The sequence below is a fragment of the Lithobates pipiens genome, unplaced genomic scaffold (assembly GCF_037356315.1).
Source record: "Lithobates pipiens isolate NorthernLeopardFrog02 unplaced genomic scaffold, aLitPip1_a1.2 Scaffold_25, whole genome shotgun sequence".
Taxonomy (NCBI): domain Eukaryota; kingdom Metazoa; phylum Chordata; class Amphibia; order Anura; family Ranidae; genus Lithobates; species Lithobates pipiens.
In genome coordinates, this window is record NW_027507787.1 from 107,436,122 (window position 1) to 107,560,335 (window position 124,214).

The following is a 124,214-nucleotide window of genomic DNA, read 5'->3' on the forward strand; positions in this document are numbered from 1 at the left end:
ATTTTGTCCCTTTCCTGGATAGACTGAAATCTGATTTGGGAAACTGGCATGCTTTAACACTGACCTGGTTCGGGCGCTGTAATGCATTCAAAATGACGGCCCTCCCGCGGATCTTACACATGTTCCAGACATTACCGATCCGGTTACCCCCAATTTTTTTCAGACAACTGCAGGTGCTGCTCCGGGACTTTATTTGGGCGCGCAAACCGGCCAGAGCCCGTTTGCAATTGCTTGCCAGACCAAAGGACAAGGGGGGTCTGGGTCTCTCAGATCTCAGACAATACTACAGAGTGACTCTGCTAGCCAGAGTCGTTGATTGGCATTGTAATGGCCCACACAAGCAGTGGGTGGAGATGGAGATTGAGGATGGATCCATTCCCCTATTGACCTCCCCGTGGCTCCTGTCCTCCCTACCAAAAGACCTCAGAGGTCACCCCGTAGTGGGAGCTACGTTGGCTGTTGTGCGGAGGTTGTTCCGCTGCACACACATTGCTCCCCTGCCATCACCAATGACTCCGGTTATAGGTAATCCAGACTTCCCACCGGGATTTACCAGCAAGAAACTGCGACAGTTGACAGTGGTGGGGAAACAGCGACTGGGAGAGGTGTCGCCCTCGGGAGGGCTCCCGACCACGCAAACTGTCGCCGAGCTTTCTGACCCTCCGCTTGACTTGTTTAGTGCTTATCAACTTCGTCACTTTCTTCTGGCCATACAAAGGGCCCCCTACACTCCTAGAGACCTGACACCCTATGAATCCATCTGTCACAAAAGGGAACCTGTGCGACACACCCTCTCCCTCCTGTACAACCTATTGAGTAGTCAGGAGGAGGAGTCGACCCCCACCATTTATCCACAAATGGGAGAGGGACTTAGGCATCACATTTACCCCACAACAGATAGGGAAGATCCTGACCTTAGTACATAAAGCTTCTATCGCAAACCAATATCAAGAATCAGGATACAAGATAGTCTCACGCTGGTATAGAGTCCCATACCTTCTGAATAAAATGGATAGATCGATCCCGGATGTTTGTTGGAGGTGAAATTCAGATACGGGGATCATGGGATGCCTTTTCTGGGCATGCCCGGCCTTGAGGAACTTTTGGGTTCCCAGCAGCGTGCCTTCTACACTTGACCGAACAGCCTGTTCGAAAATACAAAAAAACCCTCACGATGCAACTCCTGAATGCCGCCCGGGCCTGCATTCCCGCACTGTGGAGGCAGCCTCAGCCCCCATCCAAGGTGCTGTGGTATTCCAAAGTCAATCATATTCTCCGGATGGAAGAATTGACCGCCACCCTTCACAACACTGAAGAGGCATTTAGTGTTACATGGAGGCCCTGCAGGTATTTTACTGGTACTCGAGACTACGTTCGGGAGCTGAGCAGTGCCTCTGTCCCAGAAAACGACTGAACATCTAATGTTTACCTACGTAGGCCATGTCTGCCCTGGGTGGCATTCCCCACTCCCTTTTTTTCTTTATTTTTCTTTTTTTTCCCGCCGCCATCCCCCCACCTCCTCTCTCTCCGTCTTTGCACTCTCTTCTTCCCCCGTCCTCCCTTTTGACTATGCCTTGTCTCCTTACTAGCCTTCGGGACCCAGAAGAACCCCAGGGTTCTGGACATGACCGGCTCATATTTTACTCTGGTTCACGTAGGTCATGATAAGCTGGCTCGCTGTGGTCCCAGTTGTTCTCCATGATTACATTTGTCTGAACGGAGCTGCACTACTCCGTTACTCAGTACTTCTGTACTACATGTCGGAGGTGGGGTTTCTCTCTTTTCTGCATGAAACTGTAGGACTCCCCTCTGAGAACCCAGAGTTATTTGGCTGCCTATTTTTTGTTACAATGTAATTGTGACCCTGGGTCATGCTGTATGGTTGACTGTTATATTTATGTTGTTCTACTTAATAAAAGAATAATTTAAAAAAAAAATAAGTCAATGCCAACAACTTAAAACTAAAGCCTATGGCATCGAGAAATCCCAGGCGGTCTCCCATCCAGGTACTAACCAGGTCCCAACCCTGCTTAGCCTCTGAGATCAAATGCACGCTCAACCCTCTTGACAAACGCCAAGATGGTTATCTTGGGAAACAGACAAAAAAAACAAGTCAACGCCAACAACATAAAAAGAAGCCTGCGGCATTTGGAAAACCCAGGCGGTCTCCCATCCAGGTACAAACCAGGTCCAACCCTGCTTAGCCTCTGAGACCAAACGAGATTGGGCGCTTTCAGGGTGTTGTGCCCGTAGGCAATTTCTTTGTGCACTCTCAACCCTCTTGACAAATGCCAAGATGGTCACCTTGGGAAACAAGGGAAAAAAAACAGGTCAAAGCCAACAACATAAAAAGAATCCTACGGCATCCGGTATTCCCAGGCGATCTCCCAATCAAGACACTAACCAGGCCAGATCCTTCTATGTCACCTGGTCTTCCCAGGCAGTCTCCCATCCAGGTACTAACCAGGCCTGACGCTGCTAAGCCTCTGAAATCAGACGAGATCGGGTGCTTTCAGGGTGATGTGGCCGTAAGCGTTCTCTTCAAGACACGCCCAACCCTCTTGACAAACGCCAAGATGGTCGCCTTGAGAAACAAGCGAAATAAACAGTTCAAAGCCAACAACATAAAAAGAAGCCTATGGCACCTGGTATTTCCAGGCGGTCTCCCATCCAGGTACTAACCAGGCCCGACACTGTTTAGCCTCTGAGATCAGATGAGATTGGGCGCTTTCAGGGTGATGGGGCCGTAGGTGATCTCTTTGGGCACTCTCAACCCTCTTGTTAAATGCCAAGATGGTCACCTTGGTAAACAAGCAAAATAAACAGGTAAACGCCAACAACATAAAAAGAAGCCTACTTCTGTTTAAAACTGTTTGCCTGCCGCCCGCCGCCCCCCCATTACAGGGAGGCAGCCGGCGCCCGGCAACGCGCCCAATCCTGGGCTATTACCCAATACGGGTAGTCCTACGTGGGGAACGTAACTGGACATGGACAACCCGGAAAACCCCGCCCCTCACTTTCTCCCCACGCTTTCTTATTAGTTACTTGGTACAACATTGTTTGTCTGCTGCAACTAGGGAGCTTGCAGTCTAGCATCCGCAGTCCCACTTGTGGGAAGTTGGATGCTCTTTGTGTTACGCTGGTAGGCTTAGAACATACTCGGTTATCTTTTTTTTTTGTTTGTGAGCTGTGAAGAGCTTTTATGTCATTGACTGTGTACCATAACCTCTGCAATCCCTGTCCTATTTTGCACTTGATGATATATGTGCCAAGCTTTCTGTTATTATCTCTTTGATACCTGTCTTTTCTTTTCATTTAATAAACATATATTAAACAAAAAAAAAAAAAGTCCACTGAAGCCCACACACGAGCGGATTGTCCGCTGAAATGTGTTTCGACGGACTAAGTACGCCATACAGTCTGCTCGTGTGTACGCGGCATACGGCATCCAGTATTCCCAGGCGATCTCCCAATCAAGACACTAACCGGACCAGATCCTTCTATGGCACCTGGTCTTCCCAGGCAGTCTCCCATCCAGGTACTAACCAGGCCTGACGCTGCTTAGCCTCTGAATTCAGACAAGATCGGGTGCTTTCAGGTTGATGTGGCCGTAAGCGTTCTCTTCAAGGCACGCCCAACCCTCTTGACAAACGCCAAGATGGTCACCTTGAGAAACAAGCAAAAAAAACAGGTCAAAGCCAACAACATAAAAAGAAGCCTATGGGCTTACAGCGGACCTTAAAAGATGGGACCCACTAGCTCTGTCATGGTTCGGACGCTGTAATGTGTTGAAGATGAACGCGATGCCACGACTTCTGTATCTACTACAAGCCTTACCTATCAAAATACCCCAGACTTTCTTTCATGCGGTTCGCTCAATCTTTATCAAGTTCCTCTGGCGCAGAAAACATATGCGTATTGGTAGGGCAATGCTATTGCGGCCGAAATTGCGGGGAGGTATTGGCTTCCCGAACCCTGCTCTATATTACACAACGATGCACATGACACCGGGGGTTGACTGGTGCCGGTGTTCTGCCATATACTGTCCGGCCATGATATAGTGTCCACGCCGTACTGCGCATGCGCAGTACGGAGCAGACGAAGCTTCGGAAAATCTCCGAAGCTGAACGGCGCCTGCGCGGTGAGTGGAGGTGGTAGCCCCACCATCCAAGCGGACATAGGGTTGTGAATATTAGAGGGCCCCTCGCAGGCGAGCTTCGCTCGCCACGCTTCGGGCTCGGCCTCGCTGCGCTCGGCTCTTTTAAATTCCTACTCTTTTTTTTTTTTTTTTTAACCAATAAAAGTTTATTGAAACATTTGACATCACAATACAGTGCAGTAAAAATTAAGGAACAGTCGTGGGACCAAACCCACGATGCATAACAAATTATATCGTTCAGTCCTAGATACCAATACAGAGAGCCTTATATTTCGGTAACATTAAACATCCTGGAGGGGAGGCCCGAGGAAAGGGGAGACCCCCTCCCAACATAAATCAGGACCTCTGTAAATGCGGTATCTGATGAGGTAATCGCCCATAAACCCCCGATGGTCCATATAATAGGATACTTGCAAATGGTGGGGGTGAATTTTAAGTGTCTATATTTATATTCTTACTCTATGTCCACTTGGATAGTGGGGATAGAACCTGAAACCCGGATCAGTCAGGCCGAAGATGTCCTGTTCCCTCTGCAGCATGCCCAGGAGGATGTGCAAAAGCAGCTCCAGCAGCTGGCCCAGAAACAGGACGACCTTGAGAATAGGGCCCACAGATCTAACCTCCGCTTTATTGGCCTGCCGGAGGGCTCCGAGGGGGCTGACCCGGCGACATTTTTGGAATCTCTCCTGATTAAGGCCTACGGTAGGGAGGCATTTTCTACCTCATTTATTATTGAAAGGGCCCACAGAATGCCTGCCCGCCCGCCGCCGGAGGGGGCACCTCCTCGCACGTGCATTGCTAAGCTGCTAAATTACCGGGATAGGGATGCCATCCTTCGCCTTACTCGTGAAAAAGGCAACATCCCGTTTCAGAATGGACATATCTCAGTGTTTCCCGACTTCTCCGCAGAAGTTCAAAAACGTTGTTCCCGATTTGTGGAAGTCAAGAGGCGCCTCAGGGCACATCACCTCAAGTACGCCATGTTGTACCCGGCCAGACTCCGCGTAGTGGGGGAAGATAGGGCCTACTTTTTTGAAGATCCTGAGATGGCAGTTTCCTGGTTGGACCAGAGAGACGCGGCTCGAAATCGGCCACCTCGAGACTAAAATCGTTGGAAGATTTGTGAGTACTCTATTTGCTCCCCCCTTTCTATTTGCCCGTGTGCAAGCAGATCGCTGTTGGACTGCCTATGCGTGGTTCATTATCCTCAGTCCCTGAATTGATGCTTCTGTTCCCCCTCTCTAACATGGATGGCCGTTGCTCTTGTTGACTGAACATGTACTGCTGCCTATGGCCACGCTCTGCGGACATCCCCCTGGTTCGTTACACAATACCCCTTCCCCCTCCCTCTTAGTTTGGGGGACCCGCTTGGCGGGCTCTATTGGGCCCTTTCCCTGGGGGGGTGGGGGGGACGCGGGTCATCTGGACTTGCTGCATGGGACTGCAGAACTTTGACTTTCTTCTGATACAAGCCCTTTACTGGATACTGGACTGTTATGTCCCGCTGCTGAACTGGGCACCGCACCAATGGGAGTGGGGTGGGAAATGGACGCATGGTCCGGCTCCGGCCTACAAGCCGGGTTATGACGGGAGAAGACTTGGTCTTGTCACTGGGTCCAGTGGCTTATTGTTATTGACATTGCCTAGTGTTCTATGGTTTGTTTTGGGAAGGGAGCTCCAGCCAAGTTGGGGTGGCTGCGAGCAGGGAGGGTGGGGATGGGTTGTAGTTATTATGTTATAGTATGTTATGTTTTATGCTTAGTTTATGGCACAAGCTTTATTTGGTTATGGAACAGACAAATGTCTCTTTTTCATGTATACTCTGATGAATATGGGAATGGATACTGCTTTGAGGGGTGGTTTGGATACTATTTTCCTCCTTGTGATATTGGCTGAGACCACGCCATGGGTACCCTGAAGTTGCTGACGTGGAATGTCAGGGGGATTCGGGATAAAATTAAGAGGGCGGCAGTGTTTGGGTGTCTCAAAACTTATAGAGCGGATATCACAGTCCTGGTGGAGACGCATATAACTGGGAGATTGCAAATAGCTTTGCGTCGCCCGTGGATTGGATGGGCCCACCCATACGTCCTATTCTCGCGGGGTGTCTGTATTGATATCTAAAACGGCACAGTTTTCCTTGGTTTTTTTGCAGACAGACCCGCAGGGCAGATATATATTTATACACTGCTTATTGCACGGAGAACAGTACATTATTCTCGCCTATTATGTACCCCCGCCTTACGATCATAGACTAATTACAGAGGGATTATCTTTTATGGCTCAACACCCTAATGTCCCAGCAATTTGGCTGGGTGATTTTAATATGGTTTTGAATCCGGGGGTGGATAGAATGAGCTCTACTCGAGGGGATCATTTACCGGGATATACTGGCCTAGGTCGCACGTTTCAGGAATTCTCTCTTACAGATCTGTGGCAATTTAAATATCAGGCTAAACGTGTTTACTCCTGTTTCTCTGCAACTCACTCCACCATGTCACGTATAGATTATATTGCTGTGTCCGCCCAGTTGTTACCCAGGCTAGTAGACACGGGCTATTATGCTAGATCATTGTCAGACCACGCTCCTTGCTGGGCAACTTTTTCCTTGACCCGACCTACTGGACCGAAACCATGGCGGCTTCACCCCTTCTGGTTAACCGCCTTGAGTGACAGCGAAGACTTAGGGGACGAATGGGTTTTTTTCTTTACTACTAATCAGGGGACGGCTCCGGTTGACTGTACCTGGGAGGCTTTTAAACTGCACGTACGCTCCCCTTTAACACACCGGATTAACCGGTTGAAGCATACCTCCAAGACTTTGCTATCTAATGCCCTACGGGAGCTGGCCTCGGTGACCACTGACTTCACTACTGACCCCACACCTGCTAAGGCCCAGGTATTACGACACCACACAAGCCAGCTTATCATGACCTATGTGATCCAGAGTAAAATATGAGCCGGTCATGTCCAGAACCCTGGGGTTCTTCTGGGTCCCAAAGGCTAGTAAGGAGACATGGCATAGTGAAAAGGGAGGGCGGGGGAAGAAGAGAGTGCAAAGACGGAGAGAGAGGAGGGGGGGGATGGCGGCGAGGAAAAAAAGAAAAATAAAGACAAAAAGGGAGGGGGGGGGAATGCCACCCAAGGCAGACATGGCCTACGTAGGTAAACGTTAGATGTTCAGTCATTTTCTGGGACAGAGGCACTGCTCACCTCCCGAATGTAGTCTCGAGTACCAGTTAAATACCTCCAAGGCCTCCATGTAACACTAAATGCCTCTTCAGTGTTGTGAAGGGTGGCGGTCAATTCTTCCATCCGGAGAATATGATTGACTTTGGAATACCACAGCACCTTGGATGGGGGCTGAGGCTTCCTCCACAGTGTGGGAATGCAGGCCCGGGCGGCGTTCAGGAGTTGCATCGTGAGGGTTTTTTTGTATTTTCGAACAGGCTGTTTGGTCAAGTGTAGTAGGCACGCTGCTGGGTTGTCTGCGATATCTACATTTCTGAGAGTTTTTATCGTCCCGGTCACCTCCACCAAAAATTTCCTCAAGGCCGGGCATACCCAGAAAATGTGTCCCATGGTCCCCGTATCTGAATTGCACCTCCAACAAACATCCGGGATCGATTTATTCATTTTATTTAGAAGGTATGGGACTCTATACCAGCGTGAGACTATCTTGTATCCTGATTCTTGATATTGGTTTGCGATGGAAGCTTTATGTACTAATGTCAGGATCTTCCCTATCTGTTGTGGGGTAAAGTGATGCCAAAGTCCCTCTCCCATTTGTGGATAAATGGTGGGGGTCGACTCCTCCTCCTGACTACTTAATAGGTTGTAGAGGAGGGAGAGGGTGTGTCGCACAGGTTCCCTTTTGTGACAGATGGATTCATAGGGCGTCAGGTCTCTAGGAGTGTAGGGGGCCCTTTGTATGGCCAGAAGAAAGTGATGAAGTTGATAAGCACTAAACAAGTCAAGCGGAGGGTCAGAAAGCTCGCGACAGTTTGCGTGGTCGGAGCCCTCCCGAGGGCCACACCTCTCCCAGACGCTGTTTCCCCACCACTGTCAACTGTCGCAGTTTCTTGTTGGTAAATCCCGGTGGGAAGTCTGGATTACCTATAACCGGAGTCATGGGTGACGGCAGGGGAGCAATGTGTGTGCAGCGGAACAACCTCTGCACAACAGCCAACTTGGCTCACACTACGGGGTGATCTCTGAGGTCTTTTGGTGGGGAGAACAGGAGCCACGGGGAGGTCAATAGGGGAATGGATCCATCCTCAATCTCCATCTCCACACACTGTTTGTGTGGGTCATTACAATGCCAATCAACGACTCTCGCTAGCAGAGTCGCTCTGTAGTATTGTCTGAGATCTGGGAGACCCAGACCCCCCTTGTCCTTTGGTCTGGCAAGCAATTGCAAACGGGCTCTGGGCGGTTTGCGCGCCCAAATAAAGTCCCGGAGCAGCACCTGCAGTTGTCTGAAAAAATTGGGGGTAACCGGATCGGTAATGTCTGGAACAAGTATAAGATCCGCGGGAGGGCCGTCATTTTGAATGCATTACAGCGCCCGAACCAGGTCAGTGTTAAAGCATGCCAGTTTCCCAAATCAGATTTCAGTCTATTCAGGAGAGGGACAAAATTAAGCGGGTACAATTGCGCCAAATCCGCTGCGATGTCAACGCCCAGGTAACGTATAGATTTTTCAGCTCAGTAGAATGGAAAAGCGGAGAGTAGCCTCTTGGCCTCACCATCCGGGACCGATATATTCAATACAGCCGACGGTGCAATTGATTTTATAGTTTGATAGGCTGCCGTATCGCCGGAGAGCCGCGAGTATATTGGGAAGCGAAATGTGTGGATTGGAGACGAAAAAAATTTAGATCGTCAGCGTACGCCGCAATTTTGTGGTGTGCCGAGGGTTTGGATATGCCAGTAATATTCGGGTCATTCCGAATGTGACACATAAGTGGTTCCAGTGTCAAAATAAAAATTAGGGGAGACAGAGGGCACCCCTGCCTCGTCCCATTAGTGATGGGGAAAGAGTCCGAGCACTCTGAAAGCACCCAATCTCGTCTGATCTTGGAGGCTAAGAAGAGTCAGGCCTGTTTAGTACCTGGTGGGAGACCACCTGGGAATACCAGTTATTGTAGGCTTCTTTTTATGTTGTTGGCGTTGATTCGTTTTCTTTTTCCGCTTGTTTCCCAAGGTGATCATCTTGGCATTTGTCAAGAGGGCTGAGAGAGCCCAAAAAGTTCTCCTATGGCCACATCCCCCTGAAAGCGCCCAATCTCATCTGATCTCAGAGGCTAAGCAGGGTCCGGCCTGGATAGTACCTAATTAAAGGTGCCGTAGGAATCTTTTTATATTGTTGGCTTTGACCTGTTTTTCTTTCGCTTGTTTCCCAAGGTGACCATTTTAGCATCAGTCAAGAGTTTTGAGTATGTCCCAAAGCGTTCGCCTGAGGTCACATCACCCTGAAAGCGCCCGATCTCAGAGGCTAAGCAGGGTCTGGGTCAAATGGGAGACCGCCATGGTCTATGTTGTTGGCGTTGTCCTATTTTTTTTCACTTGTTTCCCAAGATAACCATCTTGGTATTTGTCAAGAGGGTTGAGAGTGTCTAAATAGAACACCTATGGCCACATCACCCTGAAAGCGCACAATCTCATCTGATCTCGGAGGCCTAGCAGTGTACGGCCTGGTTAATACCTGTATGGGAGACCATCTGTGAATACCAGGTGCCGTAGGCTTCTTTTTATGTTGTTGGCGTTTACCTGTTTATTTTCGCTTGTTTCCCAAGGTTACAATCTTGGCGTTTAACAAGAGGGTTGAGAGTGCCCAAAGAGATCACCTACGGCCCCATCACCCTGAAAGCGCCCAATCTCATCTGATCTCAGAGGCTAAACAGTGTCGGGCCTGGTTAGTACCTGGATGGGAGACCGCCTGGGAATACCAGGTGCCATAGGCTTCTTTTTATGTTGTTGGCTTTGAACTGTTTTTTTCGCTTGTTTCTCAAGGCGACCATCTTGGCGTTTGTCAAGAGGGTTGGGCGTGTCTTGAAGAGAACGCTTACGGCCACATCACCCTGAAAGCACCCGATCTCGTCTGATTTCAGAGGCTTAGCAGCGTCAGGCCTGGTTAGTACCTGGATGGGAGACTGCCTGGGAAGACCAGGTGACATAGAAGGATCTGGCCTGGTTAGTGTCTTGATTGGGAGATCGCCTGGGAATACCGGATGCCGTAGGATTCTTTTTATGTTGTTGGCTTTGACCTGTTTTTTTTTCCCTTGTTTCCCAAGGTGACCATCTTGGCATTTGTCAAGAGGGTTGAGAGTGCACAAAGAAATTGCCTACGGGCACAACACCCTGAAAGCGCCCAATCTCGTTTGGTCTCAGAGGCTAAGCAGGGTTGGGCCTGGTTTGTACCTGGATGGGAGACCGCCTGGGTTTTCCAAATGCCGCAGGCTTCTTTTTATGTTGTTGGCGTTGACTTGTTTTTTTTGTTTGTTTCCCAAGGTGACCATCTTGGCGTTTGTCAAGAGGGTTGAGCGTGCATTTGATCTCAGAGGGTAAGCAGGGTTGGGACCTGGTTAGTACCTGGATGGGAGACCGCCTGGGATTTCTCGATGCCATAGGCTTTTTTTTTAACTTGTTGGCATTGACTTATTTTTTTTTTTTGTTTTATTCTTTTATTAAGTAGAACAACATAAATATAACAGTCAACCATACAGCATGACCCAGGGTCACAATTACATGGTAACAAAAAATAGGCAGCCAAATAACTCTGGGTTCTCAGAGGGGAGTCCTACAGTTTCATGCAGAAAAGAGAGAAACCCCACCTCCGACATGTAGTACAGTATAACTAGTGCAGCTCCGTTCGGACAAATGTAATCATGGAAAACAACTGGGACCACAGCGAGCCAGCTTATCATGACCTATGTGATCCAGAGTAAAATATGAGCCGGTCGTGTCCAGAACCCTGGGGTTCTTCTGGGTCCCAAAGGCTAGTAAGGAGACATGGCATAGTGAAAAGGGAGGACGGGGGAAGAAGAGAGTGCAAAGACGGAGAGAGAGGAGGGGGGGGATGGCGGCAAGGAAAAAAAGAAAAATAAAGACAAAAAGGGAGGGTGGGGGGGGAATGCCACCCAGGGCAGACATGGCCTACGTAGGTAAATGTTAGATGTTCAGTCGTTTTCTGGGACAGAGGCACTGCTCACCTCCCGAATGTAGTCTCGAGTACCAGTTAAATACCTCCAGGGCCTCCATGTAACACTAAATGCCTCTTCAGTGTTGTGAAGGGTGGCGGTCAATTCTTCCATCCGGAGAATATGATTGACTTTGGAATACCACAGCACCTTGGATGGGGGCTGAGGCTGCCTCCACAGTGCAGGAATCCAGGCCCGGGCGGCATTCAGGAGTTGCATCGTGAGGGGTTTTTTGTATTTTCGAACAGGCTGTTCGGTCAAGTGTAGTAGGCACGCTGCTGGGAACCCAAAAGTTCCTCAAGGCCGGGCATGCCCAGAAAAGGTGTCCCATGGACCCCGTATCTGAATTTCACCTCCAACAAACATCCGGGATCGATCTATCCATTTTATTCAGAAGGTATGGGACTCTATACCAGCGTGAGACTATCTTGTATCCCAATTCTTGATATTGGTTTGCGATGGAAGCTTTATGTACTAAGATCAGGATCTTCCCTATCTGTTGTGGGGTAAATGTGATGCCTAGGTCCCTCTCCCATTTGTGGATAAATGGTGGGGGTCGACTCCTCCTCCTGACTACTCAATAGGTTGTACAGGAGGGAGAGGGTGTGTCGCACCGGTTCCCTTTTGTGACAGATGGATTGATAGGGTGTCAGGTCTCTAGGAGTGTAGGGGGCCCTTTGTATGGCCAGAAGAAAGTGACGAAGTTGATAAGCACTAAACAAGTCAAGCGGAGGGTCAGAAAGCTGGGCGACAGTTTGCGTGGTCGGGAGCCCTCCCGAGGGCCACACCTCTCCCAGACGCTGTTTCCCCACCACTGTCAACTGTCGCAGTTTCTTGTTGGTAAATCCTGGTGGGAAGTCTGGATTACCTATAACCGGAGTCATTGGTGATGGCAGGGGAGCAATGTGTGTGCAGCGGAACAACCTCCGCACAACAGCCAACGTAGCTCCCACTACGGGGTGACCTCTGAGGTCTTTTGGTAGGGAGGACAGGAGCCACGGGGAGGTCAATAGGGGAATGGATCCATCCTCAATCTCTATCTCCACCCACTGCTTGTGTGGGCCATTACAATGCCAATCAACGACTCTCGCTAGCAGAGTCACTCTGTAGTATTGTCTGAGATCTGGGAGACCCAGACCCCCCTTGTCCTTTGGTCTGGCAAGCAATTGCAAACGGGCTCTGGGCGGTTTGCGCGCCCAAATAAAGTCCCGGAGCAGCACCTTCAGTTGTCTGAAAAAAATTGGGGGTAACCGGATCGGTAATGTCTGGAACATGGATAAGATCCGCGGGAGGGCCGTCATTTTGAATGCATTACAGCGCCCGAACCAGGTCAGTGTTAAAGCATGCCAGTTTCCCAAATCAGATTTCAGTCTATCCAGGAGAGGGACAAAATTAAGCGGGTACAATTGCGCTAAATCCGCTGCGATGTCAACGCCCAGGTAACGTATAGATTTTTCAGCCCAGTAGAATGTAAAAGCGGAGCGGAGCCTCTTGGCCTCACCATCCGGGACCGATATATTCAATACAGCCGACTTGGCGCAATTGATTTTATAGTTTGATAGGCTGCCGTATCACTGTAGAGACGCAAGTATATTGGGAATGTGTGGATTGGAGACGGAAAAAATTAGATCGTCAGCGTGACACATAAGTGGTTCCAGTGTCAGAATAAAAATTAGGGGAGACAGAGGGCACCTCTGCCTCGTCCCATTAGTGATGGGGAAAGAGTCCGAGCACCACTCGTTTACCCGTACCGCTGCCGACGGCGTGGAGTAAAGCGACATTACCCAGCTCATCATGTTGGGGCCAAGACCTATATGTTCCAGGGTGGCCTGCATAAAGTGCCAGGCCACCCTGTCAAAGGCCTTCTCCGCGTCCGTTGACAACATAAGCAAGGGCCTTCCCTGTACATGCGCCACATGGATTAAATTGAGGACTCGGGCCGAATTGTCTCTAGCTTCCGACTTTTTTTTTTTTTTTTGCTTGTTTCCCAAGGTAATCTTGGCGTTTGTCAAGAGGGTTGAAAGTGCCTGAAGAGATTGCCTACGGGCACATCACCCTGAAAGCACCCAATCTCGTTTGATGTTGGAGGCTAAGGAGAGTCGGGCCTTGTTAGTACCTGGATGGGAGACCACCTGGGAATACCAGGTGTCGTAGACTTCTTTTTATGTTGTTGGCGTTGACCTGTTTTTTTTTCGCTTGTTTCCCAAAGTGACCATCTTGGTGTTTGTCAAGAGGGTTGAGAGTGCCTGAAGAGATTGCCTATGGCCACATCACTCTGAAAGCACCAAATCTCGTCTGATCTTGGAGGCTAAGAAGAGTCGGGCCTGGTTAGTACCTGCATGGGAGACCACCTGGGAATACCAGTTATTGTAGGCTTCTTTTTATGTTGTTGGCGTTGATTCGTTTTTTTTTTTTTCGCTTGTTTCCCAAGGTGACCATCTTGGCATTTGTCAAGAGGGTTGAGAGTGCCCAAAGAGTTCGCTTACAGCAGCATCACCCTGAAAGAGCCCTATCTCTTCTCATCTCTGAGGCTAAGAAGGGTTGGGCCTAGTTAGTCCCTGGATGGGAGATGGCTTTGGAATACCAGGTGCCGTAGTCTTCTTTTTATGTTGTTGACATTGACCTGTTTTTTTTTCGCTTGTTTCCCAAGGTGACTATCTTGGCATTTGTCAAGAGGGTTGAAAGTGCCCAAAAGAGATTGCCTATGGGCACATAAGCCTGAAAGCGCCCGATCTCCTCTGATCTCAGAGGCTAAACAGGGTCGGGCCTTGCTAGTACCTGGATTGGAGACCACCTGGGAATACTAGGTGCTGAAGGCTTCTTTTTATGTTGTTGGCGTTGACTTGTTTTTTTTTTTTGTTTGTTTACCAAGGTGACCAACTTGGTGTTTGTCAAGAGGGTTGAGAGTGCCTGAAGAGCTCGCCTATGGCCACATAACCCTGAAAGCACCAGATCTCGTCTGATCTCAGAGACTAAACAGGGTCGGTCCTTGTTAATACCTGGATGGGAGACCACCTGGGAATACTAGGTGCTGTAGACTTCTTCTCATGTTGTTGGCGTTGACTTGATTTTTTTGTTTGTTTCCCAAGGTGACCATATTGGCGTTAGTCAAGGTTGAGAGTGCCTGAACAAATCTCCTACGGCCACACCACCCTGAAAGAGCCCAATCTCATCTGATCTCAGAGGCTAAGCAGGGTTGGGACCAGTTTAGTACCTGGATGGGAGACCGCCTGGGATTTCCAGATGCCGTAGGCTTCTTTTTATGTTGTTGCCGTTGACCTATTTTTTTCCGCTTGTTTCCAAGGTGACCATCTTGGTGTTTGTCAAGAGAGTTGAGAGTGCCTGAAGATATTGGCTACGGCCACATCACCCTGAATCTGTTCCATCTCGTCTGATCTTGGAGGCTAAGCAGGGTTGGGCCTGGTTAATGCCTGGATGGGAGACCGCCTGGGAATACCAGGTGTCGTAGGCTTCTTTTTTTTTTCAAATATAATTTTTTCTCCAAATAGGGGAAGACGGTCCCCCGAGTACATAATGCAACAGAGAAATACAGAGCAAAAAGCAGCTGAACAATACTTGATACAGGTATATTCGCAACTGTGAGTCTGCCTTCCATCAATCACAATGATTCGAGGCACAGATAAAGTACTGTACCAAGATCCAGGGTCATACAAACCCCAGGTCCCTCCGGCATAATCCATCCAGAGGGGGGTGTGGGGCCGTCATTCCCAATTTTCCACTTTTTCCAAAAGAGAGAGGGGGTGGAGGGGGTGAGAGATAGGGGAGGAAGGCAGAAAAGAGAAGGGTTGAAAGATCAGGAAAGGAGAAGAGGGGACGAGACACGATGGCAGCCACTGTCCAAGGGGCCAGTCAAGGAAAGCTCAGAGCACTAAGGCGATAGCAGGCGACATCCTTCCAGGTAGAATATAAAGGTATTCCAGATGTCTCAGGTTTGTTTAAAAAAGTCTTGTTTACCTTGTGATGTGAGGATCAAGTCCTCCATTTTTTTTAATGTCCTCTATTTTCCTAAGCCAGTGAGTAATGAAAGGAGGGGAACATTTTTTCCAATAGAGAGGGATGCAGGATTTCGCCGCATTTATCACATGCCGTAAAATTGATTTTTTTTTGTACTTCTTAATGGGAATCTGTGAATGGTGCAAGAGAAAGAATGCAGCCTCTTCCTGGATGGAGAAGTCTGTGAATTTTTGTGTTATGCATCGGATCTCTGTCCAGAAGTCCACCAAGCTGGGGCAGGACCAAAAAATGTGCAGCAACGTGCCCTCTTCTTCTCCACACCTCCAGCATATGTTCGAGGAAACATTTCTGCAGCTTTGATGGTGTCAAATACCACCTGGTGAGAAGTTTAAAATTCGTCTCCTGTATCTTCGTGCACAGCGACATTTTGAGAGCCAAAGTGATAATGCGTTGTCTCTGTGCTGGGGAAAATGAGCAATTAAGGTCCTTTTCCCAGTTGGACAGACAGGTTAAGTGTGGGTAATCTGTTTGAGAGAGAATGTGGGCCAAAGGGCCTTCGCTCCTGCATAGAGTCTCAAACTCCGTCTGAAGGCGGGCGAACATTTGAGGATTGGGTATGGAATGGAGAAAATGATGTCGTTGCGCCGCTCTCCAAAAAGGCAGTTGAAAAAGCCCTGTCGGATCTGTTAGGGTTGAGAAAGAAGGCCATTTTCCATCAATGACGAATTTAGATGCATTGTCTAGGTTGGAATTTCTAAGTGGGTCCCCAGTTCAAAGGTTGGATGGCCACGTATAGGGAATAGGGAAGTCAAAGACGTGAGTGTGTTTTGGGTAGCGATCAGGTGACTGACTTTCAACTAAGCCCCTATAGTGGGATGTGACATAAATTCTGTGGGTAAATACTTATAGCACCACATGGCGCTTCTTAGCGGAATTCGGGAGTGAGCTTAGAAAGTTTGTTTCGATTCCAGTCCAATACACGCCCCAGATGGGAGGCCAGGTAGTAGCGTCGCAAGTCAGGGAGAACCAACCCTCCCTGTTGTTTAGACAATGTCAGCTGTGACCGCTTAAGTCTGGGATTTTTGTGGGCCCAGTTAAATTGAGTGAGCAAGGATTGAGCTTGCTTAAAAAACGGGACTGGAATCTGGACCGGGAGAGCTTGGAAAAGATAAGTAAATTTAGGGAGTATGTTCATTTTAATGAGATTGCATCTCCTGAACCAGGAATGGAGGCCAGAATGCCACCCGTGAAGCAAACTGCGGATCTTAGTGACAAGGGGTGGGGGGAAGTTCAACATAAACGTACGCACGATGTCCGGTGGAATGTAAGTACCTAAGTACTTAAGGGCTGTATGGGTCCATTTAAATCGAAAATTGGACTGCAAGTCTATTAACGTTTGCGGGGGGACTGTAACCCCCCATGGCCTTTGATTTCAAGAAGTATCACGTATATCTGGAATTCCCGAAGGAGATTTGGCAAGGAAACTCTGGGATTCGTCAGCGAGAACAGCATGTCATCCGTGTAGGCAGATATCTTGTACTCAATAGTACCCATTTGGAGTCCCGTTATGTCTGAGTTTTGTCGAATTGTGGAGAGAAAGGGTTCCAATGACAGTGCGAATAATAGGGGCGACAGGGGGCAACCTTGTCTGGTCCCATTCCCGATGTCAAGGGGAGATGAGAGAACCCCATTCGCTTTGACTTGAGCTGAAGGGCGTGAGTATATCTTACTTATCCATGCCAGCATCCGTTCACTCAGACCTATATGGCGAAGGACCGAGAACATCATTGTCCATTTGACCCGATCAAAAGCCTTCTCGGCATCAGTACTCATGAAAAGACAAGGGGTCCCAGATGACTTTGCTTTATGGATCAGGGTAAGCACCTTAATGGTGTTGTTCCTATCTTCCCTGGTGGGAATAAAACCTAACTGGTCAATATGTATAAGGGACTGCAAGTGATGTGCCAATCACGTGGCGAGGATTTTAGAGAATAGTTTTAGGACCGAATTTAGGAGGGAAATGGGTCTGTAGCTCCCACATAGGCCCGGGTCTTTGCCCTCCTTAGGTATCAACGAGATGTGGGCTCTAAGGGTATCCTCAGGAAAATCCCCATTCGAGCTCAGAGTATTAAATAAATTCACCAAGCGCGGGCCGAGAATAGGGAGGAAGGTCTTAAAGTATTGTGCGGTATATCCGTCAGGGCCCGGAGCCTTACCCACCTTCGGAGGTCCCACGGCTGTCTGGACTTCTTCCAGTGTGATCGGGTCCTCCAAGTACTCCCGTGATTCCGATGAGAGGGTTGGTAGACCAGAACCGGTTACATATCTGTCTATATTGTCCTGTCCAGACCCTGAATCGGGCAGGTTGTAGAGATCAGAGTAACATTTTTCAAAGACTTCGGCTATTTGGGTTGGGGTAGAGGCCCTCTGGCCATTCTCATCTATCAACTGTGGTATGTAAGAGCCAGATTTCAACTCCTTTACCGACCTGGCTAAGATTTTTCCGCATTTGTCCCCTGACTCCTACGTCAGTTTACGACAAAACTGGAGTGCCGCTTTCGCTTTATAATGGAGTAGGTCAGCAATATGGGTACGGAGTGTCCCCAATTCAATCTCTAAGGTCCGTGAGGGGGCATGTTTATGTTTCGCTTCCACAGAGGCAAGTTCACGAAACAGATTAGCAAGCTGTTCCTTCCATGTTTGTTTGATGCGCGCCCCGTGCCTGATAAGTACCCTGCGGAGTACTGACTTGTGAGCCTCCCAAATTATCCCCGGGTCACAGTCCTGCGTTTAGTTTTCTTGGAAATAAAGGTCCAATTCCCTGGTCACATCTGCTAAAACTTCCGGTATCTGGAGAAGGCTCTCATTAAGGTGCCAGAATAGAGACCTAGGTGATGGGTTCCTAGAGAGGGTGTAGGTAAGGGCTACAGGAGCGTGGTCGGACCAAGTTATATGGCCGATGGAGGAAGAGCTCACCAAGTGCAGTTGGTCATGTGGAATCAAGAAGAAGTCTATCCTCAAGTATGATTTGTGAGGGGAAGAGCAAAAAGAGTAGTCCCTTTCCCCAGAGTGTTGCAGACGCCAGACATCAACTAATTGGTCATTCAGTAAACACTTAGTAATCCGCTTTCTAGAGGAAATGAGGAGCGAGGAGAAAGAGGCAGAAGTGTCAACCGATGGCGAAAGGGGACATTAAAGTCCCCACCTAATATCAACAGGCCCTCCCGAAAGTCACATAATCTGTGCAGGGTAGTTCCGAGGAACGTGTCTTGGTGATCATTGGGAGCGTACACAGTGGCAAATGTAAAAAGGCGCTCTCCAATGTGGCCCCTAAGAAAAAGATATCGGCTCCCAGGGTCCACCAGAGAATCCTGGAGAACCCAGGGGAGCCTGCTAGAGATCAGAATGGAGACTCCCTTGGTCTTAGAGGAGGGGTTAGTAGAGTGGTAGACCTTAGGGAAGGATCTCAACCATAGAAAGGGGAGGCTAGTATTTTTAAAATGTGTTTCTTGTATAAAGGCCACATCAGTACAGGAAGTCTTCAGTTCTCACAGGAGGATCCACCGTTTTTCAGGGGAGTTCAGTCCCTTAACGTTTAGAGAGGTGACCTTGACTGAGTCTGCCTTCGCTCCTCGGGGAGGGGGAGGGGGACGTCAGAGAAAAGCAAAGAAAGTTGAACCAAGGTAGGTTTTGGGTAGGTAATGCATGGCGGGAACTAAGGGGGAGAAAGGAAGGGCAAATGGAAGGAAAGGTAAAGGGAAAAAGAGGCCGGGCACCTCAACCCCAGGGGGAGAGGGAAATTAAGGGTTGTCCGCACTCAACAGTACAGGAAGGGTATACTAAAACAGCACAATTATGCTATAGCGCTTACCAGATGTACACTGGGTTTAAAGCGCTGTCCTACTTGGGTTGGTGGGTAGACAGGTCAAGAGGGAGCCCCCGAATCCTAGTCCCCCCAGTCCCGGCAGTGGTAAATGTCACATCTGATACTGGTATGCAAATAAAAGACAATCAGTAACATCATAGAACCAAAAAACAATAGTATAACCAAAACAGATGTAGAGCATATAACTGTCAGCACTGAGGGGTCTCCTCGGCTCGCCCTAAACGTAGGCATGCACGAGGGAGCCCGTCACAACAGAAAAGGCATCACAGAATGGGATCCACCACCCCCCGTCCCAATCCCCTAAAGTACATGCAGTCCCCGAACAAATCCATTGCTCCCTTTGGCAGATTGTCCTCTTCTTACCCCCTCTCCCCCGTCCACGCCCCGGGGGAAAAGGGGCAGGGAAAGGGGGAGTGGAAGGGGGGAAAGGGGTAGGGAAAGGAGGGAAGGGAAGGGTGGGAAACAGGGGAGAGGGGAAAAACATGCGGAAATGTCAAGTCCTTTAGCGCACTCCCACCAGCAAACACCAAGACCCCATAAATTTCAACTCCTCCCCTCCATGGTCACCACATCATGATGAAAGAGGAGCAGCCCTGGTCGGTGCATGGAAAATCTGGCAGGCAAGGGGCTGGGGCCACCATCCCTCCATCCAACGGGAGACTTCACCCGAGCAGCAGTCCTGGGGCCCGCCAATTAGTGTCTCTCCTGCATCGCCATCGGGGGCTGTGTAGAGCATCCAGAGGGAGGCTGGGACTGCCCAAACAGTAAGGGGTAAATCCTCCAGGGGGGTCCAGATTCACCCTGGAGGGAAGCAGTGTCTTGTACCAATAGGCTCAATAAATAAGTCATCCAGGGTCCCCAAAAGCTGCAGAAGGCAATGTCGGCAAAGAGTAGGTGGGAGCCAGAGGGGGGGACGAGGGGCGCAACCAGGGGGAGGGGACACATATGCGGGAATATCAAGCCCTTCCAGTACAGCGCACTAGGTATCACTCAGATCCCCCAAAGTGCAACTCCCCCATCTAAGGTCAAGACTCCAGAAGGGAAGATGAGCCGCCCTGGTCTGTACATGAAAGAACCTGCTGCCAAGGGGTTGGGGCCATCATCCCTTCCTCCAATGGGAGATGCCACCGGCATGACAGCCCCGTGTCCTGTCAAGTGGTGCCCCTCTGACAATGTCGTTGTGGTATATGTGGAGCATCCAGGGAGAGGCAGGGACCACCCAAACAGTGAGGGGTAAAGCCTCCAAGGGGGACCGGTGTCAGACAGGAGGCTAGCGGTGTCTTGTACAAGTTGGTTAATTAGACAAGTCATCCAGTGTGTTCCTGTGAGCAGCGGAAGGAAAGGTCGGTAAGGATTATGAATGGGTGGGGGCCAGGGAGTGCATAAAACTGCCACCAGATGACCGGGGCAGAGAGGGCAAGGGGATGAAAGTCAGATCTGGTAGGTGGGGGCGGGGGTGAGGAGTGTCCCTCATATTACTATCTGTATACATTAGCCTGTCTTTTGTACACATTAGCCGGTCCTCTGTATACACTAGTCTGTCTGTATACACTAGTGTATACAGATAGGCTAGATTATACAGAAGAACGTCCTGGGTATGCAGAGATGGAGGCTAGGGTATACAGAGAGAGAGGCTAGAGTATGCATACTTGCTAGTGTATACAGACGGACTAGGGTATACAGAAGACCGGCTAGTTTATATAGGGAGGCAAATGTGTGCAAAAGATAGGCTAGTGTATACAAATAGGCTAGATTATAGAGAAGAACATCTTGGGTATGCAGAGAGAGAGGCTGGGTTACACAGAGAGGCTGGTGTATGCAGACTTGCTAGTGTATACAGACGGACTAGTGTATACAGAGAGGCTTGGGTATACAGAGAGCTAATGTATAAAGAGCAGCTAGTGTATACAAAAGACATCCAAGGGTCTCCAGAGAGACTCGTGTATGCAGAAGACCGGCTAGTTTATACAGAGAGGCTAAAGTGTACAAAACACAGGCTAGTGTATATAGATAGGCTAGATTATACAGAAGAACGTCCTGGGTATGCAGAGATGGAGGCTAGGGTATACAGAGAAAGAGACTGTGTTACACAGAGAGGCTAGAGTATGCAGACTTGCTAGTGTATACAGACGGACTAGTGTATACAGAGAGGCTTGGGTATACAGAGAGCTAATGTATAAAGAGAAGCTAGTGTATACAAAAGACATCCAAGGGTCTACAGAGAGACTCGTGTATGCAGAAGACCGGCTAGTTTATACAGAGAGGCTAAAGTGTACAAAACACAGGCTAGTGTATATAGATAGGCTAGATTATACAGAAGAACGTCCTGGGTATGCAGAGATGGAGGCTAGGGTATACAGAGAGAGAGACTGTGTTACACAGAGAGGCTAGAGTATGCAGACTTGCTAGTGTATACTGACGGACTAGTGTATACAGAAGACCAGCTAGTTTATACAGAGAGGCTAATGTGTACAAAAGACAGGCTAGTTTATACAGATAGGCTAGATTATACAGAAGAACATCCTGGGTATGCAGAGATGGAGGCTAGGGTATACAGAGAGAGAGAGAGAGAGAGAGGCTGGGTTACACAGAGAGGCAGGAGTATGCAGACTTGCTAGTGTATACAGATGGACTAGTGTATACAGTAGACCGGCTAGTTTATACAGAGAGGCTAATGTGTACAAAAGACAGGCTAGTTTATACAGATAGGCTAGATTATACAGAAGAAGGTCCTGGTTATGCAAGAGATGGAGGCTAGGGTATGCAGAGAGAGAAGCTTGGTTACACAGACTTGCTAGTGTATACAGACGGACTAGTGTATACAGAGGACCGGCTAGTTTATACAGAGAGGCTAATGTGTACAAAAGACAAGCTAGTTTATACAGATAGGCTAGATTATACAGAAGAACGTCCTGGGTATGCAGAGATGGAGGCTATGGTATACAGAAAGAAAGAGAGGATTGGTTACACAGACTTGCTAGTGTATACAGAAGGAGTAGTGTATACACAGGACCGGCTAGTTTATACAGAGAGGCTAATGTATACAAAAGACAGGCTAGTGTATACAGATAGACTAGATTAAACAGAAGAACGTCCTGGGTATGCAGAGATGGAGGCTAGGGTATACAGAGAGAGAGGCTAGAGTATGCATACTTGCTAGTGTATACAGGCGGACTAGTGTATACAGAAGACCGGTTAGTTTATACAGAGAGGCAAATGTGTACAAAAGACAGGCTAGTGTATACAGATAGGCTAGATTATACAGAAGAACGTCCTGGGTATGCAGAGATGGAGGCTAGGGTATACAGAGAGAGAGAGAGAGAGAGAGAGAGAGAGAGAGAGGCTGGGTTACACAGAGAGGCATGAGTATGCAGACTTGCTAGTGTATACAGATGGACTAGTGTATGCAGTAGACCGTCTAGTTTATACAGAGAGGCTAATGTGTACAAAAGACAGGCTAGTTTATACAGATAGGCTAGATTATAAAGAAGAACGTCCTGGGTATGCAGAGATGGAGGCTAGGGTATACAGAGAGAGAGAGAGGCTAGGTTACACAGAGAGGCAGGAGTATGCAGACTTGCTAGTGTATACAGATGGACTAGTGTATACAGTAGACCGGCTAGTTTACACAGAGAGCCTAATGTGTACAAAAGACAGGCTAGTGTATACAGATAGGCTAGATTATACAGAAGAAGGTCCTGGTTTATGCAAGAGATGGAGGCTAAGGTATACAGAGAGAGAAGTTGGGTTACAAAGAGAGGCTAGTGTATGCAGACTTGCTATATTGCAGAGCGTAATTTATCAGGAAAGAGATCCAAAGCGTTAGTTGCAGTAGTATCATAAAACTGAGAAATCGTTGCATTACTCTAAATTTAAAAGTTGTTCCGGTAGCACTGAAAAGACGATATTAGATGAGTGATCTACACATTTCGTTTACTATTGCAGAGAGATACCGGCTAAATGTTAATATGTTAATATGTGCTGCGTGTAAGGTAGAAATAAGATGGTTAAGTGTGAGCTGGTTTACCAGGATTTAGAGATAGTAATCTGTTTATTCTAATAATAAATATAGCAAAATAACTCTAAAATTAATATTGAGACAGTATATACAGGTCGGGTTTAAGTGGATATACACTAAATAACAGCAACGACGTGTGTAGGTTTTTATCAATCAGGTTCATTACGTGTCTTTAATCATGTAGTGAATATACCCCAAATATAGCATAAGGATGAGAAAGGATAATAACGGGCAGAGGATGCCATGGCAAAAAGACAAACTGCATTAGAATTGTGAATATGAATTAGAGATGAAATGCCAATCCCCACGGCTACGTACAGCAAAGCAGCTAAATATTCAGCTAAATATTCTGCAATAGCAGAGATTAAGTATTGCAGTCGAAATGAGATCGGAAGCGTTAGTTGCAGTAGCTCCAAAATGACTGAGAAATCATTTCATTACTCTAAATGTAAAAGTTATCCAGGTAGCACTGAGTGGACTGATATTGGATGAGTGATCGTTGTAATACAAATTCAGTTTCCTATAGCAGAGAGATACCAGCTAAATGTGAAACGAGCAATTAAACTGTTCACGGTAGCATTGCATTACTCTTAATACGTGCAGCGTGTAAAGAAGCAATAAGATGGTTTTGTATTACCCTAAAATTAGCAGTATACGTAATAAAGGTGAGTAGGTAACATGTATTTAGACATAGCAAACTCTACAATCTAATTTAGCAAAATTAGAACGGATAATATTGAGACAGTATATAAAAGTCGAGTTTAAGTGGAAATACACAAAATATCTAGCTTACCTTTACATTGTTCAATAGAGCGTTGCAAAGTAATACCAAAGCAGAATGTCGGAATATCAATTAGATGAGATGATTGCTGTAATCATGAAATATCAGCAACGACGTGACAAGGTTTCTATCGTTTTTCAGGATCCTTACGTGTCTTTAAGGATGAGTAAGTATAATAACTGGCAAAGTATGACATGGCAAAGAGACAAATTGCATTAGAGATGTGATATAGACATGAAATGTCAATCCCCATTGGTTATTTACATGTAACCATTAATGCAGTTAACGCGGCTACATACAGCAAAGTGTGAGCTAAGCAGCTAAATATTACTTAACATATCAGAGATAAAGTATTGCAGTTGAAAAAAGATCGGAAGCGTTACTTGCAGTAGCTTCAAAATGACTGAGAAATCATTTCATTACTCTAAAAGTAAAAGTTATACCGGTAGCACTGAGTGGACTGATATTAGATGAGTGATCGTTGTGGTACAAATTCAGTTTCCTATAGAGAGAGATACCAGCTAAATGTGAGAAGAGCAATTAAACTGTTCCCATCGGTAGCATAGCATTACTCTTAATATGTGCAGCGTTCAAAGAAGCAATAAGATGGTTTTGTATTATCCTAAAATTAGCAGTATACGTAATAAAGGAGAGTAGGTAACCTGGATTTAGACATAGCAAACTCTATAATCGAATTTAGCAAAATTAGAAAGGATAATATTGAGACAGTATATACAGGTCGAGTTTAAGTGGAAATACACAAAATATATAGCTTACCTTTACATTGTTCAATAGAGCGTTGCAAAGTAATTCCAAGGCAGAATGTCGGAATAGCAATTAGATGAGATGATTGCTGTAATCATGAAATATCAGCAAGGACGTGACTAGGTTTCTATCGTTTTCAGGATCCTTACGTGTCTTTAAGGATTAGAAACTTATAATAACTGGCAAAGTATGACATGGCAAAAGAGACAAACTGCATTAGAAATGTGAATGTGAATTAGAGATGAAATGTCAATCCCCATTGGTTATTTACATGTAACCATTAATACAGTTAACGTGGCTACATACAGCAAAGTGTGAGCTAAGCAGCTAAATATTACTTAATATATAAAAGAGATCGGAAGCGTTACTTGCAGTAGCTTCAAAATGATTGAGAAATGATCATATTGTCGGAATAGCAATTAGATGAGATGATTGCTGTAATCATGAAATATCAGCAACGACTAGGTTTCTATCGGATGAGAAGGTATAATAAATGGCAAAGTATGACATGGCAAAGAGGCAAATTGCATTAGAGATGTGAGATGGACATGAAATGTCAATCCCCATTGGTTACTTACATGTAAACGCGGCTACATACAGCAAAGTGTGAGCTAAGCAGCTAAAGGGTATTTAATAGTAAATTGACGTAGCTTGAAAATTCCAACGTTTAAATCGTTCCATTAATTTTGTAACGCACGAAGACGGCTTACACTGACTGTTTTCCGTTTCCACTGCTTATCGGCATAATGTATCAGTAACCATGAACATTAATAGTGATAGACAGCTTACATTAGGATGTATGCATGAGGTAAATGTAAAATAGTTGCATTATGTGTTATTAATGTAATCAAACTGTATTGCTATGCTTTGCTACTGCAACCACTTCTCAATCAAGTAAACCGCCCCACTGCTTTTCTCACATTTTGCTGCTGTTAAAAAATGTGTTGCAAGTGTTAGGTGTTACAAATGGTTATCAGTGCGACAGTTAATGTGGAGAAGAAGTAATACACAAAATAGAGTCAGAAAGAGAATCCTATTGCATAGAGGTCGCGAGAGATGGTTGCATTGCTCTTATGTGCAGTGTGTAAAAGGATTTAAAAAGATGGTTTTGTGTGACTTTTGCTTTAACGTAAAATTAGCTGTAGACATTATAACTATGGTTAGGTTTACAATGATTTAGAGTTAATAATCTCTATAATATAATAATAATAAGTATAGCAAAACAAATTAGGAAAATATTGAGGCATATAGGTCGAGATAACGTGAATACACAAAAGGGTAATATCCTCATTAAGGCAGAATGTCGGAATAGCAATGAGATTCGATGGTTGCAACATAAAACAAAATATGAGAACGGCTAAAATTCAGAACAACAGTACATAATTTAAGAGTATAGTAGAATATAGTACAAATTATTTAAGATTAAATAGACTTAGAATGAAAAAAATCTAAGTTTAAGTCGTTGAGTAAATCGTTGAGTAAATCGTGAATTTATCAGCTAAGTTAACGCTGAGATTATGATTAATTTCACAGTTCCATTACGCGGTCCTTTTCCACTGGTATAGTCATAATGTAATATCAGTAATTGCTATCAGTAAATGTTAAAATTGTAAGACGGTTCACGGTTATGTGGAATTGATATGGATTTAAAAGCGGTACATTAAATTTCTGAAGCATATGGCAGAAAGACGGCTTACACTGCTTTTCTCACATTTTGCTGCGGTAAAAAGAAATGTTTTGTCACTGTGTTTTAACTGTGACAGTTAAGGTGGAGAAAAAGAAGTAATACAGAAAATAGAGTCAAACAGTGGAAACGTTTATTTGTCATGACAGCTGATACTGGTTGAGCAATAAAACTGTTTTATTAAGATGTAAGACTAGTTTTATTCTCTACATATAGGCTTTTCAGAGAGTTGTATAATATAGGCGACCAATAGGACATCTAAATGGCTTAATGTTGTAGGGAGGAAGTATCGCTTTTCAAAGGTAAGAGATTGAAAGCTTAGCTTGAAAATGTCCGAGAAATAGTTGCTTTAGTCTAAATTTAAAGGATATGCCGGTACCAATGAGAAAGCTTATATTAGACTAGTTGATCTTTGCATTAGACAATCCTATTATTATTATTATTATGATTAAGATCATAGTGCAGAGAGATACATTTTGCATTACCGTACAATTAGCGGTAGAACTCATCGAAGTGAATAGATTTAACCGGATTTTGAGATAGTACTCTCTATTTCTAATAAGAAATAAAGAAAAATAAGTCAGGATGGTGTGTCAGGACTGTCACATACTCAATGTGACAGTTGATGTTGGAATTACAAATATGCAAAATAGAGCAAAAGAGTACATGGTTTATTTATATGTATGATAGTTTTATTGCATGCTTGATGTGGATGATTAAAATCGTGTAGTGAGTATAATCTATATTTAGCATAAGAATGAAAAGGCATAACATGGCAATGAGACAAACTCCATTAGAGATTTGAGCTAGATGAAATGATGAAAAGTCTCTGTATAGCCCAGATTGTCTTCTGTTATCACTTAGCCTACCCTCTAAATTCACTAGCCTCTCTATATACACCAGCATGTTTACACTAGCCGGTCTCTGCATACAATAGCTTGTCTTCGATATACACTAGCCTATGTTCTGAATACACTAGCCCGTCTTCTGTCTTCTGTATGCCCTAGCCTGTCTTCTGTATACATTAGTCTCTCTGTATAAACTAGCATCTCTGTATACCCCAAACTGTCTTCTGTAAAAACGTGTCACTCTTATAGCCTGTCTAGCCTTTCTTCTGTACACACTAGCTTCTATGTATACACTAACCAGGCTTCTATATACAATAGCTTCACTCTATGCACTAGCCTCTCTGTATAATCTAGCCTCTCTATATACCCTAGATAGTGTTCTGCATACACTAGCCTCTCCGTAGAAGCCAGCCTTTATTCTTTATTCACTAGCCTTTCTTCTGTATGCTGTAGTCTTCTATATATTCTAGCTTCTCTGTACACCCCTGCATCTCTGTAATACACTAAACCCTCTGTATACCACAGCCTGTCTTCTGTATACACTAGACTGTAAAAACTAGCTAGAATACACCAGCCTGTCTTCTTTACCCACTAGACTCTCTGTATGCACTACCCAGTCTTCTGTATACACTGTCATCTTTGATGTATACCCAAGCCTGTCTTCTGTATACACTAGTTTCTCTATATGCACTGTCCTTTCTGTATACTCTCGACCCTCTCTATACATTAACCTCTCTATATACACTAACATCCTTGTATATACTAGCCTCTCTTTAAATTGGCCTCTCTGTGTACCCCAGCCTCACTGTTTACTCTAGCATCTCTGTATACTCAAGCCTATCTACATACACGAGTCTGTATTCTGTATTCACTAGCCTTTCTTCTGTATGCTGTAGTCTTCTATATATACCAGCTTCTCTGTACACCATTGCATCTCTGTAAACACTGTGTAAACTAGCCAGTCTTATGTATACACTCGCCGACTGTATTCACTAGACTCTCTGAATACACTAAACTCTCTGTATACCACAGTCTGTCTTCTGTATACACTAGACTGTAAATACTAGCTAGAATACACCAGCCTGTCTTCTGTACCCACTAGACTCTCTGCATGCACTACCCAGTTTTCTGTATACACTGTCATCTTTGATGTATACCCAAGCCTGTCTTCTGTATACACTAGCTTCTCTATATGCACTGTCCTTTCTGTATACACTCGACTCTCTCTATACACTAACCTCTCTATATACACTAACATCTTTGTATATACTAGCCTCTCTTTAAACTAGCCTCTCTGTGTACCCCAGTCTCACTGTTTACTCTAGCATCTCTGTATACTCAAGCCTATCTACATACACGAGTCTGTATTCTGTATTCACTAGCCTTTCTTCTGTATGCTGTAGTCTTCTATATATACCAGCTTCTCTGTACACCCTAGCACTGTAACAGTGCTAGGTTCCTGTATTACAGAAACAGAACACCAGCAATAAGGTGGCACACAACACCCACTCTAACTTTTGCACTGCAGATGCATGTATTGCAGAAATTGAACACCAGTAATAAAGGGTAGCTTCAGGTGTGTACTGTGCAGGAGGCACTAAAACCCACTGTAACAGTGCTAGGTTCCCAAGCAGTAAATACACTGTCCCTGCCTATCGTCCTCTTTCCCTGACCACCGCAACACACTATACAAGGCCGGGTGAGCTATACTTGGCCACAGGAATCCTGCCTGTGGTGAATTATGGCTCTCGTCACAGAGGATGTCACATCTGATCTTATTATATAGAACCTATTATGCTCCTCGTAAACTTTTTCAGTTTGGCCGAACGGCCGGACGCAAGTTGCCCCCGGTGCGGGAACATGGTGGGAGACATGATGCACATGTTTTGGAGATGCCCGAAGTTGATCCGCTACTGGACAGAGGTGACAGGAACCATTGATCGGGTGTTTGGAACCTCCACCAGGATGGAGGCGAAGTATTGTCTCCTGGGATTAGTTGGCAGTTCTGAGATGCCTATTTCAGGCAAGGAAACTGTTGGCAATGACTTGGTTTTTTTCACTTGTTTCCCAAGATGACCATGTTGGCGTTTGTCAAGATGGTTGAGAGTGCCCAAAGAGATCGCCTATGGCCCCATCACCTTGAAAGTGCCTGATCTTGTCTGATCTCGGAGGCTAAGCATTGTCCGGCCTGATTAGTAACTGGGTGGGAGACCAACTGGGAATACCAGGTGTCGTAGGATTCTTTTTATGTTGTTGGCGTTGACATGGTTTTTTTTTCCACTTGTTTCCCAAGGTGATCATCTTGGCATTTGTCAAGAGGGCTGGGAGAGCCCAAAGAAATCTCCTATGACCACATCCCCCTGAAAGCGCCCGATCTCATCTGATCTCAGAGGCTAAGCAGGGTCCGGCCTGGATAGTACCTAATTAAAGGTGCCGTAGGAATCTTTTTATATTGTTGGCTTTGACCTGTTTTTCTTTCGCTTGTTTCCCAAGGTGACCATTTTAGCATCAGTCAAGAGTTTTGAGTATGTCCCAAAGCGTTCGCCTGAGGTCACATCACGCTGAAAGCGCCCGATCTCAGAGGCTAAGCAGGGTCTGGGTCAGATGGGAGACCGCCAGGGTCTATGTTGTTGGCGTTGACCTGTTTTTTTTCACTTGTTTCCCAAGATAACCATCTTGCTATTTGTCAAGAGGGTTGAGAGTGTCTAAATAGAACACCTATGGCCACATCACCCTGAAAGCGCACAATCTCATCTGATCTCGGAGGCCTAGCAGTGTACGGCCTGGTTAATACCTGTATGGGAGACCATCTGTGAATACCAGGCGCCGTAGGCTTCTTTTTATGTTGTTGGCGCTTACCTGTTTATTTTCGCTTGTTTACCAAGGTGACCATCTTGGCGTTTGTCAAGAGGGTTGAGCGTGCATTTGATCTCAGAGGCTAAGCAGGGTTGGGACATGGTTAGTACCTGGATGGGAGACCGCCTGGGATTTCTCGATGCCATAGGCTTTAGTTTTAAGTTGTTGGCATTGACTTATTTTTTTTTATTTTTATTATTCTTTTATTAAGTAAAACAACATAAATATAACAGTCAACCATACAGCATGACACAGGGTCACCATTACATGGTAACAAAAAATAGGCAGCCAAATAACTCTGGGTTCTCAGAGGGGAGTCCTACAGTTTCATGCAGAAAAGAGAGAAACCCCACCTCCGACATGTAGTACAGTATAACTAGTGCAGCTCCGTTCGGACAAATGTAATCATGGAGAACAACTGGGACCACAGCGAGCCAGCTTATCATGACCTACGTGAACCAGAGTAAAATATGAGCCGGGCATGACCAGAACCCTGGGGTTCTTCTGGGTCCCGAAGGCTAGTAAGGAGACAAGGCATAGTCAAAAGGGAGGACGGGGGAAGAAGAGAGTGCAAAGACGGAGAGAAAGGAGGTGGGGGGGAATGCGGCAGGGAAAAAAAGAAAAATAAAGACAAAAAGGGAGGGAGGGAATGCCACCCAGGGCAGACATGGCCTACGTAGGTAAACGTTAGATTTTCAGTCGTTTTCTGGGACAGAGGCACTGCTCACCTCCCGAATGTAGTCTCGAGTACCAGTAACATACCTCCAGGGCCTCCATGTAACACTAACAGCCTCTTCAGTGTTGTGAAGGGTGGCGGTCAATTCTTCCATCTGGAGAATATGATTGACTTTGGAATACCACAGCACCTTGGATGGGGGCTGAGGCTGCCTCCACAGTGCGGGAATGCAGGCCCGGGCGGCATTCAGGAGTTGCATTGTGAGGGTTTTTTTGTATTTTCGAACAGGCTGTTCGGTCAAGGCACGCTGCTGGGAACCCAAAAGTTCCTCAAGGCCGGGCATGCCCAGAAAAGGTGTCCCATGGTCCCTGTATCTGAATTTCACCTCCAACAAACATCCGGGATCGATCTATCCATTTTATTCAGAAGGTATGGGACTCTATACCAGCGTGAGACTATCTTGTATCCTGATTCTTGATATTGGTTTGCGATGGAAGCTTTATGTACTAAGGTCAGGATCTTGCCTATCTGTTGTGGGGTAAATGTGATGCCTAAGTCCCTCTCCCATTTGTGGATAAATGGTGGGGGTCGACTCCTCCTCCTGACTACTCAATAGGTTGTACAGGAGGGAGAGGGTGTGTCGCACAGGTTCCCTTTTGTGACAGATGGATTCATAGGGTGTCAGGTCTCTAGGAGTGTAGGGGGCCCTTTGTATGGCCAGAAGAAAGTGACGAAGTTGATAAGTACTAAAAAAGTCAAGCGGAGGGTCAGAAAGCTCGGCGACAGTTTGCGTGGTCGGGAGCCCTCCCGAGGGCCAAACCTCTCCCAGACGCTGTTTCCCCACCACTGTCAACTGTCGCAGTTTCTTGTTGGTAAATCCCGGTGGGAAGTCTGGATTACCTATAACCGGAGTCATTGGTGATGGCAGGGGAGCAATGTGTGTGCAGCGGAACAACCTCCGCACAACAGCCAACGTAGCTCCCACTACGGGGTGACCTCTGAGGTCTTTTGGTAGGGAGGACAGGAGCCACGGGGAGGTCAATAGGGGAATGGATCCATCCTCAATCTCCATCTCCACCCACTGCTTGTGTGGGCCATTACAATGCCAATCAACGACTCTCGCTAGCAGAGTCACTCTGTAGTATTGTCTGAGATCTGGGAGACCCAGACCCCCCTAGTCCTTTGGTCTGGCAAGCTATTGCAAACGGGCTCTGGGCGGTTTGCACGCCCAAATAAAGTCCCGGAGCAGCACCTGCAGTTGTCTGAAAAAAGTTGGGGGTAACCCATGTTGAATGCATTACATCGCCCGAACCAGGTCAGTGTTAAAGCATGCCAGTTTCCCAAATCAGATTTCAGTCTATCCAGGAGAGGGACAAAATTAAGCGGGTACAATTGCGCTAAATCCGCTGCGATGTCAACGCCCAGGTAACATATAGATTTTTCAGCCCAGTAGAATGGAAAAGCGGAGCGGAGCCTCTTGGCCTCACCATCCGGGACCGATATATTCAATACAGCCGACTTGGCGCAATTGATTTTATAGTTTGATAGGCTGCCGTATCGCTGTAGAGACGCAAGTATATTGGGAAGCAAAATGTGTGGATTGGAGACGGAAAAAAATTAGATCGTCAGTGTACGCCACAATTTTGTGGTGTGCCGAGGGTTTGGATATGCCAGTAACATTCGGGTCATTCCGAACGTGACACATAAGTGGTTCCAGTGTCAGAATAAAAATTAGGGGAGACAGACGGCACCCCTGCCTCGTCCCATTAGTGATGGGGAAAGAGTCCGAGCACCACTCGTTCACCCGTACCGCTGCCGACGGCGTGGAGTAAAGCGACATTACCCAGCTCATCATGTTGGAGCCAAGACCTATATGTTCCAGGGTGGCCTACATAAAGTGCCAGGCCACCCTGTCAAAGGCCTTCTCCGCGTCCGTTGACAACATAAGCAAGGGCCTTCCCTGTACATGCGCCGCATGGATTAAATTGAGGACTCGGGCCGTATTGTCTCTAGCTTCCGACTTATTTTTATTTTTTTTGCTTGTTTCCCAAGGTGACCATCTTGGCGTTTGTCAAGAGGGTTGAAAGTGCCTGAAGAGATAGCCTACGGGCACATCACCCTGAAAGCACCCGATCTCGTTTGATCTTGGAGGCTAAGAAGAGTCGGGCCTTGTTAGTACCTGGATGGGAGACCGCCTGGGAATACCAGGTGTCGTAGACTTCTTTTAATGTTGTTGGCGTTGACCTGTTTTTTTTCCGCTTGTTTCCCAAAGTGACCATCTTGGTGTTTGTCAAGAGGGTTGAGAGTGCCTGAAGAGATTGCCTATGGCCACATCACTCTGAAAGCACCCAATCTCGTCTGATCTTGGAGGCTAAGAAGAGTCGGGCCTGGTTAGTACCTGGATGGGAGACCACCTGGGAATACCAGTTATTGTAGGCTTCTTGTTATGTTGTTGGCGTTGATTCGTTTTTTTTTTTGCTTGTTTCCCAAGGTGACCATCTTGGCATTTGTCAAGAAGGTTGAGAGTGCCCAAAGAGATCGCTTATAGCAGCATCACCCTGCATGAACCCTATCTCTTCTCTTCTCTGAGGCTAAGAAGGGTTGGGCCTAGTTAGTACCTGGATGGGAGATGGCGTTGGAATACCAGGTGCCGTATTCTTCTTTTTATGTTGTTGACATTGACCTGTTTTTTTTCGCTTGTATCTCAAGGTGACTATCTTGGCTTTTTTCAAGAGGGTTGACAATGCCCAAAGAGATTGCCTATGGGCACATAACCCTGAAAGCGCCCGATCTCCTCTGATCTCAGAAGCTAAACAGGGTTGGGCCTTGCTAGTACCTGGATTGGAGACCACCTGGGAATACTAGGTGCTGTAGGCTTCCTTTTATGTTGTTGGCCTTGACCTGGTTTTTTTTTCACTTGTTTCCCAAGGTGACCATCTTGGCGTTTGTCAAGAGGGTTGAAAGTGCCTGAAGAGATTGCCTACGGGCACATCACCCTGAAAGCACCCGATCTCGTTTGATGTTGGAGGCTAAGAAGAGTCGGGCCTTGTTAGTGCCTGGATGGGAGACCGCCTGGGAATACCAGGTGTCGTAGACTTCTTTTTATGTTGTTGGCGTTGACCTGTTTTTTTTTCGCTTGTTTCCCAAAGTGACCATCTTGGTGTTTGTCAAGAGGGTTGAGAGTGCCTGAAGAGATTGCCTATGGCCACATCACTCTGAAAGCACCCAATCTCATCTGATCTTGGAGGCTAAGAAGAGTCGGGCCTGGTTAGTACCTGGATGGGAGACCACCAGGGAATACCAGTTATTGTAGGCTTCTTTTTATGTTGTTGGCGTTGATTCGTTTTTTTTTTTTTGCTTGTTTCCCAAGGTGACCATCTTGGCATTTGTCAAGAGGGTTGAGAGTGCCCAAAGAGATCGCTTATAGCAGCATCACCCTGAAAGAGCCCTATCTCTTCTCTTCTCTGAGGCTAGGAAGGGTTGGGCCTAGTTAGTACCTGGATGGGAGATGGCGTTGGAATACTAGGTGCCGTATTCTTCTTTTTATGTTGTTGACATTGACCTGTTTTTTTTCACTTGTATCTCAAGGTGACTATCTTGGCATTTGTCAAGAGGGTTGAGAATGCCCAAAGAAATTGCCTATGGGCACATAACCCTGAAAGCACCCTATCTCCTCTGATCTCAGAAGCTAAACAGGGTTGGGCCTTGCTAGTACCTGGATTGGAGACCACCAGGGAATACTAGGTGCTGTAGGCTTCTTTTTATGTTGTTGGCCTTGACCTGTTTTTTTTTCACTTGTTTCCCAAGGTGACCATCTTGGCGTTTGTCAAGAGGGTTGAGAGTGCCCGAAGAGATCACCTATGGCCCCATCACCCTGAAAGCGCCCAATCTCGTCTGATCTCGGATGCTAAACAGTGTCAGGCCTGGTTAGTACCTGGATGGGAGACCGCCTGGGAATACCAGGTGCCATAGGCTTCTTTTTTTTTTTTTTTTTTTTTATTTAGTAGTATGCGACATACAATGCAAAGGCAACTTCACAGAATGTGTGATACAAATAGTTACAAACAAACGATCATATTGCATGGATATCAGAGCCAATGGTAAGAAGTCAGAGGAGAATAGCACGTGTACAGCTTTGCGGTCATATCAAGATGAGATTAAAGCTCCATCTCGTTGGGATCCTCTACTACTTAAAATATTATTGATACTAGCCCTGCTACCCTCGAAGAGTTTAGATATCCATAGATAGGGGAAGAGTATTGTGTAGTAGTCAAATGGGGTCGGAACCTACCATTTTCTTTTCCCTTTTTTGAGTTAAGAAGGGAAATAGTAGAACTGAAAAGAGGGAGAAGGGGAAAGAGAAGATTGGGGAAGGAAATGGCAGAAAAGGAAAAGAAGGGGTAAGGGGGTGTCGTGGGTAGAGTGGATAGGATGGGGCCCCCTCCCAGGGAGCAAGAGACGCCCTCGGCTCACCAGATCATCAGCTGTCCAACGTTTGGAACAGCGATCTCCAATGATCACCATGAGCTTACTATGTCTCGCGGAGGTATTCTTCCGAAAAGCGAAACTGGGTCCAGTAGAACCATCTGTTCCCATGCTCCTCCGTTTTATCCCTCATTGTGGCAGTCAGGTCTTCCATTCGTTCAATATCATTTACCCTTGCGAACCACTGGGTCACCATTGGAGCAGATTGCTCTTTCCACTGACTTGGGATGCAGGCCCTAGCTGCATTGAGGAGATGTTTAAGTAAGGACTTATGATAACGCTTTCTCGACATAGGAGTTAGAGTGAGAAGAACTGCTGCGGGATCATTGGCTAAGGAAATCTCTGTGAACTTGTGGATGAGTCTCAGGACAGGCTGCCAGAATGTTTGTAATTTAGGGCATTCCCAGAAAATGTGGAGAATGGTGCCAGCCTGTTGCCCACAGCGACAGCAGCGGTCAGATTGACCGGGGAATATTTTGGCCAACACCACCGGTGTACGATACCAGCGTGTGATCAGCTTATATGAGATCTCCTGATATTTACTGCAGAGTGACGACTTATGGGCGAAAAAGAGTATTCTGTCCTTCTGTGGTTTGGAGAATGTAGTTTGTAAGTCCCTTTTCCATTTAGCTAGGAAGGGTGGATCCGTGGAGGATTGTGCGTCTGTCAGGATTTGGTAGGACCTAGAGAGGGAACCACGAATTGGGCCATCATCCAGGCAAAGTTCCTTGAAGGGGTGGAATTGTCTAGAGAAGAACGAATGGTTAGGTAGTGATCCGAGGAAATGGATTAGCTGTCTAGCTCTCCAGCTATCCAATGCAACAGGTACTTGCTCTAGCAGTATGGTCCCCATGGGAATCAAGCCCGTGGGTCCAAGAAATAGGGCTGCTCTCAGAAGCCCTTTCGGGGCTTGCCTGGTAAAGGCCTGGTCAGACAGGCCCGGAGGGAATCTAGGATGTCCAATAATTGGGGTCATAGGAGAAGGGAAGTTAGTCAGGTGGGAAAGGTGAAAAAAACTATCCATCTCGGCGAGCGAGGGGCCAATTAACGGGTGAGTAGTCACACAGGGCTCCAATGGCCTCCCCGCCCAAGGCAGACCAGCCAGTGGAACCCGCGCCATCTCCTGCTCTAGCTTGACCCATAGCTTCAGTTCCCTATGCCGGTGTCTTATCACATATGGTCCCCCATCGGATAGTGTCCGCTGTGTACTGCGCATGCGCAGTACACAGCAACACAGATTCCGAAAATTGCCAAGCATGAACGGCGCCTGCGCACTGAGTCCAGGTTCTATCCCCACTATCCAAGTGGACATAGAGTAAGAATATAAAAGAGCCGAGCGCAGCGAGGCCGAGCCCGAAGCGTGGCGAGCGAAGCTCGCCTGCGAGGGGCCCTCTAATATTCACAACCCTATGTCCGCTTGGATGGTGGGGCTACCACCTCCACTCACCGCGCAGGCGCCGTTCAGCTTCGGAGATTTTCCGAAGCTTCGTCTGCTCCGTACTGCGCATGCGCAGTACGGCGTGGACACTATATCATGGCCGGACAGTATATGGCAGAACACCGGCACCAGTCAACCCCCGGTGTCATGTGCATCGTTGTGTAATATAGAGCAGGGTTCGGGAAGCCAATACCTCCCCGCAATTTCGGTCGCAATAGCATTGCCCTACCAATACGCATATGTTTTCTGCGCCAGAGGAACTTGATAAAGATTGAGCGAACCGCATGAAAGAAAGTCTGGGGTATTTTGATAGGTAAGGCTTGTAGTAGATACAGAAGTCGTGGCATCGCGTTCATCTTCAACACATTACAGCGTCCGAACCATGACAGAGCTAGTGGGTCCCATCTTTTAAGGTCCGCTGTAAGCCCATAGGCTTCTTTTTATGTTGTTGGCTTTGACCTGTTTTTCTTGCTTGTTTCTCAAGGTGACCATCTTGGCGTTTTTTTAAGAGGGTTGGGCGTGCCTTGAAGAGAACGCTTACGGCCACATCAACCTGAAAGCACCCGATCTTGTCTGAATTCAGAGGCTAAGCAGCGTCAGGCCTGGTTAGTACCTGGATGGGAGACTGCCTGGGAAGACCAGGTGCCATAGAAGGATCTGGTCCGGTTAGTGTCTTGATTGGGAGATCGCCTGGGAATACTGGATGCCGTATGCCGCGTACACACGAGCAGACTGTATGGCGTACTTAGTCCGTCGAAACACATTTCAGCGGACAATCCGCTCGTGTGTGGGCTTCAGTGGACTTTTTTTTTTTTTGTTTAATATATGTTTATTAAATGAAAAGAAAAGACAGGTATCAAAGAGATAATAACAGAAAGCTTGGCACATATATCATCAAGTGCAAAATAGGACAGGGATTGCAGAGGTTATGGTACACGGTCAATGACATAAAAGCTCTTCACAGCTCACAAACAAAAAAAAAAGATAACCGAGTATGTTCTAAGCCTACCAGCGTAACACAAAGAGCATCCAACTTCCCACAAGTGGGACTGCGGATGCTAGACTGCAAGGTCCCTAGTTGCAGCAGACAAACAATGTTGTACCAAGTAACTAATAAGAAAGCGTGGGGAGAAAGTGAGGGGCGGGGTTTTCCGGGTTGTCCATGTCCAGTTACGTTCCCCACGTAGGACTACCCGTATTGGGTAATAGCCCAGGATTGGGCGCGTTGCCGGGCGCCGGCTGCCTCCCTGTAATGGGGGGGCGGCGGGCGGCAGGCAAACAGTTTTAAACAGAAGTAGGCTTCTTTTTATGTTGTTGGCGTTTACCTGTTTATTTTGCTTGTTTACCAAGGTGACCATCTTGGCATTTAACAAGAGGGTTGAGAGTGCCCAAAGAGATCACCTACGGCCCCATCACCCTGAAAGCGCCCAATCTCATCTGATCTCAGAGGCTAAACAGTGTCGGGCCTGGTTAGTACCTGGATGGGAGACCGCCTGGAAATACCAGGTGCCATAGGCTTCTTTTTATGTTGTTGGCTTTGAACTGTTTATTTCGCTTGTTTCTCAAGGCGACCATCTTGGCGTTTGTCAAGAGGGTTGGGCGTGTCTTGAAGAGAACGCTTACGGCCACATCACCCTGAAAGCACCCGATCTCGTCTGATTTCAGAGGCTTAGCAGCGTCAGGCCTGGTTAGTACCTGGATGGGAGACTGCCTGGGAAGACCAGGTGACATAGAAGGATCTGGCCTGGTTAGTGTCTTGATTGGGAGATCGCCTGGGAATACCGGATGCCGTAGGATTCTTTTTATGTTGTTGGCTTTGACCTGTTTTTTTTCCCTTGTTTCCCAAGGTGACCATCTTGGCATTTGTCAAGAGGGTTGAGAGTGCACAAAGAAATTGCCTATGGGCACAACACCCTGAAAGCGCCCAATCTCGTTTGGTCTCAGAGGCTAAGCAGGGTTGGACCTGGTTTGTACCTGGATGGGAGACCGCCTGGGTTTTCCAAATGCCGCAGGCTTCTTTTTATGTTGTTGGCGTTGACTTGTTTTTTTTGTCTGTTTCCCAAGATGACCACCTTGGCGTTTGTCAAGAGGGTTGAGCGTGCATTTGATCTCAGAGGCTAAGCAGGTTTGGGACCTGGTTAGTACCTGGATGGGAGACCGCCTGGGATTTCTCGATGCCATAAGCTTTAGTTTTAAGTTGTTGGCATTGACTTATTTTTTTTTTAAATTATTCTTTTATTAAGTAGAACAACATAAATATAACAGTCAACCATACAGCATGACCCAGGGTCACAATTACATTGTAACAAAAAATAGGCAGCCAAATAACTCTGGGTTCTCAGAGGGGAGTCCTACAGTTTCATGCAGAAAAGAGAGAAACCCCACCTCCGACATGTAGTACAGAAGTACTGAGTAACGGAGTAGTGCAGCTCCGTTCAGACAAATGTAATCATGGAGAACAACTGGGACCACAGCGAGCCAGCTTATCATGACCTACGTGAACCAGAGTAAAATATGAGCCGGTCATGTCCAGAACCCTGGGGTTCTTCTGGGTCCCGAAGGCTAGTAAGGAGACAAGGCATAGTCAAAAGGGAGGACGGGGGAAGAAGAGAGTGCAAAGACGGAGAGAGAGGAGGTGGAGGGATGGCGGCGGGAAAAAAAAGAAAAATAAAGACAAAAAGGGAGGGGGGAATGCCACCCAGGGCAGACATGGCCTACGTAGGTAAACATTAGATGTTCAGTCGTTTTCTGGGACAGAGGCACTGCTCACCTCCCGAACGTAGTCTCGAGTACCAGTAAAATACCTGCAGGGCCTCCATGTAACACTAAATGCCTCTTCAGTGTTGTGAAGGGTGGCGGTCAATTCTTCCATCCGGAGAATATGATTAACTTTGGAATACCACAGCACCTTGGATGGGGGCTGAGGCTGCCTCCACAGTGCGGGAATGCAGGCCCGGGAGGCATTCAGGAGTTGCATCGTGAGGGTTTTTTTGTATTTTCGAACAGGCTGTTCGGTCAAGTGTAGAAGGCACGCTGCTGGGAACCCAAAAGTTCCTCAAGGCCGGGCATGCCCAGAAAAGGCATCCCATGATCCCCGTATCTGAATTTCACCTCCAACAAACATCCGGGATCGATCTATCCATTTTATTCAGAAGGTATGGGACTCTATACCAGCGTGAGACTATCTTGTATCCTGATTCTTGATATTGGTTTGCGATAGAAGCTTTATGTACTAAGGTCAGGATCTTCCCTATCTGTTGTGGGGTAAATGTGATGCCTAAGTCCCTCTCCCATTTGTGGATAAATGGTGGGGGTCGACTCCTCCTCCTGACTACTCAATAGGTTGTACAGGAGGGAGAGGGTGTGTCGCACAGGTTCCCTTTTGTGACAGATGGATTCATAGGGTGTCAGGTCTCTAGGAGTGTAGGGGGCCCTTTGTATGGCCAGAAGAAAGTGACGAAGTTGATAAGCACTAAACAAGTCAAGCGGAGGGTCAGAAAGCTCGGCGACAGTTTGCGTGGTCGGGAGCCCTCCCGAGGGCGACACCTCTCCCAGTCGCTGTTTCCCCACCACTGTCAACTGTCGCAGTTTCTTGCTGGTAAATCCCGGTGGGAAGTCTGGATTACCTATAACCGGAGTCATTGGTGATGGCAGGGGAGCAATGTGTGTGCAGCGGAACAACCTCCGCACAACAGCCAACGTAGCTCCCACTACGGGGTGACCTCTGAGGTCTTTTGGTAGGGAGGACAGGAGCCACGGGGAGGTCAATAGGGGAATGGATCCATCCTCAATCTCCATCTCCACCCACTGCTTGTGTGGGCCATTACAATGCCAATCAACGACTCTGGCTAGCAGAGTCACTCTGTAGTATTGTCTGAGATCTGAGAGACCCAGACCCCCCTTGTCCTTTGGTCTGGCAAGCAATTGCAAACGGGCTCTGGGCGGTTTGCGCGCCCAAATAAAGTCCCGGAGCAGCACCTGCAGTTGTCTGAAAAAAATTGGGGGTAACCGGATCGGTAATGTCTGGAACATGTGTAAGATCCGCGGGAGGGCCGTCATTTTGAATGCATTACAGCGCCCGAACCAGGTCAGTGTTAAAGCATGCCAGTTTCCCAAATCAGATTTCAGTCTATCCAGGAAAGAGACAAAATTAAGCGGGTACAATTGCGCTAAATCCGCTGCTATGTCAACGCCCAGGTAACATATCGATTTTTCAGCCCAGTAGATGGAAAAGCGGAGCGGAGCCTATTGGCCTCACCATCCGGGACCGATATATTCAATACAGCTGACTTGGCGCAATTGATTTTATAGTTTGATAGGCTGCCGTATCGCTGGAGAGACGCAAGTATATTGGGAAGCAAAATGTGTGGATTGGAGACGGAAAAAATTAGATCGTCAGCCTACGCCGCAATTTTGTGGTGTGGTGTGCCGAGGGTTTGGATATGCCAGTAATATTCGGGTCATTCCGAATGTGACACATAAGTGGTTCCAGTGTCAGAATAAAAATGAGGGGAGACAGAGGGCACCCCTGCCTCGTCCCATTAGTGATGGGGAAAGAGTCCGAGCACCACTCGTTCACCCGTACCGCTGCCGACGGCGTGGAGTAAAGCGGGTTGAGAGTGCCTGAAGAGATTGCCTATGGCCACATCACTCTGAAAGCACCCAATCTCGTCTGATCTTGGAGGCTAAGAAGAGTCGGGCCTGGTTAGTACCTGTAGGCTTCTTTTTATGTTGTTGGCGTTGATTCGTTTTTTTTTTTTTGCTTGTTTCCCAAGGTGACCATCTTGGCATTTGTCAAGAGGGTTGAGAGTGCCCAAAGAGATCGCTTACAGCAGCATCACCCTGAAAGAGCCCTATCTCTTCTCTTCTCTGAGGCTAAGAAGGGTTGGGCCTAGTTAGTACCTGGATGGGAGATGGCGTTGGAATACTAGGTGCCGTATTCTTCTTTTTATGTTGTTGACATTGACCTGTTTTTTTTCGCTTGTATCTCAAGGTGACTATCTTGGCATTTGTCAAGAGGGTTGAGAATGCCCAAAGAGATTGCCTATGGGCACATAACCCTGAAAGCACCCGATCTCCTCTGATCTCAGAAGCTAAACAGGGTTGGGCCTTGCTAGTACCTGGATTGGAGACCACCTGGGAATACTAGGTGCTGTAGGCTTCTTTTTATGTTGTTGGCCTTGACCTGTTTTTTTTTTCACTTGTTTCCCAAGGTGACCATCTTGGCGTTTGTCAAGAGGGTTGAGAGTGCCCGAAGAGATCACCTACGGCCCCATCACCCTGAAAGCGCCCAATCTCGTCTGATCTTGAATGCTAAACAGTGTCGGGCCTGGTTAGTACCTGGATGGGAGACCGCCTGGGAATACCAGGTGCCATAGGCTTCATTTTTATTTATTTAGTAGTATGCGACATACAATGCAAAGGCAACTTCACAGAATGTGTGATACAAATAGTTACAAACAAACGATAATATTGCATGGATATCAGAGCCAATGGTAAGAAATTCGAGGAGAATAGCACGTGTACAGCTTTGCGGTCATATGAAGATGAGATTAAAGCTCCATCTCGTTGGGATCCTCTACCACTTAAAATATGATTGACACTAGCCCTGCTACCCTCGAAGAGTTTAGATATCCATAGATAGGGGAAGAGTATTGTGTAGTAGTCAAATGGGGTCGGAACATACCATTTTCTTTTCCCTTTTTTGAGTTAAGAAGGGAAATAGTAGAACTGAAAGGAGGGAGAAGGGGAAAGAGAAGATTGGGGAAGGAAATGGCAGAAAAGGAAAATAAGGGGTAAGGGGGTGTCGTGGGTAGAGTGGATAGGGTGGGGTCCCCTCCCAGGGAGCAAGAGACGCCCTCGGCTCACCAGCTCATCAGCTGTCCAACGTTTGGAATAGCGATCTTGTGGATGAGTCTCAGGACAGGCTGCCAGAATGTTTGTAATTTAGGGCATTCCCAAAAAATTTGGAGAATGGTGCCAGCCTGTTGCCCACAGCGACAGCAGCGGTCAGATTGACCGGGGAATATTTTGGCCAACACCACCGGTGTACGATACCAGCGTGTGATCAGCTTATATGAGATCTCCTGATATTTACTGCAGAGTGACGACTTATGGGCGAAAAAGAGTATTCTGTCCTTCTGTGGTTTGGAGAATGTAGTTTGTAAGTCCCTTTTCCATTTAGCTAGGAAGGGTGGATCCGTGGAGGATTGTGCGTCTGTCAGGATTTGGTAGGACCTAGAGAGGGAACCACGAATTGGGCCATCATCCAGGCAAAGTTCCTCGAAGGGGTGGAATTGTCTAGAGAAGAACGAATGGTTAGGTAGTGATCTGAGGAAATGGATTAGCTGTCTAGCTCTCCAGCTATCCATTGCAACAGGTACTTGCTCTAGCAGTATGGTCCCCATGGGAATAAAGCCCGTGGGTCCAAGAAATAGGGCTGCTCTCAGAAGCCCTTTCGGGGCTTGCCTGGTAAAGGCCTGGTCAGACAGGCCCGGAGGGAATCTAGGATGTCCAATAATTGGGGTCATAGGAGAAGGGAAGTTAGTCAGGTGGGAAAGGTGAAAATACTATCCATCTCGGCGAGCGAGAGGCCAATTAACGGGTGAGTAGTCACACAGGGCTCCAATGGCCTCCCCGCCCAAGGCAGACCAGCCAGTGGAACCCACGCCATCTCCTGCTCTAGCTTGACCCATAGCTTCAGTTCCCCACGCCGGTGTCTTATCACATATGGTCCCCCATCGCATATTGTCCGCTGTGTACTGCGCATGCGCAGTACACAGCAACACAGATTCTGAAAATTGCCAAGCATGAACGGCGCCTGCGCACTGAGTCCAGGTTCTATCCCCACTATCCAAGTGGACACAGAGTAAGAATATAAAAGAGCCGAGCGCAGCGAGGCCGAACCCGAAGCGCGGCGAGCGAACCTCGCCTACGAGGGGCCCTCTAATATTCACAACCCTATGTCCGCTTGGATGGTGGGGCTACCACCTCCACTCACCGTGCAGGCGCCGTTCAGCTTCGGAGATTTTCCGAAGCTTCGTCGTCTCCGTACTGCGCATGCGCAGTACGGCGCAGACACTATATCATGGCCGGACAGTATATGGCAGAACACCGGCACCAGTCAACCACCGGTGTCATGTGCGTTGCTGTGTAATATAGAGCAGGGTCCGGGAAGCCAATACCTCCCCTCAATTTCGGTCGCAATAGCATTGCCCTACCAATACGCATATGTTTTCTTCTTGGCTTCTTTTTATGTTGTTGGCTTTGACCTGTTTTTTTTAGCTTGTTTCCCAAGGTGACCATCTTGGCCTTTGTCAAGAGGCTTCAGAGTGCCCAAAGAGAGTGCCTACGGCCAAATCACCCTGAAAGAGCCCAATCTCATCTGATCTCAGAGGCTAAGCAGCGATGGGCCTGGTTAGTACCTGGATGGGAGACAGCTTGGGAATACCAGGTGCCGTAGGCTTCTCATTGTGTTGTCGGCGTTGACCTGTTTTTTCCCCCTTGTTTCCCAAGGTGACCATCTTGGCATGTGTCAAGAGGGTTGAGAGTGCACAAAGAAATTGCCTAGGAGCACAACACCCTGAAAGCGCCCAATCTCGTTTGGTCTCAGAGGCAAAGCAGGGTTGGGCCTGGTTTGTACCTGGATGGGAGACCGCCTGGGTTTTCCAGATGCCACAGGCTTATTTTTATGTTGTTGGTGTTGACCTGTTTTTTTCGCTTGTTTCCCAAAGTGATCATCTTGGCATTTGTCAAGAGGGTTGAGAGTGCCTAAAGAGATCGCTTACAGCCGCATCACCCTGAAAGCACCCTATCTCTTCTGATCTCAGAGGCTAAGAAGGGTTGGGCCTAGTTAGTACTTGAATGGGAGACGGCCTTGGAATACCAGGTGCCGTATTCTTCTTTTTATGTTGTTGGTGTTGACCTGTTTTTTTTCGCTTGTTTCCCAGGGTGACTATCTTGGCATTTTTCAAGAGGGATGAGAGTGCCCAAAGAGATTGCCTATGGGCACATCACCCTGAAAGCGCCTAATCTCCGCTGATCTCAGAGGCTAGAAAGGGTCGCGGCTTGTTAAGTTTCCCTGCCTCGACCCTCCTGTGTGCCCTCCTGCCCATGTCCCCTTGTTGCATGGCTTCTCCTCTCCTGGCTTGGTGGCCCGCACTGCATATTGCCCCCGTTGGTGACCACCACTGCCCACCGTTTTGGCGGAGGGGGGTGCTTTTACTTCACGGCTGGGCAATGGGGGTCGGTTGTTAACGGTCCCTCGCCTTGGAAGTGCTGTGCTACCAGACGAACGGATGTGGACATTCCTCTTTAATACTGCACCCGCCTAATGGACGCTCTCGCACGGTATGGTCTGAGGAGGAGAGGGAGGTTCTCTGTTCTATTTTTTGCCGGGAGGGCTGCAGTTCCACGAGACTCTTCCGACCCATGGGGGTTCCGGGTACCGTGCCATGGTTCTGTGATGATGCTGCTGTGGTGGGGTGCTGGGGGGGGAGGGGAAATGTATACTATAATTGACAAGCTGTTTCTCTCCTCACCCCTGGTTCTCCCCCTTCACCCCCCCCCCTCCCCTTTTTTTTTTTTTTTCCTCTCACCTTACCCTTCCCATATTGAGCCGCCTAGGTTTGCACGACAGGTGCCAGGTTCCTGTTTGGTTATGTGTTCTATCCTGGTCCCTCACTTTGGAGGCCACATCCAGCGATGAGTCGCGGACCACGATCGCAATAGGTTACAATTTATGTTGATGTTATTTGTTGAATGTTGATATTATGTATGATTGTTCCTCACTGTCTCTCATATTTTTTCTTTTTTGCTCCATGTGATATATGCTATACGTCCAATTTTCTATATAATTGCAGAGTCATCCTTTTCTTCTTCTTCTTTTTTGAGTGCGCCGGGTTGGGGGGGAGGCCTGGGGGCTCATCACCGGTCCCCCGTCTGACCTCACCCCGCATAGGCCACTGTGTACTCCCGGTACTTCGGTGCTGTACACTACCGAAGGCTAGGCCTTCTTATTAGTTTACTCCCAGCCACCTCCAGAAATCCCGGAGTGGTGGAAACCCCCCCCCCCCCCTTTTTTTTTTTTTTTACTCCCCCCTGACCTTCCCCCTTCTCTTCCCCCTTCTCCTTTCTTTTCCTTCCCCCCTCTCTCCCTTTTCTTGCCCTCCCGTTCCCTCCTTGTCTGTCTCTAACATCACCTTCCTGCGGTTTCTTTTCTGTCCTCTCTTATCGCATTCTTGAGACATGGCGGTGGCCTCCGTCAAGGTGGTCTCCTTAAATGCTAAGGGTTTGAATACCCCGGAAAAGAGACGCATGCTCCTCCATGACCTCAAAAAAAGTGACGCGGACATAGCCTTTATTCAAGAGACCCACTTTAGATCAGATAAACTCCCCCTACTCCAAAACAGACACTACTCCAGGGTTTATCACTCCACTAACCCCCTCTCTAAGTCCAAGGGGGTATCTATTTTGGTCTCCAGTAAGCTACCTTGGCTGTGCCATACGGTTACGAGTGACCCGGCAGGGCGTTTCCTTTTTTTGGTAGGACAGATAGGGGAGTCGCAATTCACGCTGGCCACGCTTTATGCCCCTAACGACCGTCAAGACACCTTCCTCCGACACACCCTTTCTAAATTGATGGAAATCAAAACAGGCCAGTTAATTTTAGGAGGTGATCTCAATGTGCCTTTGTTTCCGGCGTCTGACACGTCCTCTGGGTTGTCCTCTGCACCATCAAGCTGTAGGAAACGGGTAACACAGACACTACATGACGCTCAACTAATAGACGTCTGGCGACTTCAGCACCCCGGAGAGAGGGATTATACTTTTTACTCCCCTCCCCATAAAGTTTATTCCAGGATAGATTTTTTCCTGATCCCCCACGATCAACTGCACTTAGTCAGTTCCACTGCCTTGGGTCAGATCACGTGGTCCGACCATGCTCCCATTTCTTTAGTTTACACCCTTAGCGCCCAACCTTCGCCTAGGTCCCTCTTTTGGCGGTTGAACGAAAGCCTTCTGCAGGTCCCTGAGATCCTCGCAGATGTCTCCCAAGAACTTGACCTTTTTTTCCGGGAAAACGCTACCCCAGGCGGCGACCCCGGGATTCTCTGGGAAGCGCATAAGGCGGTCATCCGGGGGGTTTTAATCAAACATGGAGCTATTCTGAAACGAAAGAGGAATGCTCACTTGGCCCATCTACTCTCTCGATTGGTCTCTGTGGAGTCCTCCCATAAGCGTACCCCCACTCAACCCTTGGAAATAGAATTGACTTCGCTTCGTACACAAATAACGGAAGCCCTCCAATACAAGGCGAAAGCGGCGGTACAATTTTCGCGTAGACTGTCCTACGAAACGGGAGATAAATGCGGGAAGATGTTGGCCAAGTCGGTCAAAGCGATTAAATCAGCATCCTACATCCCCCAGGTGCTAGATGCGCAGGGCCAGCGGGCCTCCACCCCACAGCAGATTGCCACGGCCTTCGGCGAATTTTACTCAGGTCTTTATAATCTACCTAGTTCTAATTGCACACAAGTACACATAGACGGTTATATTGCAGATTCTCGACTCCCCTCGCTGTCCACGGAAGCCCGGGCCGTATTGGAAGCGCCGATCACCTTTGAGGAACTGCAAGCTGCTGTGGCCGCAATGAAGTTGGATAAGGCACCGGGCCCGGACGGTTTCACCGCACAATATTATAAGACCCTATTGCCAATTCTGGGACCCCACCTGGTGTCTTTCTTTAATGCTTTGGGCGCGGGGACGGGCTTCCCCGGGGACACGTTGAGAGCCCACATATCGCTGATCCCTAAGGAGGGGAAAGATCCCCACCAATGCGGCAGTTACAGACCGATCTCCCTGTTAAATCTGGACTTGAAACTGTTTTCTAAAATTATTGCCTCTAGATTAGCACACCATCTACAATCCCTCGTACACCTGGACCAGGTGGGGTTCATACCCAACAGGGAGGCAAGAGACAACACTATCAAGGTCTTGAACTTGCTCCAGGTTGCTAACTCCCGTAAAATCCCGTGCCTTTTGGTCAATACTGATGCCGAGAAGGCATTTGACAGGGTTAATTGGCAATACATGTTCTCTGTTCTCAGACATATAGGCCTAGGCGAGAGAATGATGAAGTGGATCACCAGTATTTACTCGATCCCCTCAGCTCAAGTTAAAGCCAATGGGGTCCTGTCGACTCCCTTTCCTATCAGGAATGGGACGAGACAGGGTTGCCCTCTATCCCCGCTACTTTTTGCTATTTCCCTGGAACCGTTTCTCTGTACCATCCGCAATAATCCGGACGTCTCGGGGCTTCAGATCGGCGACTCCCACTATAAAATCTCTGCATATGCGGAGGACCTTTTATTCTCCCTAACGAACCCCCGTGTGTCTTTGCCGAATTTTCTGCAGGAGTTTGAGAAATTTGGGAAACTCTCTCACCTAAAAATCAACTTTACTAAATCGGAGGCCATGGGGTTGGCAGTCCCCACCCGAACCTTGTCGGATCTTCAGGCCAGTTTTAAGCTTAAATGGACTACCACGGCCCTCACGTACCTGGGCACGAAAATCCCTGCAGACATCTCCCGGGCGTTTGATCTTAACTTCCCACCCCTATTGACCTCTACCCGTTTGCTCCTTGGATCATGGAATGGGGGTCTCCATTCCTGGTTCGGAAGATGCAATCTTCTCAAAATGACCATCTTACCCAAATTTATCTATCTCATCCAAGCGTTACCCATACATATTCCTCCCTCCTTCTTTAAACAGGTACAGGCTCTCTTTACCAAATTTGTGTGGGCTACTAAGAAACCCAGACTACGTTATTCCCAAATGACTCTTCCCAAACAGTGGGGAGGCTTGGCACTCCCCGACATTCGTCGCTACTATCTAGCCTCTCATCTCGGACGGATTCTTGACTGGCGCAGAAATAAGACCTCCAAGCTCTGGATTTGTTTAGAACAATCCCAAACCCGTATATCCCTGCCTGGAGCACTCTGGTGCTACAAGGACCTTCCGACTATGTTGAAGACACACCCCTTGATTGGGGTGACGTTGACGCAGAGTCATCGGGCTGTTGCCCACACGTCCCTCTTGTCACCTGTGTCTCTGCTACTCCCCGTTCTAGGTCACCCGAAGTTCGAACCGGGTCTCGACCGGACGAACTACACGTCTCTTAGAGACTCCGGTCATGATCATGCGGCCAAATTTATGGCCGATGGACACTGGCCCTCTATTACAGACCTTTCGGCAGCGGCAGGGACATATCGACTCCCCTTCTGGAAAGCACTACAGCTACACCATTTCCTTTCTTCGTTACCGCGACCACGGGACTTTGGGCAACGGTTAACCCCCTTCGAGCTCTTATGCTCCGGTTCGGAACCATTGGCACACATTCTTTCGCAGACTTACGCCTTGCTATCCACACCTCGGGAACCGCTCCGCCTAACCTGTCTATCCAAATGGGAGCGGGACCTTCAATGCACTTTTTCGACAGCACAAGCGCAGCGCATTGTCACCTTGGCTCTTAAATCCTCGTCCTGCACCAAAATCCAGGAGACTAACTTTAAGGTCCTAAACCGTTGGTATTTAACCCCCTCTCGTCTGAGTAAATGCTTCCCTTCCTCCTCAGACCGGTGCTGGCGCTGCAATAAGGAGGAGGGTACCATACTCCATATCTTTTGGACCTGCTCCAGACTGAGGGAGTTTTGGGATGGGGTACGCTGCATCACTCAGCAATTTACGACATATGAGGTTCCAAATGAGGCGGCCTACTTTTTACTACACCACTCCCCGACACCAGTCAAACAGTATAAGAGATCTCTGGTCTGCCACCTTCTCAATGCGGCCAAAGCGTGCATCCCTCTGTATTGGAAGCAAAGCTCTCCCCCAACTGTGGCACATTGGTTGAGGAAGGTGGAGGACGTGCGGAGGCTGGAGGACGTGATTCTCACAGCGCAACACAAACAAGAAGTCTTTAAAAAGACCTGGGACATCTGGTGCATATTTATATTCTCGACCGAAGGTCAGCGTCTATTGTCGCCCTGATCCTTCTCCACCATCCCGAGTGGGAGTGGGCTGGGGCCACCGTCGTGTCCATGCTAGTTCTTCCCCTCTAATCTCTTTTATGCCTGATCCCTGCCTTTCTCTTTCCCCCCCCCCCCCTCTTTCTTTTTTTTCTTTTCTTTTTTCTCCCTTTTTCTTTCTCTTTCCTTTTCTGACCCCTCTATGTCTTTAGCTTCTATTACCTTTTGGTCCCGAGCTTCCCTATTTAGTAGCTCGGGACGTCCCCCCCCCCCCTATTTACAGGGGGGGGGACATAGGGGTCGACTTGTGCTCCGATGCTTTCCAACTGAACGTTGACAGGGGCTACTAATAATTATCCTCCTTCTTTCTTTGGGTTGCATGTACAACGGAATATTATTTGTTATCACCTGTCTTATGACTTGATTTCTGTACTGCCTCTTTGGTAATCTTTGCCCTGTGTATATGTTTTATTATATGTACTGAGGAGCTTCGACCCCTCTGGAAATCAATAAAATTATATATTTGAAAAAAAAAGAAGCCTGTGGCATCTGGAAAACCCAGGCGGTCTCCCATCCAGGTACAAACCAGGCCCAACCCTGCTTAGCCTCTGAGACCAAACGAGATTGGGCGCTTTCAGGGTGTTGTGCCCGTAGGCAATTTCTTTGTGCACTCTCAACCCTCTTGACAAATGCCAAGATGGTCACCTTGGGAAACAAGGAAAAAAAAACAGGTCAACGCCGACAACATAATGAGAAGCCTACGGCACCTAGTATTCCCTGGCTGTCTCCCATCCAGGTACTAACCAGGCCCATCGCTGCTTAGCCTCCGAGATCAGATGAGATTGGGCTCTTTCAGGGTGATTTGGCCGTAGGCACTCTCTTTGGGCACTCTGAAGCCTCTTGACAAAGGCCAAGATGGTCACCTTGGGAAACAAGCTAAAAAAAAAAGGTCAAAGTCAACAACATAAAAAGAATCCTACGGCATCTGGTATTCCCAGGCGATCTCCCAATCAAGACACTAACCAGGCCAGATCCTTCTATGGCACCTGGTCTTCCCAGGCAGTCTCCCATCCAGGTACTAACCAGGCCTGATGCTGCTTAGCCTCTGAAATCAGACGAGATTGGGTGCTTTCAGGTTGATGTGGCCGTAAGCGTTCTCTTCAAGACACGCCCAACCCTCTTGACAAACGCCAAGATGGTTGCCTTGAGAAACAAGCGAAAAAAACAGGTCAAAGCCAACAACATAAAAAGAAGCCTATGGCACCTGGTATTCCCAGGTGGTCTCCCATCCAGGTACTAACCAGGCCCGACACTGTTTAGCCTCTGAGATCAGATGAGATTGGGCGCTTTCAGGGTGATGGGGCCGTAGGTGATCTCTTTGGGCACTCTCAACTCTCTTGTTAAACGCCAAGATGGTCACCTTGGGAAACAAGCGAAAATAAACAGGTCAACGCCAACAACATAAAAAGAAGCCTACGGCACCTGGTATTCACAGATGGTCTCCCATACAGGTATTAACCAGGCCGTACACTGCTAGGCCTCCGAGATCATATCTCGGAGGCCTAGCAGTGTACGGCCTGGTTAATACCTGTATGGGAGACCATCTGTGAATACCAGGTGCCGTAGGCTTCTTTTTATGTTGTTGGCGTTGACCTGTTTATTTTCGCTTGTTTCCCAAGGTGACCATCTTGGCGTTTAACAAGAGAGTTGAGAGTGCCCAAAGAGATCACCTACGGCCCCATCACCCTGAAAGCGCCCAATCTCATCTGATCTCAGAGGCTAAACAGTGTCGGGCCTGGTTAGTACCTGGATGGGAGACCGCCTGGGAATACCAGGTGCCATAGGCTTCTTTTTATGTTGTTGGCTTTGACCTGTTTTTTTCGCTTGTTTCTCAAGGCGACCATCTCGGCGTTTCTCAAGAAGGTTGGGCGTGTCTTGAAGAGAACGCTTACGGCTACATCACCCTGAAAGCACCCGATCTCGTCTGATTTCAGAGGCTAAGCAGCGTCAGGCCTGGTTAGTACCTGGATGGGAGACTGCCTGGGAAGACCAGGTGCCATAGAAGGATCTGGCCTGGTTAGTGTCTTGATTGGGAGATCGCCTGGGAATACCAGATGCCGTAGGATTCTTTTTATGTTGTTGGCTTTGACCTTTTTTTTTTAGCTTGTTTCCCAAGGTGACCATCTTGGCCTTTGTCAAGAGGCTTCAGAGTGCCCAAAGAGAGTGCCTACGGCCAAATCACCCTGAAAGAGCCCAATCTCATCTGATCTCGGAGGCTAAGCAGCGATGGGCCTGGTTAGTACCTGGATGGGAGACAGCCAGGGAATACTAGGTGCCGTAGGCTTCTCATTATGTTGTCGGCTCCGTTCGGACAAATGTAATCATGGAGAACAACTGGGACCACAGCGAGCCAGCTTATCATGACCTATGTGAACCAGAGTAAAATATGAGCCGGTCGTGTCCAGAACCCTGGGGTTCTTCTGGGTCCCGAAGGCTAGTAAGGAGACAAGGCATAGTCAAAAGGGAGGACGGGGGGAGAAGAGAGTGCAAAGACGGAGAGAGAGGGGGGGGGGGGGGATGGCGGCGGGGAAAAAAGGAAAAATAAAGACAAAAAGGGAGGGGGGGAATGCCACCCAGGGCAGACGTGGCCTACGTAGGTAAACGTTAGATGTTCAGTCGTTTTCTGGGACAGGGGCACTGGTCACCTCCCGAATGTAGTCTCGAGTACCAGTAAAATACCTCCAGGGCCTCCATGTAACACTAAATGCCTCTTCAGTGTTGTGAAGGGTGGCGGTCAATTCTTCCATCCAGAGAATATGATTGACTTTGGAGTACTACAGCACCTTGGATGAGGGTTGAGGCTGCCTCCACAGTGTGGGAATGCAGGCCCGGGCGGCGTTCAGGAGTTGCATCGTGAGGTTTTTTTTGTATTTTTGAACAGGCTGTTCGGTCAAGTGTAGAAGACACGCTGCTGGGTTGTCTGTCACCTCCACCCAAAAGTTCCTCAAGGCCGGGCATGCCCAGAAAATGTGTCCCATGGTCCCCGTATCTGAATTGCACCTCCAACAAACATCCAGGATCGATCTATTCATTTTATTCAGAAGGTATGGGACTTTATACCAGCGTGAGACTATCTTGTATCCTGATTTTTGATATTGGTTTGCGATGGAAGCTTTATGTACTAAGGTCAGGATCTTCCCTATCTGTTGTGGGGTAAATGTGATGCCTAAGTCCCTCTCCCATTTGTGGATAAATGGTGGGGTCGACTCCTCCTCCTGACTACTCAATAGGTTGTACAGGAGGGAGAGGGTGTGTCACACAGGTTCCCTTTTGTGACAGATGGATTCATAGGGTGTCAGGTCTCAAGGAGTGTAGGGGGCCCTTTGTATGGCCAGAAGAAAGTGACGAAGTTGATAAGCACTAAACAAGTCCAGCGGAGGGTCAGAAAGCTCGGCGACAGTTTGCGTGGTCGGGAGCCCTCCCGAGGGCCACACCTCTCCCAGGCGCTGTTTCCCCACCACTGTCAACTGTCGCAGTTTCTTGTTGGTAAATCCCGGTGGGAAGTCTGGATTACCTATAACCGGAGTCATTGGTGAAGGCAGGGGAGCAATGTGTGTGCAGCGGAACAACCTCCGCACAACAGCCAACGTAGCTCCCACTACGGGGTGATCTCTGAGGTCTTTTGGTAGGGAGGACAGGAGCCACGGGGAGGTCAATATGGGAATGGATCCATCCTCAATCTCCATCTCCACCCACTGCTTGTGTGGGCCATTACAATGCCAATCAACGACTCTCGCTAGCAGAGTCGCTCTGTAGTATTGTCTCAGATCAGGGAGACCCAGACCCCCCTTGTCCTTTGGTCTGGCAAGCAATTGCAAACGAGCTCTGGGCGGTTTGCGCGCCCAAATAAAGTCCCGGAGCAGCACCTGCAGTTGTCTGAAAACAATTGGGGGTAACCGGATCGGTAATGTCTGGAACAAGTATAAGATCCGCGGGAGGGCCATCATTTTGAATGCATTACAGCTCCCGAACCAGGTCAGTGTTAAAGCATGCCAGTTTCCCAAATCAGATTTCAGTCTATTCAGGAGAGGGACAAAATTAAGCGGGTACAATTGCGCCAAATCCGCTGCGATGTCAACGCCCAGGTAACGTATAGATTTTTCAGCTCAGTAGAATGGAATAGCGGAGCGTAGCCTCTTGGCCTCACCATCCGGGACCGATATATTCAATACAGCCGACTTGGCGCAATTGATTTTATAGTTTGATAGGCTGCCGTATCGCTGAAGAGCCGCCAGTATATTGGGAAGCGAAATGTGTGGATTGGAGACGAAAAAAATTAGATCGTCAGCGTACGCCGCAATTTTGTGGTGTGCAGAGGGTTTGGATATGCCAGTAATATTCGGGTCATTCTGAACGTGACACATAAGTGGTTCCAGTGTCAGAATAAAAATTAGGGGAGACAGAGGGCACCCCTGCCTCGTCCCATTAGTGATGGGGAAAGAGTCCGAGCACCACTCGTTCACCCGTACCGCTGCCGACGGCGTGGAGTAAAGCGACATTACCCAGCTCATCATGTTGGGGCCAAGACCTATATGTTCCAGGGTGGCCTGCATAAAGTGCCAGGCCACCCTGTCAAAGGCCTTCTCCGCGTCTGTTGACAACATAAGCAAGGGCCTTCCCTGTACATGCGCCGCATGGATTAAATTGAGGACTCGGGCCGTATTGTCTCTAGCTTCTGACTTATTTTTCATTTTTTTGCTTGTTTCCCAAGGTGACCATCTTGGCGTTTGTCAAGAGGGTTGAGAGTGCCCAAAGAGATCGCTTACAGCAGCATCACCCTGAAAGAGCCCTATCTCTTCTCTTCTCTGAGGCTAAGAAGGGTTGGGCCTAGTTAGTACCTGGATGGGAGATGGCATTGGAATACCAGGTGCCGTATTCTTCTTTTTATGTTGACATTGTCCTGTATTTTTTTCGCTTGTATCTCAAGGTGACTATCTTGGCATTTGTCAAGAGGGTTGAGAGTGCCCAAAGAAATTGCCCATGGGCACATAACCCTGAAAGCGCCCGATCTCCTCTGATCTCAGAGGCTAAACAGGGTTGGGCCTTGCTAGTACCTGGATTGGAGACCACCTGGGAATACTAGGTGCTGTAGGCTTCTTTTTATGTTGTTGGCCTTCACCTGTTTTTTTTTCAATTTTTTCCCAAGGTGACCATCTTGGCGTTTGTCAGGAGGGTTGAGAGTGCCGGAAGAGATCACCTACGGCCCCATCAACCTGAAAGCGCCCAAGCTCGGAGGCTAAACAATGTTGGGCCTGGTTAGTACCTGGATGGGAGACCGCCTGGGAATTCCAGGTGCCATAGGCTTCTTTTTATGTTGTACTAACCAGCGATGGGCCTGGTTAGTACCTGGAGGGGAGACTGCCTGGGAAGACCAGGTGCCATAGCAGGATCTGGCCTGGTTAGTGTCTTCATTGGGAGATCACCTGGGAATACCGGATGCCGTAGGATTCTTTTTTTTTTTGAAAACTGACATTTTATTGAAATTTCAAGTGAGACAAAGAAATCAAAGAAGGAACAATAAGGCACAGGCAATAAAAGTAAGCGGTCACAGACCACAGTAAGCAAAGGCAAAGAATACAGCATTGCATCCACTCAAGCATTACAGTACAATGACACTCAGTTACCGGGAGAGTCAGATTCCTGCAGCCTGCTACCGATCAATTTAACAAACCTTTCTGTGACCAAAAAAATAGGAAGGGAGCTTAAGGAGAAAGAAGGAAAATAGGAAAGGTGAACAAGAACACGAAGAATCGTGCGAACAGCCCTAGAATGGGAGAGAAAAGGTGTAGAGTAGATAAAGAAGAAGAAAGAAAAGAAAAGGGAAGTAAAAGAAAGAAAAGTAAAGTAAAGGACGCCCCTCTGACCCACCGACCCCGCGCCCCCTCCCCCTCCACACTCAGAAGGCGGATGCCTCCATCCTATCCCAAAGATCCCATACCTTGTTATGTTTGTCAAGCGTGTTATTTAGGGAAGCTGTAAGATATTCCATACGCCTGACGTCTCTAATTCTAGTGTGTAACTCAACTAGTGAAGGAATCTCCTGTTTCTTCCATTTTAGGGCAATTAGGCAGCGCCCAGCCGTCAGCACATGAGCTAACAGGAATTGGGAGAATCGGGAAAATGTGGCAGGAGGGAGGCCCAGGAGAAACAGCTTGGGGTCTAACGGTATTTGTGCTTCAAAAATGGTATATAATAAGGCCCTAACCATTTCCCAATAGGGGACAACTCGTGGACAAGTCCAGTAAATATGGAACAGTGTCCCAACTGCACTACGGCAGCGCCAACAGCGGGAGTCCGCGGAGGGGTAAATAGAATGGAGCAGGGACGGAGTTTGATACCAATGCAGCATAACCTTGTATTGATTTTCCTTATATAAAGTGCAAACGGAGCTTTTAGCTGCACGTGACCAGACCCGCTGCCAGGTCTCCAAGGGCACGGCCTCCCCCAAGTCCCTGTCCCATTTATCCATATACGCGTGCCACGGACCCGTCAAAGAGGAATCCGCTATTAGAATTTGGTATGTACGTGAGATCATGCCCTTCGGAGATGAGCCCTCCAGGCATACCTTTTCAAACTCAGTTAAAGGGGAGAATTGTAGGGTCGGTGTAAAAGATTGTGCGAAATGGCGGATCTGCAGATAGCTATAGAATGCTTGTTTAGGTAAATCATATAAATCCTTTAATTCCTGGAATGATCTAAGTAACTTAGTCCTAGTGTCCACCAGCTGACCAAAACGAAAGAGACCCCTGCTAAACCAGGGTTGGGACATTCAAGATGTCAGACTATCCGGAACAGTGGGAGTAAACAAGAAAGAGGTGGCCAGGGAGGTTGGGGAGGACAGCGGATACACTTTTTTGGAGCGGAGCCATAAAGTGCGAACCAGCGCTATTGGTCCCAATAATTGATATTTACTAAGGCTAATTTCCGTGCTCCACAACATGGAGTTAAGATTCGTAGGGGCCAACCACAGCTTCTCGATTTGGGACCAGCGGTTATAGGCGTGTAGCGTACTCCACGAAGCTATCGGTCTAAGTTGGGCCGCTAAATAATATTTGGTTACATTGGGGAAGGCTAGACCCCCCTGATAGCGTGGGGCAAATAGTACAGACCGTGCTAACCGGTGCCTTCCATAGTTCCAAAAAAACCGTAGAAGGTCACCCTGGAGCGACCTAAGGTGCGCCAGAGGGATAGGGATGGGTAGAGTCTCGTAGAGGTAGAGAAGTCTAGGGAGGATGGTCATCTTAATGGTCGCTAACCTGCCAAAGAGGGACAGTTTTAGTAATTTCCATTTGGCCAGGGACGCCCTAATGTCCTTAAAAAGTTGGGGGAAATTAGCTTCATATAGAGTCCCATAGGACGGAGTAAGATGTACCCCCAGATATTTTAGAGAGGATGTCTTCCAAGCGTAGTGAAAGGAGTGAGACAGAGTGGACAAAGTCCTCGGGGTCATATTAAGGGGTAGGGCTTCCGTCTTTGAATTATTGATTTTGTAGCCCGAGAGAAGGCTGTAAGCGTTCAATTCTTTATGGAGATTCGGCAGGGAAATATGTGGCTGAGTCAAGGATAGGAGGACATCATCCGCAAACAGGGACACTTTAAAGTCCCTTGTCTGGACCGGGATGCCATGAATGTTCGGATTTAGCCTTATACGGGCAGCAAGGGGTTCGATGCACAGGGCATACAAGAGAGGGGATAGAGGGCATCCCTGCCGAGTTCCATTAGTGATAGGTAGCGCGGGAGAGAGGGCAAACTGGGTCCTAACCAGGGTCAGTGGGGACGAGTAGAGGTGAGAGATAGCCTGTAGGAAAGGGCCAACCACCCCCGCCCTCCGGAGCGCGGCGAACAGGAAGGGCTAGCCTAGCCTATCGAAGGCCTTTTCAGCATCCAAACTAAGGAGTAATGCTTCCGTATTGTTCCTGTTCGCCACCTCCACGAGGTCAATCACTCTCCTGGTATTATCCCCTGCCTGACGACCGGGGATGAACCCCACTTGGTCCTTATGTATCAATGAGGGCATAAAAGCATTCAGTCTGTTGGCCAATAACTTAGTAAAAAATTTTAAATCCGAATTTAGGAGAGCTATTGGCCTATAATTAGAGCATAGAGTGTGGTCTTTCCCAGGTTTGGGAAACATGGTCAGGAAGGACGTTTGCATATCCCTCGGGATGGTTGTCGTGCACATGAAAGCATTAAATAGTGAAGTAAGTCGGGGAAGCAGGATCGGCAGAAAAGATTTATTGTAAAGGTAAGGCAGGCCATCAGGCCCAGGAGCCTTGTTGTTAGGGAGGGCTTTAATTATGTCCTCTACTTCCTCATCTACAACTGGAGAGTTAAGGCTAGTTAGAGCCGTGGGGGAGAGCCTTGGGAGGTCACAGTCCGACAGATATTTGTCAATTGCTTGGGCCAAAGCGGGTGTCGGAGGGTTATGGGGAACGCTCAGGTCATTGTAAAGGGCGGAATAATAATCATGGAAAAGTTGGGTGATTTTGGAAGGGTGTGATTGTAAAGTGCCAGTCGCATCTTTGATGGAGACGGGTGAGGTGACCGCAGTCCTCTCATGAAGTTGCCTTGCTAAAAGTGTATGGGATTTGTTTGCTTTATCATAGAAAGTTTGTCTCAGACGAAGAAGAGCCTTCTCCGTCTTCCCAACCTCTAGGTCCCGTAAGCTCGCCCTGGTGCTCACTAAAGCCCTAAGCGTGTGAACCGTAGGGGATCGCAGGAGGCTTGCCTCCAGATCATGTAACCTGCTGAGCAGAAGCTGTCTCGCCTTGTTCGCATTCCGCTTCATGGCCGTAGATAGAGCAATACACTGACCTCTAAACACTGCCTTGTGGCCCTCCCACACCGAGGTCAGAGACACCTCAGGAGAGGTATTTTCGGCAAAGTAGAGCCTCAGAGTACTCTCCAATTCAGACCTGGAAGGATCATGTTTAAGTAAAAATTCATTAAGCCGCCAGTGGCAAGCACGTGAGGAGCCTGGGGCAAGGGCCAGTGATAGAGTGATTGGCGCATGATCAGACCACAAAATCGCCTGAATGTCTGAACTCGTGCATGTGCGGAGTGTGGGAGCGTTTACAAAGAAATGATCAATGCGGGAGTGGGACTTGTGAGGGTGAGAATAAAACGTGAACTGTTTAGCGGAAGGGTACATCGTGCGCCATGCGTCAAACAGGGCATACTTTCTGATCAGCTGGCAGAACGAGGTGGATTTCCTATCATCCATAACACCGGCCCTCCCCGTGGTAACTGAAAGCCTATCTAGAGTCGGGGAGAAGGCCACGTTGAAGTCCCCTCCAACTACCAAAAATTGGTGGGGCGAGGAGTACAACCGTTTAAACACTTTGGAGAGGAAGGGAACCTGGTTGGTGTTGGGCGCATAAATATTGCATAAAGTTAGGTTGGACCCCTTCCACGCGCCCCGCAAAATAAGATAGTGACCCAGTGGATCTACATATTGTGAATGTAATTGGAAGGGGGAGCCTTGTTTAAAAAGGATCTCTACGCCAGCCCGTTTGCGTGTGTTGGAGGCAAGGTACGTCTGTGGGAAGTGTCTGTGGGCAAACGACAAGGTGCCTGACTTCAGGAGGTGAGTCTCCTGGACGAAGATAATGTCTGCCTTTGAGCGCTTGAACTCACGAAGGGCCAGACTACGTTTAATATTGGAGTTCAGGCCCTTTACGTTTAACGACAGAATCTCAATAATGTGGCCTAACTAATAAAGTGGCCTAACTAGCAAAATCGCCAGATAGGAGGCCAGTCGGGAAACTCCGAGGGGGGTGAAATAGATGACCAAGGGAGAGATACGCAACTCCCTGGCCTGCCTACAGATAAAGCTAAAAAAAACAAAAAAGAGGATAGGGGCCGGCACCTGGCCCAAGCAGCATGTGATGGGCTGCACCTCACGTACCACCCTTAGTTAAGCCTTTAACCTCAGTCCCACACAGCCAAACTATCAAACAGTAGAACCAGGGAACAATTCAAAAGGATGGTAGTCCCCCCGGGGGAGAACTAGGAAAGTTGGGGGAAAGCTAGAGGGGCCCAGGACGTCACAACAGAACTTAAAGGAGTCCTCCGAGCCGGCGCCCCGCAAGAGGAGCGCCGGCAGGGGAGGACCCCCAACAGAACAACTCCAAGTAAAGTAACTCCCACCCGCGGGGTAATGGGCTTGGTAAGAGCATCCCACATTAAAAAACAAAACACAAAAAACAAATGATAACCAGAAACGCTGACAGCCCCCCCCAGGACAGCACCCCCCTTGAGGGGGGACCGCCCCAGGAGGGGAGGGCTCACAGCGTCAAATCCCAACATAAACCCGCTAAAGGCCCAGCGTTAAGAAGGCACAGAACAGTCCAGAGTGTAAGTTCCAAGATGCAACGGTGACCATGATAAGGGCCTAAGCCCGTCGTCCCCAGGATGGCGGGGGGGGGTTCCAGCCGGGCCGGGACCCATGCGTTTTCGACCCACCACCTGGGTCCAAGGAACCGGACGTGACGGCGGGACCGGGAGAGTGGGTGGGACGGAAATGTCCAGATCTCTGCAGAAAGACTGGAGTTCTTCCGGGAATTGGAGCGTTGTGGATCTCCCATCTTTCTTGGCCGTGAGACTAAAAGGAAAGCCCCAATGATAGCGGAAGTCATTTTCACGTAAAAGTGACAAAAGAGGTTGTAGGGAACGCCGTTGCTGAAGAGTTAGCCACGACAGGTCCGGGAAGAGTTGAATGGAGGCTCCATCAAAGTCAATAGCGTGCATGTTGCGGGCCTTTCTCATAATCTCTTCTTTAAGAGAGTAATTATGAACTCTACATATCACATCGCGTGGTTTAGAACCCGGCCCCCGCGGCCGGAGGGCTCTATGGGCCCGATCCAGCTTGATCTTTTGGCGTTCAGGGCAGCCCAGGATACTGTTAAAGATGGCTTGAAGCGTGATGGATAAGTCCTCGTCCTGAGTCGCTTCCGGAAGGCCGCGGACTCTAATGTTATTCCGTCTGCCTCTATTATCTAAAACCTCAAGATGGCGCTGGAAGTCGCGGAGGGTACTCGCCTGCAAAGCCAGCTGGGAGTGGATGTGGGAGATCTCGAGTTTAGTGCCCTCATGCTCATCTTCCAAGGAGGACACCTTGGTAGAAAGATGGTGTAAGTCCGTACGCAGCATATTCATCTCAGACCTGCAAGTTTCACGGACCTCTTGAATAAGCATACGAAAGTCCTGCTTCGTGGGCATACAACGAACGTAATCTCTCCAAGAGGTGCACGGTTCAGGATCGGAGTCATCTTACTTAGGACCTCCAGCATCTCCCGTCAGGTCCACACGAGCTGCCCGAGCCGCGCCAACCCCCGGGATCAATGGGCTAGGGGGAGGGCGGCGGGACATCTGAGCCGAAAGACCACGGGTCCCACCCGGCGAGGGGAGAGGGTCGGGGTAGTCCACAGGTCGCGGTGCCCTGGAGTGGGCACGAGGCTGAGACCGCGGTCCCTGGAGAGGCGCTGGGGGAGCGGATGTTGTCTTGGTCCCCTGGGACCGATGAGGAAGGGGGCACGGATCCCATGTTGGAGTGGGGGAATCCCATGGGGAGGTATACTGGGATGAGTGATCCTGCTGTCCCTGTGTAGGTGACACAGGGGCTATCAGGCAGGGAGGGAACGACTGGGACAGGCTGTCAGGAGGATGGACTCCATGTAATGTCCCCTCTCCCTCACGAGTGAGAGGGGGATAGTCAGTGGCATACCCAGCGTTCTCACCTCCTTCCGTAGTACAGCTGTCAGCATTCCAGGCACCAGGTACTGCAGAAGAGCTTGTAGAAAGCACTGTCTGTGCCATGTTGGGCAGGGGCTGCTGCACCTGCTGTCCGTCCCCTCTGTAGCTGCCTGAGGAAGATGTATGTGCAGCCCGGGAGTGTAAGGTACCAGCAACGCCTCCCGCGGATGTCAGGAGCCCCTCCGGTTCGAACCCCAGATTGCCAGGTCCCTCCGATGTGCGGGATGCAGGGGAGTCCTCCGCAGGCGCGGCCGCCGGCGCCATCTTGGCCTCGTGGTGTCCCGCTGCCTCCGGGCTAAAATACTCTGTTATAAGCGGCGGAGGAGCCGAGGAGGACCGTGTGCTCAGTCCCTGAGAGCTGGGCTCCCTGTGGCGCTTTGATTTGCCCATAATAAGCCAAAGTAAGGTGCCGGCAGTTAGCTACAGAGGCAGGCCAGGAGTGGAGCTTCAGTGCCATGCGTCTCTACCCGCTGCCATCCAGACCACGCCCCCCGTAAGATTCTTATTATGTTGTTGGCTTTGACCTGTTTTTTTTAGCTTGTTTCCCAAGGTGACCATCTTGGCCTTTGTCAAGAGGCTTCAGAGTGCCCAAAGAGAGTGCCTATGGCCAAATCACCCTGAAAGAGCCCAATCTCATCTGATCTCGGAGGCTAAGCAGCGATGGGCCTGGTTAGTACCTGGATGGGAGACAGCCTGGGAATACCAGGTGCCGTAGGCTTCTCATTATGTTGTCGGCGTTGACCTGTTTTTTTTCCCTTGTTTCCCAAGGTGACCATCTTGGCATTTGTCAAGAGGGTTGAGAGTGCACTAAGAAATAGCCTACGGGCACAACACCCTGAAAGTGCCCAATCTCGTTTGGTCTCAGAGGCTAAGCAGGGTTGGGACCGGTTTGTACCTGGATGGGAGACCGCCTGGGTTTTCCAGATGCCGCAGGCTTCTTTTTATGTTGTTGGCGTTGACTTGTTTTTTTTGTTTGTTTCCCAAGGTGACCATCTTGGCATTTGTCAAGAGGGTTGAGCGTGCCTGAAAAAATCTACTATGGCCGCATCACCCTGAAAGAGCCCAATCTCATTTGATCTCAGAGGCTAAGCAGGGTTGGGACCTGGTTAGTACCTGGATGGGAGACCGCCTGGGATTTCTCGATGCCATAGGCTTTAGTTTTAAGTTGTTGGCATTGACTTATTTATTTATTTATTTTTTATTCTTTTATTAAGTATAAGTAGAACAACATAAATATAACAGTCAACCATACAGCATGACCCAGGGTCACAATTACATGGTAACAAAAAATAGGCAACCAAATAATTCTGGGTTCTCAGAGGGGAGTCCTACAGTTTCATGCAGAAAAGAGAGAAACCCCACCTCCGACATGTAGTACAGTATAACTAGTGCAGCTCCGTTCGGACAAATGTAATCATGGAGAACAACTGGGACCACAGCGAGCCAGCTTATCATGACCTATGTGAACCAGAGTAAAATATGAGCCAGTCGTGTCCAGAACCCTGGGGTTCTTCTTGGTCCCGAAGGCTAGTAAGGAGACAAGGCATATTCAAAAGGGAGGACGGGGAAAGAGAGTGCAAAGGCGGAGAGAGAGGGGGGATGGCGGCGGGGAAAAAAAGAAAAATAAAGACAAAAAGGGACGGGGGGTGGGGAATGCCACCCAGGGCAGACATGGCCTACGTAGGTCATGGGGTCATGGGTCGTAGGTAGGTTCAGTCGTTTTCTGGGACAGGGGCGCTGCTCACCTCCCGAATGTAGTCTCGAGTACCAGTAAAATACCTCCAGGGCCTCCATGTAACACTAAATGCCTCTGCAGTGTTGTAAAGGGTGGCGGTCAATTCTTCCATCCGGAGAATATGATTGACTTTGGAATACCACAGCACCTTGGATGGGGGCTGAGGCTGCCTCCACAGTGCGGGAATGCAGGCCCGGGCGGCGTTCAGGAGTTGCCTCGTGAGGGTTTTTTTGTATTTTCGAACAGGCTGTTCGGTCAAGTGTAGAAGGCACGCTGCTGGGTTGTCTGCGATATCTACATTTGTGAGAGTTTTTATCGCCCCGGTCACTTCCACCCAAAAGATCCTCAAGGCCGGGCATGCCCAGAAAATGTATCCCATGGTCCCCGTATCTGAATTGCACCTCCAACAAACATCCGGGATCGATCTATTCATTTTATTCAGAAGGTATGGGACTCTATACCAGCGTGAGACTATCATGTATCCTGATTCTTGATATTGGTTTGCGATGGAAGCTTTATGTACTAAGGTCAGGATCTTCCCTATCTGTTGTGGGGTAAATGTGATGCCTAAGTCCCTCTCCCATTTGTGGATAAATGGTGGGGTCGACTCCTCCTCCTGACTACTCAATAGGTTGTACAGGAGGGAGAGGGTGTGTCGCACAGGTTCCCTTTTGTGACAGATGGATTCATAGGGCGTCAGGACTTTAGGAGTGTAGGGGGCCCTTTGTATGGCCAGAAGAAAGGGACAAAGTTGATAAGCACTAAAAAAGTCAAGCGGAGGGTCAGAAAGCTCAGCGACAGTTTGCGTGTTCGGGAGCCCTCCCGAGGGCCACACCTCTCCCAGACGCTGTTTCCCCACCACTGTCAACTGTCGCAGTTTCTTGTTGGTAAATCCCGGTGGGAAGTGGGTTTGCGCGCCCAAATAAAGTCCCGGAGCCGCACCTGCAGTTGTCTGAATGAAATTGGGGGTAACCGGATCGGTAATGTCTGGAACAAATATAAGATCCGCGGGAGGGCCATCATTTTGAATGCATTACAGCGCCCGAACCAGGTCAGTGTTAAAGCATGCCAGTTTCCCAAATCAGATTTCAGTCTATTCAGGAGAGGGACAAAATTAAGCGGGTACAATTGCGCCAAATCCACTGCGATGTCAACGCCCAGGTAACATATCGATTTTTCGGCTCAGTAGAATGGAAAAGCGGAGCGCAGCCTCTTGGCCTCACCATCCGGGACCGATATATATTCAATACAGCCGACTTGGCGCAATTGATTTTATAGTTTGATAGGCTGCCGTATCGCCGGAGAGCCGCGAGTATATTGGGAAGCGAAATGTGTGGATTGGAGACGAAAAAAATTAGATCGTCAGCGTACGCCGCAATTTTGTGGTGTGCCGAGGGTTTGGATATGCCAGTAATATTCGGGTCATTCCGAACGTGACACATAAGTGGTTCCAGTGTCAGAATAAAAATTAGGGGAGACAGAGGGCACCCCTGCCTCGTCCCATTAGTGATGGGGAAAGAGTCCGAGCACCACTCGTTCACCCGTACCGCTGCCGACGGCGTGGAGTAAAGAAACATTACCCAGCTCATCATGTTGGGGCCAAGACCTATATGTTCCAGGGTGGCCTGCATAAAGTGCCAGGCCACCCTGTCAAAGGCCTTTTCCGCGTCCGTTGACAACGTAAGCAAGGGCCTTCCCTGTACATGTGCCACATGGATTAAATTGAGGACTCGGGCCGTATTGTCTCTAGCTTCCGACTTATTTTTTATTTTTTTGCTTGTTTCCCAAGGTGACCATCTTGGCGATTGTCAAGGGGGTTGAAAGTGCCTGAAGAGATTGCCTACGGGCACATCACCCTGAAAGCACCCAATCTCGTTTGATGTTGGAGGCTAAGGAGAGTCGGGCCTTGTTAGTACCTGGATGGGAGACCGCCAGGGAATACCAGGTGTCGTAGACTTCTTTTTATGTTGTTGGCGTTGGCCTGTTTTTTTTCCGCTTGTTTCCCAAAGTGACCATCTTGGTGTTTTTCAAGAGGGTTGAGAGTGCCTGAAGAGATTGCCTATGGCCACATCACTCTGAAAGCACCCAATCTCATCTGATCTTGGAAGCTAAGAAGAGTCGGGCCTGGTTAGTACCTGGATGGGAGACCACCTGGGAATTCCAGTTATTGTAGGCTTCTTTTTATGTTGTTGGCATTGATTCGTTTTTTTTTTTCGCTTGTTTCCCAAGGTGACCATCTTGGCATTTGTCAAGAAGGTTGAGAGTGCCCAAAGAGATCGCCTACAGCAGCATCACCCTGAAAGAGCCCTATCTCTTCTCTTCTCTGAGGCTAAGAAGGGATGGGCCTAGTTAGTACCTGGATGGGAGATGGCATTGGAATACCAGGTGCCGTATTCTTCTTTTTATGTTGACATTGACCTGTATTTTTTTCGTTTGTATCTCAAGGTGACTATCTTGGCATTTGTCAAGAGGGTTGAGAGTGCCCAAAGAGATTGCCTATGGGCACATAACCCTGAAAGCGCCCGATTGCCTCTGATCTCAGAGGCTAAACAGGGTTGGGCCTTGCTAGTACCTGGATTGGAGACCACCTGGGAATACTAGGTGCTGTAGGCTTCTTTTTATGTTGTTGTCCTTCACCTGTTTTTTTTTCACTTTTTTCCCAAGGTGACCATCTTGGCGTTTGTCAGGAGGGTTGAGAGTGCCAGAAGAGATCACCTACGTCCCCATCAACCTGAAAGCGCCCAATCTCGTCTGATCTCGGAGGCTAAACAGTGTCGGGCCTGGTTAGTACCTGGATGGGAGATCGCCTGGGAATTCCAGGTGCCATAGGCTTCTTTTTATGTTGTTGGCTTTGACCTGTTTTTTTCGCTTGTTTCTCAAGGCGACCATCTTGGCGTTTGTCAAGAGGGTTGGGCGTGTCTTGAAGAGAACGCTTACGGCCACATCAACCTGAAAGCACCCGATCTCATCTGATTTCAGAGGCTAAGCAGCGTCAGGCCTGGTTAGTACCTGGAGGGGAGACTATCTGGGAAGACCAGGTGCCATAGAAGGATCTGGCCTGGTTAGTGTCTTGATTGGGAGATCGCCTGGGAATACCGGATGCCGTAGGCTTCTTTTTATGTCGTTGGCTTTGACCTGTTTTTTTTTTTAGCTTGTTTCCCAAGGTGACCATCTTGGCCTTTGTCAAGAGGCTTCAGAGTGCCCAAAGAGAGTGCCTACGGCCATATCACCCTGAAAGAGCCCAATCTCATCTGACCTCGGAGGCTAAGCAGCGATGCGCCTGGTTAGTACCTGGATGGGAGACAGCCTGGGAATACCAGGTGCCACAGGCTTCTCATTATGTTGTCGGCGTTTACCTGTTTTTTTTCCCTTGTTTCCCAAGGTGACCATCTTGGCATTTATCAAGAGGGTTGAGAGTGCACAGAGAAACTGCCTACGGGCACAACACCCTGAAAGCGCCCCATCTCGTCTGGTCTCAGAGGCTAAGCAGGGTTGGGCCTGGTTTGTACCTGGATGGGAGAACGCCTGGGTCTTCCAGATGCCGCAGGCTTCTTTTTATGTTGTTGGTGTTGACCTGTTTTTTTCGCTTGTTTCCCAAGGTGACCATCTTGGCATTTGTCAAGAGGGTTGAGAGTGCCCAAAGAGTTCGCTTACAGCAGCATCACCCTGAAAGAGCCCTATCTCTTCTCATCTCTGAGGCTAAGAAGGGTTGGGCCTAGTTAGTCCCTGGATGGGAGATGGCTTTGGAATACCAGGTGCCATACTCTTCTTTTTATGTTGTTGACATTGACCTGTTTTTTTTTCGCTTGTTTCCCAAGGTGACTATCTTGGCATTTGTCAAGAGGGTTGAGAGTGCCCAAAGAGATCGCTTATAGCAGCATCACCCTGAAAGAGCCCTATCTCTTCTCTTCTCTGAGGCTAAGAAGGGTTGGGCCTAGATAGTACATGGATGGGAGATGGCGTTGGAATACTAGGTGCCGTATTCTTCTTTTTATGTTGTTGACATTGACCTGTTTTTTTTCACTTGTATCTCAAGGTGACTATCTTGGCATTTGAGAGTGCCCAAAGAGATTGCCTATGGGCACATAAGCCTGAAAGCGCCCGATGTCCTCTGATCTCAGAGGCTAAACAGGGTCGGGCCTTGCTAGTACCTGGATTGGAGACCACCTGGGAATACTAGGTGCTGTAGGCTTCTTTTTATGTTGTTGGCGTTGACTTGTTTTTTTTTTTTGTTTGTTTACCAAGGTGACCATCTTGGTGTTTGTCAAGAGGGTTGAGAGTGCCTGAAGAGCTTGCCTATGGCCACATAACCCTGAAAGCACCAGATCTCGTCTGATCTCAGAGACTAAACAGGGTCGGGCCTTGTTAATACCTGGATGGGAGACCACCAGGGAATACTAGGTGCTGTAGACTTCTTATGTTGTTGGCGTTGACTTGTTTTTTTTGTTTGTTTCCCAAAGTGACCAACTTGGCATTAGTCAAGAGGGTTGAGAGTGCCTGAAGAAATCTCCTACGGCCACATCACCCTGAAAGATCTCATCTGATCTCAGAGGCTAAGCAGGGTTGGGACCAGTTTAGTACCTGGATGGGAGACCGCCTGGGATTTCCAGATGCCGTAGGCTTCTTTTTATGTTGTTGCCGTTGACTTATTTTTTTCCGCTTGTTCCCAAGGTGACCATCTTGGCGTTTGTCAAGAGAGTTGAGAGAGCCTGAAGATATTGGCTACGGCCACATCACCCTGAATCCGTTCAATCTCGTCTGATCTTGGAGGCTAAGCAGGGTCGGGCCTGGTTAATTCCTGGATGGGAGACCGCCTGGGAATACCAGGTGTCGTAGGCTTCTGTTTTTTTTTCAAATATAATTTTTTCTCCAAACAGGGGAAGACGGTCCCCCGAGTACATAATGCAAGAGAGAAATACAGAGCAAAAAGCAGCTGAACAATACTTGATACAGGTATATTCGCAACTGTGAGTCTGCCTTCCATCAATCACAATGATTCGAGGCACGGATAAAGTACTGTACCAAGATCCAGGGTCACACAAACCCCAGGTCCCTCCAGCATAATCCATCCAGAGGGGGGTGTGGGGCCGTCATTCCCAATTTTCCACTTTTTCCAAAAGAGAGAGGGGGTGGAGGGGGTGAGAGATAGGGGAGGAAGGCAGAAAAGAGAAGGGGTGAAAGATCAGGAAAGGAGAAGAGGGGAACGAGACACGATGGCAGCCACTGTCCAAGGGGCCAGTCAAGGAAAGCTCAGAGCACTAAGGCGATAGCAGGCGACATCCTTCCAGCGAGAATATAAAGGTATTCCAGATGTCCCAGGTTTGTTTAAAAAATTCTTGTTTACCTTGTGATGTGAGGATCAAGTCCTCCATTTTTTTTTATGTCCTCTATTTTCCTAAGCCAGTGAGTAATGAAAGGGGAGGAACATTTTTTCCAATAGAGAGGGATGCAGGATTTCGCCGCATTTATCACACGCCGTAAAATAGATTTTTTTGTACTTCTTAATGGGAATCTGTGAATGGTGCAAGAGAAAGAATGCAGCCTCTTCCTGGATGGAGAAGTCTGTGAATTTTTGTGTTATGCATCGGATCTCTGTCCAGAAGTCCACCAAGCTGGGGCAGGACCAAAAAATGTGGAGCAACGTTCCCTCTTCTTCTCCACACCTCCAGCATATGTTCGAGGAAGAGGGGAAACATTTCTGTAGCTTTGATGGTGTCAAATACCCCCTGGTCAGAAGTTTAAAATTAGTCTCCTGTATCTTCGTGCACAGCGAGGTTTTGAGATCCAAAGTGATAATGCGTTGTTTCTGTGCTGGGGAAAACAAGCAATTAAGGTCCTTTTCCCAGTTGGACAGACAGGTTAAGTGTGGGTAATCTGTTTGAGAGAGAATGTGGGCCAAAGGGCCTTCACTTCTACATAGGGTCTTAAACTCCGTCTGAGGGCGGGCGAACGTTTGAGGATTGGGGATGGAATGGAGAAAATGATGTCGTTGAGCCGCTCTCCAAAAAGGCAGTTGTAAAAGCCCTGTCAGATCTGTTAGGGTTGAGAAAGAAGGCCATTTTCCATCAATGACGAATTTAGATGCATTTTCTAGGTTGGAATTTCTAAGTGGGTCCCCGGTTCAAAGTTCGGATGGTCACGTATGGGAAATAGGGAGGAAGACAAAGACGTGAGTGTGTTTTGGGTAACGATCAGGTGACTGACTTTCAACTAAGCCCCTATAGTGGGATGTGACGTCAATTCTGTGGGTAAATCCTTATAGCACCACATGGCGCTTCTTAGCGGCATTTGGGAGTGAGCTTAGAAAGTTTGTATAGATTCCAGTCCAATACACGCCCCAGATGGGAGGCCAGGTAGTAGCGTCGCAAGTCAGGGAGAACCAACCCTCCCTGTTGTTTAGACAATGTCAGCTGTGACCGCTTAAATCTGGGATTTTTGTGGGCCCAGTTAAATTGAGTGAGCAAGGATTGAGCTTGCTTAAAAAACGGGATTGGAATATGGATCGGGAGAGCTTGGAAAAGATAGGTAAATTTAGGGAGTATGTTCATTTTAATGAGATTGCATCTCCTGAACCAGGAATGGAGGCCAGAATGCCACCCTTGAAGCAAACTGCGAATCTTAGTGACAAGGGGTGGGGGGAAGTTCAACATAAACGTACGTGCGATGTCCGGTGGAATGTAAGTACCTAAGTACTTAAGGGCTGTATGGGTCCATTTAAATCGAAAATTGGACTGCAAGTCTATTAACATTTGCGGGGGGACTGCAACACCCATGGCCTCTGATTTCAAGAAGTATCCCGTATATCTGGAATTCCCGAAGGAGATTTGGCAAGGAAACTCTGGGATTCGTCAGTGAGAACTGCATGTCATCCGCGTAGGCAGATATCTTGCACTCAATGGTACCCATTTGGAGTCCCGTTATGTCTGAGTTTTGTCGAATTGTGGAGAGAAAGGGTTCCAATGACAGGGGCGACAGGGGGCAACCCTGTCTGGTCCCATTCCCGATGTCAAGGGGAGATGAGAGAACCCCATTCGCTTGAGCTGAAGGGCGTGAGTATATCTTACTTATCCATGCCAGCATCCGTTCACTCAGACCTATATGGCGAAGGACCGAGAACATGAATGTCCATTTGACCCGATCAAAAGCCTTCTCGGCATGAGTACTCACGAAAAGACAAGGGGTCCCAGATGACTTTATGCTTTATGGACCAGGGTAAGCACCTTAATGGTGTTGTCCCTATCTTCCCTGGTGGGAATAAAACTTAACTGGTCAATATGTATAAGGGACTGCAAGTGATGTGCCAATCACGTGGAGAGGATTTTAGAGAATAGTTTTAGGACCGAATTTAGGAGGTAAATGGGTCTGTAGCTCCCACATAGGCCCGGATCTTTGCCCTCCTTAGGTATCAACGAGATGTGGACTCCAAGGGTATCCTCAGGAAAATACCCATTCGAGCTCAGAGTATTAAATAAATACACTAAGCGCGGGCCGAGAATAGGGAGGAAGGTCTTATAGATTTGTGCGGTATATCCATCAGGGCCCGGAGCCTTACCCACCTTCGGAGGTGCCACGGCCGTCTGGACTTCTTCCAGTGTGATCGGGTCCTCCAAGTACTCCCGTGATTCCGATGAGAGGGTTGGTAGACCAGAACCAGTTACATATCTGTTTATATTGTCCTGTCCAGACCCTGAATCGGGCAGGTTGTAGAGATCAGAGTAACATTTTTCAAAGTCTTCGGCTATTTGGGTTGGGGTAGAGGCCCTCTGGCCATTCTCATCTATCAACTGTGGTATGTAAGAGGCAGATTTCAACTCCTTTACCGACCTGGCTAAGATTTTTCCGCATTAGTCCCCTGACTCCTATGTCAGTTTACGACAAAACTGGAGTGCCGCATTCGCTTTATAATGGAGTAGGTCAGCAATATGGGTACGGAGTGTTCCCAATTCAATCTCTAAGGTCCGTGAGGGGGCATGTTTATGTTTCGCTTCCACAGAGGCAAGTTCACGAAACAGATTAGCAAGCTGTTCCTTCCGTGTTCGTTTGATGCGCGCCCCGTGCCTGATAAGTACCCTGCTGAGTACTGACTTGTGAGCCTCCCAAATTATCCCCGGGTCGCAGTCCTGCATTTAGTTTTCTTGGAAATAAAGGTCAAATTCCCTGGTCACATCTGCTAAAACTTCCGGTATCTGGAGGAGGCTCTCATTAAGGCGCCAGAATAGAGACCTAGGTGAGGGGTTCCTAGAGAGGGTGTAGGTAAGGGCTACAGGAGCGTGGTCGGACCAAGTAATATGGCCGATGGAGGAAGAGCTCACCAAGTGCAGTTGGTCATGTGGAATCAAGAAGAAGTCTATCCTCAAGTATGATTTGTGAGGGGAAGAGCAAAAAGAGTAGTCCCTTTCCCCAGTGTTGCAGACACCAGACATCAATTGGTCATTCAGTAAACACTTAGTAATCCGCTTTCTAGAGGAAATGAGGAGCGAGGAGCAAGAGGCAGAAGTGTCAACCGATGGCGAAAGTTGACATTAAAGTCCCCACCTAATATCAACTGGCCCTCCCGAAAGTCACATAATCTGTGCAGGGTAGTTCCGAGGAACGTGTCTTGGTGATCATTGGGAGCGTACACAGTGGCAAATGTAAAAAGGCGCTCTCCAATGTGGCCCCTAAGAAAAAGATATCGGCCCCCAGGGTCCACCAGAGAATCCTGGAGAACCCAGGGGAGCCTGCTAGAGATCAGAATTGAGACTCCCTTGGTCTTAGAGGAGGGGTTAGTAGAGTGGTAGACCTTAGGGAAGGATCTCGACCATAGAAAGGGGAGGCTAGTATTTTTAAAATGTGTTTCTTGTATAAAGGCCACATCAGTACAGGAAGTCTTCAGTTCACACAGGAGGATCCACCGTTTTTCAGGGGAGTTCAGTCCCTTAATGTTTAGAGAGGTGACCTTGACTGAGTCTGCCATCGCTCCTCGGGGAGGGGGAGGGGGACGTCAGAGAAAAGCAAAGAAAGTTGAACCAAGGTAGGTTTTGGGTAGGTAATGAATGGCGGGATCTAAGGGGGAGAAAGGAAGGGCAAATGGAAGGAAAGGTAAGGGGAAAAAGAGGCCGGGCACCTCAACCCCAGGGGGAGAGGGAAATTAAGGGTTGTCCGCACTCAACAGTACAGGAAGGGTATACTAAAACAGCACAATTATGCTATAGCGCTTACCAGATGTACACTGGGTTTAAAGCGCTGTCCTACTTGGGTTGGTGGGTAGACAGGTCGGAGAGGGAGCCCCCGAATCCTTGTCCCCCCAGTCCCGGCAGTGGTAAATGTCACGTCTGATACCGGTATGCAAATAAAAGACAATCAGTAACATCCTAGAACCAAAAAACAATAGTATAATCAAAACAGAGGCTCGCCCTAAAAGTAGGCATGCATGAGGGAGCCCGTCACAACAGAAAAGGCATCACAGAATGGGATCCACCACCCCCCGTCCCATACCCCAAAAGTACATGCAGTCCCCGAACAAATGCATTTCTCCCTTTGGCAGATTGTCCTCTCCTTACCCCCTCTCACCCGTCCACGCCCCGGGGGGAAAAGGGTCAGGGAAGGGGGGAAAGGGGGGGGGGTGGAAGGGGGGAAAGGGGGAGGGAAAGGAGGGAAGGGAAGGGTGGGAAGGGGGGGAGGGAGGGGGGAGACAGGGGAGAGGGGACAAACATGCAGAAATGTCAAGTCCTTTAGCACACTCCCACCAGCAACCACCCGGACCCCATAAATTTCAACTCCTCCCCTCCATGGTCACTACATCAAGATGAAAGAGGAGCAGCCCTGGTCGGTGCATACCAATAGGCTCAATAAAAAAGTCATCCAGGGTCCCCGAAAGCTGCAGAAGGCAATGTCGGCAAAGAGAAGGTGGGGGCCAGAGGGGGGGGGGGGACAAGGGGAGCAACCAGTGGGAGGGGACACATATGCGGGAATGTCAAGCCCTTCCAGTACAGCGCACTAGGTATCACTCAGACCCCCCAAAGTGCAACTCCCCCCTCTAAGGTCTATAATCTAGCCTATCTATATACATTAGCCTGTATTTTGTACACATTAGCCTGTCTGTATCAACTAGCCGGTCCTCTGTATACACTAGTCCGTCTGTATACACTAGTGTATACAGATAGGCTAGATTATACAGAAGAACGTCCTGGGTATGCAGAGATGGAGGCTAGGGTATACAGAGAGAAAGGCTAGAGTATGCATACTTGCTAGTGTATACAGACGGACTCTAGTGTATACAGAAGACCGGCTAGGTTATATAGAGAGGCTAATGTGTGCAAAAGACAGGCTAGTGTATACAAATAAGCTAGATTATAGAGAACATCTTGGGTATGCAGAGATGGAGGCTAGGGTATACAGAGAGAGAGGCTGGGTTACACAGAGAGGCTGGTGTATGCAGACTTGCTAGTGTATACAGACGGACTAGTGTATACAGAGAGGCTTGGTTATACAGAGAGCTAATGTATAAAGAGCAGCTAGTGTATATAAAAGACATCCAAGGGTATACAGAGAGACTCATGTATGCAGAAGACCGGCTAATTTAAACAGAGAGGCTAAAGTGTACAAAACACGGGCTAGTTTATACGGATAGGCTAGATTATACAGAAGAACGTCCTGGGTTTGCAGAGATGGAGGCTAGGGTATACAGAGAGAGAGAGGCTGGGTTAACCAGAGAGGCAGGAGTATGCAGACTAATAAAGTCATTGACCGATAGACGTTAAGTAATTGGCCGTTATTGGTTTGGCAGTACATGGTTTATTTTGATGTAAGATAGTTTTATTCTCTACTTATAGCCGAGTTTTAGACGACTTTATTATTAGCATTATTCGCATTATTCATATTTATTATGCAGAGTGTAAGTATTGCAGTGAGACGATATTGCTTTTGAAAGATTTGTATAATAGCATTGTTAGCAGACCAATGGGACAATTTACATGGCTTAATATTGCAGAGCGTAATTTAACAGGAAACCGATCCAAAGTAGTTGCAGTAGCTTCATAAAACTGAGAAATCGTTGCATTACTCTAAATTTAAAAGTTGTTCCGGTACAACTGAAAATTAACTAACTGATATTAGATGAGTGATCTACACATTTCGTTTACTATTTCGTTTACTATTGCAGAGAGATACCGGCTAAATGTTAATATGTGCTGCGTGTAAGGTAGAAATAAGATGGTTTTGTGTGAGTTGGTTTACCAGGATTTAGAGATAGTAATCTGTTTATTCCAATAATACATATAGCAAAATAACTCAGATTAATATTGAGACAGTATATACAGGTCGGGTTTAAGTGGAATTACACGAAATAACAGCAACGACGTGTGTAGGTTTTTATCAATCAGGTTCATTACGTGTCTTTAATCATGTAGTGAATATACCCCAAATATAGCATAAGGATAAGAAAGGATAATAACTGGCAGAGGATGACATGGCAAAAAGACAAACTGCATTAGAAATGTGAATATGAATTAGAGATGAAATGTCAATCCCAATTGGTTACTTACAGGTATTAAAACTGTTAACACGGCTACGTACAGCAAAGTGTGAGCTAAGCAGCTAAATATTCTGCAATAGCAGAGATTAAGTATTGCAGTTGAAAAGAGATCGGAAGCGTTAGTTGCAGTAGCTTCAAAATGACTGAGAAATAATTTCATTACTCTAAATGTAAAAGTTAGCACTGAGTGGAGTACAAATTCGGTTTCCTATAGCAGAGACATACCAGCTAAATGTGAGATCAATTAAATTGTTCACGGTAGCATTGCATTACTCTTAATATGTGCAGCGTGTAAAGAAGCAATAAGATGGTTTTGTATTATCGTAAAATTAGCAGTATACGTTATAAAGGTGAGTAGGTAACCTGGATTTAGACATAGCAAACTCTACAATCTAATTTAGCAAAATTAGAACGGATAATATTGAGACAGTATTTACAAGTCGAGTTTAAGTGGAAATACACAAAATATCTAGCTTACCTTTACACTGTTCAATAGAGCGTTGCAAAGTAATACCAAGGCAGAATGTCGGAATAGCAATTAGATGAGATGATTGCTGTAATCATGAAATATCAGCAACGACGTGACCAGGTTTCTATAGTTTTTCAGGATCCTTACGTGTCTTTAAGGATGAAAAAGTATAATTACTGGCAAAGTATGACGTGGCAAAGAAACAAATTGCATTAGAGATGTGAGATAGACATTTTGTTACGTACGAAGACGGGTTACACTGACTGTTTTCCGTTTCCACTGGAAAGAGAATCATATTGCATAGAGGTAGCAAGAGATGGTTGCATTACTCTTAATGTGTAAAGGTTTAAAAAGATGGTTTGGTGTGAATTTTGCTTTAACGTAAAATTAGCTGTAGACATTATAACTATTGTTAGGTTTACAATGATTTAGAGATAGTATCTCTATAATCTAATAATAATAAGTATAGCAAAACAAATTTGGAAAATATTGAGGCAGTATATATAGGTCGAGATAAAGTGAATACACAACAGGGATCAAGGGATAGTTGCAAAGTAATATCCTCATTAAGGTAGAATGTCGGAATAGCAATGAGATTCGATATTTGCAACATAAAACGAAATATGAGCACGGCTAATACAATACAGAAAAACAGTACATAATTTAAGAGTACAGTAGAATATAGTATAAATTATAGTATAAATTATTTAAGATTAAATAGACTTAGCTTGAAAAATCTAAGTTTAAATCGTTGAGTAAATCGTTGAGTAAATCGTTAAGTAAATCGTAAATTTATCAGCTAAGTTAACTCTGAGATTATGATTAATTTCACAGTTCCATTACGCGGTCCTTTTCCACTGGTATAGTCATAATGTAATATCAGTTATTGCTATCAGTAAATGTTAAAATTGTAAGACGGTTCACGTTTATGTGGAATTGAAATGGATTTAAAAGCGGTACATTAATTTTCTGAAGCATATGGCAGAAAGACGGCTTACACTGCTTTTCTCACATTTTGCTGCGGTAAAAAGAAATGTTTTGTCACTGTGTTTTAACTGTGTCAGTTAAGGTGGAGAAAAAGAAGTAATACAGAAAATAGAGTCAAACAGTGGAAACATTTATTTGCTTGTGTCATGACAGCTGATACTGGTTGAGCAATAAAACAGTTTTATTAAGATGTAAGACTAGTTTTATTCACTACATATATGCTTTTAAGAGAGTTGTATAATATAGGCGACCAATAGGACATTCAAATGGCTTAATATTGCAGGGAGGAAGTATAAGGTATAAGGTAAGAGATTGAAAGAAATAGTTGTGTTAGTCTAAATTTAAAGGATATGCCGGTACCAATGAGAAAGCTTATATTAGACTAGTTGATCTTTGCATTACACAATCCTATTATTATTATTATTAAGATCATAGTGCAGAGAGATACTCAGTTAATGTCAGAGATACTCGGTTAATGTCAGAAAAGCAATAAAACTGTTTACATCGTTAGCGAGCGATAGTTACATTACTCTTAGTATGTGCAGCATGTCTGGTAGCAAATGGATGGTTTTGTGAACATTTTGCATTACCGTAAAATTTGTGGTAGAACTCATCGAAGTGAATAGATTTAACCGGATTTTGAGATAGTACTCTCTATTTCTAATAAGAAATAAAGCAAAATAAGTCACAATGGTGTGCCAGGACTGTCACATACTCAAAGTGACAGTTGATGTGGAGCATTAAAAATATGCAAAATAGAGCAAAAGAGTACATGGCTTATTTTGGAGATATGATAGTTTTATTGCATGCTTGATGTGGGTGATTAAAATCGTGTAGTGAGTATAATCTATATTTAGCATAAGAATGAAAGGCATAACATGGCCATGAGACAAACTCCATTAGAGATGTGAGCTAGATGAAATGATGAAATGTCTGTGTATAGCCCAGATTGTCTTCTGTTATCACTTAGCCTACCCTCTAAATTCACTAGCCTCTCTATATACACCAGCATGATCACACTAGCCGGTCTTCTGCATACAATAGCCTGTCTTCGATATACACTAGCCTATGTTCTGAATACACTAGCCCGTCTTCTCTATAAACTAGCATCTCTGTATACCCCAAACTGTCTTCTGTAAACACTTGTCTCTCTTTATAGCCTGTCTAGCCTTTCTTCTGTACACACTAGCTTCTCTGTATACACTAACCAGGCTTCTATATACAATAGCTTCACTCTATGCACTAGCCTCTCTGTATAATCTAACCTCTCTGTATACCCTAGATAGTGTTCTGCACACACTAGCCTCTCCGTAGAAGACAGCCTTTATTCTGTATTCACTAGCCTTTCTTCTGTATGCTGTAGTCTTCTATATATACTATTTATACTAGCTTCTCTGTAGCTTCTTCACCCTTGCATCTCTGTAAACACTGTGTAAACTAGCCAGTCTTATATACTAGACTCTTTGAATACACTAAACCCTCTGTATACCACAGTCTGTCTTCTGTATACACTAGACTGTAAAAACTAGCTAGAATACACCAGCCTATCTTCTGTATACACTAGTCTCTCTATATGCACTGTCCTATCTGTATACACTCGACTCTCTCTATACACTAACCTCTCTATATACACTAACATCTTTGTATATACTAGCCTATCTTTAAACTAGCCTCTCTGTGTCCCCTAGCCTCACTGTTTACTCTAGCATCTCTGTATACTCTATCTGCATACACGAGTCTGTATTCTGTATTCACTAGCCTTTCTTCTGTATGCTGTAGTCTTCTATATATACTAGTTTCTCTGTACACCCTAGCACTGTAAAAGCGCTTGGTTCCTGTATTACATAAACAGAACACCAGCAATGTAGTGTAAACATGCTGGTGTATATAGAGAGGCTAGTGAATTTAGAGGGTAGGCTAAGTGATAACAGAAGACAATCTGGGCTATACACAGACATTTCATCATTTCATCTAGCTCACATCTCTAATGGAGTTTGTCTCATGGCCATGTTATGCCTTTCATTCTTATGCTAAATATAGATTATACTCACTACACGATTTTAATCACCCACATCAAGCATGCAATAAAACTATCATATCTCCAAAATAAGCCATGTACTCTTTTGCTCTATTTTGCATATTTTTAATGCTCCACATCAACTGTCACCTTGAGTATGTGACAGTCCTGGCACACCATTGTGACTTATTTTGCTTTATTTCTTATTAGAAATAGAGAGTACTATCTCAAAATCCGGTTAAATCTATTCACTTCGATGAGTTCTACCACAAATTTTACGGTAATGCAAAATGTTCACAAAACCATCCATTTGCTACCAGACATGCTGCACATACTAAGAGTAATGTAACTATCGCTCGCTAACGATGTAAACAGTTTTATTGCTTTTCTGACATTAACCGAGTATCTCTGACATTAACTGAGTATCTCTCTGCACTATGATCTTAATAATAATAATAATAGGATTGTGTAATGCAAAGATCAACTAGTCTAATATAAGCTTTCTCATTGGTACCGGCATATCCTTTAAATTTAGACTAACACAACTATTTCTTTCAATCTCTTACCTTATACCTTATACTTCCTCCCTGCAATATTAAGCCATTTGAATGTCCTATTGGTCGCCTATATTATACAACTCTCTGAAAAGCATATATGTAGTGAATAAAACTAGTCTTACATCTTAATAAAACTGTTTTATTGCTCAACCAGTATCAGCTGTCATGACACAAGCAAATAAATGTTTCCACTGTTTGACTCTATTTTCTGTATTACTTCTTTTTCTCCACCTTAACTGACACAGTTAAAACACAGTGACAAAACATTTCTTTTTACCGCAGCAAAATGTGAGAAAAGCAGTGTAAGCCGTCTTTCTGCCAATTTTAACATTTACTGATAGCAATAACTGATATTACATTATGACTATACCAGTGAAAAGGACCGCGTAATGGAACTGTGAAATTAATCATAATCTCAGAGTTAACTTAGCTGATAAATTTACGATTTACTCAACGATTTACTCAACGATTTAAACTTAGATTTTTCAAGCTAAGTCTATTTAATCTTAAATAATTTATACTATAATTTATACTATATTCTACTGTACTCTTAAATTATGTACTGTTTTTCTGTATTGTATTAGCCGTGCTCATATTTCGTTTTATGTTGCAAATATCGAGTCTCATTGCTATTCCGACATTCTACCTTAATGAGGATATTACTTTGCAACTATCCCTTGATCCCTGTTGTGTATTCACTTTATCTCGACCTATATATACTGCCTCAATATTTTCCAAATTTGTTTTGCTATACTTATTATTATTAGATTATAGAGATACTATCTCTAAATCATTGTAAACCTAACAATAGTTATAATGTCTACAGCTAATTTTACGTTAAAGCAAAATTCACACCAAACCATCTTTTTAAACCTTTACACATTAAGAGTAATGCAACCATCTCTCGCTACCTCTATGCAATATGATTCTCTTTCCAGTGGAAACGGAAAACAGTCAGTGTAACCCGTCTTCGTACGTAACAAAATGTCTATCTCACATCTCTAATGCAATTTGTTTCTTTGCCATGTCATACTTTGCCAGTAATTATACTTTTTCATCCTTAAAGACACGTAAGGATCCTGAAAAACTATAGAAACCTGGTCACGTCGTTGCTGATATTTCATGATTACAGCAATCATCTCATCTAATTGCTATTCCGACATTCTGCCTTGGTATTACTTTGCAACGCTCTATTGAACAGTGTAAAGGTAAGCTAGATATTTTGTGTATTTCCACTTAAACTCGACTTGTAAATACTGTCTCAATATTATCCGTTCTAATTTTGCTAAATTAGATTGTAGAGTTTGCTATGTCTAAATCCAGGTTACCTACTCACCTTTATAACGTATACTGCTAATTTTACGATAATACAAAACCATCTTATTGCTTCTTTACACGCTGCACATATTAAGAGTAATGCAATGCTACCGTGAACAATTTAATTGATCTCACATTTAGCTGGTATTTCTCTGCTATAGGAAACCGAATTTGTACTCCACTCAGTGCTAACTTTTACATTTAGAGTAATGAAATTATTTCTCAGTCATTTTGAAGCTACTGCAACTAACGCTTCCGATCTCTTTTCAACTGCAATACTTAATCTCTGCTATTGCAGAATATTTAGCTGCTTAGCTCACACTTTGCTGTAGGTAGCCGGGTTAACAGTTTTAATACCTGTAAGTAACCAATTGGGATTGACATTTCATCTCTAATTCATATTCACATTTCTAATGCAGTTTGTCTTTTTGCCATGTCATCCTCTGCCAGTTATTATCCTTTCTTATCCTTATGCTATATTTGGGGTATATTCACTACATGATTAAAGACACGTAATGAACCTGATTGATAAAAACCTACACACGTCGTTGCTGTTATTTCGTGTAATTCCACTTAAACCCGACCTGTATATACTGTCTCAATATTAATCTGAGTTATTTTGCTATATGTATTATTAGAATAAACAGATTACTATCTCTAAATCCTGGTAAACCAGCTCACACTTAACCATCTTATTTCTACCTTACACGCAGCACATATTAACATTTAGCCGGTATCTCTCTGCAATAGTAAACGAAATAGTAAACGAAATGTGTAGATCACTCATCTAATATCAGTTAGTTAATTTTCAGTGCTACCGGAACAACTTTTAAATTTAGAGTAATGCAACGATTTCTCAGTTTTATGAAGCTACTGCAACTACTTTGGATCGGTTTCCTGTTAAATTACGCTCTGCAATATTAAGCCATGTAAATTGTCCCATTGGTCTGCTAACAATGCTATTATACAAATCTTTCAAAAGCAATATCGTCTCACTGCAATACTTACACTCTGCATAATAAATATGAATAATGCGAATAATGCTAATAATAAAGTCGTCTAAAACTCGGCTATAAGTAGAGAATAAAACTATCTTACATCAAAATAAACCATGTACTGCCAAACCAATAACGGCCAATTACTTAACGTCTATCGGTCAATGTCTTTATTAGTCTGCATACTCCTGCCTCTCTGGTTAACCCAGCCTCTCTCTCTCTGTATACCCTAGCCTCCATCTCTGCAAACCCAGGACGTTCTTCTGTATAATCTAGCCTATCCGTATAAACTAGCCCGTGTTTTGTACACTTTAGCCTCTCTGTATAAATTAGCCGGTCTTCTGCATACATGAGTCTCTCTGTATACCCTTGGATGTCTTTTGTATACACTAGCTGCTCTTTATACATTAGCTCTCTGTATAACCAAGCCTCTCTGTATACACTAGTCCGTCTGTATACACTAGCAAGTCTGCATACACCAGCCTCTCTGTGTAACCCAGCCTCTCTCTCTGTATACCCTAGCCTCCATCTCTGCATACCCAAGATGTTCTCTATAATCTAGCTTATTTGTATACACTAGCCTGTCTTTTGCACACATTAGCCTCTCTATATAACCTAGCCGGTCTTCTGTATACACTAGTCCGTCTGTATACACTAGCAAGTATGCATACTCTAGCCTCTCTCTCTGTATACCCTAGCCTCCATCTCTGCATACCCAGGACGTTCTTCTGTATAATCTAGCCTATCTGTATACACTAGTGTATACAGACGGACTAGTGTATACAGAGGACCGGCTAGTTGATACAGACAGGCTAATGTGTACAAAATACAGGCTAATGTATATAGATAGGCTAGATTATACCGAAGAACGTCCTGGGTATGCAGAGTGCTCAGCTTCAAGGTATGATCAACGTGAGTAATATGAGGGACACTCCTCACCCCCGCCCCCACCTACCAGATCTGACTTTCATGCCCTTGCCCTCTCTGCCCCGGTCATCTGGTGGCAGTTTTATGCACTCCCTGGTCCCCACCCATTCATAATCCTTACCGACCTTTCCTTCCGCTGCTCACAGGAACACACTGGATGACTTGTCTAATTAACCAACTTGTACAAGACACCGCTATCCTCCTGTCTGACACCGGTCCCCCTTGGAGGCTTTACCCCTCACTGTTTGGGTGGTCCCTGCCTCCCCCTGGATGCTCCACACATACCCCGACGACATTGTCGGAGGGGCACCACTTGACAGGACACAGGGCTGTCATGCCGGTGGCATCTCCCATTGGAGGAAGGGATGATGGCCCCAACCCCTTGGCAGCAGGTTCTTTCATGTACAGAACAGGGCGGCTCATCTTCCCTTCTGGAGTCTTGACCTTAGAGGGGGGAGTTGCACTTTGGGGGGTCTGAGTGATACCTAGTGCGCTGTACTGGAAGGGCTTGACATTCCCGCATATGTGTCCCCTCCCACTGGTTGCTCCCCTTGTCCCCCCCCCCTCTGGCCCCCACCTTCTCTTTGCCGACATTGCCTTCTGCAGCTTTCGGGGACCCTGGATGACTTTTTTATTGAGCCTATTGGTATGCACCGACCAGAGCTGCTCCTCTTTCATCTTGATGTAGTGACCATGGAGGGGAGGAGTTGAAATTTATGGGGTCCGGGTGGTTGCTGGTGGGAGTGTGCTAAAGGACTTGACATTTCTGCATGTTTGTCCCCTCTCCCCTGTCTCCCCCCTCCCTCCCCCCCCTTCCCACCCTTCCCTTCCCTCCTTTCCCACCCTTCCCTCCTTTCCCTCCCCCTTTCCCCCCTTCCACTCCCCCTTTCCCCCCTTCTGCTCCCCCTTCCCCCCCCTTCCCTGCCCCTTTTTCCCCCGGGGCGTGGGCGGGGGAGAGGGGGTAAGGAGAGGACAATCTGCCAAAGGGAGAAATGCATTTGTTCGGGGACTGCATGTACTTTTGGGGTATGGGACGGGGGGTGGTGGATCCCATTCTGTGATGCCTTTTCTGTTGTGACGGGCTCCCTCATGCATGCCTACTTTTAGGGCGAGCCGAGGAGACCCCTCAGTGCTGACAGTTATATGCTCTACCTCTTTTTTGATTATACTATTGTTTTTTGGTTCTAGGATGTTACTGATTGTCTTTTATTTGCATACCGGTATCAGACGTGACATTTACCACTGCCGGGACTGGGGGGACAAGGATTCGGGGGCTCCCTCTCCGACCTGTCTACCCACCAACCCAAGTAGGACAGCGCTTTAAACCCAGTGTACATCTGGTAAGCGCTATAGCATAATTGTGCTGTTTTAGTATACCCTTCCTGTACTGTTGAGTGCGGACAACCCTTAATTTCCCTCTCCCCCTGGGGTTGAGGTGCCCGGCCTCTTTTTCCCCTTACCTTTCCTTCCATTTGCCCTTCCTTTCTCCCCCTTAGATCCCGCCATCCATTACCTACCCAAAACCTACCTTGGTTAAACTTTCTTTGCTTTTCTCTGACGTCCCCCTCCCCCTCCCCGAGGAGCGATGGCAGACTCAGTCAAGGTCACCTCTCTAAACGTTAAGGGACTGAACTCCCCTGAAAAACGGTGGATCCTCCTGTGTGAACTGAAGACTTCCTGTACTGATGTGGCCTTTATACAAGAAACACATTTTAAAAATACTAGCCTCCCCTTTCTATGGTCGAGATCCTTCCCTAAGGTCTACCACTCTACTAACCCCTCCTCTAAGACCAAGGGAGTCTCAATTCTGATCTCTAGCAGGCTCCCCTGGGTTCTCCAGGATTCTCTGGTGGACCCTGGGGGCCGATATCTTTTTCTTAGGGGCCACATTGGAGAGCGCCTTTTTACATTTGCCACTGTGTACGCTCCCAATGATCACCAAGACACGTTCCTCAGAACTACCCTGCACAGATTATGTGACTTTCGGGAGGGCCAGTTGATATTAGGTGGGGACTTTAATGTCAACTTTCGCCATCGGTTGACACTTCTGCCTCTTGCTCCTCGCTCCTCATTTCCTCTAGAAAGCGGATTACTAAGTGTTTACTGAATGACCAATTAGTTGATGTCTGGTGTCTGCAACACTGGGGAAAGGGACTACTCTTTTTGCTCTTCCCCTCACAAATCATACTTGAGGATAGACTTCTTCTTGATTCCACATGACCAACTGCACTTGGTGAGCTCTTCCTCCATCGGCCATATTACTTGGTCCGACCACGCTCCTGTAGCCCTTACCTACACCCTCTCTAGGAACCCCTCACCTAGGTCTCTATTCTGGCGCCTTAATGAGAGCCTCCTCCAGATACCGGAAGTTTTAGCAGATGTGACCAGGGAATTTGACCTTTATTTCCAAGAAAACTAAATGCAGGACTGCGACCCGGGGATAATTTGGGAGGCTCACAAGTCAGTACTCAGCAGGGTACTTATCAGGCACGGGGCGCGCATCAAACGAACACGGAAGGAACAGCTTGCTAATCTGTTTCGTGAACTTGCCTCTGTGGAAGCGAAACATAAACATGCCCCCTCACGGACCTTAGAGATTGAATTGGGGACACTCCGTACCCATATTGCTGACCTACTCCATTATAAAGCGAATGCGGCACTCCAGTTTTGTCGTAAACTGACATAGGAGTCAGGGGACTAATGCGGAAAAATCTTAGCCAGGTCGGTAAAGGAGTTGAAATCTGCCTCTTACATACCACAGTTGATAGATGAGAATGGCCAGAGGGCCTCTACCCCAACCCAAATAGCCGAAGACTTTGAAAAATGTTACTCTGATCTCTACAACCTGCCAGATTCAGGGTCTGGACAGGACAATATAAACAGATATGTAACTGGTTCTGGTCTACCAACCCTCTCATCGAAATCACGGGAGTACTTGGAGGACCCGATCACACTGGAAGAAGTCCAGACGGCCGTGGCACCTCCGAAGGTGGGTAAGGCTCCGGGCCCTGATGGATATACCGCACAAATCTATAAGACCTTCCTCCCTATTCTCGGCCCGCGCTTAGTGTATTTATTTAATACTCTGAGCTCGAATGGGGATTTTCCTGAGGATACCCTTGGAGTCCACATCTCGTTGATACCTAAGGAGGGCAAAGACCCGGGCCTATGTGGGAGCTACAGACCCATTTACCTCCTAAATTCGGTCCTAAAACTATTCTCTAAAATCCTCTCCACGTGATTGGCACATCACTTGCAGTTATACATATTGACCAGTTAGGTTTTATTCCCACCAGGGAAGATAGGGACAACACCATTAAGGTGCTTACCCTGGTCCATAAAGCATAAAGTCATCTGGGACCCCTTGTCTTTTTCGTGAGTACTCATGCCGAGAAGGCTTTTGATCGGGTCAAATGGACATTCATGTTCTCGGTCCTTCGCCATATAGGTCTGAGTGAACGGATGCTGGCATGGATAAGTAAGATATACTCACGCCCTTCAGCTCAAGTCAAAGCGAATGGGGTGCTCTCATCTCCCCTTGACATCGGGAATGGGACCAGACAGGGTTGCCCCCTGTCGCCCCTGTCATTGGAACCCTTTCTCTCCACAATTCGACAAAACTCAGACATAACGGGACTCCAAATGGGTACCATTGAGTGCAAGATATCTGCCTACGCGGATGACATGCGGTTCTCGCTGACGAATCCCAGAGTTTCCTTGCCAAATCTCCTTTGGGAATTCCAGATATACGGGATACTTCTTGAAATCAGAGGCCATGGGGGTTGCAGTCCCCCCGCAAATGTTAATAGACTTGCAGTCCAATTTTCGATTTAAATGGACCCATACAGCCCTTAAGTACTTAGGTACTTACATTCCACCGGACATCGCACGTACGTTTATGTTGAACTTCCCCCCACCCCTTGTCACTAAGATTCGCAGTTTGCTTCAAGGGTGGCATTCTGGCCTCCATTCCTGGTTCAGGAGATGCAATCTCATTAAAATGAACATACTCCCTAAATTTACCTATCTTTTCCAAGCTCTCCCGATCCAGATTCCAATCCCGTTTTTTAAGCAAGCTCAATCCTTGCTCACTCAATTTAACTGGGCCCACAAAAATCCCAGATTTAAGCGGTCACAGCTGACATTGTCTAAACAACAGGGAGGGTTGGTTCTCCCTGACTTGCGACGCTACTACCTGGCCTCCCATCTGGGGCGTGTATTGGACTGGAATCGAAACAAACTTTCTAAGCTCACTCCCAAATTCCGCTAAGAAGCGCCATGTGGTGCTATAAGGATTTACCCACAGAATTGATGTCACATCCCACTATAGGGGCTTAGTTGAAAGTCAGTCACCTGATCGTTACCCAAAACACACTCACGTCTTTGTCTTCCTCCCTATTTCCCATACGTGACCATCCGAACTTTGAACCGGGGACCCACTTAGAAATTCCAACCTAGACAATGCGTCTAAATTCGTCATTGATTCTTTCTCAACCCTAACAGATCTGACAGGGCTTTTACAACTGCCTTTTTGGAGAGCGGCTCAACGACATCATTTTCTCCATTCCATCCCCAATCCTCAAACATTCGCCCGCCCTCAGACGGAGTTTAAGACCCTATGTAGAAGTGAAGGCCCTTTGGCCCACATTCTCTCTCAAACAGATTACCCACACTTAACCTGTCTGTCCAACTGGGAAAAGGACCTTAATTGCTTGTTTTCCCCAGCACAGAAACAACGCATTATCACTTTGGATCTCAAAACCTCGCTGTGCACGAAGATACAGGAGACTAATTTTAAACTTCTCACCAGGGGGTATTTGACACCATCAAAGCTACAGAAATGTTTCCCCTCTTCCTCGAACATATGCTGGAGGTGTGGAGAAGAAGAGGGCACGTTGCTCCACATTTTTTGGTCCTGCCCCAGCTTGGTGGACTTCTGGACAGAGATCCGATGCATAACACAAAAATTCACAGACTTCTCCATCCAGGAAGAGGCTGCATTCTTTCTCTTGCACCATTCACAGATTCCCATTAAGAAGTACAAAAAAATCTATTTTACGGCGTGTGATAAATGCGGCGAAATCCTGCATCCCTCTCTATTGGAAAAAATGTTCCTCCCCTTTCATTATTCACTGGCTTAGGAAAATAGAGGACATAAAAAAAAATGGAGGACTTGATCCTCACATCACAAGGTAAACAAGAATTTTTTAAACAAACCTGGGACATCTGGAATACCTTTATATTCTCGCTGGAAGGATGTCGCCTGCTATCGCCTTAGTGCTCTGAGCTTTCCTTGACTGGCCCCTTGGACAGTGGCTGCCATCGTGTCTCGTTCCCCTCTTCTCCTTTCCTGATCTTTCACCCCTTCTCTTTTCTGCCTTCCTCCCCTATCTCTCACCCCCTCCACCCCCTCTCTCTTTTGGAAAGAGTGGAAAATTGGGAATGACGGCCCCACACCCCCCTCTGGATGGATTATGCCGGAGGGACCTGGGGTTTGTGTGACCCTGGATCTTGGTACAGTACTTTATCCGTGCCTCAAATCATTGTGATTGATGGAAGGCAGACTCACAGTTGCGAATATACCTGTATCAAGTATTGTTCAGCTGCTTTTTGCTCTGTATTTCTCTCTTGCATTATGTACTCGGGGGACCGTCTTCCCCTGTTTGGAGAAAAAATTATATTTGAAAAAAAAACAGAAGCCTACGACACCTGGTATTCCCAGGCGGTCTCCCATCCAGGAATTAACCAGGCCCGACCCTGCTTAGCCTCCAAGATCAGACGAGATTGAACGGATTCAGGGTGATGTGGCCGTAGCCAATATCTTCAGGCTCTCTCAACTCTCTTGACAAATGCCAAGATGGTCACCTTGGGAACAAGCGGAAAAAAATAAGTCAACGGCAACAACATAAAAAGAAGCCTACGGCATCTGGAAATCCCAGGCGGTCTCCCATCCAGGTACTAAACTGGTCCCAACCCTGCTTAGCCTCTGAGATCAGATGAGATCTTTCAGGGTGATGTGGCCGTAGGAGATTTCTTCAGGCACTCTCAACCCTCTTGACTAATGCCAAGTTGGTCACTTTGGGAAACAAACAAAAAAAACAAGTCAACGCCAACAACATAAGAAGAAGTCTACAGCACCTAGTATTCCCTGGTGGTCTCCCATCCAGGTATTAACAAGGCCCGACCCTGTTTAGTCTCTGAGATCAGACGAGATCTGGTGCTTTCAGGGTTATGTGGCCATAGGCAAGCTCTTCAGGCACTCTCAACCCTCTTGACAAACACCAAGATGGTCACCTTGGTAAACAAACAAAAAAAAAAAAACAAGTCAACGCCAACAACATAAAAAGAAGCCTACAGCACCTAGTATTCCCAGGTGGTCTCCAATCCAGGTACTAGCAAGGCCCGACCCTGTTTAGCCTCTGAGATCAGAGGAGATCGGGTGCTTTCAGGCTTATGTGCCCATAGGCAATCTCTTTGGGCACTCTCAACCCTCTTGACAAATGCCAAGATAGTCACCTTGGGAAACAAGCGAAAAAAAAACAGGTCAATGTCAACAACATAAAAAGAAGAGTATGGCACCTGGTATTCCAAAGCCATCTCCCATCCAGGGACTAACTAGGCCCAACCCTTCTTAGCCTCAGAGATGAGAAGAGATAGGGCTCTTTCAGGGTGATGCTGCTGTAAGCGAACTCTTTGGGCACTCTCAACCCTCTTGACAAATGCCAAGATGGTCACCTTGGGAAACAAACAAAAAAAACAAGTCAACGCCAACAACATAAAAAGAAGCCTGCGGCATCTGGAAAACCCAGGCGGTCTCCCATCCAGGTACAAACCGGTCCCAACCCTGCTTAGCCTCTGAGACCAAACGAGATTGGGCACTTTCAGGGTGTTGTGCCCGTAGGCTATTTCTTAGTGCACTCTCAACCCTCTTGACAAATGCCAAGATGGTCACCTTGGGAAACAAGGGAAAAAAACAGGTCAACGCCGACAACATAATGAGAAGCCTGCGGCACCTGGTATTCCCAGGCTGTCTCCCATCCAGGTACTAACCAGGCCCATCGCTGCTTAGCCTCTGAGATCAGATGAGATTGGGCTCTTTCAGGGTGATTTGGCCGTAGGCACTCTCTTTGGGCACTCTGAAGCCTCTTGACAAAGGCCAAGATGGTCACCTTGGGAAACAAGCTAAAAAAAACAGGTCAAAGCCAACAACATAATAAGAATCCTACGGGGGGCGTGGTCTGGATGGCAGCGGGTAGAGACGCACGGCACTGAAGCTCCACTCCTGGCCTGCCTCTGTAGCTAACTGCCGGCACCTTACTTTGGCTTATTATGGGCAAATCGAAGCGCCACAGGGAGCCCAGCTCTCAGGGACTGAGCACACGGTCCTCCTCGGCTCCTCCGCCGCTTATAACGGATTATTTTAGCCCGGAGGCAGCGGGACACCACGAGGCCAAGATGGCGCCGGCGGCCGCGCCTGCGGAGGACTCCCCTGCATCCCGCACATCGGAGGGACCTGGCAATCTGGGGTTCGAACCGGAGGGGCTCCTGACATCCGCGGGAGGCGTTGCTGGTACCTTACACTCCCGGGCTGCACATACATCTTCCTCAGGCAGCTACAGAGGGGATGGACAGCAGGTGCAGCAGCCCCTGCCCAACATGGCACAGACAGTGCTTTCTACAAGCTCTTCTGCAGTACCTGGTGCCTGGAATGCTGACAGCTGTACTACGGAAGGAGGTGAGAACGCTGGGTATGCCACTGACTATCCCCCTCTCACTCGTGAGGGAGAGGGGACATTACATGGAGTCCATCCTCCTGACAGCCTGTCCCAGTCGTTCCCTCCCTGCCTGATAGCCCCTGTGTCACCTACACAGGGACAGCAGGATCACTCATCCCAGTATACCTCCCCATGGGATTCCCCCACTCCAACATGGGATCCGTGCCCCCTTCCTCATCGGTCCCAGGGGACCAAGACAACATCCGCTCCCCCAGCGCCTCTCCAGGGACCGCGGTCTCAGCCTCGTGCCCACTCCAGGGCACCGCGACCTGTGGACTACCCCGACCCTCTCCCCTCGCCGGGTGGGACCCGTGGTCTTTCGGCTCAGATGTCCCGCCGCCCTCCCCCTAGCCCATTGATCCCGGGGGTTGGCGCGGCTCGGGCAGCTCGTGTGGACCTGACGGGAGATGCTGGAGGTCCTAAGTAAGATGACTCCGATCCTGAACCGTGCACCTCTTGGAGAGATTACGTTCGTTGTATGCCCACGAAGCAGGACTTTCGTATGCTTATTCAAGAGGTCCGTGAAACTTGCAGGTCTGAGATGAATATGCTGCGTACGGACTTACACCATCTTTCTACCAAGGTGTCCTCCTTGGAAGATGAGCATGAGGGCACTAAACTCGAGATCTCCCACATCCACTCCCAGCTGGCTTCGCAGGCGAGTACCCTCCGCGACTTCCAGCGCCATCTTGAGGATTTAGATAATAGAGGCAGACGGAATAACATTAGAGTCCACGGCCTTCCGGAAGCGACTCAGGACGAGGACTTATCCATCACGCTTCAAGCCATCTTTAACAGTATCCTGGGCTGCCCTGAACGCCAAAAGATCAAGCATAGAGCCCTCCGGCCGCGGGGGCCGGGTTCTAAACCACGCGATGTGATATGCAGAGTTCATAATTACTCTCTTAAAGAAGAGATTATGAGAAAGGCCCGCAACATGCACGCTATTGACTTTGATGGAGCCTCCATTCAACTCTTCCCGGACCTGTCGTGGCTAACTCTTCAGCAACGGTGTTCCCTACAACCTCTTTTGTCACTTTTACGTGAAAATGACTTCCGCTATCATTGGGGCTTTCCTTTTAGTCTCACGGCCAAGAAAGATGGGAGATCCACAACGCTCCAATTCCCGGAAGAACTCCAGTCTTTCTGCAGAGATCTGGACATTTCCGTCCCACCCACTCTCCCGGTCCCACCGTCACGTCCGGTTCCTTGGACCCAGGTGGTGGGTCGAAAACGCATGGGTCCCGGCCCGGCTGGAACCCCCCCCCGCCATCCTGGGGACGACGGGCTTAGGCCCTTATCATGGTCACCGTTGCATCTTGGAACTTACACTCTGGACTGTTCTGTGCCTTCTTAACGCTGGGCCTTTAGCGGGTTTATGTTGGGATTTGACGCTGTGAGCCCTCCCCTCCTGGGGCGGTCCCCCCTCAAGGGGGGTGCTGTCCTGGGGGGGGCTGTCAGCGTTTCTGGTTATCATTTGTTTTTTGTGTTTTTTTTTTAATGTGGGATGCTCTTACCAAGCCCATTACCCCGCGGGTGGGAGTTACTTTACTTGGAGTTGTTCTGTTGGGGGTCCTCCCCTGCCGGCGCTCCTCTTGCGGGGCGCCGGCTCGGAGGACTCCTTTAAGTTCTGTTGTGAGGTCCTGGGCCCCTCTAGCTTTCCCCCAACTTTCCTAGTTCTCCCCCGGGGGGACTACCATCCTGTTGAATTGTTCCCTGGTTCTACTGTTTGATAGTTTGGCTGTGTGGGACTGAGGTTAAAGGCTTAACTAAGGGTGGTACGTGAGGTGCAGCCCATCACATGCTGCTTGGGCCAGGTGCCGGCCCCTATCCTCTTTTTTGTTTTTTTTAGCTTTATCTGTAGGCAGGCCTGGGAGTTGCGTATCTCTCCCTTGGTCATCTATTTCACCCCCCTCGGAGTTTCCCGACTGGCCTCCTATCTGGCGATTTTGCTAGTTAGGCCACTTTATTAGTTAGGCCACATTATTGAGATTCTGTCGTTAAACGTAAAGGGCCTGAACTCCAATATTAAACGTAGTCTGGCCCTTCGTGAGTTCAAGCGCTCAAAGGCAGACATTATCTTCGTCCAGGAGACTCACCTCCTGAAGTCAGGCACCTTGTCGTTTGCCCACAGACACTTCCCACAGACGTACCTTGCCTCCAACACACGCAAACGGGCTGGCGTAGAGATCCTTTTTAAACAAGGCTCCCCCTTCCAATTACATTCACAATATGTAGATCCACTGGGTCACTATCTTATTTTGCGGGGCGCGTGGAAGGGGTCCAACCTAACTTTATGCAATATTTATGCGCCCAACACCAACCAGGTTCCCTTCCTCTCCAAAGTGTTTAAACGGTTGTACTCCTCGCCCCACCAATTTTTGGTAGTTGGAGGGGACTTCAACGTGGCCTTCTCCCCGACTCTAGATAGGCTTTCAGTTACCACGGGGAGGGCCGGTGTTATGGATGATAGGAAATCCACCTCGTTCTGCCAGCTGATCAGAAAGTATGCCCTGTTTGACGCATGGCGCACGATGTACCCTTCCGCTAAACAGTTCACGTTTTATTCTCACCCTCACAAGTCCCACTCCCGCATTGATCATTTCTTTGTAAACGCTCCCACACTCCGCACATGCACGAGTTCAGACATTCAGGCGATTTTGTGGTCTGATCATGCGCCAATCACTCTATCACTGGCCCTTGCCCCAGGCTCCTCACGTGCTTGCCACTGGCGGCTTAATTAATTTTTACTTAAACATGATCCTTCCAGGTCTGAATTGGAGAGTACTCTGAGGCTCTACTTTGCCGAAAATACCTCTCCTGAGGTGTCTCTGACCTCGGTGTGGGAGGGCCACAAGGCAGTGTTTAGAGGTCAGTGTATTGCTCTATCTACGGCCATGAAGCGGAATGCGAACAAGGCGAGACAGCTTCTGCTCAGCAGGTTACATGATCTGGAGGCAAGCCTCCTGCGATCCCCTACGGTTCACACGCTTAGGGCTTTAGTGAGCACCAGGGCGAGCTTACGGGACCTAGAGGTTGGGAAGACGGAGAAGGCTCTTCTTCGTCTGAGACAAACTTTCTATGATAAAGCAAACAAATCCCATACACTTTTAGCAAGGCAACTTCGTGAGAGGACTGCGGTCACCTCACCCGTCTCCATCAAAGATGCGACTGGCACTTTACAATCACACCCTTCCAAAATCACCCAACTTTTCCATGATTATTATTCCGCCCTTTACAATGACCTGAGCGTTCCCCATAACCCTCCGACACCCGCTTTGGCCCAAGCAATTGACAAATATCTGTCGGACTGTGACCTCCCAAGGCTCTCCCCCACGGCTCTAACTAGCCTTAACTCTCCAGTTGTAGATGAGGAAGTAGAGGACATAATTAAAGCCCTCCCTAACAACAAGGCTCCTGGGCCTGATGGCCTGCCTTACCTTTACAATAAATCTTTTCTGCCGATCCTGCTTCCCCGACTTACTTCACTATTTAATGCTTTCATGTGCACGACAACCATCCCGAGGGATATGCAAACGTCCTTCCTGACCATGTTTCCCAAACCTGGGAAAGACCACACTCTATGCTCTAATTATAGGCCAATAGCTCTCCTAAATTCGGATTTAAAAATTTTTACTAAGTTATTGGCCAACAGACTGAATGCTTTTATGCCCTCATTGATACATAAGGACCAAGTGGGGTTCATCCCCGGTCGTCAGGCAGGGGATAATACCAGGAGAGTGATTGACCTCGTGGAGGTGGCGAACAGGAACAATACGGAAGCATTACTCCTTAGTTTGGATGCTGAAAAGGCCTTCGATAGGCTAGGCTGGCCCTTCCTGTTCGCCGCGCTCCGGAGGGCGGGGGTGGTTGGCCCTTTCCTACAGGCTATCTCTCACCTCTACTCGTCCCCACTGACCCTGGTTAGGACCCAGTTTGCCCTCTCTCCCGCGCTACCTATCACTAATGGAACTCGGCAGGGATGCCCTCTATCCCCTCTCTTGTATGCCCTGTGCATCGAACCCCTTGCTGCCCGTATAAGGCTAAATCCGAACATTCATGGCATCCCGGTCCAGACAAGGGACTTTAAAGTGTCCCTGTTTGCGGATGATGTCCTCCTATCCTTGACTCAGCCACATATTTCCCTGCCGAATCTCCATAAAGAATTGAACGCTTACAGCCTTCTCTCGGGCTACAAAATCAATAATTCAAAGACGGAAGCCCTACCCCTTAATATGACCCCGAGGACTTTGTCCACTCTGTCTCACTCCTTTCACTACGCTTGGAAGACATCCTCTCTAAAATATCTGGGGGTACATCTTACTCCGTCCTATGGGACTCTATATGAAGCTAATTTCCCCCAACTTTTTAAGGACATTAGGGCGTCCCTGGCCAAATGGAAATTACTAAAACTGTCCCTCTTTGGCAGGTTAGCGACCATTAAGATGACCATCCTCCCTAGACTTCTCTACCTCTACGAGACTCTACCCATCCCTATCCCTCTGGCGCACCTTAGGTCGCTCCAGGGTGACCTTCTACGGTTTTTTTGGAACTATGGAAGGCACCGGTTAGCACGGTCTGTACTATTTGCCCCACGCTATCCCCACGCTATTCCCCAATGTAACCAAATATTATTTAGCGGCCCAACTTAGACCGATAGCTTCGTGGAGTACGCTACACGCCTATAACCGCTGGTCCCAAATCGAGAAGCTGTGGTTGGCCCCTACGAATCTTAACTCCATGTTGTGGAGCACGGAAATTAGCCTTAGTAAATATCAATTATTGGGACCAATAGCGCTGGTTCGCACTTTATGGCTCCGCTCCAAAAAAGTGTATCCGCTGTCCTCCCCAACCTCCCTGGCCACCTCTTTCTTGTTTACTCCCACTGTTCCGGATAGTCTGACATCTTGAATGTCCCAACCCTGGTTTAGCAGGGGTCTCTTTCGTTTTGGTCAGCTGGTGGACACTAGGACTAAGTTACTTAGATCATTCCAGGAATTAAAGGATTTATATGATTTACCTAAACAAGCATTCTATAGCTATCTGCAGATCCGCCATTTCGCACAATCTTTTACACTGACCCTATAATTCTCCCCTTTAACTGAGTTTGAAAAGGTATGCCTGGAGGGCTCGTCTCCGAAGGGCATGATCTCACGTACATACCAAATTCTAATAGCGGATTCCTCTTTGACGGGTCCGCGGCACGCGTATATGGATAAATGGGACAGGGACTTGGGGGAGGCCGTGCCCTTGGAGACCTGGCAGCGGGTCTGGTCACGTGCAGCTAAAAGCTCCGTTTGCACTTTATATAAGGAAAATCAATACAATGTTATGCTGCATTGGTATCAAACGCCGTCCCTGCTCCATTCTATTTACCCCTCCGCGGACTCCCGCTGTTGGCGCTGCCGTAGTGCAGTTGGGACACTGTTCCATATTTACTGGACTTGTCCACGAGTTGTCCCCTATTGGGAAATGGTTAGGGCCTTATTATATACCATTTTTGAAGCACAAATACCGTTAGACCCCAAGCTGTTTCTCCTGGGCCTCCCTCCTGCCACATTTTCCCGATTCTCCCAATTCCTGTTAGCCCATGTGCTGACGGCTGGGCGCTGCCTAATTGCCCTAAAATTGAAGAAACAGGAGATTCCTTCACTAGTTGAGTTACACACTAGAATTAGAGACATCAGGCGTATGGAATATCTTACAGCTTCCCTAAATAACACGCTTGACAAACATAACAAGGTATGGGATCTTTGGGATAGGATGGAGGCATCCGCCTTCTGAGTGTGGAGGGGGAGGGGGCGCGGGGTCGGTGGGTCAGAGGGGCGTCCTTTACTTTACTTTTCTTTCTTTTACTTCCCTTTTCTTTTCTTTCTTCTTCTTTATCTACTCTACACCTTTTCTCTCCCATTCTAGGGCTGTTCGCACGATTCTTCGTGTTCTTGTTCACCTTTCCTATTTTCCTTCTTTCTCCTTAAGCTCCCTTCCTATTTTTTTGGTCACAGAAAGGTTTGTTAAATTGATCGGTAGCAGGCTGCAGGAATCTGACTCTCCCGGTAACTGAGTGTCATTGTACTGTAATGCTTGAGTGGATGCAATGCTGTATTCTTTGCCTTTGCTTACTGTGGTCTGTGACCGCTTACTTTTATTGCCTGTGCCTTATTGTTCCTTCTTTGATTTCTTTGTCTCACTTGAAATTTCAATAAAATGTCAGTTTTAAAAAAAAAAAAGAATCCTACGGCATCCGGTATTCCCAGGTGATCTCCCAATGAAGACACTAACCAGGCCAGATCCTGCTATGGCACCTGGTCTTCCCAGGCAGTCTCCCCTCCAGGTACTAACCAGGCCCATCGCTGGTTAGTACAACATAAAAAGAAGCCTATGGCACCTGGAATTCCCAGGCGGTCTCCCATCCAGGTACTAACCAGGCCCAACACTGTTTAGCCTCCGAGATTGGGCGCTTTCAGGTTGATGGGGCCGTAGGTGATCTCTTCCGGCACTCTCAACCCTCCTGACAAACGCCAAGATGGTCACCTTGGGAAAAAATTGAAAAAAAAACAGGTGAAGGCCAACAACATAAAAAGAAGCCTACAGCACCTAGTATTCCCAGGTGGTCTCCAATCCAGGTACTAGCAAGGCCCAACCCTGTTTAGCCTCTGAGATCAGAGGAGATCGGGCGCTTTCAGGGTTATGTGCCCATGGGCAATTTCTTTGGGCACTCTCAACCCTCTTGACAAATGCCAAGATAGTCACCTTGAGATACAAGCGAAAAAAATACAGGACAATGTCAACATAAAAAGAAGAATACGACACCTGGTATTCCAATGCCATCTCCCATCCAGGTACTAACTAGGCCCAACCCTTCTTAGCCTCAGAGAAGAGAAGAGATAGGGCTCTTTCAGGGTGATGCTGCTGTAAGCGATCTCTTTGGGCACTCTCAACCCTCTTGACAAACGCCAAGATGGTCACCTTGGGAAACAAGCAAAAAAATGAAAAATAAGTCAGAAGCTAGAGACAATACGGCCCGAGTCCTCAATTTAATCCATGCGGCGCATGTACAGGGAAGGCCCTTGCTTATGTTGTCAACAGACGCCGAGAAGGCCTTTGACAGGGTGGCCTGGCACTTTATGCAGGCCACCCTGGAACATATAGGTCTTGGCCCCAACATGATGAGCTGGGTAATGTCGCTTTACTCCACGCCGTCGGCAGCGGTACGGGTGAACGAGTGGTGCTCGGACTCTTTCCCCATCACTAATGGGACGAGGCAGGGGTGCCCTCTGTCTCCCCTAATTTTTATTCTGAAACTGGAACCACTTATGTGTCACGTTCAGAATGACCCGAATATTACTGGCATATCCAAACCCTCTGCACACCACAAAATTGCGGCGTACGCTGACAATCTAATTTTTTTCGTCTCCAATCCACACATTTCGCTTCCCAATATACTGGCGGCTCTCCAGCGATACGGCAGCCTATCAAACTATAAAATCAATTGCGCCAAGTCGGCTGTATTGAATATATCGGTCCCGGATGGTGAGGCCAAGAGGCTACGCTCTGCTATTCCATTCTACTGAGCTGAAAAATCTATACGTTACCTGGGCGTTGACATCGCAGCGGATTTGGCGCAATTGTACCCGCTTAATTTTGTCCCTCTCCTGAATAGACTGAAATCTGATTTGGGAAACTGGCATGCTTTAACACTGACCTGGTTCGGGAGCTGTAATGCATTCAAAATGATGGCCCTCCCGCGGATCTTATACTTGTTCCAGACATTACCGATCCGGTTACCCCCAATTGTTTTCAGACAACTGCAGGTGCTGCTCCGGGACTTTATTTGGGCGCGCAAACCGCCCAGAGCTCGTTTGCAATTGCTTGCCAGACCAAAGGACAAGGGGGGTCTGGGTCTCCCTGATCTGAGACAATACTACAGAGCGACTCTGCTAGCTAGAGTCGTTGATTGGCATTGTAATGGCCCACACAAGCAGTGGGTGGAGATGGAGATTGAGGATGGATCCATTCCCATATTGACCTCCCCGTGGCTCCTGTCCTCCCTACCAAAAGACCTCAGAGATCACCCCGTAGTGGGAGCTACGTTGGCTGTTGTGCGGAGGTTGTTCCGCTGCACACACATTGCTCCCCTGCCTTCACCAATGACTCCGGTTATAGGTAATCCAGACCTCCCACCGGGATTTACCAACAAGAAACTGCGACAGTTGACAGTGGTGGGGAAACAGCGCCTGGGAGAGGTGTGGCCCTCGGGAGGGCTCCCGACCACGCAAACTGTCGCCGAGCTTTCTGACCCTCCGCTGGACTTGTTTAGTGCTTATCAACTTCGTCACTTTCTTCTGGCCATACAAAGGGCCCCCTACACTCCTTGAGACCTGACGCCCTATGAATCCATCTGTCACAAAAGGGAACCTGTGTGACACAGCCTCTCCCTCTCCCCCTGTACAACCTATTGAGTAGTCAGGAGGAGGAGTCGACCCCACCATTTATCCACAAATGGGAGAGGGACTTAGGCATCACATTTACCCCACAACAGATAGGGAAGATCCTGACCTTAGTACATAAAGCTTCCATCGCAAACCAATATCAAAAATCAGGATACAAGATAGTCTCACGCTGGTATAGAGTCCCATACCTTCTGAATAAAATGAATAGATCGATCCCGGATGTTTGTTGGAGGTGCAATTCAGATACGGGGACCATGGGACACATTTTCTGGGCATGCCCGGCCTTGAGGAACTTTTGGGTGGAGGTGACAGACAACCCAGCAGCGTGTCTTCTACACTTGACCGAACAGCCTGTTCAAAAATACAAAAAAACCCTCACGATGCAACTCATGAACGCCGCCCGGGCCTGCATTCCCACACTGTGGAGGCAGCCTCAGCCCCCATCCAAGGTGCTGTAGTACTCCAAAGTCAATCATATTCTCTGGATGGAAGAATTGACCGCCACCCTTCACAACACTGAAGAGGCATTTAGTGTTACATGGAGGCCCTGGAGGTATTTTACTGGTACTCGAGACTACATTCGGGAGGTGAGCAGTGCCCCTGTCCCAGAAAACGACTGAACATCTAACGTTTACCTACGTAGGCCACGTCTGCCCTGGGTGGCATTCCCCCCCTCCCTTTTTGTCTTTATTTTTTATTTTTTCCCCGCCGCCATCCCCCCCCTCCTCTCTCTCCGTCTTTGCACTCTCTTCTCCCCCCGTCCTCCCTTTTGACTATGCCTTGTCTCCTTACTAGCCTTCGGGACCCAGAAGAACCCCAGGGTTCTGGACACGACCGGCTCATATTTTACTCTGGTTCACATAGGTCATGATAAGCTGGCTCGCTGTGGTCCCAGTTGTTCTCCATGATTACATTTGTCCGAACGGAGCCGACAACATAATGAGAAGCCTACGGCACCTAGTATTCCCTGGCTGTCTCCCATCCAGGTACTAACCAGGCCCATCGCTGCTTAGCCTCCGAGATGAGATGAGATTGGGCTCTTTCAGGGTGATTTGGCCGTAGGCACTCTCTTTGGGCACTCTGAAGCCTCTTGACAAAGGCCAAGATGGTCACCTTGGGAAACAAGCTAAAAAAAAAAGGTCAAAGCCAACAACATAAAAAGAATCCTACGGCATCTGGTATTCCCAGGCGATCTCCCAATCAAGACACTAACCAGGCCAGATCCTTCTATGGCACCTGGTCTTCCCAGGCAGTCTCCCATCCAGGTACTAACCAGGCCTGACACTGCTTAGCCTCTGAAATCAGACGAGATCAGGTGCTTTCAGGGTGATGTAGCCGTAAGCGTTCTCTTCAAGACACGCCCAACCCTCTTGAGAAACGCTGAGATGGTCGCCTTGAGAAACAAGCGAAAAAAACAGGTCAAAGCCAACAACATAAAAAGAAGCCTATGGCACCTGGTATTCCCAGGCGGTCTCCCATCCAGGTACTAACCAGGCCCGACACTGTTTAGCCTCTGAGATCAGATGAGATTGGGCGCTTTCAGGGTGATGGGGCCGTAGGTGATCTCTTTGGGCACTCTCAACTCTCTTGTTAAACGCCAAGATGGTCACCTTGGGAAACAAGCGAAAATAAACAGGTCAACGCCAACAACATAAAAAGTAGCCTACGGCACCTGGTATTCACAGATGGTCTCCCATACAGGTATTAACCAGGCAGTACACTGCTAGGCCTCCGAGATCATATGAGATTGTGCGCTTTCAGGGTGATGTGGCCATAGGTGTTCTATTTAGACACTCTCAACCCTCTTGACAAATGCCAAGATGGTCATCTTGGGAAACAAGTGAAAAAAAACAGGTCAACGCCAACAACATAGACCCTGGCGGTCTCCCATCTGACCCAGACCCTGCTTAGCCTCTGAGATCAGATCGCTTTCAGGGTGATGTGACCTCAGGCGAACGCTTCGGGACATTCTCAAAACTCTTGACAGATGCTAAAATGGTCACCTTGGGAAACAAGCGAAAGAAAAACAGGTCAAAGCCAACAATATAAAAAGATTCCTACGACACCTGTAATTAGTTACTATCCAGGCCGGATCCTGCTTAGCCTCTGAGATCAGATGAGATTGGGCGTTTTCAGGGTGATGTGGCCGTAGGAGATTTCTTTGGGCTCTCTCAGCCCTCTTGACAAATGCCAAGATGATCACCTTGGGAAACAAGCGGAAAAAAAACCCATGTCAACGCCAACAACATAAAAATAAGCCTATGGCACCTGGTCTCCCATCCAGTTACTAATCAGGCCCGACAATGCTTAGCCTCCGAGATCAGACAAGATCAGGCACTTTCAAGGTGATCTCTTCGGGCACTCTCAACCATCTTGACAAACGTCAACATGGTCATCTTGGGAAACAAGCGAAAAAAAACAAGTCATTGCCAACATTGGAGGCTAAGAAGGGTTGGGCAATCAGTTTCCTTGCCTGAAATAGGCATCTCAGAACTGCCATCTCGCTGCTTCCCGGGTTTCCAACTCCTTCAACTAATCCCAGGAGACAGTACTTCGCCTCCATCCTGGTGGGGTTCCAAACACCCATAAATGGTTACTGTCACCTCCGTCCAGTAGCGGATCAACTTTGGGCATCTCCAAAACATGTGCATCATGTCTCCCCCCATGTTCCCGCACCGGGGGCAACTTGCGTCCGGCCGTTCGGCCAAATTGAAAAAGTTTACGAGGAGCATAATAGGTCTATATAATAAGAACAAATGTGACATCCTCTGTGAGGAGAGCCACAATTCACCACAGGCAGGATTCCTGTGGCCAATTATAGCTCAGGGGGGTTTAGTACACACCCCACACTATATAAGGCCGCCACCGCGGCAGCCTTGTATAGTGTGTTGCGGTGGTCAGGGAAAGAAGATGATAGGCAGGAACAGTGTCTTTACTGCTTGGGAACCTAGCACTGTTACAGTAGGTGTTATGTGCCTCCTGCACAGTACACACCTGAAGCTACCCTTTATTACTGGTGTTCAATTTCTGCAATATCAGCAGCATCAGCAGTGCAGAAGTTAGAGTGGGTGTTGTGTGCCTCCTGCACAGTATACACCTTATTGCTGGTGTTCTGTTTCTGTAATACAGGAACCTAGCACTTTTACAGTGCTAGGGTGTACAGAGAAGCTAGTATATATAGAAGACTACCGCATACAGAAGAAAGGCTAGTGAATACAGAATACAGACTCATGTATGTAGATAGGCTTGAGTATAAGAGATGCTAGAGTACACAGTGGAGGCTGGGGTACACAGAGAGGCTAGTTTAAAGAGAGGCTAGTATATACAAAGATGTTAGTGTATATAGAGAGGTTAGTGTATAGAGAGAGTCGAGTGTATACAGAAAGGACAGTGCATATAGAGAAGCTAGCGTATACAGAAGACAGGCTTGGGTATACATCAAAGCTGACAGTGTATACAGAAGACTGGCTAGTGTATACAGGGAGTCTAGTGGGTACAGAAGACAGGCTGGTGTATTCTAGCTAGTTTTTACAGTCTAGTGTATACAGAAGACAGGCTGTGGTATACAGAGGGTTTAGTGTATTCAGAGAGTCTGGTGTATACAGTCGGCGAGTGTATACATAAGACTGGCTAGTTTACACAGTGTTTACAGATATGCAAGGGTGTAAAGAGAAGCTAGTATATATAGAAGACTAACGCATACAGAAGAAAGGCTAGTGAATACAGACTACAGACTCGTGTATGTAGATAGGCTTGAGTATACAGAGATGCTAGAGTAAACAGTGAGGCTGGGGTACACAGAGAGGCTAGTTTAAAGAGAGGCTAGCATATACAAAGATGTTAGTGTATATAGAGAGGTTAATGTATAGAGACGGTCGAGTGTATACAGAAAGGACAGTGTATATAGAGAAACTAGTGTATACAGAAGACAGGCTTGGGTATACATCAAAGCTGACAGTGTATACAGAAGACTGGGTACTGCATACAGAGAGTCTAGTGGGTAAAGAAGACAGGCTGGTGTATTCTAGCTAGTTTTTACAGTCTAGTGTATACAGAAGACACGCTGTGGTATACAGAGGGTTTAGTGTATTCAGAGAGTCTAGTGTATACAGTCGGTGAGTGTATACATAATACTGGCTAGTTCACACAGTGTTTACAGATATGCAAGGGTGTAAAGAGAAGCTAGTATATATAGAAGACTACAGCATACAGAAGAAAGGCTAGTGAATACAGAATACAGACTCGTGTATGCAGATAGGCTTGAGTATACAGAGATGCTAGAGTAAACAGTGAGGCTAAGGGACACAGAGAGGCTAAGGGACACAGAGAGGCTAGTTTAAAGATAGGCTAGTATATACAAAGATGTTAGTGTATATAGAGAGGTTAGTGTATAGAGAGAGTCGAGTGTATACAGTTAGGACAGTGCATATAGAGAGACTAGTGTATACAGAAGATAGGCTTGGGTATACATCCAAGCTGACAGTGTATACAGAAGACTGGGTAGTGTATACAGAGAGTCTAGTGGGTACAGAAGACAGGCTGGTGTATTCTAGCTAGTTTTTACAGTCTAGTGTATACAGAAGACAGGCTATGGTATACAGAGGGTTTAGTGTATTCAGAGAGTCTGGTGTATACAGTCGGCGAGTGTATACATAAGACTGGCTAGTTTACACAGTGTTTACAGAGATGCAAGGGTGAAGAAGCTACAGAGAAGCTAGTATAAATAGTATATATAGAAGACTACGGCATACAGAAGAAAGGCTAGTGAATACAGAATAAAGGCTGTCTTCTACGGAGAGGCTAGTGTGTGCAGAACACTATCTAGGGTATACAGAGAGGTTAGATTATACAGAGAGGCTAGTGCATAGAGTGAAGCTATTGTATATAGAAGCCTGGTTAGTGTATATAGAGAAGCTAGTGTGTACAGAAGAAAGGCTAGACAGGCTATAAAGAGAGACAAGTGTTTACAGAAGACAGTTTGGGGTATACAGAGATGCTAGTTTATAGAGAAGACGGGCTAGTGTATTCAGAACATAGGCTAGTGTATATCGAAGACAGGCTACTGTATGCAGAAGACCGGCTAGTGTAAACATGCTGGTGTATATAGAGAGGCTAGTGAATTTAGAGGGTAGGCTAAGTGATAACAGAAGACAATCTGGGCTATACACAGACATTTCATCATTTCATCTAGCTCACATCTCTAATGGAGTTTGTCTCATGGCCATGTTATGCCTTTCATTCTTATGCTAAATATAGATTATACTAACTACACGATTTAAATCATCCACATCAAGCATGCAATAAAACTATCATATCTCCAAAATAAACCATGTACTCCTTTGCTCTATTTTGCATATTTGTAATGCTCCACATCAACTGTCACTTTGAGTATGTGACAGTCCTGGCACACCATTGTGACTTATTTTGCTTAATTTCTTATTAGAAATAGAGAGTACTATCTCAAAATCCGGTTAAATCTATTCACTTCGATGAGTTCTACCACTAATTGTACGGTAATGCAAAATGTTCACAAAACCATCCATTTGCTACCAGACATGCTGCACCATACTAAGAGTAATGTAACTATCGCTCGCTAACGATGTAAACAGTTTTATTGCTTTTATGACATTAACCGAGTATCTCTGACATTAACTGAGTATCTCTCTGCACTATGATCTTAATAATAATAATAATAATAGGATTGTGTAATGCAAAGATCAACTAGTCTCATATAAGCTTTCTCATTGGTACCGGCATATCCTTTAAATTTAGACTAACACAACTATTTCTTTCAATCTCTTACCGTTGAACAGCGATACTTCCTCCCTGCAATATTAAGCCATTTGAATGTCCTATTGGTCGCCTATATTATACAACTCTCTGAAAAGCATATATGTAGTGAATAAAACTAGTCTTACATCTTAATAAAACTGTTTTATTGCTCAACCAGTATCAGCTGTCATGACACAAGCAAATAAAAGTTTCCACTGTTTGACTCTATTTTCTGTATTACTTCTTTTGCTCCACCTTAACTGACACAGTTAAAACACAGTGACTAAACATTTCTTTTTACCGCAGCAAAATGTGAGAAAAGCAGTGTAAGCCGTCTTTCTGCCATATGCTTCAGAAAATTAATGTACCGCTTTTAAATCCATATCAATTCCACATAAACGTGAACCGTCTTACAATTTTAACATTTACTGATAGCAATTACTGATATTACATTATGACTATACCAGTGGAAAAGGACCGCGTAATGGAACTGTGAAATTAATCATAATCTCAGAGTTAACTTAGCTGATAACAATTTACTCAACGATTTAAACTTGGATTTTTTCAAGCTAAGTCTATTTAATCTTAAATAATTTATACTATAATTTATACTATATTCTACTGTACTCTTAAATTATGTACTGTTTTTCTTTCTGTATTTTAGCTCATATTTCGTTTTATGTTGCAAATATCGAATCTCATTGCTATTCCGACATTCTACCTTAATGAGGATATTACTTTGCAACTATCTCTTGATCCCTGTTGTGTATTCACTTTTCTCGACCTGCCTCAATATTTTCTAAATTTGTTTTGCTATACTTATTATTATTATATTATAGAGAAACTATCTCTAAATCATTGTAAACCTAACAATAGTTATAATGTCTACAGCTAATTTTACGTTAAAGCAAAATTCACACCAAACCATCTTTTTAAACCTTTACACATTAAGAGTAATGCAACCATCTCTCGCTACCTCTATGCAATATGATTCTCTTTCCAGTGGAAACGGAAAACAGTCAGTGTAACCCGTCTTCGTACGTAACAAAATGTCTATCTCACATCTCTAATGCAATTTGTTTCTTTGCCATGTCATACTTTGCCAGTAATTATACTTTTTCATCCTTAAAGACACGTAAGGATCCTGAAAAACTATAGAAACCTAGTCACGTCGTTGCTGATATTTCATGATTACAGCAATCATCTCATCTAATTGCTATTCCGACATTCTGCCTTGGTATTACTTTGCAACGCTCTATTGAACAGTGTAAAGGTAAGCTAGATATTTTGTGTATTTCCACTTAAACTCGACTTGTAAATACTGTCTCAATATTATCCGTTGTAATTTTGCTAAATTAGATTGTAGAGTTTGCTATGTCTAAATCCAGATTACCTACTCACCTTTATTACGTATACTGCTAATTTTACGATAATACAAAACCATCTTATTGCTTCTTTACACGCTGCACATATTAAGAGTAATGCAATGCTATCGTGAACAATTTAATTGATCTTCTCACATTTAGCTGGTATGTCTCTGCTATAGGAAACTGAATTTGTACTCCACTCAGTGCAAACTTTTACATTTAGAGTAATGAAATTATTTTTCAGTCATTTTGAAGCCACTGCAACTAACGCTTCCGATCTCTTTTCAACTGCAATACTTAATCTCTGCTATTGCAGAATATTTAGCTGCTTAGCTCACACTTTGCTGTACGTAGCCGGATTAACAGTATTAATACCTGTAAGTAACCAATTGGGATTGACATTTCATCTCTAATTCATATTCACATTTCTAATGCAGTTTGTCTTTTTGCCATGTCATCCTCTGCCAGTTATTATCCTTTCTTATCCTTATTCTATATTTGGGGTATATTCACTACATGATTAAAGACACGTAATGAACCTGATTGATAAAAACCTACACACGTCGTTGCTGTTATTTCCTGTATTTCCACTTATTGTATTTCCACTTAAACCCGACCTGTATATACTGTCTCAATATTAATTTTGCTATATTTATTATTAGAATAAACAGATTACTATCTCTAAATCCTGGTAAACCAACTCACACAAAACCATCTTATTTCTACCTTACACGCAGCATATATTAAGATATTAACATTTAGCCGGTATCTCTCTGCAATAGTAAACGAAATGTGTAGATCACTCATCTAATATCGTCTTCTCAGTGCTACCGGAACAACTTTTAAATTTAGAGTAATGCAACGATTTCTCAGTTTTATGAAGCTACTGCAACTACTTTGGATCGGTTTCCTGTTAAATTACGCTCTGCAATATTAAGCCATGTAAATTGTCCCATTGGTCTGCTAACAATGCTATTATACAAATCTTTCAAAAGCAATATCGTCTCACTGCAATACTTACACTCTGCATAATAAATATGAATAATGCGAATAATGCTAATAATAAAGTCGTCTAAAACTCGGCTATAAGTAGAGAAAAAAACTATCTAAACCATGTACTGCCAAACCAATAACGGCCAATTACTTAACGTCTATCAGTCAATGACTTTATTAGTCTGCATACACCAGCCTCTCTGTGTAACCCAGCCTCTCTCTCTGTATACCCTAGCCTCCATCTCTGCATACCCAAGATGTTCTCTATAATCTAGCCTATTTGTATACACTAGCCTGTCTTTTGCACACATTAGCCTCTCTATATAAACTAGCCGGTCTTCTGTATACACTAGTCCGTCTGTATACACTAGCAAGTATGCATACTCTAGCCTCTCTCTCTGTATACCCTAGGCTCCATCTCTGCATACCCAGGACGTTCTTCTGTATAATCTAGCCTATCTGTATACACTAGTGTATACAGACGGACTAGTGTATACAGAGGACCGGCTAGTTGATACAGACAGGCTAATGTGTACAAAATACAGGCTAATGTATATAGATAGGCTAGATTATACAGAAGAACATCCTGGGTATGCAGAGCGCTCAGCTTCAAGGTATGACCAACGTGAGTAATATGAGTGACACTCCTCACCCCCGCCCCCACCTACCAGATCTGACTTTCATCCCCTTGCCCTCTCTGCCCCGGTCATCTGGTGGCAGTTTTATGCACTCCCTGGCCCCCACCCATTCATAATCCTTACCGACCTTTCCTTCCGCTGCTCACAGGAACACACTGGATGACTTGTCTAATTAACCAACTTGTACAAGACACCGCTATCCTCCTGTCTGACACTGGTCCCCCTTGGAGGCTTTACCCCTCACTGTTTGGGTGGTCCCTGCCTCCCCCTGGATGCTCCACACATACCCCGACGACATTGTCGGAGGGGCACCACTTGACAGGACACAGGGCTGTCATGCCGGTGGCATCTCCCATTGGAGGAAGGGATGATGGCCCCAACCCCTTCGCAGCAGGTTCTATTATGTACAGAACAGGGCGGCTCATCTTCCCTTCTGGAGTCTTGACCTTAGAGGGGGGAGTTGCACTTTGGGGGGTCTGAGTGATACCTAGTGCGCTGTACTGGAAGGGCTTGACATTCCCGCATATGTGTCCCCTCCCACTGGTTGCGCCCCTGTTCCCCCCGCCTCTGGCCCCCACCTTTTTTTGCCGACATTGCCTTCTGCAGCTTTCGGGGACCCTGGATGACTTATTTATTGAGCCTATTGGTACGAGACACTGCTTCCCTCCTCTTGATGTAGTGACCATGGAGGGGAGGAGTTGAAATTTATGGGGTCCGGGTGGTTGCTGGTGGGAGTGTGCTAAAGGACTTGACATTTCTGCATGTTTGCCCCCTCTCCCCTGTCTCCCCCCTCCCTCCCCCCCTTCCCACCCTTCCCTTCCCTCCTTTCCCTCCCCCTTTCCCCCCTTCCACCCCCTCTTTTCCCCCCTTCCCTGACCCTTTTCCCCCCGGGGCGTGGACGGGTGAGAGGGGGTAAGGAGAGGACAATCTGCCAAAGGGAGAAATGCATTTGTTCGGAGACTGCATGTACTTTTGGGGTATGGGACGGGGGGTGGTGGATCCCATTCTGTGATGCCTTTTCTGTTGTGACGGGCTCCCTCATGCCCTACTTTTAGGGCGAGCCGAGGAGACCCCTCAGTGCTGACAGTTATATGCTCTACCTCTGTTTTGATTATACTATTGTTTTTTGGTTCTAGGATGTTACTGATTGTCTTTTATTTGCATACCGGTATCAGACGTGACATTTACCACTGCCGGGACTGGGGGACAAGGATTCAGGGGCTCCCTCTCCGACCTGTCTACCACCCAACCCAAGTAGGACAGCGCTTTAAACCCAGTGTACATCTGGTAAGCGCTATAGCATAATTGTGCTGTTTTAGTATACCCTTCCTGTACTGTTGAGTGCGGACAACCCTTAATTTCCCTCTCCCCCTGGGGTTGAGGTGCCCGGCCTCTTTTTCCCCTTACCTTTCCTTCCATTTGCCCTTCCTTTCTCCCCCTTAGATCCCGCCATCCATTACCTACCCAAAACCTACCTTGGTTCAACTTTCTTTGCTTTTCTCTGACGTCCCCCTCCCCCTCCCCGAGGAGCGATGGCAGACTCAGTCAAGGTCACCTCTCTAAACGTTAAGGGACTGAACTCCCCTGAAAAACGGTGGATCCTCCTGTGTGAACTGAAGACTTCCTGTACTGATGTGGCCTTTATACAAGAAACACATTTTAAAAATACTAGCCTCCCCTTTCTATGGTCGAGATCCTTCCCTAAGGTCTACCACTCTACTAACCCCTCCTCTAAGACCAAGGGAGTCTCAATTCTGATCTCTAGCAGGCTCCCCTGGGTTCTCCAGGATTCTCTGGTGGACCCTGGGGGCCGATATCTTTTTCTTAGGGGCCACATTGGAGAGCGCCTTTTTACATTTGCCACTGTGTACGCTCCCAATGATCACCAAGACACGTTCCTCGGAACTACCCTGCACAGATTATGTGACTTTCGGGAGGGCCAGTTGATATTAGGTGGGGACTTTAATGTCAACTTTCGCCATCGGTTGACACTTCTGCCTCTTGCTCCTCGCTCCTCATTTCCTCTAGAAAGCGGATTACTAAGTGTTTACTGAATGACCAACTAGTTGATGTCTGGCGTCTGCAACACTCTGGGGAAAGGGACTAACCAGCTTCTCTGTACACCCTAGCACTGTAACAGTGATAGGTTCCTGTATTACAGAAACAGAACACCAGCAATAAGGTGTATACTGTGCAGGAGGCACACAACACCCACTGTAACAGTGCTAGGTTCCCAAGCAGTAAAGACCCTGTCCCTGCCTATCGTCCTCTTTCCCTGACCACCGCAACACACTATACAAGGCCGCCACGCTGGCGGCCTTATATAGTGTGGGGTGTGTACTAACCCCCCTGAGCTATAATTGGCCACAGGAATCCTGCCTGTGGTGAATTGTGGCTCACCTCACAGAGGATGTCACATCTGTTCTTATTATATAGAACCTATTATGCTCCTCGTAAACTTTTTCAGTTTGGCTGAACGGCCGGACGCAAGTTGCTCCCAGTGCGGGAACATGGGGGGAGACATGATGCACATGTTTTGGAGATGCCCGAAGTTGATCGGCTACTGGACAGAGGTGACAGGAACCATTGATCGGGTGTTTGGAACCTCCACCAGGATGGAGGCGAGGTATTGTCTCCTGGGATTAGTTGAAGGAGTTGGAAACCCGGGAAGTAGCCAGATGGCAGTTCTGAGGTGCCTATTTCAGGCAAGGAAACTGATTGCCCAACCCTGCTTAGCCTCCAATGTTGGCAATGACTTGGTTTTTTTCGCTTGTTTCCCAAGATGGTTGAGAGTGCCCGAAGAGATCGCCTATGGCCCCATCACCTTGAAAGTACCTGATCTTGTCTGATCTCAGAGGCTAAGCATTGTCGGGCCTGATTAGTAACTGGATGGGAGACCAACTGGGAATACCAGGTGCCGTAGGATTCTTTTTATGTTGTTGGCGTTGACATGTTTTGTTTTTCCGCTTGTTTCCCAAGGTGGTCATCTTGGCATTTGTCAAGAGGGCTGAGAGAGCCCAAAGAAATCTCCTACGGCCACATCCCCCTGAATGCGCCCAATCTCATCTGATCTCTGAGGCTAAGCAGGGTCCGGCCTGGATAGTACCTAATTAAATGTGCCGTAGGAATCTTTTTATATTGTTGGCTTTGACCTGTTTTTCTTTCGCTTGTTTCCCAAGGTGACCATTTTAGCATCAGTCAAGAGTTTTGAGTATGTCCCAAAGCGTTTGCCTGAGGTCACATCACCCTGAAAGCGCCCGATCTCAGAGGCTAAGCAGGGTCTGGGTCAGATGGGTCAATAAAAAAAATAGGTCAACGCCAACAACATAGAGGGTCTATGTTGTTGGCGTTGACCTATTTTTTTTCACTTGTTTGCCAAGATAACCATCTTGGTATTTGTCAAGAGGGTTGAGAGTGTCTAAATAGAACACTTATGGCCACATCACCCTGAATGAAAGCGCACAATCTCGGAGGCCTAGCAGTGTACGGCCTAAGGATCTTGACTTGTTTAGAGGGTCAGAAAGCTCGGCGACAGTTTGCGTGGTCGGGAGCCCTCCCGAGGGCCACACCTCTCCCAGACGCTGTTTCCCCACCACTGTCAACTGTCGCAGTTTCTTGCTGGTAAATCCCGGTGGGAAGTCTGGAAAACCTATAACCGGAGTCATTGGTGATGGCAGGGGAGCAATGTGTGTGCAGCGGAACAACCTCCGCACAACAGCCAACGTAGCTCCCACTACGGGGTGACCTCTGAGGTCTTTTGGTAGGGAGGACAGGAGCCACGGGGAGGTCAATAGGGGAATAGATCCATCCTCAATCTCCATCTCCACCCACTGCTTGTGTGGGCCATTACAATGCCAATCAACGACTGTCGCTAGCAGAGTCACTCTGTAGTATTGTCTGAGATCTGGGAGACCCAGACCCCCCTTGTCCTTTGGTCTGGCAAGCAATTGCAAACGGGCTCTGGGCGGTTTGCGCGCCCAAATAAAGTCCCGGAGCAGCACCTGAGTTGTCTGAAAAAAATTGGGGGTAACCAGATCGGTAATGTCTGGAACATGTATAAGGGCCGTCATTTTGAATGCATTACAGTGCCCGAACCAGGTCAGTGTTAAAGCATGCCAGTTTCCCAAATCAGATTTCAGTCTATCCAGGAGAGGGATAAAATTAAGAGGAGCGGAGCCTCTTGGCCTCACCATCCGGGACAGATATATTCAATACAGCTGACTTGGCGCAATTGATTTTATAGTTTGATAGGCTGCCGTATCGCTGTAGAGACGCAAGTATATTGGGAAGCAAAATGTGTGGATTGGAGACGGAAAAAATTAGATCGTCAGCGTACGCCGCAATTTTGTGGTGTGGTGTGCCGAGGGTTTGGATATGCCAGTAATATTCGGGTCATTCCGAACGTGACACATAAGTGGTTCCAGTGTCAGAATAAAAATGAGGGGAGACAGAGGGCACCCCTGCCTCGTCCCATTAGTTATGGGGAAAGAGTCCGAGCACCACTCGTTCACTCGTACCGCTGCCGGCGGCGTGGAGTAAAGCGGGTTGAGAGTGCCTGAAGAGATTGCCTATGGCCACATCACTCTGAAAAGCACCCAATCTCGTCTGATCTTGGAGGCTAAGACGAGTCGGGCCTGGTTAGTACCTGTAGGCTTCTTTTTATGTTGTTGGCGTTGATTCGTTTTTTTTTTTTTGCTTGTTTCCCAAGGTGACCATCTTGGCATTTGTCAAGAGGGTTGAGAGTGCCCAAAGAGATCGCTTACAGCAGCATCACCCTGAAAGAGCCCTATCTCTTCTCTTCTCTGAGGCTAAGAAGGGTTGGGCCTAGTTAGTACCTGGATGGGAGATGGCGTTGGAATACCAGGTGCCGTATTCTTCTTTTTATGTTGTTGACATTGACCTGTTTTTTTTTTCACTTGTTTCCCAAGGTGACCATCTTGGCGTTTGTCAAGAGGGTTGAGAGTGCCCGAAGAGATCACCTATGGCCCCATCACCTGAAAGCACCCAATCTCGTCTGATCTTGGATGCTAAACAGTGTCGGGCCTGGTTAGTACCTGGATGGGAGACCGCCTGGGAATACCAGGTGCCATAGGCTTTTTTTTTTTTTTTTTTTATTTAGTAATATGCGACATACAATGCAAAGACAACTTCACAGAATGTGTGATACAAATAGTTACAAACAAACGATCATATTGCATGGATATCAGAGCCAATGGTAAGAAGTTCGAGGAGAATAGCACGTGTACAGCTTTGCGGTCATATGAAGATGAGATTAAAGCTCCATCTCGTTGGGATCCTCTACCACTTCAAATATTATTGATACTAGCCCTGCTACCCTCGAAGAGTTTAGATATCCATAGATAGGGGAAGAGTATTGTGTAGTAGTCAAATGGGGTCGGAACAAATACATTTTCTTTTCCTTTTTTTGAGTTAAGAAGGGAAATAGTAGAACTGAAAGGAGGGAGAAGGGGAAAGAGAAGATTGGGGAAGGAAATGGCAGAAAAGGAAAATAAGGGGTAAGGGGGTGTCGTGGGTAGAGTGGATAGGGTGGGACTCCACCCCTCCCAGGGAGCAAGAGACGCCCTCGGCTCACCAGCTCATCAGCTGTCCAACGTTTGGAACAGCGATCTCCAACGATCAACATGAGCTTACTATGTCTCGCGGAGGTATTCTTCCGAAAAGCGAAACTGGGTCCAGTAGAACCATCTGTTCATATGCTCCTCCGTTTTATCCCTCATTGTGGCAGTCAGGTCTTCCATTCGTTCAATATCATTTACCCTTGCAAACCACTGGGTCACCATTGGAGCAGATTGCTCTTTCCACTGACTTGGGATGCAGGCCCTAGCTGCATTGAGGAGATGTTTAAGTAAAGACTTATGATAACGCTTTCTCGACATAGGAGTTCGATTGAGAAGAACTGCTGCGGGATCATTGGCTAAGGAAATGTCTGTGAACTTGTGGATGAGTCTCAGGACAGGCTGCCAGAATGTTTGTAATTTAGGGCATTCCCAGAAAATGTGGAGAATGGTGCCAGCCTGTTGCCCACAGTGACAGCAGCGGTCAGATTGACCTGGGAATATTTTGGCCAACACCACCGGTGTACGATACCAGCGTGTGATCAGCTTATATGAGATCTCCTGATATTTACTGCAGAGTGACGACTTACAGTGGTGTGAAAAAGTGTTTGCCCCCTTCCTCATTTCCTGTTCCTTTGCATGTTTGTCACACTTAAGTGTTTCGGAACATCAAACCAATTTAAACAATAGTCAAGGACAACACAAGTAAACACAAAATGCAATTTGTAAATGAAGGTGTTTATTATTAAAGGTGAAAAAAAATCCAAACCATCATGGTCCTGTGTGAAAAAGTGATTGCCCCCTAAACCTAATAACTGGTTGGGCCACCCTTAGCAGCAACAACTGCAACCAAGCGTTTGCGATAACGTGCAATGAGGCTTTTACAGCGTCTTGGAGGAATTTTGGCCCACTCATCTTTGCAGAATTGTCCTAATTCAGTTACATTAGAGGGTTTTCGAGCATGAACGGCCTTTTTAAGGTCATACCACAACATCTCAATAGGATTCAGGTCAGGACTTTGGCTAGGCCACTCCAAAGTCTTCATTTTGTTTTTCTTCAGCCATTCGGTGGTGGACTTGCTGGTGTGTTTAGGATCATTGTCCTGCTGCAGAACCCAAGTTCGTTTCAGCTTGAGTACACGAACAGATGGTCGGACATTCTCCTTCAGGATCTCTTGGTAGACAGCAGAATTCATAGTTCCTTTTATCACGGCAAGTCTTCCAGGTCCTGAAGCAGCAAAACAGCCCCAGACCATCACACTACCACCACCACATTTTACTGTTGGTATAATGTTCTTTTTCTGAAATGCAGTGTTCCTTCTACGCCAGATATACTTGGACACACACCTTCCAAAGAGTTCCACTTTTGTCTCATCGGTCCACAGAATGTTGTCCCAAAAGTCTTGGGGATCATCAAGATGTGTTGTGGAGAAATTGAGACGAGCTTTGATGTTCTTTTTGCTCAGCAGTGGTTTTCTCCTTGGAACTCTGCCATGCAGGCCATTTTTGCCCAGTCTTTTCCTGATGGTGGAGGCATGAACGCTGACCTTAACTGAGGCAAGTGAGGCCTGCAGTTCCTTGGACGTTGTTGTGGGGTCTTTTGTGACCTCTTGGATGAGTCGTCGCTGCGCTCTTGGGGTAATTTTGGGCGGCCGGCCACTCCTGGGAAGGTTCACCACTGTTCCATGTCTTCGCCATTTGTGGATAATGGCTCTCACTGTGGTTCGCTGGATTCCCAAAGCTTTGGAAATGGCTTTATAACCCTTTCCAGACTGATAGATCTCAATTACTTTCTTTCTCAATTGTTACTGAATTTCTTTGGGTCTCGGCATGATGTGTAGCTTTTAAGGATCTTCTAGTGGACCTTACTGTGTCAAGCAGGTCCTATTTAAGTGATGCCTTGATTGTGAACAGGTGTGGCAATAATCAGGCCTGGGTGTGGCTAGAGAAATTAAACTCAGGTGTGGACAACCACAGTTATAGTATTTTTTAAACAAGGGGGGCAATCACTTTTTCACACAGGGCCATGATGGTTTGGATTTTTTTTCACCTTTAATAATAAACACCTTCATTTACAAATTGCATTTTGTGTTTACTTGTGTTGTCCTTGACTATTGTTTAAATTGGTTTGATGTTCCGAAACACTTAAGTGTGACAAACATGCAAAGGAACAGGAAATGAGGAAAAATAAAGACAAAAAGGGAGGGGGGGGGAATGCCACCCAGGGCAGACTTGGCCTACGTAAGTAAATGTTAGATGTTCAGTCGTTTTCTGGGACAGGGGCGCTGCTCACCTCCCGAATGTAGTCTCAAGTACCAGTAAAATACCTCCAGGGCCTCCATGTAACACTAAATGCCTCTTCAGTGTTGTGAAGGGTGGGGGTCAATTCTTCCATCCGGAGAATATGATTGACTTTGGAATACCACAGCACCTTGGATGGGGGCTGAGGCTGCCTCCACAGTGTGGGAATGCAGGCCCGGGCGGCGTTCAGGAGTTGCATCGTGAGGGTTTTTTTGTATTTTCGAACAGGCTGTTTGGTCAAGTGTAGAAGGCACGCTGCTGGGTTGTCTGCGATATCTACATTTCTGAGAGTTTTTATCGTCCCGGTCACCTCCACCCAAAAGTTCCTCAAGGCCGGGCATGCCCAGAAAATGTGTCCCATGGTCCCCGTATCTGAATTGCACCTCCAACAAACATCCGGAATCGATGTATTCATTTTATTCAGAAGGTATGGGACTCTATACCAGCGTGAGACTATCTTGTATCCTGATTCTTGATATTGGTTTGCGATGGAAGCTTTATGTACTAATGTCAGGATCTTCCCTATCTGTTGTGGGGTAAATGTGATGCCAAAGTCCCTCTCCCATTTGTGGATAAATGGTGGGGTCGACTCCTCCTCCTGACTACTTAATAGGTTGTAGAGGAGGGAGAGGGTGTGTCGCACAGGTTCCTTTTTGTGACAGATGGATTCATAGGGCGTCAGGTCTCTAGGAGTGTAGGGGGCCCTTTGTATGGCCAAAAGAAAGTGACGAAGTTGATAAGCACTAAACAAGTCAAGCGGAGAGTCAGAAAGCTCGGCGACAGTTTGCGTGGTCGGGAGCCCTCCCGAGGGCCACACGTCTCCCAGACGCTGTTTCCCCACCACTGTCAACTGTCGCAGTTTCTTGTTGGTAAATCCCGGTGGGAAGTCTGGATTACCTATAACCGGAGTCATTGGTGATGGCAGGGGAGCAATGTGTGTGCAGCGGAACAACCTCCGCACAACAGCCAACGTAGCTCCCACTACGGGGTGATCTCTGAGGTCTTTTGGTAGGGTGGACAGGAGCCACGGGGAGGTCAATAGGGGAATGGATCCATCCTCAATCTCCATCTCCACCCACTGCTTGTGTGGGCCATTACAATGCCAATCAACGACTCTCGCTAGCAGAGTCGCTCTGTTGTATTGTCTCAGATCTGGGAGACCCAGACCCCCCTTGTCCTTTGGTCTGGCAAGCAATTGCAAAAGGGCTCTGGGCGGTTTGCGCACCCAAATAAAGTCCCGGAGCAGCACCTGCAGTTGTCTGAAAAAAATTGGGGGTAACCGGATCGGTAATGTCTGGAACAAGTATAAGATGCGCGGGAGGGCCGTCATTTTGAATGCATTACAGCGCCCGAACCAGGTCAGTGTTAAAGCATGCCAGTTTCCCAAATCAGATTTCAGTCTATTCAGGAGAGGGACAAAATTAAGCGGGTACAATTGCGCCAAATCCGCTGCGATGTCAACGCCCAGGTAACGTATAGATTTTTCAGCTCAGTAGAATGGAAAAGCGGAGCGTAGCCTCTTGGCCTCACCATCCGGGACCGATATATTCAATACAGCCGACGGTGCAATTGATTTTATAGTTTGATAGGCTGCCGTATCGCCGGAGAGCCGCGAGTATATTGGGAAGCGAAATGTGTGGATTGGAGACGAAAAAAATTAGATCGTCAGCGTACGCCGCAATTTTGTGGTGTGCCCAGGGTTTGGATATACCAGTAATATTCGGGTCATTCCGAACGTGACACATAAGTGGTTCCAGTGTCAGAATAAAAATTAGGGGAGACAGAGGGCACCCCTGTCTCGTCCCATTAGTGATGGGGAAAGAGTCCGAGCACTCTGAAAGCACCCAATCTCGTCTGATCTTGGAGGCTAAGAAGAGTCAGGCCTGGTTAGTACCTGGATGGGAGACCACCTGGGAATACCAGTTATTGTAGGCTTCTTTTTATGTTGTTTGCGTTGATTCGTTTTGTTTTTTTTTCGCTTGTTTCCCAAGGTGACCATCTTGGCATTTGTCAAGAGGGTTGAGAGTGCCCAAAGAGTTAGCTTACAGCAGCATCACCCTGAAAGAGCCCTATCTCTTCTCATCTCTGAGGCTAAGAAGGGTTGGGCCTAGTTAGTCCCTGGATGGGAGATGGCTTTGGAATACTAGGTGCCGTAGTCTTCTTTTTATGTTGTTGACATTGACCTGTTTTTTTTCCGCTTGTTTCCCAAGATGACTATCTTGGCGTTTGTCAAGAGGGTTGAGAGTGCCCAAAGAGATTGCCTATGGGCACATAAGCCTGAAAGCGCCCGATCTCCTCTGATCTCAGAGGCTAAACAGCATCGGGCCTTGCTAGTACCTGGATTGGAGACCACCTGGGAATACTAGGTGCTGAAGGCTTCTTTTTATGTTGTTGGCGTTGACTTGTTTTTTTTTTTGTTTGTTTACCAAGGTGACCATCTTGGTGTTTGTCAAGAGGGTTGAGAGTGCCTGAAGAGCTCGCCTATGGCCACATAACCCTGAAAGCACCAGATCTCGTCTGATCTCAGAGACTAAACAGGGTCGGGCCTTGTTAATACCTGGATGGGAGACCAGTTGGGAATATTAGGTGCTGTAGACTTCTTCTCATGTTGTTGGCGTTGACTTGATTTTTTTTTTTGTTTCCCAAGGTGACCATATTGGCGTTAGTCAAGGTTGAGAGTGCCTGAAGAAATCTCCTACGGCCACACCACCCTGAAAGAGCCCAATCTCATCTGATCTCAGAGGCTAAGCAGGGTTGGGACCAGTTTAGTACCTGGATGGGAGACCGCCTGGGATTTCCAGATGCCGTAGGCTTCTTTTTATGTTGTTGCCGTTGACCTATTTTTTTCCGCTTGTTTCCAAGGTGACCATCTTGGTGTTTGTCAAGAGAGTTGAGAGTGCCTGAAGATATTGGCTACGGCCACATCACCCTGAATCTGTTCCATCTCATCTGATCTTGGAGGCTAAGCAGGGTTGGGCCTGGTTAATGCCTGGATGGGAGACCGCCTGGGAATACCAGGTGTCGTAGGCTTCTTTTTTTTTTCAAATATAATTTTTTCTCCAAATAGGGGAAGACGGTCCCCCGAGTACATAATGCAACAGAGAAATACAGAGCAAAAAGCAGCTGAACAATACTTGATACAGGTATATTCGCAACTGTGAGTCTGCCTTCCATCAATCACAATGATTCGAGGCACAGATAAAGTACTGTACCAAGATCCAGGGTCATACAAACCCCAGGTCCCTCCGGCATAATCCATCCAGAGGGGGGTGTGGGGCCGTCATTCCCAATTTTCCACTTTTTCCAAAAGAGAGAGGGGGTGGAGGGGGTGAGAGATAGGGGAGGAAGGCAGAAAAGAGAAGGGTTGAAAGATCAGGAAAGGAGAAGAGGGGACGAGACACGATGGCAGCCACTGTCCAAGGGGCCAGTCAAGGAAAGCTCAGAGCACTAAGGCGATAGCAGGCGACATCCTTCCAGGTAGAATATAAAGGTATTCCAGATGTCTCAGGTTTGTTTAAAAAAGTCTTGTTTACCTTGTGATGTGAGGATCAAGTCCTCCATTTTTTTTAATGTCCTCTATTTTCCTAAGCCAGTGAGTAATGAAAGGAGGGGAACATTTTTTCCAATAGAGAGGGATGCAGGATTTCGCCGCATTTATCACATGCCGTAAAATTGATTTTTTTTTGTACTTCTTAATGGGAATCTGTGAATGGTGCAAGAGAAAGAATGCAGCCTCTTCCTGGATGGAGAAGTCTGTGAATTTTTGTGTTATGCATCGGATCTCTGTCCAGAAGTCCACCAAGCTGGGGCAGGACCAAAAAATGTGCAGCAACGTGCCCTCTTCTTCTCCACACCTCCAGCATATGTTCGAGGAAGAGGGGAAACATTTCTGCAGCTTTGATGGTGTCAAATACCACCTGGTGAGAAGTTTAAAATTCGTCTCCTGTATCTTCGTGCACAGCGACATTTTGAGAGCCAAAGTGATAATGCGTTGTCTCTGTGCTGGGGAAAATTAGCAATTAAGGTCCTTTTCCCAGTTGGACAGACAGGTTAAGTGTGGGTAATCTGTTTGAGAGAGAATGTGGGCCAAAGGGCCTTCGCTCCTGCATAGAGTCTCAAACTCCGTCTGAGGGCGGGCGAACATTTGAGGATTGGGGATGGAATGGAGAAAATGATGTCGTTGCGCCGCTCTCCAAAAAGGCAGTTGGAAAAGCCCTGTCGGATCTGTTAGGGTTGAGAAAGAAGGCCATTTTCCATCAATGACGAATTTAGATTGCATTGTCTAGGTTGGAATTTCTAAGTGGGTCCCCAGTTCAAAGGTTGGATGGCCACATATAGGGAATAGGGAAGTCAAAGACGTGAGTGTGTTTTGGGTAGCGATCAGGTGACTGACTTTCAACTAAGCCCCTATAGTGGGATGTGACATAAATTCTGTGGGTAAATACTTATAGCACCACATGGCGCTTCTTAGCGGAATTCGGGAGTGAGCTTAGAAAGTTTGTTTCGATTCCAGTCCAATACACGCCCCAGATGGGAGGCCAGGTAGTAGCGTCGCAAGTCAGGGAGAACCAACCCTCCCTGTTGTTTAGACAATGTCAGCTGTGACCGCTTAAGTCTGGGATTTTTGTGGGCCCAGTTAAATTGAGTGAGCAAGGATTGAGCTTGCTTAAAAAACGGGACTGGAATCTGGACCGGGAGAGCTTGGAAAAGATAAGTAAATTTAGGGAGTATGTTCATTTTAATGAGATTGCATCTCCTGAACCAGGAATGGAGGCCAGAATGCCACCCGTGAAGCAAACTGCGGATCTTAGTGACAAGGGGTGGGGGGAAGTTCAACATAAACGTACGCACGATGTCCGGTGGAATGTAAGTACCTAAGTACTTAAGGGCTGTATGGGTCCATTTAAATCGAAAATTGGACTGCAAGTCTATTAACGTTTGCGGGGGGACTGTAACCCCCATGGCCTTTGATTTCAAGAAGTATCACGTATATCTGGAATTCCCGAAGGAGATTTGGCAAGGAAACTCTGGGATTCGTCAGCGAGAACAGCATGTCATCCGTGTAGGCAGATATCTTGCACTCAATAGTACCCATTTGGAGTCCCGTTATGTCTGAGTTTTGTCGAATTGTGGAGAGAAAGGGTTCCAATGACAGTGCGAATAATAGGGGCGACAGGGGTCAACCTTGTCTGGTCCCATTCCCGATGTCAAGGGGAGATGAGAGAACCCCATTCGCTTTGACTTGAGCTGAAGGGGCGTGAGTATATCTTACTTATCCATGCCAGCATCCGTTCACTCAGACCTATATGGCGAAGGACCGAGAACATCATTGTCCATTTGACCCGATCAAAAGCCTTCTCGGCATCAGTACTCATGAAAAGACAAGGGGTCCCAGATGACTTTGCTTTATGGATCAGGGTAAGCACCTTAATGGTGTTGTTCCTATCTTCCCTGGTGGGAATAAAACCTAACTGGTCAATATGTATAAGGGACTGCAAGTGATGTGCCAATCACGTGGCGAGGATTTTAGAGAATAGTTTTAGGACCGAATTTAGGAGGGAAATGGGTCTGTAGCTCCCACATAGGCCCGGGTCTTTGCCCTCCTTAGGTATCAACGAGATGTGGGCTCTAAGGGTATCCTCAGGAAAATCCCCATTCGAGCTCAGAGTATTAAATAAATTCACCAAGCGCGGGCCGAGAATAGGGAGGAAGGTCTTAAAGTATTGTGCGGTATATCCGTCAGGGCCCGGAGCCTTACCCACCTTCGGAGGTCCCACGGCTGTCTGGACTTCTTCCAGTGTGATCGGGTCCTCCAAGTACTCCCGTGATTCCGATGAGAGGGTTGGTAGACCAGAACCGGTTACATATCTGTCTATATTGTCCTGTCCAGACCCTGAATCGGGCAGGTTGTAGAGATCAGAGTAACATTTTTCAAAGACTTCGGCTATTTGGGTTGGGGTAGAGGCCCTCTGGCCATTCTCATCTATCAACTGTGGTATGTAAGAGCCAGATTTCAACTCCTTTACCGACCTGGCTAAGATTTTTCCGCATTTGTCCCCTGACTCCTACGTCAGTTTACGACAAAACTGGAGTGCCGCTTTCGCTTTATAATGGAGTAGGTCAGCAATATGGGTACGGAGTGTCCCGAATTCAATCTCTAAGGTCCGTGAGGGGGCATGTTTATGTTTCGCTTCCACAGAGGCAAGTTCACGAAACAGATTAGCAAGCTGTTCCTTCCATGTTTGTTTGATGCGCGCCCCGTGCCTGATAAGTACCCTGCGGAGTACTGACTTGTGAGCCTCCCAAATTATCCCCGGGTCACAGTCCTGCGTTTAGTTTTCTTGGAAATAAAGGTCCAATTCCCTGGTCACATCTGCTAAAACTTCCGGTATCTGGAGAAGGCTCTCATTAAGGTGCCAGAATAGAGACCTAGGTGATGGGTTCCTAGAGAGGGTGTAGGTAAGGGCTACAGGAGCGTGGTCGGACCAAGTTATATGGCCGATGGAGGAAGAGCTCACCAAGTGCAGTTGGTCATGTGGAATCAAGAAGAAGTCTATCCTCAAGTATGATTTGTGAGGGGAAGAGCAAAAAGAGTAGTCCCTTTCCCCAGAGTGTTGCAGACGCCAGACATCAACTAATTGGTCATTGAGTAAACACTTAGTAATCCGCTTTCTAGAGGAAATGAGGAGCGAGGAGCAAGAGGCAGAAGTGTCAACCGATGGCGAAAGGGGACATTAAAGTCCCCACCTAATATCAACAGGCCCTCCCGAAAGTCACATAATCTGTGCAGGGTAGTTCCGAGGAACGTGTCTTGGTGATCATTGGGAGCGTACACAGTGGCAAATGTAAAAAGGCGCTCTCCAATGTGGCCCCTAAGAAAAAGATATCGGCTCCCAGGGTCCACCAGAGAATCCTGGAGAACCCAGGGGAGCCTGCTAGAGATCAGAATGGAGACTCCCTTGGTCTTAGAGGAGGGGTTAGTAGAGTGGTAGACCTTAGGGAAGGATCTCAACCATAGAAAGGGGAGGCTAGTATTTTTAAAATGTGTTTCTTGTATAAAGGCCACATCAGTACAGGAAGTCTTCAGTTCTCACAGGAGGATCCACCGTTTTTCAGGGGAGTTCAGTCCCTTAACGTTTAGAGAGGTGACCTTGACTGAGTCTGCCTTCGCTCCTCGGGGAGGGGGAGGGGGACGTCAGAGAAAAGCAAAGAAAGTTGAACCAAGGTAGGTTTTGGGTAGGTAATGCATGGCGGGAACTAAGGGGGAGAAAGGAAGGGCAAATGGAAGGAAAGGTAAAGGGAAAACCCCAGGGGGAGACGGAAATTGAGGGTTGTCCGCACTCAACAGTACAGGAAGGGTATACTAAAACAGCACAATTATGCTATAGCGCTTACCAGATGTACACTGGGTTTAAAGCGCTGTCCTACTTGGGTTGGTGGGTAGACAGGTCAAGAGGGAGCCCCCGAATCCTAGTCCCCCCAGTCCCGGCAGTGGTAAATGTCACGTCTGATACTGGTATGCAAATAAAAGACAATCAGTAACATCATAGAACCAAAAAACAATAGTATAACCAAAACAGAGGTAGAGCATATAACTGTCAGCACTGAGGGGTCTCCTCGGCTCGCCCTAAACGTAGGCATGCACGAGGGAGCCCGTCACAACAGAAAAGGCATCACAGAATGGGATCCACCACCCCCCGTCCCAATCCCCTAAAGTACATGCAGTCCCCGAACAAATCCATTGCTCCCTTTGGCAGATTGTCCTCTTCTTACCCCCTCTCCCCCATCCACGCCCCGGGGGAAAAGGGGCAGGGAAAGGGGGAGTAGAAGGGGGGAAAGGGGTAGGGAAAGGAGGGAAGGGAAGGGTGGGAAACAGGGGAGAGGGGAAAAACATGCGGAAATGTCAAGTCCTTTAGCGCACTCCCACCAGCAAACACCCAGACCCCATAAATTTCAACTCCTCCCCTCCATGGTCACCACATCATGATGAAAGAGGAGCAGCCCTGGTCGGTGCATGGAAAATCTGGCAGGCAAGGGGCTGGGGCCACCATCCCTCCATCCAACGGGAGACTTCACCCGAGCAGCAGTCCTGGGGCCCGCCAATTAGTGTCTCTCCTGCATCGCCATCGGGGGCTGTGTAGAGCATCCAGAGGGAGGCTGGGACTGCCCAAACAGTAAGGGGTAAATCCTCCAGGGGGGTCCAGAGTCACCCTGGAGGGAAGCAGTGTCTTGTACCAATAGGCTCAATAAATAAGTCATCCAGGGTCCCCAAAAGCTGCAGAAGGCAATGTCGGCAAAGAGTAGGTGGGAGCCAGAGGGGGGGACTAGGGGCGCAACCAAGGGGAGGGGACACATATGCGGGAATATCAAGCCCTTCCAGTACAGCGCACTAGGTATCACTCAGATCCCCCAAAGTGCAATTCCCCCATCTAAGGTCAAGACTCCAGAAGGGAAGATGAGCCGCCCTGGTCTGTACATGAAAGAACCTGCTGCCAAGGGGTTGGGGCTATCATCCCTTCCTCCAATGGGAGATGCCACCGGCATGACAGCCCCGTGTCCTGTCAAGTGGTGCCCCTCTGACAATGTCGTTGTGGTATATGTGGAGCATCCAGGGAGAGGCAGGGACCACCCAAACAGTGAGGGGTAAAGCCTCCAAGGGGGACCGGTGTCAGACAGGAGGCTAGCGGTGTCTTGTACAAGTTGGTTAATTAGACAAGTCATCCAGTGTGTTCCTGTGAGCAGCCGAAGGAAAGGTCGGTAAGGATTATGAATGGGTGGGGGCCAGGGAGTGCATAAAACTGCCACCAGATGACCGGGGCAGAGAGGGCAAGGGGATGAAAGTCAGATCTGGTAGGTGGGGGCGGGGGTGAGGAGTGTCCCTCATATTACTATCTGTATACATTAGCCTGTCTTTTGTACACATTAGCCGGTCCTCTGTATACACTAGTCTGTCTGTATACACTAGTGTATACAGATAGGCTAGATTATACAGAAGAACGTCCTGGGTATGCAGAGATGGAGGCTAGGGTATACAGAGAGAGAGGCTAGAGTATGCATACTTGCTAGTGTATACAGACGGACTAGGGTATACAGAAGACCGGCTAGTTTATATAGGGAGGCAAATGTGTGCAAAAGATAGGCTAGTGTATACAAATAGGCTAGATTATAAAGAACATCTTGGGTATGCAGAGAGAGAGGCTGGGTTA

General features: G+C 47.2%; 43 pseudogenes; 32 read left to right on the forward strand and 11 right to left on the reverse strand.

The window, feature by feature from the left end:
- Positions 1-2,633: 2,633 nt before the first annotated feature.
- Positions 2,634-2,752, reverse strand: LOC143931341 (5S ribosomal RNA; annotated as a pseudogene).
- A 7,254-nt stretch (positions 2,753-10,006) lies between these two features.
- LOC143932605 (5S ribosomal RNA) lies at positions 10,007-10,125 on the forward strand (annotated as a pseudogene).
- A 3,274-nt stretch (positions 10,126-13,399) lies between these two features.
- LOC143931679 (5S ribosomal RNA) lies at positions 13,400-13,518 on the forward strand (annotated as a pseudogene).
- Positions 13,519-13,618: 100 nt separating this feature from the next.
- On the forward strand, positions 13,619-13,737 carry LOC143931012 (5S ribosomal RNA; annotated as a pseudogene).
- A 545-nt stretch (positions 13,738-14,282) lies between these two features.
- Positions 14,283-14,401, forward strand: LOC143931884 (5S ribosomal RNA; annotated as a pseudogene).
- Positions 14,402-14,496: 95 nt separating this feature from the next.
- On the forward strand, positions 14,497-14,616 carry LOC143931525 (5S ribosomal RNA; annotated as a pseudogene).
- A 98-nt stretch (positions 14,617-14,714) lies between these two features.
- Positions 14,715-14,833, forward strand: LOC143931801 (5S ribosomal RNA; annotated as a pseudogene).
- An 18,118-nt stretch (positions 14,834-32,951) lies between these two features.
- LOC143931116 (5S ribosomal RNA) lies at positions 32,952-33,070 on the forward strand (annotated as a pseudogene).
- A 100-nt stretch (positions 33,071-33,170) lies between these two features.
- LOC143931800 (5S ribosomal RNA) lies at positions 33,171-33,289 on the forward strand (annotated as a pseudogene).
- Positions 33,290-33,608: 319 nt separating this feature from the next.
- LOC143931268 (5S ribosomal RNA) lies at positions 33,609-33,727 on the forward strand (annotated as a pseudogene).
- A 320-nt stretch (positions 33,728-34,047) lies between these two features.
- Positions 34,048-34,166, forward strand: LOC143932206 (5S ribosomal RNA; annotated as a pseudogene).
- A 321-nt stretch (positions 34,167-34,487) lies between these two features.
- Positions 34,488-34,606, forward strand: LOC143932138 (5S ribosomal RNA; annotated as a pseudogene).
- A 100-nt stretch (positions 34,607-34,706) lies between these two features.
- Positions 34,707-34,825, forward strand: LOC143932480 (5S ribosomal RNA; annotated as a pseudogene).
- A 3,347-nt stretch (positions 34,826-38,172) lies between these two features.
- Positions 38,173-38,291, forward strand: LOC143931342 (5S ribosomal RNA; annotated as a pseudogene).
- Positions 38,292-41,815: 3,524 nt separating this feature from the next.
- On the forward strand, positions 41,816-41,934 carry LOC143931086 (5S ribosomal RNA; annotated as a pseudogene).
- A 101-nt stretch (positions 41,935-42,035) lies between these two features.
- LOC143932284 (5S ribosomal RNA) lies at positions 42,036-42,154 on the forward strand (annotated as a pseudogene).
- A 1,965-nt stretch (positions 42,155-44,119) lies between these two features.
- LOC143931056 (5S ribosomal RNA) lies at positions 44,120-44,238 on the forward strand (annotated as a pseudogene).
- A 6,318-nt stretch (positions 44,239-50,556) lies between these two features.
- LOC143931049 (5S ribosomal RNA) lies at positions 50,557-50,675 on the reverse strand (annotated as a pseudogene).
- Positions 50,676-51,053: 378 nt separating this feature from the next.
- LOC143932580 (5S ribosomal RNA) lies at positions 51,054-51,172 on the reverse strand (annotated as a pseudogene).
- Positions 51,173-51,529: 357 nt separating this feature from the next.
- Positions 51,530-51,648, forward strand: LOC143932606 (5S ribosomal RNA; annotated as a pseudogene).
- Positions 51,649-51,747: 99 nt separating this feature from the next.
- On the forward strand, positions 51,748-51,866 carry LOC143932020 (5S ribosomal RNA; annotated as a pseudogene).
- Positions 51,867-52,026: 160 nt separating this feature from the next.
- On the forward strand, positions 52,027-52,145 carry LOC143931052 (5S ribosomal RNA; annotated as a pseudogene).
- A 2,692-nt stretch (positions 52,146-54,837) lies between these two features.
- On the forward strand, positions 54,838-54,956 carry LOC143932148 (5S ribosomal RNA; annotated as a pseudogene).
- A 7,258-nt stretch (positions 54,957-62,214) lies between these two features.
- Positions 62,215-62,333, forward strand: LOC143932359 (5S ribosomal RNA; annotated as a pseudogene).
- Positions 62,334-65,188: 2,855 nt separating this feature from the next.
- LOC143931980 (5S ribosomal RNA) lies at positions 65,189-65,307 on the forward strand (annotated as a pseudogene).
- Positions 65,308-65,407: 100 nt separating this feature from the next.
- On the forward strand, positions 65,408-65,526 carry LOC143932191 (5S ribosomal RNA; annotated as a pseudogene).
- Positions 65,527-66,063: 537 nt separating this feature from the next.
- Positions 66,064-66,182, forward strand: LOC143931983 (5S ribosomal RNA; annotated as a pseudogene).
- A 381-nt stretch (positions 66,183-66,563) lies between these two features.
- LOC143931469 (5S ribosomal RNA) lies at positions 66,564-66,682 on the forward strand (annotated as a pseudogene).
- A 962-nt stretch (positions 66,683-67,644) lies between these two features.
- On the forward strand, positions 67,645-67,763 carry LOC143931702 (5S ribosomal RNA; annotated as a pseudogene).
- Positions 67,764-68,070: 307 nt separating this feature from the next.
- LOC143931053 (5S ribosomal RNA) lies at positions 68,071-68,189 on the forward strand (annotated as a pseudogene).
- Positions 68,190-87,831: 19,642 nt separating this feature from the next.
- LOC143931054 (5S ribosomal RNA) lies at positions 87,832-87,950 on the reverse strand (annotated as a pseudogene).
- A 310-nt stretch (positions 87,951-88,260) lies between these two features.
- On the reverse strand, positions 88,261-88,379 carry LOC143931703 (5S ribosomal RNA; annotated as a pseudogene).
- A 103-nt stretch (positions 88,380-88,482) lies between these two features.
- On the reverse strand, positions 88,483-88,601 carry LOC143932178 (5S ribosomal RNA; annotated as a pseudogene).
- A 534-nt stretch (positions 88,602-89,135) lies between these two features.
- Positions 89,136-89,254, reverse strand: LOC143931430 (5S ribosomal RNA; annotated as a pseudogene).
- A 7,240-nt stretch (positions 89,255-96,494) lies between these two features.
- Positions 96,495-96,613, reverse strand: LOC143932149 (5S ribosomal RNA; annotated as a pseudogene).
- A 2,694-nt stretch (positions 96,614-99,307) lies between these two features.
- Positions 99,308-99,426, reverse strand: LOC143932036 (5S ribosomal RNA; annotated as a pseudogene).
- A 160-nt stretch (positions 99,427-99,586) lies between these two features.
- LOC143931488 (5S ribosomal RNA) lies at positions 99,587-99,705 on the reverse strand (annotated as a pseudogene).
- A 99-nt stretch (positions 99,706-99,804) lies between these two features.
- On the reverse strand, positions 99,805-99,923 carry LOC143932607 (5S ribosomal RNA; annotated as a pseudogene).
- Positions 99,924-109,939: 10,016 nt separating this feature from the next.
- LOC143931320 (5S ribosomal RNA) lies at positions 109,940-110,058 on the forward strand (annotated as a pseudogene).
- Positions 110,059-112,109: 2,051 nt separating this feature from the next.
- Positions 112,110-112,227, forward strand: LOC143932266 (5S ribosomal RNA; annotated as a pseudogene).
- Positions 112,228-117,487: 5,260 nt separating this feature from the next.
- Positions 117,488-117,606, forward strand: LOC143932038 (5S ribosomal RNA; annotated as a pseudogene).
- Positions 117,607-117,701: 95 nt separating this feature from the next.
- LOC143931526 (5S ribosomal RNA) lies at positions 117,702-117,821 on the forward strand (annotated as a pseudogene).
- A 98-nt stretch (positions 117,822-117,919) lies between these two features.
- Positions 117,920-118,038, forward strand: LOC143931670 (5S ribosomal RNA; annotated as a pseudogene).
- The last annotated feature ends 6,176 nt before the right edge of the window (positions 118,039-124,214 follow it).